This window comes from Ambystoma mexicanum, chromosome 11 (assembly GCF_040938575.1).
Source record: "Ambystoma mexicanum isolate Mex_15411 chromosome 11, UKY_AmexF1_1, whole genome shotgun sequence".
Taxonomy (NCBI): domain Eukaryota; kingdom Metazoa; phylum Chordata; class Amphibia; order Caudata; family Ambystomatidae; genus Ambystoma; species Ambystoma mexicanum.
In genome coordinates, this window is record NC_090934.1 from 319,162,455 (window position 1) to 319,306,633 (window position 144,179).

A 144,179-nucleotide genomic window follows, 5' to 3' on the forward strand; every position below is an offset into this window, starting at 1 on the left:
ATCCCACTAGGGATGACATAGCAAAAACAAAGAGGTTATGGCTGGAAGGTTTAGAATGAATCTTAACCTCTGGCATTGCTCTGGGCAACCCTCCAGACCATCGTTCTTGCCCTTCCATGCCATTACAGAAAGGCAAAGACCATATGCAAATCAGGCTTGGCCCCATCCCAAAAGGGGCAGTCCAGCCCGAACTGCTAGGTCACAACGCTTCTGCACGAGACCACAAGCATCCCCAAACATGTTTCAGCCTTGTTCGGTCTCATCAGTGAGGAGTAGCTTGGGTCTCTGGGCCCAGCAGGCACGGGACACACGTCTGGGTATGCCAGTCTCACTCGGAGTGACAAAGCAAAAACAAAGAGGTGATGGCTGGAAGGTTTACAATGCATCATAACCTCTGACATTGCTTTGGGCAACTCTCCAGACCATCGTTCTTCGCCTGCCAAACCATTACAAAAGGGAAAAGACCATATGCAAATCAGGCTTGGTCCCACCCCCAAAGGGGTAGTATAGCCCGAACTGCTAGGTCACATCCCTTCTGCATGAGACAACAAACATCCCCAGACATGTTTCAACCTTGTTGGGCATCATCAGTGAGGAGTAGCTTGGGTCTCTAGGCCCAACAGGCATGGGACACACATCAGGGCATAACCGTCCCACTAGGGATGACATAGAAAAAACAAAGAGGTTATGGCTGGAAGGTTTAGAATGAATCTTAACCTCTGGCATTGCTCTGGGCAACCCTCCAGACCACCGTTCTTGCCCTTCCATGCCATTACAGAAAGGCAAAGACCATAGGCAAATCAGGCTTGGCCCCATCCCAAAAGGGGCAGTCCAGCCCGAACTGCTAGGTCACAATGCTTCTGCACGAGACCACAAGCATCCCCAAACATGTTTCGGCCTTGTTCGGCCTCATCAGTGAGGAGTAGCTTGGGTCTCTAGGCCCAGCAGGTACGGGACACACGTCTGGGTTTACCAGTCTCACACGGAGTGACAAAGTAAAAACAAAGATGTGATGGCTGGAAGGTTTAGAATGAATCTTAACCTCTGGCATTGCTCTGGGTGACCCTCCAGACCATCGTTCTTCGCCTGCCATGCCATTACAGAAGGGGAAAGACCATATGCAAATCAGGCGTGGCCCCATCCAAAAAGGGACAGTCCAGCTCAAACTGCTAGGTTCACAACACTTCTGTACGAGACCACAAGCATCCCCAAACATGTTTCGGCCATGTTGAGCCTCATCAGTGAGGAGTAACTTTGGTCTCTAGGCCCAGCAGGCACGAGACCCACGTCCGGGTATACCCGTCCCACTCGGAGTGACATAGCAAAAATAAAGAGATGATGGCTGGAAGGATTAGAATGAATCTTAACCTCTGGCATTGCTCTGGGCAACCCTCCAGACCATCATTCTTCGCCTGCCATGCCATTACAGAAGGGGAAAGACCATATGCAAATCAGGATTGGCCCCATCCCATAAGGGGCAGTCCAGCCCAAACTGCTAGGTCATAAGCCTTCTGCACGAGACCACAATCATCCCCAAACATGTTTCGGCCTTGTTGGGCTTCATCAGTGAGGAGTAGCTTGGTTCTCTAGGCCCAGAAGGCATGGGACCCACATCTGGGCATACCCGTCCCTTAGAGGTGACATTGCAAAAACAAAGAGGTGATGGCTGGAAGGTTTAGAATTAATCTTAACGTCTGGCATTGCTCTGGGCAACGCCCCAGACCATCGTTCTTTGCCTGCCAAGCCATTAGAGAAGGGGAAAGACCATATGCAAATCAGGCTTGGCCCCGCCGAAGAAGGGGCATTCCAGTCCAAAGTGCTAGGTCACATCTCTTCTGCACGAGACCACCAGCATCCCCAAACATGTTTCAGCCTTGTTGGGTCTCATCAGTGAGGAGTAGCTTGGGTCTCTAGGCCCAGCAGGCACGAGACCCACGTCTGGGTGCACCCGTCTCACTCGGAGTGACATAGCAAAAACAAAGTTGCGATGGCTGGAAGGTTTAGAATGAATCTTAACCTCTGGCATTGCTCTGGGCAACCCTCCAGACCATTGTTCTTCTCCTGCCAAGCCATTACAGAAGTGCAAATACCATATGCATATCAGGCGTGGCCCCATCCCAAAAGTGGCAGTCCACCCCAAACTGCTAGGTCTCAACCCTTCATTATGAGACCACAAGCATCCCCAAACACGTTTCTGCCTTGTTGGGTCTAGTCAGTGAGGAGTAGCTTGGGTCACTAGACCCAATAGGCACGGGACCCACGTCTGGGCATAACCGTCCAATTCGGGGTGACATAGCAAAACCAAAGAGGTGATGGCTGGAAGGTTTAAAATGATTCTTAGCCTCTGTCATTGCTCTGGACAACTCTCCAGACCATCGTTCTTCGCCTGCCAATCCATTACAAAAGGGAAAAGACCATATGCAAATCAGGCTTGGTCCCACCCCCAAAGGGGTAGTCCAGCCCGAACTGCTAGGTCACATCCCTTCTGCACGAGACCACAAGCATGCCCAGACATGTTTCAGCCTTGTTGGGCATCGTCAGTGAGGAGTAGCTTGGGTCTCTAGGCCCAACAGGCACAGGACCCACGTCTGGGCATTCCCGTCCCACTCGGAGTGACAAAAGCAAAACAAAAGAGGTGATGGCTGGAAGGTTTAGAATAAATCTTCACCTCTGGCATTGCTCTGGGCAACCCTCCAGACCATCGTTCTTCGTCTGCCAAGCCATTAAAAAAAGGGAAAAGACCATATGCAAATCAGGCTTGGTCCCACCGCCAAAGGGGTAGTCCAGCCCGAACTGCTAGATCACATCCCTTCTGCACGATACCACAAGCATACCCAGACATGTTTCAGCCTTGTTGGGCATCATCAGTGAGGAGTAGCTTGGGTCTCTAGGCCCAGCAGGCACGGAACCCACGTCTGGGCATACCCCTCCCACTCAGGGTGACGAAAGCAAAACAAAAGAGGTGATGGCTGGAAGGTTTAGAATAAATCTTATCCTCTGGCATTGCTCTGGGCAAACCTCCAGACCATCGTTCTTCGCCTGCCAAGCCATTACAAAAGGGAAAAGACCATATGCAATTCAGGCTTTGTCCTACCCCCAAAGGGGTACTCCAGCCTGAACTGCTAGGTCACAACACTTCTGCAGAAGACCACAAGCATCCCCAAACATGTTTCGGCCATGTTGAGCCTCATCAGTGAGGAGTAGCTTTGGTCTCTAGGCCCAGCAGGCACGGGACCCACGTCCGGGTATACCTGTCCCACTCGGAGTGACATAGCAAAAACAAAGAGTGATGGCTGGAAGGTTTACAATGAATCGTAACCTCTGACATTGTTCTGGCCAACCCTCCAGACATCGTTCTCCGCCTGTCCAGCTATTACAGAAGGGGAAAGACCATATGCAAAAAAGTCTTGGGCCCACCCCAAAAGGTGCAGTTCAGCCCAAACTGCTAGGTCACATCCCTTCTGCACGAGACCACAAGCATCCCCAAACATGTTTTGGCCTTGTTGGGTATTGTCAGAGAGGAGTAGCTTGGGTCTCTAGGGCCAGCAGGCACAGGACCCACATCTGGGCATACCCGTCCCACTCGGTGTGACATAGCAAAAACAAAGAGATGATGGCTGGAAGGATTAGAATGAATCTTAACCTCTGGCATTGCTCTGGGCAACCCTCCAGACCATCATTCTTCGCCTGCCATGCCATTAAAGAAGGGGAAAGACCATATGCAAATCAGGATTGGCCCCATCCCATAAGCGGCAGTCCAGCCCAAACTACTAGGTCATAAGCCTTCTGCACAAGACCACAATCATCCCCAACCATGTTTCGGCCTTGTTGGGCTTCATCAGTGAGGAGTAGCTTGGGTCTCTAGGCCCAGAAGGCATGGGACCCACATCTGGGCATACCCGTCCCCTAGAGATGACATTGCAAAAACCAAGAGGTGACGGCTGGAAGGTTTAGAATGAATCTTAATCTCTGGCATTGATCTGGCCAACCCCCCAGACCATCGTTCTTTGCCTGCCAAGCCATTAGAGAAGGGGAAAGACCATATGAAAATCGGACTTGGTCCCACCCCCAAAGGGGTAGTCCAGCCCGAACTGCTAGGTCACATCCCTTCTGCATGAGACCACAAACATCCCCAGACATGTTTCAACCTTGTTGGGCATCATCAGTGAGGAGTAGCTTGGGTCTCTACGCCCAGCAGGCATGGGACCCACATCTGGGCATACTCATCCCACTAGGGATGACATAGCAAAAACAAAGAGGTTATGGCTGGAAGGTTTAGAATGAATCTTAACCTCTGGCATTGCTCTGGGCAACCCTCCAGACCATTGTTCTTCTCCTGCCATGCCATTACAGAAGTGGAAATACCATATGCATATCAGGCGTGGCCCCGTCCCAAAAGTGGCAGTCCACCCCAAACTGCTAGGTCACAACTCTTCATCATGAGACCACAAGCATCCCCAAACATGTTTCTGCCTTGTTGGGTTGACTCAGTGAGTAGTAGCTTGGGTCTCTAGGCCCAGCAGTCACGGCACCCACGTCTGGGCATACCCGTTCCACTTGGGGTGACATAGCAAAAACAAAGATGTGATGGCTGGAAGGTTTAGAATGAATCTTAACCTCTGGCATTGCTCTGGGCAACCCTCCAGACCATTGTTCTTCTCCTGCCATGCCATTACAGAAGTGGAAATACCATATGCATATCAGGCTTGGCCCCATCCCAAAGTGGCAGTCCACCCCAAACTGCTAGGTCACAAAACTTCATCATGAGACCACAAGCATCCCCAAACAAGTTTCTGCCTTGTTGTGTCTAGTCAGTGAGGAGTAGCTTGGGTCACTAGACCCAACAGGCACGGGACCCACGTCTGGGCATACCCGTCCAATTCGGGATGACATAGCAAAAACAAAGAGGTGATGGCTGGAAGGTTTAAAGTGATTCTTAACCTCTGTCATTGCTCTGGACAACCCTCCAGACCATCGTTCTTCGCCTGCCAAGCCATTACAGAAGGGAAAGGACCATATGCAAATCAGGCTTGGTCCCACCCCCAAAGGGGTAGTCCAGCCCGAACTGCTAGGTCACATCCCTTCTGCACGAGACCACAAGCATTCCCAGACATGTTTCAGCCTTGTTGGGCATCATCAGTGAGGAGTAGCTTGGGTCTCTAGGCCCAACAGGCACAGGACCCACGTCTGGGCATACCCGTGTCACTCGGGGTGACAAAAGCAAAACAAAAGAGGTGATGGCTGGAAGGTTTAGAATAAATCTTAACCTCTGGCATTGCTCTGGGCAACCCTCCAGACCATCGTTCTTCGCCTGCCAAGCCATTACAAAAGGGAAAAGACCATATGCAAATCAGGCTTTGTCCCACCCCCAAAGGGGTAGTCCAGCCCGAACTGCTAGGTCACATCCCTTCTGCACGAGACCACAAGCATCCCCACACATGTTTTAGCCTTGTTGGGCATCATCACTGAGGAGTAGCTTGGGTCTCTAGGCCCAGCAGGCACGGGACCCACGTCTGGGCATACCCGTCCCACTCGGGGTGACAAAAGCAAAACAAAAGAGGTGATGGCTGTAAGGTTTAGAATAAATCTTAACCTCTGGCATTGCTCTGGGCAACCCTCTAGACCATCGTTCTTCGCCTGCCAAACCATTACAAAAGGGAAAAGACCATATGCAAATCGGACTTGGTCCCACCCCCAAAGGGGTAGTCCAGCCCGAACTGCTAGGTCACATCCCTTCTGCATGAGACCACAAACAACCCCAGACATGTTTCAACCTTGTTGGGCATCATCAGTGAGGAGTAGCTTGGGTCTCTAGGCCCAGCAGGTACGGGACACACGTCTGGGTTTACCAGTCTCACACGGAGTGACAAAGTAAAAACAAAGATGTGATGTCTGGAAGGTTTAGAATGAATCTTAACCTCTGGCATTGCTCTGGGCAACCCTCCAAACCACCGGTCTTGCCCTTCCATGCCATTACAGAAAGGCAAAGACCATAGGCAAATCAGGCTTGGCCCCATCCCAAAAGGGGCAGTCCACCCCGAACTGCTAGGTCACAATGCTTCTGCACGAGACCACAAGCATCCCCAAACATGTTTCGGCCTTGTTCGGCCTCATCAGTGAGTAGTAGCTTGGGTCTCTAGGCCCAGCAGGTACGGGACACACGTCTGGGTTTACCAGTCTCACACGGAGTGACAAAGTAAAAACAAAGAGGTGATGGCTGGAAGGTTTAGAATGAATCTTAACCTCTGGCATTGCTCTGGGTGACCCTCCAGACCATCGTTCTTCGCCTGCCATGCCATTACAGAAGGGGAAAGACCATATGCAAATCAGGCGTGGCCCCATCCAAAAAGGGACAGTCCAGCTCAAACTGCTAGGTTCACAACACTTCTGTACGAGACCACAAGCATCCCCAAACATGTTTCGGCCATGTTGAGCCTCATCAGTGAGGAGTAACTTTGGTCTCTAGGCCCAGCAGGCACGGGACCCACGTCCGGGTATACCCGTCCCACTCGGAGTGACATAGCAAAAATAAAGAGATGATGGCTGGAAGGATTAGAATGAATCTTAACCTCTGGCATTGCTCTGGGCAACCCTCCAGACCATCATTCTTCGCCTGCCATGCCATTACAGAAGGGGAAAGACCATATGCAAATCAGGATTGGCCCCATCCCATAAGGGGCAGTCCAGCCCAAACTGCTAGGTCATAAGCCTTCTGCACGAGACCACAATCATCCCCAAACATGTTTCGGCCTTGTTGGGCTTCATCAGTGAGGAGTAGCTTGGTTCTCTAGGCCCAGAAGGCATGGGACCCACATCTGGGCATACCCGTCCCCTAGAGGTGACATTGCAAAAACAAAGAGGTGATGGCTGGAAGGTTTAGAATTAATCTTAACGTCTGGCATTGCTCTGGGCAACCCCCCAGACCATCGTTCTTTGCCTGCCAAGCCATTAGAGAAGGGGAAAGACCATATGCAAATCTGGCTTGGCCCCGCCGAAGAAGGGGCATTCCAGCCCAAAGTGCTAGGTCACATCTCTTCTGCACGAGACCACCAGCATCCCCAAACATGTTTCAGCCTTGTTGGGTCTCATCAGTGAGGAGTAGCTTGGGTCTCTAGGCCCAGCAGGCACGAGACCCACGTCTGGGTGCACCCGTCTCACTCGGAGTGACATAGCAAAAACAAAGTTGTGATGGCTGGAAGGTTTAGAATGAATCTTAACCTCTGGCATTGCTCTGGGCAACCCTCCAGCCCATTGTTCTTCTCCTGCCAAGCCATTTACAGAAGTGCAAATACCATATGCATATCAAGCGTGGCCCCATCCCAAAAGTGGCAGTCCACCCCAAACTGCTAGGTCTCAACCCTTCATTATGAGACCACAAGCATCCCCAAACACGTTTCTGCCTTGTTGGGTCTAGTCAGTGAGGAGTAGCTTGGGTCACTAGACCCAACAGGCACGGGACCCACGTCTGGGCATAACCGTCCAATTCGGGGTGACATAGCAAAACCAAAGAGGTGATGGCTGGAAGGTTTAAAATGATTCTTAGCCTCTGTCATTGCTCTGGACAACTCTCCAGACCATCGTTCTTCGCCTGCCAATCCATTACAAAAGGGAAAAGACCATATGCAAATCAGGCTTGGTCCCACCCCCAAAGGGGTAGTCCAGCCCGAACTGCTAGGTCACATCCCTTCTGCACGAGACCACAAGCATGCCCAGACATGTTTCAGCCTTGTTGGGCATCGTCAGTGAGGAGTAGCTTGGGTCTCTAGGCCCAACAGGCACAGGACCCACGTCTGGGCATTCCCGTCCCACTCGGAGTGACAAAAGCAAAACAAAAGAGGTGATGGCTGGAAGGTTTAGAATAAATCTTCACCTCTGGCATTGCTCTGGGCAACCCTCCAGACCATCGTTCTTCGTCTGCCAAGCCATTAAAAAAAGGGAAAAGACCATATGCAAATCAGGCTTGGTCCCACCGCCAAAGGGGTAGTCCAGCCCGAACTGCTAGATCACATCCCTTCTGCACAATACCACAAGCATACCCAGACATGTTTCAGCCTTGTTGGGCATCATCAGTGAGGAGTAGCTTGGGTCTCTAGGCCCAGCAGGCACGGAACCCACGTCTGGGCATACCCCTCCCACTCAGGGTGACGAAAGCAAAACAAAAGAGGTGATGGCTGGAAGGTTTAGAATAAATCTTATCCTCTGGCATTGCTCTGGGCAAACCTCCAGACCATCGTTCTTCGCCTGCCAAGCCATTACAAAAGGGAAAAGACCATATGCAATTCAGGCTTTGTCCTACCCCCAAAGGGGTACTCCAGCCTGAACTGCTAGGTCACAACACTTCTGCAGAAGACCACAAGCATCCCCAAACATGTTTCGGCCATGTTGAGCCTCATCAGTGAGGAGTAGCTTTGGTCTCTAGGCCCAGCAGGCACGGGACCCACGTCCGGGTATACCTGTCCCACTCGGAGTGACATAGCAAAAACAAAGAGTGATGGCTGGAAGGTTTACAATGAATCGTAACCTCTGACATTGTTCTGGGCAACCCTCCAGACATCGTTCTCCGCCTGTCCAGCTATTACAGAAGGGGAAAGACCATATGCAAAAAAGTCTTGGGCCCACCCCAAAAGGTGCAGTTCAGCCCAAACTGCTAGGTCACATCCCTTCTGCACGAGACCACAAGCATCCCCAAACATGTTTTGGCCTTGTTGGGTATTGTCAGAGAGGAGTAGCTTGGGTCTCTAGGGCCAGCAGGCACAGGACCCACATCTGGGCATACCCGTCCCACTCGGTGTGACATAGCAAAAACAAAGAGATGATGGCTGGAAGGATTAGAATGAATCTTAACCTCTGGCATTGCTCTGGGCAACCCTCCAGACCATCATTCTTCGCCTGCCATGCCATTACAGAAGGGGAAAGACCATATGCAAATCAGGATTGGCCCCATCCCATAAGCGGCAGTCCAGCCCAAACTACTAGGTCATAAGCCTTCTGCACGAGACCACAATCATCCCCAAACATGTTTCGGCCTTGTTGGGCTTCATCAGTGAGGAGTAGCTTGGGTCTCTAGGCCCAGAAGGCATGGGACCCACATCTGGGCATACCCGTCCCCTAGAGATGACATTGCAAAAACCAAGAGGTGACGGCTGGAAGGTTTAGAATGAATCTTAACCTCTGACATTGATCTGGCCAACCCCCCAGACCATCATTCTTTGCCTGCCAAGCCATTAGAGAAGGGGAAAGACCATATGAAAATCGGACTTGGTCCCACCCCCAAAGGGGTAGTCCAGCCCGAACTGCTAGGTCACATCCCTTCTGCATGAGACCACAAACATCCCCAGACATGTTTCAACCTTGTTGGGCATCATCAGTGAGGAGTAGCTTGGGTCTCTACGCCAGCAGGCATGGGACCCACATCTGGGCATACTCATCCCACTAGGGATGACATAGCAAAAACAAAGAGGTTATGGCTGGAAGGTTTAGAATGAATCTTAACCTCTGGCATTGCTCTGGGCAACCCTCCAGACCATTGTTCTTCTCCTGCCATGCCATTACAGAAGTGGAAATACCATATGCATATCAGGCGTGGCCCCGTCCCAAAAGTGGCAGTCCACCCCAAACTGCTAGGTCACAACTCTTCATCATGAGACCACAAGCATCCCCAAACATGTTTCTGCCTTGTTGGGTTGACTCAGTGAGTAGTAGCTTGGGTCTCTAGGCCCAGCAGTCACGGCACCCACGTCTGGGCATACCCGTCCCACTTGGGGTGACATAGCAAAAACAAAGATGTGATGGCTGGAAGGTTTAGAATGAATCTTAACCTCTGGCATTGCTCTGGGCAACCCTCCAGACCATTGTTCTTCTCCTGCCATGCCATTACAGAAGTGGAAATACCATATGCATATCAGGCTTGGCCCCATCCCAAAGTGGCAGTCCACCCCAAACTGCTAGGTCACAAAACTTCATCATGAGACCACAAGCATCCCCAAACAAGTTTCTGCCTTGTTGTGTCTAGTCAGTGAGGAGTAGCTTGGGTCACTAGACCCAACAGGCACGGGACCCACGTCTGGGCATACCCGTCCAATTCGGGATGACATAGCAAAAACAAAGATGTGATGGCTGGAAGGTTTAAAATGATTCTTAACCTCTGTCATTGCTCTGGACAACCCTCCAGACCATCGTTCTTCGCCTGCCAAGCCATTACAGAAGGGAAAAGACCATATGCAAATCAGGCTTGGTCCCACCCCCAAAGGGGTAGTCCAGCCCGAACTGCTAGGTCACATCCCTTCTGCACGAGACCACAAGCATTCCCAGACATGTTTCAGCCTTGTTGGGCATCATCAGTGAGGAGTAGCTTGGGTCTCTAGGCCCAACAGGCACAGGACCCACGTCTGGGCATACCCTTGTCACTCGGGGTGACAAAAGCAAAACAAAAGAGGTGATGGCTGGAAGGTTTAGAATAAATCTTAACCTCTGGCATTGCTCTGGGCAACCCTCCAGACCATCGTTCTTCGCCTGCCAAGCCATTACAAAAGGGAAAAGACCATATGCAAATCAGGCTTTGTCCCACCCCCAAAGGGGTAGTCCAGCCCGAACTGCTAGGTCACATCCCTTCTGCACGAGACCACAAGCATCCCCACACATGTTTTAGCCTTGTTGGGCATCATCACTGAGGAGTAGCTAGGGTCTCTAGGCCCAGCAGGCACAGGACCCACGTCTGGGCATTCCCGTCCCACTCGGGGTGACAAAAGCAAAACAAAAGAGGTGATGGCTGGAAGGTTTAGAATAAATCTTCACCTCTGGCATTGCTCTGGGCAACCCTCCAGACCATCGTTCTTCGCCTGCCAAGCCATTAAAAAAAGGGAAAAGACCACATGCAAATCAGGCTTGGTCCCACCGCCAAAGGGGTAGTCCAGCCCGAACTGCTAGATCACATTCCTTCTGCACGATACCACAAGCATACCCAGACATGTTTCAGCCTTGTTGGGCATCATCAGTGAGGAGTAGCTTGGGTCTCTAGGCCCAGCAGGCACGGAACCCACGTCTGGGCATACCCCTCCCACTCAGGGTGACCAAACTAAAACAAAAGAGGTGATGGCTGGAAGGTTTAGAATAAATCTTATCCTCTGGCATTGCTCTGGGCAAACCTCCAGACCATCGTTCTTCGCCTGCCAAGCCATTACAAAAGGGAAAAGACCATATGCAATTCAGGCTTTGTCCTACCCCCAAAGGGGTAGTCCAGCCTGAACTGCTAGGTCACAACACTTCTGCACGAGACCACAAGCATCCCCAAACATGTTTCGGCCATGTTGAGCCTCATCAGTGAGGAGTAGCTTTGGTCTCTAGGCCCAGCAGGCACGGGACCCACGTCCGGGTATACCTGTCCCACTCGGAGTGACATAGCAAAAACAAAGAGGTGATGGCTGGAAGGTTTAGAATGAATCGTAACCTCTGACATTGTTCTGGGCAACCCTCCAGACATCGTTCTTCGCCTGTCAAGCTATTACAGAAGGGGAAAGACCATATGCAAAAAAGTCTTGGGCCCACCCCAAAAGGTGCAGTTCAGCCCAAACTGCTAGGACACATCCCTTCTGCACGAGACCACAAGCATCCCCAAACATGTTTTGGCCTTGTTGGGTATCGTCAGAGAGGAGTAGCTTGGGTCTCTAGGGCCAGCAGGCACAGGACCCACATCTGGGCATACCCGTCCCACTCGGTGTGACATAGCAAAAAGAAAGAGATGATGGCTGGAAGGATTAGAATTAATCTTAACCTCTGGCATTGCTCTGGGCAACCCTCCAGACCATCATTCTTCGCCTGCCATGCCATTACAGAAGGGGAAAGACCATATGCAAATCAGGATTGGCCCCATCCCAAAAGGGGCAGTCCAGCCCAAACTGCTAGGTCATAAGCCTTCTGCACGAGACCACAATCATCCCCAAACATGTTTTGGCCTTGTTGGGCTTCTTCAGTTAGGAGTAGCTTGGGTCTCTAGGCCCAGAAGGCATGGGACCCACATCTGGGCATACCCGTCCCCTAGAGGTGACATTGCAAAAACCAAGAGGTGATGGCTGGAAGGTTTAGAATTAATCTTAACCTCTGGCATTGCTCTAGGCAACCCCCCAGACCATCGTTCTTTGCCTACAAAGCCATTAGAGAAGGAGAAAGACCATATGCAAATCAGGCTCGGCCCCACCGAAGAAGGGGCATTCCAGCCCAAAGTGCTAGGTCACATCCCTTCTGCACGAGACCACAAGCATCCCCAAACATGTTTCAGCCTTCTTGGGCCTCATCAGTGAGGAGTCGCTTGAGTCTCTAGGCCCAGCAGGCACGAGACCCACATCTGGGTACACCCATCTCACTCGGAGTGACATAGCAAAAACAAAGTTGTGATGGCTGGAAGGTTTAGAATGAATCTTAACCTCTGCCATTGCTCTGGGCAACCCTCCAGACCATTGTTCTTCTCCTGCCACGCCATTGCTGAAGTGGAAATACCATATGCATATCAGGCGTGGCCCCATCCCAAAAGAGGCAGTCCACCCCAAACTGCTAGGTCACAACCCTTCATCATAAGACCACAAGCATCCCCAAACACGTTTCTGCCTTGTTGGGTCGAGTCAGTGAGGAGTAGCTTGGGTCTCTAGGCCCAGCAGGCACGGGACCCACATCTGGGCATACCCGTCCAACTTGGGGTGACATAGCAAAAACAAAGATGTGATGGCTGGAAGGTTTAGAATGAATCTTAACCTCTCACATTGCTCTGGGCAACCCTCCAGACCATTGTTCATCTCCTGCCATGCCATTACAGAAGTGGAAATACCATATGCATATCAGGCGTGGCCCCATCCCAAAAGTGGCAGTCCACCCGAAACTGCTCGGTCACAACACTTCATCATGAGACCACAAGCATCCCCAAACACGTTTCTGCCTTGTTGGGTCGAGTCAGTGAGGAGTAGCTTGGGTCTCTAGGCCCAGCAGGCACGGGACCCACATCTGGGCATACCCGTCCAACTTGGGGTGACATAGCATAAATAAAGATGTGATGGCTGGAAGGTTTAGAATGAATCTTAACCTCTGACATTGCTCTGGGCAACCCTCCAGACCATTGTTCTTCTCCTGCCATGCTATTACAGAAGTGGAAATACCATATGCATATCAGGCGTGGCCCCATCCCAAAAGTGGCAGTCCACCCCAAACTGCTAGGTCACAACACTTCATCATGAGACCACAAGCATCCCCAAACACGTTTCTGCCTTGTTGGGTCTAGTCAGTGAGGAGTAGCTTGGGTCACTAGACTCAACAGGCACGGGACCCACGTCTGGGCATAACCGTCCAATTCGGGGTGACATAGCAAAAACAAAGAGGTGATGGCTGGAAGGTTTAAAATGATTCTTAACCTCTGTCATTGCTCTGGACAACCCTCCAGACCATCGTTCTTCGCCTGCCAAGCCATTACAGAAGGGAAAAGACCATATGCAAATCAGGCTTGGTCCCACCCCCAAAGGGGTAGTCCAGCCCAAACTGCTAGGTCACATCCCTTCTGCACGAGACCACAAGCATCCCCAGACATGTTTCAGCCTTGTTGGGCATCGTCAGTGAGGAGTAGCTTGGGTCTCTAAGCCCAACAGGCACAGGACTCACGTCTGGGCATACCCGTCCCACTCGGGGTGACAAAAGCAAAACAAAAGAGGTGATGGCTGGGAGGTTTAGAATAAATCTTAACTTCTGGCATTGCTTTGGGCAACCCTCCAGACCATCGTTCTTCGCCTGCCAAGCCGTTACAAAAGGGAAAAGACCATATGCAAATCAGGCTTGGTCCCACCCCCAAAGGGGTAGTCCAGCCCGAACTGCTAGGTCACATCCCTTCTGCACGAGACCACAAGCATACCCAGACATGTTTCAACCTTGTTGGGCATCATCAGTGAGGAGTAGCTTGGGTTCAAGGCCCAGCAGGCACGGAACCCACGTCTGGGCATACCCCTCCCGCTCAGGGTGACAAAAGCAAAACAAAAGAGGTGATGGCTGGAAGGTTTAGAATAAATCTTATCCTCTGGCATTGCTCTGGGCAACCCTCCAGACCATCGTTCTTCGCCTGCCAAGCCATTACAAAAGGGAAAAGACTATATGCAAATCAGACTTGGTCCCACCCGCAAAGGGGTAGTCCAGCCCGAACTGCTAGGTCACATCCCTTATGCACGAGACCACAAGCATCCCCAAACATGTTTCTGCCTTGTTGGGTTGACTCAGTGAGTAGTAGCTTGGGTCTCTAGGCCCAGCAGTCACGGCACCCACGTCTGGGCATACCCGTCCCACTTGGGGTGACATAGCAAAAACAAAGATGTGATGGCTGGAAGGTTTAGAATGAATCTTAACCTCTGGCATTGCTCTGGGCAACCCTCCAGACCATTGTTCTTCTCCTGCCATGCCATTACAGAAGTGGAAATACCATATGCATATCAGGCTTGGCCCCATCCCAAAGTGGCAGTCCACCCCAAACTGCTAGGTCACAAAACTTCATCATGAGACCACAAGCATCCCCAAACAAGTTTCTGCCTTGTTGTGTCTAGTCAGTGAGGAGTAGCTTGGGTCATTAGACCCAACAGGCACGGGACCCACGTCTGGGCATACCCGTCCAATTCGGGATGACATAGCAAAAACAAAGAGGTGATGGCTGGAAGGTTTAAAATGATTCTTAACCTCTGTCATTGCTCTGGACAACCCTCCAGACCATCGTTCTTCGCCTGCCAAGCCATTACAGAAGGGAAAAGACCATATGCAAATCAGGCTTGGTCCCACCCCCAAAGGGGTAGTCCAGCCCGAACTGCTAGGTCACATCCCTTCTGCACGAGACCACAAGCATTCCCAGACATGTTTCAGCCTTGTTGGGCATCATCAGTGAGGAGTAGCTTGGGTCTCTAGGCCCAACAGGCACAGGACCCACGTCTGGGCATACGCGTGTCACTCGGGGTGACAAAAGCAAAACAAAAGAGGTGATGGCTGGAAGGTTTAGAATAAATCTTAACCTCTGGCATTGCTCTGGGCAACCCTCCAGACCATCGTTCTTCGCCTGCCAAGCCATTACAAAAGGGAAAAGACCATATGCAAATCAGGCTTTGTCCCACCCCCAAAGGGGTAGTCCAGCCCGAACTGCTAGGTCACATCCCTTCTGCACGAGACCACAAGCATCCCCACACATGTTTTAGCCTTGTTGGGCATCATCACTGAGGAGTAGCTTGGGTCTCTAGGCCCAGCAGGCACGGGACCCACGTCTGGGCATACCCGTCCCACTCGGGGTGACAAAAGCAAAACAAAAGAGGTGATGGCTGTAAGGTTTAGAATACATCTTAACCTCTGGCATTGCTCTGGGCAACCCTCCAGACCATCGTTCTTCGCCTGCCAAACCATTACAAAAGGGAAAAGACCATATGCAAATCGGACTTGGTCCCACCCCCAAAGGGGTAGTCCAGCCCGAACTGCTAGGTCACAATGCTTCTGCACGAGACCACAAGCATCCCCAAACATGTTTCGGCCATGTTGAGCCTCATCAGTGAGGAGTAGCTTTGGTCTCTAGGCCCAGCAGGCACGGTACCCACGTCCGGGTATACCCGTCCCACTCGGAGTGACATAGCAAAAACAAAGAGGTGATGGCTGGAAGGTTTACAAGGCATCTTAACCTCTGACATTGCTCTGGGCAACTCTCCACACCATCGTTCTTCGCCTGCCAAACCATTAGAAAAGGGACAAGACCATATGCAAATCAGGCTTGGTCCCACTCCCAAAGGGGTAGTCTAGCCCGAACTGCTAGGTCACATCCCTTCTGCATGAGACCACAAACATCCCCAGACATGTTTCAACCTTGTTGGGCATCATCAGTGAGGAGTAGCTTGGGTCTCTACGCCCAGCAGGCATGGGACCCACATCTGGGCATACTCATCCCACTAGGGATGACATAGCAAAAACAAAGAGGTTATGGCTGGAAGGTTTAGAATGAATCTTAACCTCTGGCATTGCTCTGGGCAACCCTCCAGACCATCGTTCTTGCCCTTCCATGCCATTACAGAAAGGCAAAGACCATATGCAAATCAGGCTTGGCCCCATCCCAAAAGGGGCAGTCCAGCCCGAACTGCTAGGTCACAACGCTTCTGCACGAGACCACAAGCATCCCCAAACATGTTTCAGCCTTGTTCGGTCTCATCAGTGAGGAGTAGCTTGGGTCTCTGGGCCCAGCAGGCACGGGACACACGTCTGGGTATGCCAGTCTCACTCGGAGTGACAAAGCAAAAACAAAGAGGTGATGGCTGGAAGGTTTACAATGCATCATAACCTCTGACATTGCTTTGGGCAACTCTCCAGACCATCGTTCTTCGCCTGCCAAACCATTACAAAAGGGAAAAGACCATATGCAAATCAGGCTTGGTCCCACCCCCAAAGGGGTAGTATAGCCCGAACTGCTAGGTCACATCCCTTCTGCATGAGACAACAAACATCCCCAGACATGTTTCAACCTTGTTGGGCATCATCAGTGAGGAGTAGCTTGGGTCTCTAGGCCCAACAGGCATGGGACACACATCAGGGCATAACCGTCCCACTAGGGATGACATAGAAAAAACAAAGAGGTTATGGCTGGAAGGTTTAGAATGAATCTTAACCTCTGGCATTGCTCTGGGCAACCCTCCAGACCACCGTTCTTGCCCTTCCATGCCATTACAGAAAGGCAAAGACCATAGGCAAATCAGGCTTGGCCCCATCCCAAAAGGGGCAGTCCAGCCCGAACTGCTAGGTCACAATGCTTCTGCACGAGACCACAAGCATCCCCAAACATGTTTCGGCCTTGTTCGGCCTCATCAGTGAGGAGTAGCTTGGGTCTCTAGGCCCAGCAGGTACGGGACACACGTCTGGGTTTACCAGTCTCACACGGAGTGACAAAGTAAAAACAAAGATGTGATGGCTGGAAGGTTTAGAATGAATCTTAACCTCTGGCATTGCTCTGGGTGACCCTCCAGACCATCGTTCTTCGCCTGCCATGCCATTACAGAAGGGGAAAGACCATATGCAAATCAGGCGTGGCCCCATCCAAAAAGGGACAGTCCAGCTCAAACTGCTAGGTTCACAACACTTCTGTACGAGACCACAAGCATCCCCAAACATGTTTCGGCCATGTTGAGCCTCATCAGTGAGGAGTAACTTTGGTCTCTAGGCCCAGCAGGCACGAGACCCACGTCCGGGTATACCCGTCCCACTCGGAGTGACATAGCAAAAATAAAGAGATGATGGCTGGAAGGATTAGAATGAATCTTAACCTCTGGCATTGCTCTGGGCAACCCTCCAGACCATCATTCTTCGCCTGCCATGCCATTACAGAAGGGGAAAGACCATATGCAAATCAGGATTGGCCCCATCCCATAAGGGGCAGTCCAGCCCAAACTGCTAGGTCATAAGCCTTCTGCACGAGACCACAATCATCCCCAAACATGTTTCGGCCTTGTTGGGCTTCATCAGTGAGGAGTAGCTTGGTTCTCTAGGCCCAGAAGGCATGGGACCCACATCTGGGCATACCCGTCCCTTAGAGGTGACATTGCAAAAACAAAGAGGTGATGGCTGGAAGGTTTAGAATGAATCTTAACGTCTGGCATTGCTCTGGGCAACGCCCCAGACCATCGTTCTTTGCCTGCCAAGCCATTAGAGAAGGGGAAAGACCATATGCAAATCAGGCTTGGCCCCGCCGAAGAAGGGGCATTCCAGCCCAAAGTGCTAGGTCACATCTCTTCTGCACGAGACCACCAGCATCCCCAAACATGTTTCAGCCTTGTTGGGTCTCATCAGTGAGGAGTAGCTTGGGTCTCTAGGCCCAGCAGGCACGAGACCCACGTCTGGGTGCACCCGTCTCACTCGGAGTGACATAGCAAAAACAAAGTTGCGATGGCTGGAAGGTTTAGAATGAATCTTAACCTCTGGCATTGCTCTGGGCAACCCTCCAGACCATTGTTCTTCTCCTGCCAAGCCATTACAGAAGTGCAAATACCATATGCATATCAGGCGTGGCCCCATCCCAAAAGTGGCAGTCCACCCCAAACTGCTAGGTCTCAACCCTTCATTATGAGACCACAAGCATCCCCAAACACGTTTCTGCCTTGTTGGGTCTAGTCAGTGAGGAGTAGCTTGGGTCACTAGACCCAATAGGCACGGGACCCACGTCTGGGCATAACCGTCCAATTCGGGGTGACATAGCAAAACCAAAGAGGTGATGGCTGGAAGGTTTAAAATGATTCTTAGCCTCTGTCATTGCTCTGGACAACTCTCCAGACCATCGTTCTTCGCCTGCCAATCCATTACAAAAGGGAAAAGACCATATGCAAATCAGGCTTGGTCCCACCCCCAAAGGGGTAGTCCAGCCCGAACTGCTAGGTCACATCCCTTCTGCACGAGACCACAAGCATGCCCAGACATGTTTCAGCCTTGTTGGGCATCGTCAGTGAGGAGTAGCTTGGGTCTCTAGGCCCAACAGGCACAGGACCCACGTCTGGGCATTCCCGTCCCACTCGGAGTGACAAAAGCAAAACAAAAGAGGTGATGGCTGGAAGGTTTAGAATAAATCTTCACCTCTGGCATTGCTCTGGGCAACCCTCCAGACCATCGTTCTTCGTCTGCCAAGCCATTAAAAAAAGGGAAAAGACCATATGCAAATCAGGCTTGGTCCCACCGCCAAAGGGGTAGTCCAGCCCGAACTGCTAGATCACATCCCTTCTGCACGATACCACAAGCATACCCAGACATGTTTCAGCCTTGTTGGGCATCATCAGTGAGGAGTAGCTTGGGTCTCTAGGCCCAGCAGGCACGGAACCCACGTCTGGGCATACCCCTCCCACTCAGGGTGACGAAAGCAAAACAAAAGAGGTGATGGCTGGAAGGTTTAGAATAAATCTTATCCTCTGGCATTGCTCTGGGCAAACCTCCAGACCATCGTTCTTCGCCTGCCAAGCCATTACAAAAGGGAAAAGACCATATGCAATTCAGGCTTTGTCCTACCCCCAAAGGGGTACTCCAGCCTGAACTGCTAGGTCACAACACTTCTGCAGAAGACCACAAGCATCCCCAAACATGTTTCGGCCATGTTGAGCCTCATCAGTGAGGAGTAGCTTTGGTCTCTAGGCCCAGCAGGCACGGGACCCACGTCCGGGTATACCTGTCCCACTCGGAGTGACATAGCAAAAACAAAGAGTGATGGCTGGAAGGTTTACAATGAATCGTAACCTCTGACATTGTTCTGGCCAACCCTCCAGACATCGTTCTCCGCCTGTCCAGCTATTACAGAAGGGGAAAGACCATATGCAAAAAAGTCTTGGGCCCACCCCAAAAGGTGCAGTTCAGCCCAAACTGCTAGGTCACATCCCTTCTGCACGAGACCACAAGCATCCCCAAACATGTTTTGGCCTTGTTGGGTATTGTCAGAGAGGAGTAGCTTGGGTCTCTAGGGCCAGCAGGCACAGGACCCACATCTGGGCATACCCGTCCCACTCGGTGTGACATAGCAAAAACAAAGAGATGATGGCTGGAAGGATTAGAATGAATCTTAACCTCTGGCATTGCTCTGGGCAACCCTCCAGACCATCATTCTTCGCCTGCCATGCCATTAAAGAAGGGGAAAGACCATATGCAAATCAGGATTGGCCCCATCCCATAAGCGGCAGTCCAGCCCAAACTACTAGGTCATAAGCCTTCTGCACGAGACCACAATCATCCCCAAACATGTTTCGGCCTTGTTGGGCTTCATCAGTGAGGAGTAGCTTGGGTCTCTAGGCCCAGAAGGCATGGGACCCACATCTGGGCATACCCGTCCCCTAGAGATGACATTGCAAAAACCAAGAGGTGACGGCTGGAAGGTTTAGAATGAATCTTAACCTCTGGCATTGATCTGGCCAACCCCCCAGACCATCGTTCTTTGCCTGCCAAGCCATTAGAGAAGGGGAAAGACCATATGAAAATCGGACTTGGTCCCACCCCCAAAGGGGTAGTCCAGCCCGAACTGCTAGGTCACATCCCTTCTGCATGAGACCACAAACATCCCCAGACATGTTTCAACCTTGTTGGGCATCATCAGTGAGGAGTAGCTTGGGTCTCTACGCCCAGCAGGCATGGGACCCACATCTGGGCATACTCATCCCACTAGGGATGACATAGCAAAAACAAAGAGGTTATGGCTGGAAGGTTTAGAATGAATCTTAACCTCTGGCATTGCTCTGGGCAACCCTCCAGACCATTGTTCTTCTCCTGCCATGCCATTACAGAAGTGGAAATACCATATGCATATCAGGCGTGGCCCCGTCCCAAAAGTGGCAGTCCACCCCAAACTGCTAGGTCACAACTCTTCATCATGAGACCACAAGCATCCCCAAACATGTTTCTGCCTTGTTGGGTTGACTCAGTGAATAGTAGCTTGGGTCTCTAGGCCCAGCAGTCACGGCACCCACGTCTGGGCATACCCGTCCCACTTGGGGTGACATAGCAAAAACAAAGATGTGATGGCTGGAAGGTTTAGAATGAATCTTAACCTCTGGCATTGCTCTGGGCAACCCTCCAGACCATTGTTCTTCTCCTGCCATGCCATTACAGAAGTGGAAATACCATATGCATATCAGGCTTGGCCCCATCCCAAAGTGGCAGTCCACCCCAAACTGCTAGGTCACAAAACTTCATCATGAGACCACAAGCATCCCCAAACAAGTTTCTGCCTTGTTGTGTCTAGTCAGTGAGGAGTAGCTTGGGTCACTAGACCCAACAGGCACGGGACCCACGTCTGGGCATACCCGTCCAATTCGGGATGACATAGCAAAAACAAAGAGGTGATGGCTGGAAGGTTTAAAGTGATTCTTAACCTCTGTCATTGCTCTGGACAACCCTCCAGACCATCGTTCTTCGCCTGCCAAGCCATTACAGAAGGGAAAGGACCATATGCAAATCAGGCTTGGTCCCACCCCCAAAGGGGTAGTCCAGCCCGAACTGCTAGGTCACATCCCTTCTGCACGAGACCACAAGCATTCCCAGACATGTTTCAGCCTTGTTGGGCATCATCAGTGAGGAGTAGCTTGGGTCTCTAGGCCCAACAGGCACAGGACCCACGTCTGGGCATACCCGTGTCACTCGGGGTGACAAAAGCAAAACAAAAGAGGTGATGGCTGGAAGGTTTAGAATAAATCTTAACCTCTGGCATTGCTCTGGGCAACCCTCCAGACCATCGTTCTTCGCCTGCCAAGCCATTACAAAAGGGAAAAGACCATATGCAAATCAGGCTTTGTCCCACCCCCAAAGGGGTAGTCCAGCCCGAACTGCTAGGTCACATCCCTTCTGCACGAGACCACAAGCATCCCCACACATGTTTTAGCCTTGTTGGGCATCATCACTGAGGAGTAGCTTGGGTCTCTAGGCCCAGCAGGCACGGGACCCACGTCTGGGCATACCCGTCCCACTCGGGGTGACAAAAGCAAAACAAAAGAGGTGATGGCTGTAAGGTTTAGAATAAATCTTAACCTCTGGCATTGCTCTGGGCAACCCTCTAGACCATCGTTCTTCGCCTGCCAAACCATTACAAAAGGGAAAAGACCATATGCAAATCGGACTTGGTCCCACCCCCAAAGGGGTAGTCCAGCCCGAACTGCTAGGTCACATCCCTTCTGCATGAGACCACAAACAACCCCAGACATGTTTCAACCTTGTTGGGCATCATCAGTGAGGAGTAGCTTGGGTCTCTAGGCCCAGCAGGTACGGGACACACGTCTGGGTTTACCAGTCTCACACGGAGTGACAAAGTAAAAACAAAGATGTGATGTCTGGAAGGTTTAGAATGAATCTTAACCTCTGGCATTGCTCTGGGCAACCCTCCAGACCACCGGTCTTGCCCTTCCATGCCATTACAGAAAGGCAAAGACCATAGGCAAATCAGGCTTGGCCCCATCCCAAAAGGGGCAGTCCACCCCGAACAGCTAGGTCACAATGCTTCTGCACGAGACCACAAGCATCCCCAAACATGTTTCGGCCTTGTTCGGCCTCATCAGTGAGGAGTAGCTTGGGTCTCTAGGCCCAGCAGGTACGGGACACACGTCTGGGTTTACCAGTCTCACACGGAGTGACAAAGTAAAAACAAAGAGGTGATGGCTGGAAGGTTTAGAATGAATCTTAACCTCTGGCATTGCTCTGGGTGACCCTCCAGACCATCGTTCTTCGCCTGCCATGCCATTACAGAAGGGGAAAGACCATATGCAAATCAGGCGTGGCCCCATCCAAAAAGGGACAGTCCAGCTCAAACTGCTAGGTTCACAACACTTCTGTACGAGACCACAAGCATCCCCAAACATGTTTCGGCCATGTTGAGCCTCATCAGTGAGGAGTAACTTTGGTCTCTAGGCCCAGCAGGCACGGGACCCACGTCCGGGTATACCCGTCCCACTCGGAGTGACATAGCAAAAATAAAGAGATGATGGCTGGAAGGATTAGAATGAATCTTAACCTCTGGCATTGCTCTGGGCAACCCTCCAGACCATCATTCTTCGCCTGCCATGCCATTACAGAAGGGGAAAGACCATATGCAAATCAGGATTGGCCCCATCCCATAAGGGGCAGTCCAGCCCAAACTGCTAGGTCATAAGCCTTCTGCACGAGACCACAATCATCCCCAAACATGTTTCGGCCTTGTTGGGCTTCATCAGTGAGGAGTAGCTTGGTTCTCTAGGCCCAGAAGGCATGGGACCCACATCTGGGCATACCCGTCCCCTAGAGGTGACATTGCAAAAACAAAGAGGTGATGGCTGGAAGGTTTAGAATTAATCTTAACGTCTGGCATTGCTCTGGGCAACCCCCCAGACCATCGTTCTTTGCCTGCCAAGCCATTAGAGAAGGGGAAAGACCATATGCAAATCTGGCTTGGCCCCGCCGAAGAAGGGGCATTCCAGCCCAAAGTGCTAGGTCACATCTCTTCTGCACGAGACCACCAGCATCCCCAAACATGTTTCAGCCTTGTTGGGTCTCATCAGTGAGGAGTAGCTTGGGTCTCTAGGCCCAGCAGGCACGAGACCCACGTCTGGGTGCACCCGTCTCACTCGGAGTGACATAGCAAAAACAAAGTTGTGATGGCTGGAAGGTTTAGAATGAATCTTAACCTCTGGCATTGCTCTGGGCAACCCTCCAGCCCATTGTTCTTCTCCTGCCAAGCCATTTACAGAAGTGCAAATACCATATGCATATCAAGCGTGGCCCCATCCCAAAAGTGGCAGTCCACCCCAAACTGCTAGGTCTCAACCCTTCATTATGAGACCACAAGCATCCCCAAACACGTTTCTGCCTTGTTGGGTCTAGTCAGTGAGGAGTAGCTTGGGTCACTAGACCCAACAGGCACGGGACCCACGTCTGGGCATAACCGTCCAATTCGGGGTGACATAGCAAAACCAAAGAGGTGATGGCTGGAAGGTTTAAAATGATTCTTAGCCTCTGTCATTGCTCTGGACAACTCTCCAGACCATCGTTCTTCGCCTGCCAATCCATTACAAAAGGGAAAAGACCATATGCAAATCAGGCTTGGTCCCACCCCCAAAGGGGTAGTCCAGCCCGAACTGCTAGGTCACATCCCTTCTGCACGAGACCACAAGCATGCCCAGACATGTTTCAGCCTTGTTGGGCATCGTCAGTGAGGAGTAGCTTGGGTCTCTAGGCCCAACAGGCACAGGACCCACGTCTGGGCATTCCCGTCCCACTCGGAGTGACAAAAGCAAAACAAAAGAGGTGATGGCTGGAAGGTTTAGAATAAATCTTCACCTCTGGCATTGCTCTGGGCAACCCTCCAGACCATCGTTCTTCGTCTGCCAAGCCATTAAAAAAAGGGAAAAGACCATATGCAAATCAGGCTTGGTCCCACCGCCAAAGGGGTAGTCCAGCCCGAACTGCTAGATCACATCCCTTCTGCACAATACCACAAGCATACCCAGACATGTTTCAGCCTTGTTGGGCATCATCAGTGAGGAGTAGCTTGGGTCTCTAGGCCCAGCAGGCACGGAACCCACGTCTGGGCATACCCCTCCCACTCAGGGTGACGAAAGCAAAACAAAAGAGGTGATGGCTGGAAGGTTTAGAATAAATCTTATCCTCTGGCATTGCTCTGGGCAAACCTCCAGACCATCGTTCTTCGCCTGCCAAGCCATTACAAAAGGGAAAAGACCATATGCAATTCAGGCTTTGTCCTACCCCCAAAGGGGTACTCCAGCCTGAACTGCTAGGTCACAACACTTCTGCAGAAGACCACAAGCATCCCCAAACATGTTTCGGCCATGTTGAGCCTCATCAGTGAGGAGTAGCTTTGGTCTCTAGGCCCAGCAGGCACGGGACCCACGTCCGGGTATACCTGTCCCACTCGGAGTGACATAGCAAAAACAAAGAGTGATGGCTGGAAGGTTTACAATGAATCGTAACCTCTGACATTGTTCTGGGCAACCCTCCAGACATCGTTCTCCGCCTGTCCAGCTATTACAGAAGGGGAAAGACCATATGCAAAAAAGTCTTGGGCCCACCCCAAAAGGTGCAGTTCAGCCCAAACTGCTAGGTCACATCCCTTCTGCACGAGACCACAAGCATCCCCAAACATGTTTTGGCCTTGTTGGGTATTGTCAGAGAGGAGTAGCTTGGGTCTCTAGGGCCAGCAGGCACAGGACCCACATCTGGGCATACCCGTCCCACTCGGTGTGACATAGCAAAAACAAAGAGATGATGGCTGGAAGGATTAGAATGAATCTTAACCTCTGGCATTGCTCTGGGCAACCCTCCAGACCATCATTCTTCGCCTGCCATGCCATTACAGAAGGGGAAAGACCATATGCAAATCAGGATTGGCCCCATCCCATAAGCGGCAGTCCAGCCCAAACTACTAGGTCATAAGCCTTCTGCACGAGACCACAATCATCCCCAAACATGTTTCGGCCTTGTTGGGCTTCATCAGTGAGGAGTAGCTTGGGTCTCTAGGCCCAGAAGGCATGGGACCCACATCTGGGCATACCCGTCCCCTAGAGATGACATTGCAAAAACCAAGAGGTGACGGCTGGAAGGTTTAGAATGAATCTTAACCTCTGACATTGATCTGGCCAACCCCCCAGACCATCATTCTTTGCCTGCCAAGCCATTAGAGAAGGGGAAAGACCATATGAAAATCGGACTTGGTCCCACCCCCAAAGGGGTAGTCCAGCCCGAACTGCTAGGTCACATCCCTTCTGCATGAGACCACAAACATCCCCAGACATGTTTCAACCTTGTTGGGCATCATCAGTGAGGAGTAGCTTGGGTCTCTACGCCCAGCAGGCATGGGACCCACATCTGGGCATACTCATCCCACTAGGGATGACATAGCAAAAACAAAGAGGTTATGGCTGGAAGGTTTAGAATGAATCTTAACCTCTGGCATTGCTCTGGGCAACCCTCCAGACCATTGTTCTTCTCCTGCCATGCCATTACAGAAGTGGAAATACCATATGCATATCAGGCGTGGCCCCGTCCCAAAAGTGGCAGTCCACCCCAAACTGCTAGGTCACAACTCTTCATCATGAGACCACAAGCATCCCCAAACATGTTTCTGCCTTGTTGGGTTGACTCAGTGAGTAGTAGCTTGGGTCTCTAGGCCCAGCAGTCACGGCACCCACGTCTGGGCATACCCGTCCCACTTGGGGTGACATAGCAAAAACAAAGATGTGATGGCTGGAAGGTTTAGAATGAATCTTAACCTCTGGCATTGCTCTGGGCAACCCTCCAGACCATTGTTCTTCTCCTGCCATGCCATTACAGAAGTGGAAATACCATATGCATATCAGGCTTGGCCCCATCCCAAAGTGGCAGTCCACCCCAAACTGCTAGGTCACAAAACTTCATCATGAGACCACAAGCATCCCCAAACAAGTTTCTGCCTTGTTGTGTCTAGTCAGTGAGGAGTAGCTTGGGTCACTAGACCCAACAGGCACGGGACCCACGTCTGGGCATACCCGTCCAATTCGGGATGACATAGCAAAAACAAAGATGTGATGGCTGGAAGGTTTAAAATGATTCTTAACCTCTGTCATTGCTCTGGACAACCCTCCAGACCATCGTTCTTCGCCTGCCAAGCCATTACAGAAGGGAAAAGACCATATGCAAATCAGGCTTGGTCCCACCCCCAAAGGGGTAGTCCAGCCCGAACTGCTAGGTCACATCCCTTCTGCACGAGACCACAAGCATTCCCAGACATGTTTCAGCCTTGTTGGGCATCATCAGTGAGGAGTAGCTTGGGTCTCTAGGCCCAACAGGCACAGGACCCACGTCTGGGCATACCCTTGTCACTCGGGGTGACAAAAGCAAAACAAAAGAGGTGATGGCTGGAAGGTTTAGAATAAATCTTAACCTCTGGCATTGCTCTGGGCAACCCTCCAGACCATCGTTCTTCGCCTGCCAAGCCATTACAAAAGGGAAAAGACCATATGCAAATCAGGCTTTGTCCCACCCCCAAAGGGGTAGTCCAGCCCGAACTGCTAGGTCACATCCCTTCTGCACGAGACCACAAGCATCCCCACACATGTTTTAGCCTTGTTGGGCATCATCACTGAGGAGTAGCTAGGGTCTCTAGGCCCAGCAGGCACAGGACCCACGTCTGGGCATTCCCGTCCCACTCGGGGTGACAAAAGCAAAACAAAAGAGGTGATGGCTGGAAGGTTTAGAATAAATCTTCACCTCTGGCATTGCTCTGGGCAACCCTCCAGACCATCGTTCTTCGCCTGCCAAGCCATTAAAAAAAGGGAAAAGACCACATGCAAATCAGGCTTGGTCCCACCGCCAAAGGGGTAGTCCAGCCCGAACTGCTAGATCACATTCCTTCTGCACGATACCACAAGCATACCCAGACATGTTTCAGCCTTGTTGGGCATCATCAGTGAGGAGTAGCTTGGGTCTCTAGGCCCAGCAGGCACGGAACCCACGTCTGGGCATACCCCTCCCACTCAGGGTGACCAAACTAAAACAAAAGAGGTGATGGCTGGAAGGTTTAGAATAAATCTTATCCTCTGGCATTGCTCTGGGCAAACCTCCAGACCATCGTTCTTCGCCTGCCAAGCCATTACAAAAGGGAAAAGACCATATGCAATTCAGGCTTTGTCCTACCCCCAAAGGGGTAGTCCAGCCTGAACTGCTAGGTCACAACACTTCTGCACGAGACCACAAGCATCCCCAAACATGTTTCGGCCATGTTGAGCCTCATCAGTGAGGAGTAGCTTTGGTCTCTAGGCCCAGCAGGCACGGGACCCACGTCCGGGTATACCTGTCCCACTCGGAGTGACATAGCAAAAACAAAGAGGTGATGGCTGGAAGGTTTAGAATGAATCGTAACCTCTGACATTGTTCTGGGCAACCCTCCAGACATCGTTCTTCGCCTGTCAAGCTATTACAGAAGGGGAAAGACCATATGCAAAAAAGTCTTGGGCCCACCCCAAAAGGTGCAGTTCAGCCCAAACTGCTAGGACACATCCCTTCTGCACGAGACCACAAGCATCCCCAAACATGTTTTGGCCTTGTTGGGTATCGTCAGAGAGGAGTAGCTTGGGTCTCTAGGGCCAGCAGGCACAGGACCCACATCTGGGCATACCCGTCCCACTCGGTGTGACATAGCAAAAAGAAAGAGATGATGGCTGGAAGGATTAGAATTAATCTTAACCTCTGGCATTGCTCTGGGCAACCCTCCAGACCATCATTCTTCGCCTGCCATGCCATTACAGAAGGGGAAAGACCATATGCAAATCAGGATTGGCCCCATCCCAAAAGGGGCAGTCCAGCCCAAACTGCTAGGTCATAAGCCTTCTGCACGAGACCACAATCATCCCCAAACATGTTTTGGCCTTGTTGGGCTTCTTCAGTTAGGAGTAGCTTGGGTCTCTAGGCCCAGAAGGCATGGGACCCACATCTGGGCATACCCGTCCCCTAGAGGTGACATTGCAAAAACCAAGAGGTGATGGCTGGAAGGTTTAGAATTAATCTTAACCTCTGGCATTGCTCTAGGCAACCCCCCAGACCATCGTTCTTTGCCTACAAAGCCATTAGAGAAGGAGAAAGACCATATGCAAATCAGGCTCGGCCCCACCGAAGAAGGGGCATTCCAGCCCAAAGTGCTAGGTCACATCCCTTCTGCACGAGACCACAAGCATCCCCAAACATGTTTCAGCCTTCTTGGGCCTCATCAGTGAGGAGTCGCTTGAGTCTCTAGGCCCACCAGGCACGAGACCCACATCTGGGTACACCCATCTCACTCGGAGTGACATAGCAAAAACAAAGTTGTGATGGCTGGAAGGTTTAGAATGAATCTTAACCTCTGCCATTGCTCTGGGCAACCCTCCAGACCATTGTTCTTCTCCTGCCACGCCATTGCTGAAGTGGAAATACCATATGCATATCAGGCGTGGCCCCATCCCAAAAGAGGCAGTCCACCCCAAACTGCTAGGTCACAACCCTTCATCATAAGACCACAAGCATCCCCAAACACGTTTCTGCCTTGTTGGGTCGAGTCAGTGAGGAGTAGCTTGGGTCTCTAGGCCCAGCAGGCACGGGACCCACATCTGGGCATACCCGTCCAACTTGGGGTGACATAGCAAAAACAAAGATGTGATGGCTGGAAGGTTTAGAATGAATCTTAACCTCTCACATTGCTCTGGGCAACCCTCCAGACCATTGTTCATCTCCTGCCATGCCATTACAGAAGTGGAAATACCATATGCATATCAGGCGTGGCCCCATCCCAAAAGTGGCAGTCCACCCGAAACTGCTCGGTCACAACACTTCATCATGAGACCACAAGCATCCCCAAACACGTTTCTGCCTTGTTGGGTCGAGTCAGTGAGGAGTAGCTTGGGTCTCTAGGCCCAGCAGGCACGGGACCCACATCTGGGCATACCCGTCCAACTTGGGGTGACATAGCATAAATAAAGATGTGATGGCTGGAAGGTTTAGAATGAATCTTAACCTCTGACATTGCTCTGGGCAACCCTCCAGACCATTGTTCTTCTCCTGCCATGCTATTACAGAAGTGGAAATACCATATGCATATCAGGCGTGGCCCCATCCCAAAAGTGGCAGTCCACCCCAAACTGCTAGGTCACAACACTTCATCATGAGACCACAAGCATCCCCAAACACGTTTCTGCCTTGTTGGGTCTAGTCAGTGAGGAGTAGCTTGGGTCACTAGACTCAACAGGCACGGGACCCACGTCTGGGCATAACCGTCCAATTCGGGGTGACATAGCAAAAACAAAGAGGTGATGGCTGGAAGGTTTAAAATGATTCTTAACCTCTGTCATTGCTCTGGACAACCCTCCAGACCATCGTTCTTCGCCTGCCAAGCCATTACAGAAGGGAAAAGACCATATGCAAATCAGGCTTGGTCCCACCCCCAAAGGGGTAGTCCAGCCCAAACTGCTAGGTCACATCCCTTCTGCACGAGACCACAAGCATCCCCAGACATGTTTCAGCCTTGTTGGGCATCGTCAGTGAGGAGTAGCTTGGGTCTCTAAGCCCAACAGGCACAGGACTCACGTCTGGGCATACCCGTCCCACTCGGGGTGACAAAAGCAAAACAAAAGAGGTGATGGCTGGGAGGTTTAGAATAAATCTTAACTTCTGGCATTGCTTTGGGCAACCCTCCAGACCATCGTTCTTCGCCTGCCAAGCCGTTACAAAAGGGAAAAGACCATATGCAAATCAGGCTTGGTCCCACCCCCAAAGGGGTAGTCCAGCCCGAACTGCTAGGTCACATCCCTTCTGCACGAGACCACAAGCATACCCAGACATGTTTCAACCTTGTTGGGCATCATCAGTGAGGAGTAGCTTGGGTTCAAGGCCCAGCAGGCACGGAACCCACGTCTGGGCATACCCCTCCCGCTCAGGGTGACAAAAGCAAAACAAAAGAGGTGATGGCTGGAAGGTTTAGAATAAATCTTATCCTCTGGCATTGCTCTGGGCAACCCTCCAGACCATCGTTCTTCGCCTGCCAAGCCATTACAAAAGGGAAAAGACTATATGCAAATCAGACTTGGTCCCACCCGCAAAGGGGTAGTCCAGCCCGAACTGCTAGGTCACATCCCTTATGCACGAGACCACAAGCATCCCCAAACATGTTTCTGCCTTGTTGGGTTGACTCAGTGAGTAGTAGCTTGGGTCTCTAGGCCCAGCAGTCACGGCACCCACGTCTGGGCATACCCGTCCCACTTGGGGTGACATAGCAAAAACAAAGATGTGATGGCTGGAAGGTTTAGAATGAATCTTAACCTCTGGCATTGCTCTGGGCAACCCTCCAGACCATTGTTCTTCTCCTGCCATGCCATTACAGAAGTGGAAATACCATATGCATATCAGGCTTGGCCCCATCCCAAAGTGGCAGTCCACCCCAAACTGCTAGGTCACAAAACTTCATCATGAGACCACAAGCATCCCCAAACAAGTTTCTGCCTTGTTGTGTCTAGTCAGTGAGGAGTAGCTTGGGTCATTAGACCCAACAGGCACGGGACCCACGTCTGGGCATACCCGTCCAATTCGGGATGACATAGCAAAAACAAAGAGGTGATGGCTGGAAGGTTTAAAATGATTCTTAACCTCTGTCATTGCTCTGGACAACCCTCCAGACCATCGTTCTTCGCCTGCCAAGCCATTACAGAAGGGAAAAGACCATATGCAAATCAGGCTTGGTCCCACCCCCAAAGGGGTAGTCCAGCCCGAACTGCTAGGTCACATCCCTTCTGCACGAGACCACAAGCATCCCCACACATGTTTTAGCCTTGTTGGGCATCATCACTGAGGAGTAGCTTGGGTCTCTAGGCCCAGCAGGCACAGGACCCACGTCTGGGCATTCCCGTCCCACTCGGGGTGACAAAAGCAAAACAAAAGAGGTGATGGCTGGAAGGTTTAGAATAAATCTTCACCTCTGGCATTGCTCTGGGCAACCCTCCAGACCATCGTTCTTCGCCTGCCAAGCCATTAAAAAAAGGGAAAAGACCACATGCAAATCAGGCTTGGTCCCACCGCCAAAGGGGTAGTCCAGCCCGAACTGCTAGATCACATCCCTTCTGCACGATACCACAAGCATACCCAGACATGTTTCAGCCTTGTTGGGCATCATCAGTGAGGAGTAGCTTGGGTCTCTAGGCCCAGCAGGCACGGAACCCACGTCTGGGCATACCCCTCCCACTCAGGGTGACCAAACTAAAACAAAAGAGGTGATGGCTGGAAGGTTTAGAATAAATCTTATCCTCTGGCATTGCTCTGGGCAAACCTCCAGACCATCGTTCTTCGCCTGCCAAGCCATTACAAAAGGGAAAAGACCATATGCAATTCAGGCTTTGTCCTACCCCCAAAGGGGTAGTCCAGCCTGAACTGCTAGGTCACAACACTTCTGCACGAGACCACAAGCATCCCCAAACACGTTTCTGCCTTGTTGGGTCGAGTCAGTGAGGAGTAGCTTGGGTCTCTAGGCCCAGCAGGCACGGGACCCACATCTGGGCATACCCGTCCAACTTGGGGTGACATAGCAAAAACAAAGATGTGATGGCTGGAAGGTTTAGAATGAATCTTAACCTCTGACATTGCTCTGGGCAACCCTCCAGACCATTGTTCTTCTCCTGCCATGCCATTACAGAAGTGGAAATACCATATGCATATCAGGCGTGGCCCCATCCCAAAAGTGGCAGTCCAGCCGAAACTGCTCGGTCACAACACTTCATCATGAGACCACAAGCATCCCCAAACACGTTTCTGCCTTGTTGGGTCGAGTCAGTGAGGAGTAGCTTGGGTCTCTAGGCCCAGCAGGCACGGGACCCACATCTGGGCATACCCGTCCAACTTGGGGTGACATAGCATAAATAAAGATGTGATGGCTGGAAGGTTTAGAATGAATCTTAACCTCTGACATTGCTCTGGGCAACCCTCCAGACCATTGTTCTTCTCCTGCCATGCCATTACAGAAGTGGAAATACCATATGCATATCAGGCGTGGCCCCATCCCAAAAGTGGCAGTCCACCCCAAACTGCTAGGTCACAACACTTCATCATGAGACCACAAGCATCCCCAAACACGTTTCTGCCTTGTTGGGTCTAGTCAGTGAGGAGTAGCTTGGGTCACTAGACTCAACAGGCACGGGACCCCCGTCTGGGCATAACCGTCCAATTCGGGGTGACATAGCAAAAACAAAGAGGTGATGGCTGGAAGGTTTAAAATGATTCTTAACCTCTGTCATTGCTCTGGACAACCCTCCAGACCATCGTTCTTCGCCTGCCAAGCCATTACAGAAGGGAAAAGACCATATGCAAATCAGGCTTGGTCCCACCCCCAAAGGGGTAGTCCAGCCCAAACTGCTAGGTCACATCCCTTCTGCACGAGACCACAAGCATCCCCAGACATGTTTCAGCCTTGTTGGGCATCGTCAGTGAGGAGTAGCTTGGGTCTCTAAGCCCAACAGGCATAGGACTCACGTCTGGGCATACCCGTCCCACTCGGGGTGACAAAAGCAAAACAAAAGAGGTGATGGCTGGGAGGTTTAGAATAAATCTTAACCTCTGGCATTGCTTTGGGCAACCCTCCAGACCATCGTTCTTCGCCTGCCAAGCCATTACAAAAGGGAAAAGACCATATGCAAATCAGGATGGTCCCACCCCCAAAGGGGTAGTCCAGCCCGAACTGCTAGGTCACATCCCTTCTGCACGAGACCACAAGCAACCCCAGACATGTTTCAGCCTTGTTGGGCATCATCAGTGAGGAGTAGCTTGGGTCTCTAGGCCCAGCAGGCACGGGACCCACGTCTGGGCATACCCCTTCCACTCGGGGTGACAAAAGCAAAACAAAAAAGGTGATGGCTGGAAGGTTTAGAATAAATCTTAACCTCTGGCATTGCTCTGGGCAACCCTCCAGACCATCATTCTTCGCCTGCCAAACCATTGCAGAAGGGAAAAGACTGTATGCAAATCAGTCTTGGTCCCACCCCCAAAGAGGTAGTGCAGCCCGAACTGCTAGGTCACATCCCTTCTGCACGAGACCACAAGCATCCCCAAACATGTTTTGGCCTTGTTGGGTATCGTCAGTGAGGAGTAGCTTGGGTCTCTAGGCCCAGCAGGCACAGGACCCACATCTTGGCATACCCGTCCCACTTGGTGTGACATAGCAAAAACAAAGAGATGATGGGTGGAAGGATTAGAATGAATCTTAACCTCTGGCATTGCTCTGGGCAACCCTCCAGACCATCATTCTTTGCCTGCCATGCCATTACAGAAGGGGAAAGACCATATGCAAATCAGGATTGGCCCCATCCCATAAGCGGCAGTCCAGCCCAAACTACTAGGTCATAAGCCTTCTGCACGAGACCACAATCATCCCCAAACATGTTTCGGCCTTGTTGGGCTTCATCAGTGAGGAGTAGCTTGGGTCTCTAGGCCCAGAAGGCATGGGACCCACATCTGGGCATACCCGTCCCCTAGAGATGACATTGCAAAAACCAAGAGGTAATGGCTGGAAGGTTTAGAATGAATCTTAACCTCTGGCATTGCTCTGGCCAAACCCCGAGACCATCGTTCTTTGCCTGCCAAGCCATTAGAGAAGGGGAAAGACCATATGCAAATCAGGCTTGGCCCCACCGAAGAAGGGGCATTCCAGCCCAAAGTGCTAGGTCACATCCATTCTGCACGAGACCACAAGCAACCCCAGACATGTTTCAGCCTTGTTGGGCATCATCAGTGAGGAGTAGCTTGGGTCTCTAGGCCCAGCAGGCACGGGACCCACGTCTGGGCATACCCCTTCCACTCGGGGTGACAAAAGCAAAACAAAAGAGGTGATGGCTGGAAGGTTTAGAATAAATCTTAACCTCTGGCATTGCTCTGGGCAACCCTCCAGACCATCGTTCATCGCCTGCCAAACCATTGCAAAAGGGAAAAGACTGTATACAAATCAGTCTTGGTCCCACCCCCAAAGAGGTAGTGCAGCCCGAGCTGCTAGGTCACATCCCTTCTGCTCGAGACCACAAGCATCCCCAAACATGTTTTGGCCTTGTTGGGTATCGTCAGTGAGGAGTAGCTTGGGTCTCTAGGGCCAGCAGGCACAGGACCCACATCTGGGCATACCCGTCCCACTTGGTGTGACATAGCAAAAACAAAGAGATGATGGCTGGAAGGATTAGAATGAATCTTAACCTCTGGCATTGCTCTGGGCAACCCTCCAGACCATCATTCTTCGCCTGCCATGCCATTACAGAAGGGGAAAGACCATATGCAAATCAGGATTGGCCCCATCCCATAAGCGGCAGTCCAGCCCAAACTACTAGGTCATAAACCTTCTGCACGAGACCACAATCATCCCAAAACATGTTTCGGCCTTGTTGGGCTTCATCAGTGAGGAGTAGCTTGGGTCGCTAGGCCCAGAAGACATGGGACCCACATCTGGGCATACCCGTCCCCTAGAGATGACATTGCAAAAACCAAGAGGTGATGGCTGGAAGGTTTAGAATGAATCTTAACCTCTGGAATTGCTCTGGCCAACCCCCCAGACCATCGTTCTTTGGCTGCCAGGCCATTAGAGAAGGGGAAAAACCATATGCAAATCAGGCTTGGCCCGACCGAACAAGGGGCATTCCAGCCCAAAGTGCTAGGTCACATCCATTCTGCACGAGACCACAAGCATCCCCAAACATGTTTCAGCCTTGTTGGGCCTCATCAGTGAGGAGTAGCTTGGGTCTCTAGGCCCAGCAGGCACGAGACCCACATCTGGGTACACCCATCTCACTCGGAGTGACATAGCAAAAACAAAGTTGTGATGGCTGGAAGGTTTAGAATGAATCTTAACCTCTGGCATTGCTCTGGGCAACACTCCAGACCATTGTTCTTCTCCTGCCATGCCATTACTGCAGTGGAAATACCATATGCATATCAGGCGTGGCCCCATCCCAAAAGTGGCAGTCCAACCCAAACTGCTAGGTCACAACCCTTCATCATGAGACCACAAGCATCCCCAAATATGTTTCTGCCTTGTTGGGTCGAGTCAGTGAGGAGTAGCTTGTGTCTCTAGGCCCAGCAGGCACAGGACCCACATCTGGGCATACCAGTCCAACCTGGGGTGACATAGCAAAAACAAAAATGTGATGGCTGGAAGGTTTAGAATGAATCTTAACCTCTGGCATTGCTCTGGGCAACCCTCCGGACCATTGTTCTTCTCCTGCCATGCCATTACAGAAGTTTAAATACCATATGCATATCAGGCGTGGCCCCATCCGAAAAGTTGCAGTCCACCGCAAACTGCTAGGTCACAACACTTCATCATGAGACCACAAGCATCCCCAAACACGTTTCTGCCTTGTTGGGTCTAGTCAGTGAGGAGTAGCTTGGGTCACTAGACCCAACAGGCACGGGACCCAGGTCTGGGCATAACCGTCCAATTCGGGGTGACATAGCAAAACCAAACAGGTGATGTCTGGAAGGTTTAAAATGATTCTTAACCTCTGTCATTGCTCTGGACAACCCTCCAGACCATCATTCTTCGCCTGCCAATCCATTACAGAAGGGAAAAGACCATATGCAAATCAGGCTTGGTACCACCCCCAAAGGGGTAGTCCAGCCCAAACTGCTAGGTCACATCCCTCTGCACGAGACCACAAGCATCCCCAGACATGTTTCAGCCTTGTTGGGCATCGTCAGTGAGGAGTAGCTTGGGTCTCTAAGCCCAACAGGCACAGGACCCACGTCTGGGCATACCCGTCCCACTCGGGGTGACAAAAGCAAAACAAAAGAGGTGATGGCTGGTAGGTTTAGAATAAATCTTAACCTCTGGCATTGCTCTGGGCAACCCTCCAGACCATCGTTCTTCGCCTGCCAAGCCATTACAAAAGGGAAAAGACCATATGCAAATCAGGCTTGGTGTCACCGCCAAAGGGGTAGTCCAGCCCGAACTGCTAGGTCACATCCCTTCTGCACGAGACCACAAGCATACCCAGAGATGTTTCAACCTTGTTGGGCATCATCAGTGAAGAGTAGCTTGGGTCTCTAGGACCAGCAGGCACGGAACCCACGTCTGGGCATACCCCTCCGACTCAGGGTGACAAAAGCAAAACAAAAGAGGTGATGGCTGGAAGGTTTAAAATAAATCTTAACGTCTGGCATTGCTCTGGGCAACTCTCCAGACCATCGTTCTTCGCCTGCCAAGCCATTACAAAAGGGAAAAAACTATATGCAAATCAGACTTGGTCCCACACCCAAAGGGGTAGTCCAGCCCGAACTGCTAGGTCACATCCCTTCTGCACGAGACCACAAGCATCCTCAGACATGTTTCAGCCTTGTTGGGCATCATCAGTGAGGAGTAGCTTGGGTCTCTAGGCCCAGCAGGCACGGGACCCACGTCTGGGCATACTCGTTCCACTCGGGGTGACAAAAGCAAAACAAAAGAGGTGATGGCTGGAAGGTTTAGAATAAATCTTATCCTCTGAAATTGCTCTGGGCAACCTTCCAGACCATCGTTCTTCGCCTGCCAAACCATTGCAAAAGGGAAAAGACCGTATGCAAATCAGGCTTGGCCCCACCCCAAAAGGTGCAGTTCAGCTCAAACTGCTAGGTCACATCCCTTCTGCACGAGACCACAAGCATCCCCAAACATATTTTGGCCTTGTTGGGTATCGTCAGTGAGGAGTAGCTTGGGTCTCTAGGCCCAGCAGGCACATGACCCACATTTGGGCATACCCGTCCCACTCGGTGTGACATAGCAAAAACAAAGAGATGATGGCTGGAAGGATCAGAATGAATCATAACCTCTGGCATTGCTCTGGGCAACCCTCCAGACCATCATTCTTCGCCTGCCATGCCATTACAGAAGGGGAAAGACCATATGCAAATCAGGATTGGCCCCATCCCCTAAGGGGCAGTGCAGCCCAAACTGCTAGGTCATAAGCCTTCTGCATGAGACCACAATCATCCCCAAACATTGCTCGGCCTTGTTGGGCTTCATCAGTGAGGAGTAGCTTGGGTCTCTAGGCCCAGAAGGCATAGGACCCACATCTGGGCATACCCGTCCCCTAGAGGTGACATAGCAAAAACAAAGAGGTGATGGCTGGAAGGTTTAGAATTAATCTTAACCTCTGGCATTGCTCTGGGCAACCCCCAAGACCATCATTCTTCACCTGCCAAGCCATTAGAAAAGGGGAAAGACCATATGCAAATCAGCTTGGACCCACCGAAAAAGGAGCATTCCAGCCCAAAGTGCTAGGTCACATCCCTTCTGCACGAGACCACAAGCATCCCAAAACATGTTTCAGCCTTGCTGGGCCTCATCAGTGAGGAGTAGCTTGGGTCTCTAGGTCCAGCAGGCACGGGACCCACGTCTGGGTATACTCGTCTCACTCGGAGTGACATAGCAAAAACAAAGTTGTGTTGGCTGGAAGGTTTAGAATGAATCTTAACCTCTGGCATTGCTCTGGGCAACCCTCCAGACCATTGTTCTTCTCCTGCCATGCCATTACAGAAGTGGAAATACCATATGCATATAAGGCTTGGCCCCATCCCAAAGTGGCAGTCCACCCCAAACTGTTAGGTCACAAAACTACATCATGAGACCACAAGCATCCCCAAACATGTTTCTGCCTTATTGGATCTAGTCAGTGAGGAGTAGCTTGGGTCACTAGACCCAACAGGCACGGGACCCATGTCTGGGCATACCCGTCCAATTCGGGGTGACATAGCAAAAACAAAGAGGTGATGGCTGGAAGGTTTAAAATGATTCTTAACCTCTGTCATTGCTCTGGACAACCCTCCAGACCATTGTTCTTCGCCTGCCAAGCCATTACAGAAGGGAAAAGACCATATGCAAATCAGGCTTCGTCCCACCCCGAAAGGGGTAGTCCAACCCGAACTGCTAGGTCACATCTCTTCTGCACGAGACCACAAGCATCCCCAAACATGTTCTGCCTTATTGGGTCTAGTCAGTGAGGAGTAGCTTGGGTCACTAGACCCAACAGGCACGGGACCCATGTTTGGGCATACTCATCCCATTAGGGATGACATAGCAAAAACAAAGAGGTGATGGCTGGAAGGTTTACAATGCATCTTAACCTCTGACATTGCTCTGGGCAACCCTCCAGGCATCGTTCTTCGCCTGTCAAGCCATTACAGAAGGGGAAAGGCCATATGCAAAATATTCTTGGGCCCACCCCAATAGGTGCAGTTCAGCCCAAACTGCTAAGTCACATCCCTTCTGCACGAGACCACAAGCATCCCCAAACATGTTTTGGCTTTGTTGGGTATCGTCAGTGAGGAGTAGCTTGGGTCTCTAGGCCCAGCAGGCACAGGACCCACATCTGGGCATACCCGTCCCACTCGGTGTGACATAGCAAAAACAAAGAGATGATTTCTGGAAGGATTAGAATGAATCATAACCTCTGGCATTGCTCTGGGCAACCCTCCAGACCATCATTCTTCACCTGCCATGCCATTACAGAAGGGGAAAGACCATATGCAAATCAGGATTGGCCCCATCCCATAAGGGGCAGTACAGCCCAAACTGCTAGGTCATAAGCCTTCTGCACGAGACCACAATCATCCCCAAACATGTTTCGGCCTTGTTGGGCTTCTTCAGTGAGGAGTAGCTTGGGTCTCTAGGCCCAGAACGCATGGGACCCACATCTGGGCATACCCGTCCCCTAGAGGTGACATTGCAAAAACAAAGAGGTGATGGCTGGAAGGTTTACAATGCATCTTAACCTCTGACATTGCTCTGGGCAACCCTCCAGGCATCGCTCTTCGCCTGTCAAGCCATTACAGAAGGGGAAAGGCCATATGCAAAATATTCTTGGGCCCACCCCAATAGGTGCAGTTCAGCCCAAACTGCTAAGTCACATCCCTTCTGCACGAGACAACAAGCATCCCCAAACATGTTTTGGCTTTGTTGGGTATCGTCAGTGAGGAGTAGCTTGGGTCTCTAGGCCCAGCAGGCACAGGACCCACATCTGGGCATACCCGTCCCACTCGGTGTGACATAGCAAAAACAAAGAGATGATTTCTGGAAGGATTAGAATGAATCATAACCTCTGGCATTGCTCTGGGCAACCCTCCAGACCATCATTCTTCACCTGCCAAGCCATTAGAGAAGGGGAAAGACCATATGCAAATCAGGCTTGGCCCCACCGAAGAGGGTCATTCCAGCCCAAAGTGCTTGGTCACATTCCTTCTGCACGAGACCACCAGCATCCCCAAATATGTTTCAGCCTTGTTGGGCCTCATCAGTGAGGAGTAGCTTGGGCCTGTAGGCCCAGCAGGCGCGAGACCCACGTCTGGGTACACCTGTCTCACTCGGAGTGACATAGCAAAAACAAAGATGTGATGGCTGGAAGGTTTAGAATGAATCTTAACCTCTGGCATTGCTCTGGGCAACCCTCCAGACCATTGTTCTTCTCCTGCCATGCCATTACAGAAGTGGAAATACCATATGCATATCAGGCGTGGCCCCATCCCAAAAGTGGCAGTCCAAACCAAACTGCTAGGTCACAACACTTCATCATGAGACCACAAGCATCCCCAAACACGTTTCTGCCTTGTTGGGTCTAGTCAGTGAGGAGTAGCTTGGGTCACCAGACCCAACAGCCACGGGACCCACGTCTGGGCATAACCGTCCAATTCGGGGTGACATAGCAAAACCAAAGAGGTGATGGCTGGAAAGTTTAGAATAAATCTTAACCTCTGGCATTGCTCTGGGCAACCCTCCAGACCATCGTTCTTCGCCTGCCAAACCATTGCAAAAGGGAAAAGACCATATGCAAATCAGGCTTGGCCCCACCCCAAAAGGTGCAGTTCAGCCCAAACTGCTAGTTCACATCCCTTCTGCACGAGACCACAAGCATCCCCAAACATGTTTTGGCCTTGTTGGGTATCGTCAGTGAGGAGTAGCTTGGGTCTCTAGGCCCAGCAGGCACAGGACCCACATTTGGGCATACCCGTCCCACTCGGTGTGACATAGCAAAAACAAAGAGATGATGGCTGGAAGGATTAGAATGAATCATAACCTCTGGCATTGCTCTGGGCAACCCTCCAGACCATCATTCTTCGCCTGTCATGCCATTACAGAAGGGGAAAGACCATATGCAAATCAGGATTGGCCCCATCCCCTAAGGGGCAGTCCAGCCCAAACTGCTAGGTCATAAGCCTTCTGCACGAGACCACAATCATCCCCAAACATGGCTCGGCCTTGTTGGGCTTCATCAGTGAGGAGTAGCTTGGGTCTCTAGGCCCAGAAGGCATAGGACCCACATCTGGGCATACCCGTCCCCTAGAGGTGACATAGCAAAAACAAAGAGGTGATGGCTGGAAGGTTTAGAATTAATCTTAACCTCTCGCATTGCTCTGGGCAACCCCCAAGACCATCATTGTTTGCCTGCCAAGCCATTACAGAAGGGGAAAGACCATATGCAAATCAGCTTGGCCCCACCAAAATAGGAGCATTCCAGCCCAAAGTGCTAGGTCACATCCCTTCTGCACGAGACCACAAGCATCCCAAAACATGTTTCAGCCTTGCTGGGCCTCATCAGTGAGGAGTAACTTGGGTGTCTAGTTCCAGCAGGCACGAGGCCCACGTCTGGGTATACCCGTCTCACTCGGAGTGACATAGCAAAAACAAAGTTGTGATGGCTGGAAGGTTTAGAATGAATCTTAACCTCTGGCATTGCTCTGGGCAACCCTCCAGACCATTGTTCTTCTCCTGCCATGCCATTACAGAAGTGGAAATACTATATGCATATCAGGCGTGGCCCCATCCCAAAAGTGGCAGTCCACCCCAAACTGCTAGGTCACAACCCTTCATCATGAGACCACAAGCATCCCCAAACAAGTTTCTGCCATGTTGGGTCGAGTCAGTGAGGAGTAGCTTGGGTCTCTAGGCCCAGCAGGCATGGCACCCACGTCTGGGCATACCCGTCCCACTTGGGGTGACAAAGCAAAAACAAAGATGTGATGGCTGGAAGGTTTAGAATGAATCTTAACCTCTGGCATTGCTCTGGGCAACCCTCCAGACCATTGTTCTTCTCCTGCCATGCCATTACAGAAGTGGAAATACCATATGCATATCAGGCGTGGCCCCATCCCAAAAGTGGCAGTCCAAACCAAACTGCTAGGTCACAACATTTCATCATGAGACCACTAGCATCCCCAAACACGTTTCTGCCTTGTTGGGTCTAGTCAGTGAGGAGTAGCTTGGGTCATTAGACCCAACAGGCACGGGACCCACGTCTGGGCATAACCGTCCAATTCAGGGTGACATAGCAAAAACAAAGATGTGATGGCTGGAAGGTTTAGAATGAATCTTAACCTCTGGCATTGCTCTGGGCAACCCTCCAGCCCATTGTTCTTCTCCTGCCATGCCATTACAGAAGTGGAAATACCATATGCATATCAGGCTTGGCCCCATCCCAAAGTGGCAGTCCACCCCAAACTGTTAGGTCACAAAACTTCATCATGAGACTACAAGCATTCCCAAACACGGTTCTGCCTTATTGGGTCTAGTCAGTGAGGAGTAGCTTGGGTCACTAGACCCAACAGGCACGGGACCCATGTCTGGGCATCCCCTTCCAATTCGGGGTGACATAGCAAAAACAAAGAGGTGATGGCTGGAAGGTTTAAAATGATTCTTAACCTCTGTCATTGCTCTGGACAACCCTCCAGACCATCGTTCTTCGCCTGCCAAGCCATTAAAGAAGGGAAAAGACCATATGCAAATCAGGCTTGGTCCCACCCCCAAAGGGTTAGTCCAACCCGAACTGCTAGGTCACATCTTTTCTTCACGAGACCACAAGCATCCCCAGACATGTTTCAGCCTTGTTGGGCATCGTCAGTGAGGAGTAGCTTGGGTCTCTAGGCCCAACAGGCACAGGACCCACGTCTGGGCATACCCGTCCATCTCAGGGTGACAAAAGCAAAACAAAAGAGGTGATGGCTGGAAGTTTTAGAATAAATCTTAACCTCTGGCATTGCTCTGGGCAACCCTGCAGACCATCGTTCTTCGCCTGCCAAGCCATTACAAAAGTGAAAAGACCATATGCAAATCAGGCTTGGTCCCGCCCCCAAAGGGGCAGTTCCGCCCGAACTGCTAGGTCACATCCCTTCTGCATGAGACCACAAGCATACCCAGACATGTTTCAGCCTTGTTGGGCATCATCAGTGAGGAGTAGTTTGGGTCTCTAGGCTTAGCAGGCACGGAACCCACGCCTGGGCATACCCTTCCCACTCGGGGTGACAAAAGCAAAACAAAAGAGGTGATGGCTGGAAGGTTTAGAATAAATCTTAACCTCTTGCATTGCTCTGGGCAACCCTCCAGACCATCGTTCTTCGCCTGCCAAGCCATTACAAATGGGAAAAGGCCATATGCAAATCAGGCTTTGTCCCACCCCCAAAGGGGTCGTCCAGGCCGAACTGCTAGGTCACATCCCTACTGCACGAGACCACAAGCATCCCCACACATGTTTCAGCCTTGTTGGGCATCATCAGTGAGGAGTAGCTTGGGTCTCTAGGCCCAGCAGGCACGGGACCCACGTCTGGGCATCCCCATCCCACTCGGGGTGACAAAAGCAAAACAAAAGAGGTGATGGCTGGAAGGTTTAGAATAAATCTTAACCTCTGGCATTGCTCTGGACAACCCTTCAGACCATCGTTCTTCGCCTGCCAAACCATTACAAAAGGGAAAAGACCATATGCAAATCGGGCTTGGTCCCACCCCCAAAGGGGTAGTCCAGCCCAAACTGCTAGGTCCATCCCTTCTGCATGAGACCACAAACATCCCCAGACATGTTTCAACTTGTTGGGCATCATCAGTGAGGAGTAGCTTGGGTCTCTAGGCCCAGCAGGCATGGGACCCACATCTGAGCATACTCATCCCATTAGGGATGACATAGCAAAAACAAAGAGGTTATGGCTGGAAGGTTTAGAATGAATCTTAACCTCTGGCATTGCTCTGGGCAACCCTCCAGAACATCGTTCTTGCCCTTACATGCCATTACAGAAAGGCAAAGACCATATGCAAATCAGGCTTGGCCCCATCCCAAAAGGGGCAGTCCAGCCCAAACTGCTAGGTCACAACGCTTCTGCACGAGACCACAAGCATCCCCAAACATGTTTCGGCCTTGTTCGGCCTCATCAGTGAGGAGTAGCTTGGGTCTCTAGGCCCAGCAGCCACGGGACACACGTCTGGGTATACCAGTCTAACTCGGAGTGACAAAGTAAAAACAAAGATGTGATGGCTGGAAGGTTTAGAATGAATCTTAACCTCTGGCATTGCTCTGGGCGACCCTCCAGACCATTGTTCTTCGGCTGCCATGCCATTACATAAGGGGAAAGACCATATGCAAATCAGGCGTAACCCCATCCCAAAAGGGACAGTCCAGCTCAAACTGCTAGGTCACAACACTTCTGCACAAGACCACACGCATTCCCAAACATGTTTCGGCCATGTTGAGCCTCATCAGTGAGGAGTAGATTTGGTCTCTAGGCCCAGCAGGCACGGGACCCACATCCGGGTATACCCGTCCCACTCTGAGTGACATAGCAAAAACAAAGAGGTGATGGCTGGAAGGTTTACAATGCATCTTAATCTCTGACATTACTCTGGGCAACTCTCCAGACCATCGATCTTCGCCTGCCAAACCGTTACAAAAGGGAAAAGACCATATGCAAATCAGGCTTGGTCCGACCCCCAAAGGGGTAGTATAGCCCGAACTGCTAGGTCACATCCCTTCTGCATGAGACCACAAACATCTCCAGACATGTTTCAACCTTGTTGGGCATCATCAGTGAGGAGTAGCTTGGGTCTCTAGGCCCAGCAGGCATGGGACCCACATCTGGGCACACCCGTCCCACTAGGGATGACATAGCAAAAACAAAGAGGTTATGACTGGAAGGTTTAGAATGAATCTTAACCTCTGGCATTGCTCTGGGCAACCCTCCAGACCACCGTTCTTGCCCTTCCATGCCATTACAGAAAGGCAAAGACCATATGCAAATCAGGCTTGGCCCCATCCCAAAAGGGGCAGTCCAGCCCGAACTGCTAGGTCACAACGCTTCTGCAAAAGACCACAAGCATCTCCAAACATGTTTCGGCCTTGTTCGGCCTCATCAGTGAGGAGTAGCTTGGGTCTCTAGGCCCAGCAGGCACGGGATACACGACTGGGTTTACCAGTGTCACTCGGAGTGACAAAGTAAAAACAAAGATGTGATGGCTGGAAGGTTTAGAATGAATCTTAACCTCTGGCATTGCTCTGGGCGACCCTCCAGACCATCGTTCTTCGCCTGCCATGCCATTACAGAAGGCATATGCAAATCAGGCGTGGAACCATCCCAAAAGGGACAGTCCAGCTCAAACTGCTAGGTCACAACACTTCTGCACGAGACCACAAGCATCCCCAAACATGTTTCGGCCATGTTGAGCCTCATCAGTGAGGAGTAGCTTTGGTCTCTAGGCCCAGCAGGCACGGGACCCACATCCGGGTATACCCGTCCCACTCGGAGTGACATAGCAAAAACAAAGAGGTGATGGCTGGAAGGTTTAGAATGAATCTTAACCTCTGGCATTGTTCTGGGCAATCCTCCAGGCATCGTTCTTCGCCTGTCAAGCCATTACAGAAGGGGAAAGACCATATGCAAAAAATTATTGGGCCCACCCCAATAGGTGCAGTTCAGCCCAAACTGCTAGGTCACATCCCTTCTGCACGAGACCACAAGCATCCCCAAACATGTTTTTGCCTTGTTGGGTATCTTCAGTGAGGAGTAGCTTGGGTCTCTAGGCCCAGCAGGCACAGGACCCACATCTGGGCATACCCGTCCCACTCGGTGTGACATAGCAAAAACAAAGAGATGATGGATGGAAGGATTAGAATGAATCTTAACCTGTGGCATTGCTCTGGGCAACCCTCCAGACCATCATTCTTCACCTGCCATGCCATTACAGAAGGGGAAAGACCATATGCAAATCAGGATTGGCCCCATCCCATAAGGGGCAGTCCAGCCCAAACTGCTAGGTCATAAGCCTTCTGCACGAGACCACAATCATCCCCAAACATGTTTCAGCCTTGTTGGGCTTCTTCAGTGAGGAGTAGCTTGGGTCTCTAGGCCCAGAACGCATGGGACCCACATCTGGGCATACCGGTCCCCTAGAGGTGACATTGCAAAAACAAAGAGGTGATGGCTGGAAGGTTTAGAATGAATCTTAACCTCTGCCATTGCTCTGGGCAACCCCCCAGACCATCGTTATTTGCCTGCCAAGCCATTAGAGAAGGGGAAAGACCATATGCAAATCAGGCTTGGCCCCACCGAAGAAGGGGCATTCTAGCCCAAAGTGCTAGGTCACATCCCTTCTGCACGAGACCACCAGCATCCCCAAACATGTTTCAGCCTTGTTGGGCCTCATCAGTGAGGAGTAGCTTGGGTCTCTAGCCCAGCAGGCGCAAGACCCACGTCTGGGTACACCTGTCTCACTCGGAGTGACATAGCAAAAACAAAGATGTGATGGCTCGAAGGTTTAGAATGAATCTTAACCTCTGGCATTGCTCTGGGCAACCCTCCAGACCATTGTTCTTCTCCTGCCATGCCATTACAGAAGTGGAAATACCATATGCATATCAGACGTGGCCCCATCCCAAAAGTGGCAGTCCAAACCAAACTGCTAGGTCACAACACTTCATCATGAGACCACAAGCATCCCCAAACACGTTTCTGCCTTGTTGGGTCTAGTCAGTGAGGAGTAGCTTGGGTCACTAGACCCAACAGGCACGGGACCCACGTCTGGGCATAACCGTCCAATTCGGGGTGACATAGCAAAAACAAAGAGGTGATGGCTGGAAGGTTTAAAATGATTCTTAACCTCTGTCATTGCTCTGGACAACCCTCCAGACCATCGTTCTTTCCTGCCAAGAACAAAAGAGGTGATGGCTGGAACGTTTAGAATAAATCTTAACCTCTGGCATTGGTCTGGGCAACCCTCCAGACCATCGTTCTTCGCCTGCCAAGCCATTACAAAAGGGAAAAGACCATATGCAAATCAGGCTTGGTCCCACCCCCAAAGGGGTAGTCCAGCCCGAACTGCTAGGTCACATCCCTTCTGCACGAAACCACAAGCATACCCAGACATGTTTCAGCCTTGTTGGGCATCATCAGTGAGGAGTAGCTTGGGTCTCTAGGCCCAGCAGGCACGGAACCCACGTCTGCGCATACCCCTCCCACTCAGGGTGACAAAAGCAAAACAAAAGAGGTGATGGCTGGAAGGTTTAGAATAAATCTTAACCTCAGGCATTGTTCTGGGTAACCCTCCAGAACATCGTTCTTCGCCTGCCAAGCCATTACAAAAGGGAAAAGACCATATGCAAATCAGGCTAGGTCCCACCCGCAAAGCGGTAGTCCAGCCCGAACTGCTAGGTCACATCCCTTCTACATGAGACCACAAACATCCCCAGCAATGTTTCAGCCTTGTTAGGCATCATCAGAGAGGAGTAGCTTGGGTCTCTAGGCCCAGCAGGCATGGGACCCACGTCTGGGCATACCCGTCCCACTCGGGGTGACAAAAGCAAAACAAAAGAGGTGATGGCTGGAAGGTTTAGAATAAATCTTAATCTCTGGCATTGCTCTGGGCAACCCTCCAGACGATCGTTCTTCGCCTGCCAAGCCATTACAAAAGGGAAAAGACTATATGCAAATCAGACTTGGTCCCACCCCCAAAGGGGTAGTCCAGCCCGAACTGCAAGGTCACATCCCTTCTGAACGAGACCAAAAGCATCCCCAGACATGTTTCAGCCTTGTTGGGCATCATCAGTGAGGAGTAGCTTGGGTCTCTAGGCCCAGCATGCACGGAACCCACCTCTGGGCATACCCCTCCCACTCAGGGTGACAAAATCAAAACAAAAGAGGTGATGGCTGGAAAGTTTAGAATAAATCTTAACCTCTGGCATTGCTCTGGGCAACCCTCCAGACCATCGTTCTTCGCCTGCCAAACCATTACAAAAGGGAAAAGACTATATGCAAATCAGACTTGGTCCAACCCCCAAAGGGATAGTCCAGCCCGAACTGCTAGGTCACATCCCTTCTGCACGAGACCACAAGCAACCCCAGACAGGATTCAGCCTTGTTTGGCATCATCAGTGAGGAGTAGCTTGGGTCTCTAGGCCCAGCAGGCACGGGACCCACGTCTGGGCATACCCGTCCCACTCGGGGTGACAAAAGCAAAACAAAAGAGGTGATGGCTGGAAGGTTTAGAATAAATCTTAATCTCTGGCATTGCTCTGGGCAACCCTCCAGACGATCGTTCTTCGCCTGCCAAGCCATTACAAAAGGGAAAAGACTATATGCAAATCAGACTTGGTCCCACCCCCAAAGGGGTAGTCCAGCCCGAACTGCAAGGTCACATCCCTTCTGAACGAGACCAAAAGCATCCCCAGACATGTTTCAGCCTTGTTGGGCATCATCAGTGAGGAGTAGCTTGGGTCTCTAGGCCCAGCATGCACGGAACCCACCTCTGGGCATACCCCTCCCACTCAGGGTGACAAAAGCAAAACAAAAGAGATGATGGCTGGAAGGTTTAGAATAAATCTTAACCTCTGGCATTGCTCTGGGCAACCCTCCAGGCATCGTTCTTTGCCTGTCAAGCCATTACAGAAGGGGAAAGACCATATGCAAAAAAGTCTTGGGCGCACCCCAAAAGGTGCAGTTCAGCCCAAACTGCTAGGACACATCCCTTCTGCACGAGACCACAAGCATCCCTAAACATGTTTTGGCCCTGTTGGCTATCATCAGTGAGGTGTAGCTTGGGTCTCTAGGCCCAGCAGGCACAGGACCCACATCTGGGCATACCCGTCCCACTCGGTGTGACATAGCAAAAACAAAGAGATGATGGCTGGAAGGATTAGAATGAATCTTAACCTCTGGCATTGCTCTGGGCAACCCTCCAGACCATCATTCTTCGCCTGCCATGCCATTACAGAAGGGGAAAGACCATATGCAAATCAGGATTGGCCCCATCCCATAAGGGGCAGTCCAGCCCAAACTACTACGTCATAAGTCTTCTGCACGAGACCACAATCATCCCCCAATATGTTTCGGCCTTGTTGGGCTTCATCAGTGAGGAGTAGCTTGGGTCTCTAGGCCCAGAAGGCATGGGACCCACATCTGGGTATACCGGTCCCCTAGAGGTGACATGGCAAAAACCAAGAGGTGATGGCTGGAAGGTTTAGAATTAATCTTAACCTCTGGCATTGCTCTGAGCAACCCCCAGACCATCGTTCTTTGCCTGCCAAGCCATTAGAGAAGGGGAAAGACCATATGCAAATCAGCTTGGCCCCACCGAAAAAGGAGCATTCCAGCCCAAAGTGCTAGGTCACATCCCTTCTGCACGAGACCACAAGCATCCCCAAACATGTTTCAGCCTTGCTGGGCCTCATCAGTGAGGAGTAGCTTGGGTCTCTAGGCCCAGCAGGCACGGGACCCACGTCTGGGTACACCCGTCTCACTCGGAGTGACATAGCAAAAACAAAGTTGTGATGGCTGAAATGTTTAGAATGAATCTTAACCTCTGGCATTTCTCTGGGCAACCCTCCAGACCATTGTTCTTCTCCTGCCATTACATTACAGAAGTGGAAATACCATATGCATATCAGGCTTGGCCCCATCCCAAAGTGGCAGTCCACCCCAAACTGCTAGGTCACAAAACTTCATCATGAGACCACAAGCATCCCCAAACACGTTTCTGCCTTATTGGGTCTGGTCAGTGAGGAGTAGCTTGGGTCACTAGACCCAACAGGCACAGGACCCATGTCTGGGCGTACCCGTCCAATTCGGGGTGACATAGCTAAAACAAAGAGGTGATGGCTGGAAGGTTTAAAAAGATTCTTAACCCCTGTCATTGCTCTGGACAACCCTCCAGACCATCGTTCTTCGCCTGCCAAGCCATTACAGAAGGGAAAAGACCATATGCAAATCAGGCTTGGTCGCACCCCCAAAGGGGTAGTCCAGCCCGAACTGCTAGGTCACATCCCTTCTGCACGAGACCACAAGCATCCCCAGACATGTTTCAGCCTTGTTGGGCATCATCAGTGAGGAGTAGCTTGGGTCTCTAGACCCAACAGGCACAGGACCCACGTCTGGGCATACCCGTCCCACTCGGGGTGACAAAAGCAAAACAAAAAAGGTGATGGGTGGAAGGTTTAGAATAAATCTTAACCTCTGGCATTGCTTTGGGCAACCCTGCAGACCATTGTTCTTCGCCTGCCAAGCCATTACAAAAGGGAAGAGACCATATGCATATCAGGCTTGGTCCCGTCCCCAAAGAGGCAGTTCAGCCCGAACTGCTAGGTCACATCCCTTCTGCATGAGACCACAAGCATACCCAGACATGTTTCAGCCTTGTTGGGCATCATCAGTGAGGATTAGTTTGGGTCTCTAGGCTTAGCAGGGACGGAACCCACGTCTGGGCATACCCTTCCCACTCGGGTGACAAAAGCAAAACAAAAGAGGTTATGGCTGGAACGTTTAGAATAAATCTTAACCTCTGGCATTGCTCTGGGCAACCCTCCAGACCATCGTTCTTTGCCTGCCAAGCCATTACAAAAGGGAAAAGACCATATGCAAATCAGGCTTCGTCCCACCCCCAAAGGGGTAGTCCAGCCCGAACTGCTAGGTCACATCCCTTCTGCACGAAACCACAAGCATACCCAGACATGTTTCAGCCTTGTTGGGCATCATCAGTGAGGAGTAGCTTGGGTCTCTAGGCCCAGCAGGCACGGAACCCACGTCTGCGCATACCCCTCCCACTCAGGGTGACAAAAGCAAAACAAAAGAGGTGATGGCTGGAAGGTTTAGAATAAATCTTAACCTCAGGCATTGTTCTGGGTAACCCTCCAGAACATCGTTCTTCGCCTGCCAAGCCATTACAAAAGGGAAAAGACCATATGCAAATCAGGCTAGGTCCCACCCGCAAAGCGGTAGTCCAGCCCGAACTGCTAGGTCACATCCCTTCTACATGAGACCACAAACATCCCCAGCAATGTTTCAGCCTTGTTAGGCATCATCAGAGAGGAGTAGCTTGGGTCTCTAGGCCCAGCAGGCATGGGACCCACGTCTGGGCATACCCGTCCCACTCGGGGTGACAAAAGCAAAACAAAAGAGGTGATGGCTGGAAGGTTTAGAATAAATCTTAATCTCTGGCATTGCTCTGGGCAACCCTCCAGACGATCGTTCTTCGCCTGCCAAGCCATTACAAAAGGGAAAAGACTATATGCAAATCAGACTTGGTCCCACCCCCAAAGGGGTAGTCCAGCCCGAACTGCAAGGTCACATCCCTTCTGAACGAGACCAAAAGCATCCCCAGACATGTTTCAGCCTTGTTGGGCATCATCAGTGAGGAGTAGCTTGGGTCTCTAGGCCCAGCATGCACGGAACCCACCTCTGGGCATACCCCTCCCACTCAGGGTGACAAAATCAAAACAAAAGAGGTGATGGCTGGAAAGTTTAGAATAAATCTTAACCTCTGGCATTGCTCTGGGCAACCCTCCAGACCATCGTTCTTCGCCTGCCAAACCATTACAAAAGGGAAAAGACTATATGCAAATCAGACTTGGTCCAACCCCCAAAGGGATAGTCCAGCCCGAACTGCTAGGTCACATCCCTTCTGCACGAGACCACAAGCAACCCCAGACATGATTCAGCCTTGTTTGGCATCATCAGTGAGGAGTAGCTTGGGTCTCTAGGCCCAGCAGGCACGGGACCCACGTCTGGGCATACCCGGTCCACTCTGGGTGACAAAAGCAAAACAAAAGAGATGATGGCTGGAAGGTTTAGAATAAATCTTAACCTCTGGCATTGCTCTGGGCAACCCTCCAGGCATCGTTCTTTGCCTGTCAAGCCATTACAGAAGGGGAAAGACCATATGCAAAAAAGTCTTGGGCGCACCCCAAAAGGTGCAGTTCAGCCCAAACTGCTAGGACACATCCCTTCTGCACGAGACCACAAGCATCCCTAAACATGTTTTTGCCCTGTTGGCTATCATCAGTGAGGTGTAGCTTGGGTCTCTAGGCCCAGCAGGCACAGGACCCACATCTGGGCATACCCGTCCCACTCGGTGTGACATAGCAAAAACAAAGAGATGATGGCTGGAAGGATTAGAATGAATCTTAACCTCTGGCATTGCTCTGGGCAACCCTCCAGACCATCATTCTTCGCCTGCCATGCCATTACAGAAGGGGAAAGACCATATGCAAATCAGGATTGGCCCCATCCCATAAGGGGCAGTCCAGCCCAAACTACTACGTCATAAGTCTTCTGCACGAGACCACAATCATCCCCCAACATGTTTCGGCCTTGTTGGGCTTCATCAGTGAGGAGTAGCTTGGGTCTCTAGGCCCAGAAGGCATGGGACCCCTAGAGGTGACATGGCAAAAACCAAGAGGTGATGGCTGGAAGGTTTAGAATTAATCTTAACCTCTGGCATTGCTCTGAGCAACCCCCAGACCATCGTTCTTTGCCTGCCAAGCCATTAGAGAAGGGGAAAGACCATATGCAAATCAGCTTGGCCCCACCGAAAAAGGAGCATTCCAGCCCAAAGTGCTAGGTCACATCCCTTCTGCACGAGACCACAAGCATCCCCAAACATGTTTCAGCCTTGCTGGGCCTCATCAGTGAGGAGTAGCTTGGGTCTCTAGGCCCAGCAGGCACGGGACCCACGTCTGGGTACACCCGTCTCACTCGGAGTGACATAGCAAAAACAAAGTTGTGATGGCTGAAATGTTTAGAATGAATCTTAACCTCTGGCATTGCTCTGGGCAACCCTCCAGACCATTGTTCTTCTCCTGCCATTACATTACAGAAGTGGAAATACCATATGCATATCAGGCTTGGCCCCATCCCAAAGTGGCAGTCCACCCCAAACTGCTAGGTCACAAAACTTCATCATGAGACCACAAGCATCCCCAAACACGTTTCTGCCTTATTGGGTCTGGTCAGTGAGGAGTAGCTTGGGTCACTAGACCCAACAGGCACAGGACCCATGTCTGGGCGTACCCGTCCAATTCGGGGTGACATAGCTAAAACAAAGAGGTGATGGCTGGAAGGTTTAAAAAGATTCTTAACCCCTGTCATTGCTCTGGACAACCCTCCAGACCATCGTTCTTCGCCTGCCAAGCCATTACAGAAGGGAAAAGACCATATGCAAATCAGGCTTGGTCGCACCCCCAAAGGGGTAGTCCAGCCCGAACTGCTAGGTCACATCCCTTCTGCACGAGACCACAAGCATCCCCAGACATGTTTCAGCCTTGTTGGGCATCATCAGTGAGGAGTAGCTTGGGTCTCTAGACCCAACAGGCACAGGACCCACGTCTGGGCATACCCGTCCCACTCGGGGTGACAAAAGCAAAACAAAAAAGGTGATGGGTGGAAGGTTTAGAATGAATCTTAACCTCTGGCATTGTTTTGGGCAACCCTGCAGACCATTGTTCTTCGCCTGCCAAGCCATTACAAAAGGGAAGAGACCATATGCATATCAGGCTTGGTCCCGCCCCCAAAGAGGCAGTTCAGCCCGAACTGCTAGGTCACATCCCTTCTGCATGAGACCACAAGCATACCCAGACATGTTTCAGCCTTGTTGGGCATCATCAGTGAGGATTAGTTTGGGTCTCTAGGCTTAGCAGGGACGGAACCCACGTCTGGGCATACCCTTCCCACTCGGGTGACAAAAGCAAAACAAAAGAGGTTATGGCTGGAACGTTTAGAATAAATCTTAACCTCTGGCATTGCTCTGGGCAACCCTCCAGACCATCGTTCTTTGCCTGCCAAGCCATTACAAAAGCGAAAACACCATATGCAAATCAGGCTTTGTCCCACCCCCAAAGGGGTAGTCCAGCCCGAACTGCTAGGTCACATCCCTTCTGCACGAGACCACAAGCATCCCCACACATGTTTTAGCCTTGTTGGGCATCATCATTGAGGAGTAGCTTGGGTCTCTAGGCCCAGCAGGGACAGGACCCACGTCTGGGCATACCCGTCCCACTCGGGGTGACAAAAGCAAAACAAAAGAGGTGATGGCTGGAAGGTTTAGAATAAATCTTAACCTCTGGCATTGCTCTGGGCAACTCTCCAGACCATCGTTCTTCGCCTACCAAACCATTACAAAAGGGAAAAGACCATATGCAAATCAGGCTTGGTCCCACTCCCAAAGGGGTAGTCCAGCCCGAACTGCTAGGTCACATCCCTTCTGCATGAGACCACAAACATCCCCAGACATGTTTCAACCTTGTTGGGCATCATCAGTGAGGAGTAGCTTGGGGCTCTACGCCCAGCAGGCATGGGACCCACATCTGGGCATACTCATCCCACTAGGGATGACATAGCAAAAACAAAGAGGTTATGGCTGGAAGGTTTAGAATGAATCTTAACCTCTGGCATTGCTCTGGGCATCCCTCCAGACCATCGTTCTTGCCCTTCGATGCCATTACAGAAAGGCAAAGACCATATGCAAATCAGGCTTGGCCCCATCCCAAAAGGGGCAGTCCAGCCCGAACTGCTAGGTCACAACGCTTCTGCACGAGACCACAAGCATCCCCAAACATGTTTCGGCCTTGTTCGGCCTCATCAGTGAGGAGTAGCTTGGGTCTCTAGGCCCAGCAGGCACGGGACACACGTCTGGGTATACCAGTCTCACTCTGAGTGACAAAGTAAAAACATATATGTGATGGCTGGAAGGTTTACAATGAATCTTAACCTCTGGCATTGCTCTGGGCGACCCTCCAGACCATCGTTCTTCGCCTGCCATGCCATTACAGAAGGGGAAAGACCATATGCAAATCAGGCGTAGCCCCATCCCAAAAGGGACAGTCCAGCTCAAACTGCTAGGTCACAACACTTCTGCACGAGACCACAAGCGTTCCCAAACATGTTTCGGCCATGTTGAGCCTCATCAGTGAGGAGTAGCTTTGGTCTCTAGGCCCAGCAGGCACGGGACCCACGTCCGGGTATACCCGTCCCACTCGGAGTGACATAGCAAAAACAAAGAGGTGATGGCTGGAAGGTTTACAGTGCATCTTAACCTCTGACATTGCTCTGGGCAACTCTCCAGACCATCGTTCTTCGCCTGCCAAACCATTACAAAAGGGAAAAGGCCATATGCAAATCAGGCTTGGTCCCACCCCCAAAGGGGTAGTATAGCCCGAACTGCTAGGTCACATCCCTTCTGCATGAGACCACAAACATCCCCAGACATGTTTCAACCTTGTTGGGCATCATCAGTGAGGAGTAGCTTGGGTCTCTAGGCCCAGCCGGCATGGGACACACATCTGGGCATACCCGTCCCCCTAGGGATGACATAGCAAAAACAAAGAGGTTATGGCTGGAAGGTTTAGAATGAATTTTAACCTCTGGCATTGCTCTGGGCAACCCTCCAGACCACCGTTCTTGCCCTTCCATGCCATTACAGAAAGGCAAAGACCATATGCAAATCAGGCTTGGCCCCATCCCAAAAGGGGCAGTCCAGCCCGAACTGCTAGGTCACAACGCTTCTGCACGAGACCACAAGCATCTCCAAACATGTTTCGGCCTTGTTCGGCCTCATCAGTGAGGAGTAGCGTGGGTCTCTAGGCCCAGCAGGCACGGGACACACGTCTGGGTTTACCAGTCTCACTCGGAGTGACAAAGTAAAAACAAAGATGTGATGGCTGGAAGGTTTAGAATGAATCTTAACCTCTGGCATTGCTCTGGGCGACCCTCCAGACCATCGTTCTTCGCCTGCCATGCCATTACAGAAGGGGAAAGACCATATGCAAATCAGGCGTGGCCCCATCCCAAAAGGGACAGTCCAGCTCAAACTGCTAGGTCACAACACTTCTGCACGAGTCCACAAGCATCCCCAAACATGTTTTGGCCTTGTTGGGTATCGTCAGTGAGGAGTAGCTTGCGTCCCTAGGCCCAGCAGGCACAGGACCCACATCTGGGCATACCCGTCCCACTCGGTGTGACATAGCAAAAACAAAGAGATGATTTCTGGAAGGATTAGAATGAATCCTAACCTCTGGCATTGCTCTGGGCAACCCTCCAGACCATCATTCTTCGCCTGCAATGCCATTACAGAAGGGGAAAGACCATATGCAAATCAGGATTGGCCCCATCCCATAAGGGGCAGTCCAGCCCGAACTGCTAGGTCATAAGCCTTCTGCACGAGACCACAATCATCCCCAAACATGTTTCGGCCTTGTTGAGCTTCATCAGTGAGGAGTAGCTTGGGTCTCTAGGCCCAGAAGGCATGGGACCCACATCTGGGCATACCCGTCTCCTAGAGGTGACATTGCAAAAAGAAAGAGGTGATGGCTGGAAGGTTTAGAATTAATCTTAACCTCTGGCATTGCTCTGGGCAACCACCCAGACCATCGTTCTTTGCCTGCCAAGCCATTAGAGAAGGGGAAAGACCATATGCAAATCAGGCTTGGCCCACCCGAAAAAGGGGCATTCCAGCCCAAAGTGCTAGGTCACATCCCTTCTGCACAAGACCACCAGCATCCCCAAACATGTTTCAGCCTTGTTGAGCCTCATCAGTGAGGAGTAGCTTGGGTCTCTAGGCTCAGCAGGCACGAGACCCACGTCTGGGTACACCCGTCTCACTCGGAGTAACATAGCAAAAACAAAGTCGTGATGGCTGGAAGGTTTAGAATGAATCTTAACCTCTGGCATTGCTCTGGGCAACCCTCCAGACCATTGTTCTTCTCCTGCCATGCCATTACAGAAGTGGAAATACCATATGCATATCAGGCATGGCCCCATCCCAAAAGTGGCAGTGCACCCCAAACTGCTAGGTCACAACCCTTCATCTGAGACCACAAGCATCCCCAAACACGTTTCTGCCTTGTTGGGTCGAGTCAGTGAGGAGTAGCTTGGGTCTCTAGCCCCAGCAGGCACGGGACCCACATCTGGGCATACATGTCCCACTTGGGGTGACAGAGCAAAAACAAAGATGTGATGGCTGGAAGGTTTAGTATGAATCTTCACCTCTGGCATTGCTCTGGGCAACCCTCCAGACCATCGTTCCTCGCCTGCCAAGCCATTACAGAAGAGAAAAGACCATATGCAAATCAGGCTTGGTCCCACCCCCAAAGGGGTAGTCCAGCCCGAACTGCTAGCTCACATCCCTTCTGTACGAGACCACAAGCATCCCCAGACATGTTTCAGCCTTGTTGGTCATCGTCAGTGAGGAGTAGCTTGGGTCTCTAGGCCCAACAGGCACAGGACCCACGTCTGGGCATACCCGTCCCACTCGGAGTGACAAAAGCAAAACAAAAGAGGTGATGGCTGGAAGGTTTAGAATAAATCTTAACCTCTGGCATTGCTCTGAGCAACCCTCCAGACCATCGTTCTTCGCCTGCCAAGCCATTACAAAAGGGAAAAGACCAGATGCAAATCAGGCTTGGTCCCACCCCCAAAGGGGTAGTCCAGCCCGAACTGCTAGGTCACATCCCTTCTGCACGAGACCACAAGCATACCCAGACATGTTTCAGCCTTGTTGGGCATAATCAGTGAGGAGTAGCTTGGGTCTCTAGGCCCAGCAGGCACGGAACCCACTTCTGGGCATACCCCTCCCACTCAGGGTGACAAAAGACCGTATGCAAATCAGGCTTGGTCCCACCCCCAAAGGGGTAGTCCAGCCCGAACTGCTAGGTCACATCCCTTCTGCACGAGACCACAAGCAACCCCAGACATGTTTCAGCCTTGTTGGGCATCATCAGTGAGGAGTAGCTTGGGTCTCTAGGCCCAGCAGGCACAGGACCCACATCTGGGCATACCCGTCCCACTCGGTGTGACATAGCAAAAAAAACGAGATGATGGCTGGAAGGATTAGAATTAATCTTAACCTCTGGCATTGCTCTGGGCAACCCTCCAGACCATCATTCTTCGCCTGCCATGCCATTACAGAAGGGGAAAGACCATATGCAAATCAGGATTGGCCCCATCCCATAAGCGGCAGTCCAGCCCAAACTGCTAGGTCATAAGTCTTCTGCACGAGACCACAATCATCCCCAAACATGTTTCAGCCTTGTTGGGCTTCATCAGTGAGGAGTAGCTTGGGTCTCTAGGCCCAGAAGGCATGGGACCCACATCTGGGCATGCCCGTCCCCTAGAGGTGACATGGCAAAAACCAAGAGGTGATGGCTGTAAGGTTTAGAATTAATCTTAACCTCTGGCATTGCACTGAGCAACCCCCCAGACCATCGTTCTTTGCCTGCCAAGCCATTAGAGAAGTGGAAAGACCATATGCAAATCAGCTTGGCCCCACCGTAAAAGGAGCATTCCAGCCCAAAGTGCTAGGTCACATCCCTTCTGCACGAGACCACAAGCAGCCCCAAACATGTTTCAGCCTTGCTCGGCCTCATCAGTGAGGAGTAGCTCGGGTCTCTAGGCCCAGCAGGCACGGGACCCACGTCTGGGTACACCCGTCTCACTCAGAGTGACATAGCAAAAACAAAGTTGTGATGGCTGGAAGGTTTAGAATGAATCTTAACCTCTGGCATTGCTCTGGGCAACCCTCCAGACCATTGTTCTTCTCCTGCCATTACATTACAGAAGTGGAAATACCACATGCATATCAGGCGTGGCCCCATCCCAAAATTGGCAGTCCACCCCAAACTGCTAGGTCACAACCCTTCATCATGAGACCACAAGCATCCCCAAACACGTTTCTGCCTTGTTGGGTCGAGTCAGTGAGGAGTAGCTTGGGTCTCTAGGCCCAGCAGGCACGACACCCACGTCTGGGCATACCCGTCCCACTTGGGGTGACATAGCAAAAACAAAGATGTGATGGCTGGAAGGTTTAGAATGAATCTTAACCTCTGGCATTGCTCTGGGCAACCCTCCAGACCATTGTTCTTCTCCTGCCATGCCATTACAGAAGTGGAAATACCATATGCATATCAGGCTTGGCCCCATCCCAAAGTGGCAGTCCACCCCAAACTGCTAGGTCACAAAACCTCATCATGAGACCACAAGCATCCCCAAACACGTTTCTGCCTTATTGGGTCTAGTCAGTGAGGAGTAGCTTGGGTCACTAGACCCAACAGGCACGGGACCCATGTCTGGGCATACCCGTCCAATTCGGGGTGACATAGCAAAAACAAAGAGGTGATGGCTGGAAGGTTTAAAATGATTCTTAACCCTTGTCATTGCTCTGGACAACCCTCCAGACCATCGTTCTTCGCCTGCCAAGCCATTACAGAAGGGAAAAGATCATATGCAAATCAGGCTTGGTCCCATCCCCAAAGGGGTAGTCCAGCCCGAAGTGCTAGGTCACATCCCTTCTGTACGAGACCACAAGCATCCCCAGACATGTTTCAACCTTGTTGGGCATCATCAGTGCGGAGTAGCTTGGGTCTCTAGGCCCAGCTGGCATGGGACCCACATCTGGGCATACCCTTCCCACTAGGGATGACATAGCAAAAACAAAGAGGTTATGGCTGGAAGGTTTAGAATGAATTTTAACCTCTGGCATTGCTCTGGGCAACCCTCCAGACCACAGTTCTTGCCCTTCCATGCCATTACAGAAAGGCAAAGACCATATGCAAATCAGGCTTGGCCCCATCCCAAAGGGGCAGTCCAGCCCGAACTGCTAGGTCACAACGCTTCTGCACGAGACCACAAGCATCTCCAAACATGTTTTGGCCTTGTTCGGCCTCATCAGCGAGGAGTAGCTTGGGTCTCTAGGCCCAGCAGGCACGAGACACACGTCTGGGTTTACCAGTCTCACTCGGAGTGACAAAGTAAAAACAAAGATGTGATGGATGGAAGGTTTAGAATGAATCTTAACCTCTGGCATTGCTCTGGGCGACCCTCCAGACCATCGTTCTTCGCCTGCCATGCCATTACAGAAGGGGAAAGACCATATGCAAATCAGGCGTGGCCCCATCCCAAATGGGACAGTCCAGCTCAAACTGCTAGGTCACAACACTTCTGCACGAGACCACAAGCATCCCCAAACATGTTTTGGCCTTGTTGGGTATCGTCAGTGAGTAGCTTGGGTCTCTAGGCCCAGCAGGCACAGGACCCACATCTGGGCATACCCGTCCCACTCGGTGTGACATAGCAAAAACAAAGAGGTTATGGCTGGAAGGTTTAGAATGAATTTTAACCTCTGGCATTGCTCTGGGCAACCCTCCAGACCACCGTTCTTGCCCTTCCATGCCATTACAGAAAGGCAAAGACCATATGCAAATCAGGCTTGGCCCCATCCCAAAAGGGGCAGTCCAGCCCGAACTGCTAGGTCACAACGCTTCTGCACGAGACCACAAGCATCTCCAAACATGTTTTGGCCTTGTTCGGCCTCATCAGCGAGGAGTAGCTTGGGTCTCTAGGCCCAGCAGGCACGAGACACACGTCTGGGTTTACCAGTCTCACTCGGAGTGACAAAGTAAAAACAAATATGTGATGGATGGAAGGTTTAGAATGAATCTTAACCTCTGGCATTGCTCTGGGCGACCCTCCAGACCATCGTTCTTCGCCTGCCATGCCATTACAGAAGGGGAAAGACCATATGCAAATCAGGCGTGGCCCCATCCCAAATGGGACAGTCCAGCTCAAACTGCTAGGTCACAACACTTCTGCACAAGACCACAAGCATCCCCAAACATGTTTTGGCCTTGTTGGGTATCGTCAGTGAGTAGCTTGGGTCTCTAGGCCCAGCAGGCACAGGACCCACATCTGGGCATACCCGTCCCACTCGGTGTGACATAGCAAAAACAAAGAGATGATTTCTGGAAGGATTAGAATGAATCTTAACCTCTGGCATTGCTCTGGGCAACCCTCCAGACCATCATTCTTCGCCTGCACTGCCATTACAGAAGGGGAAAGACCATATGCAAATCAGGATTGGCCCCATCCGATAAGGGGCAGTCCAGCCCAAACTGCTAGGTCATAAGCCTTCTGCACGAGACCACAATCATCCCCAAACATGTTTCGGCCTTGTTGAGCTTCATCAGTGAGGAGTAGCTTGGGTCTCTAGGCCCAGAAGGCATGGGACCCACATCTGTGCATACCCGTCCCCTAGAGGTGACATTGCAAAAAGAAAGAGGTGATGGCTGGAAGGTTTAGAATTAATCTTAACCTCTGGCATTGCTCTGGGCAACCCTCCAGACCATTGTTCTTCGCCTTACAAACCATTGCAAAAGGGAAAAGACCGTATGCAAATCAGGCTTGGTCCCACCCCCAAAGGGGTAGTCCGGCCCGAACTGCTCGGTCACATCCCTTCTGCACTAGACCACAAGCAACCCCAGACATGTTTCAGCCTTGTTGGGCATCATCAGTGAGGAGTAGCTTAGGTCTCTAGGCCCAGCAGGCACCGGACCCACTTCCGGGTATACCCGTCCCACTCGGAGTGACATAGCAAAAACAAAGAGGTGATGGCTGGAAGGTTTAGAATGAATCTTAACCTCTGGCATTGTTCTGGGCAACCCTCCAGGCATCGTTCTTCGTCTGTCAAGCCATTACAGAAGGGGAAAAAACATATGCAAAAAAGTCTTGGGCCCACCCCAAAAGGTGCAGTTCAGCCCAAACTGCTAGGACACATCCCTTCTGCACGAGACCACAAGCATCCCCAAACATGTTTTGGCCTTGTTGGGTATCATCAGTGAGGAGTAGCTTGGGTCTCTAGGCCCAGCAGGCACAGGACCCACATCTGGGCATACCCGTCCCACTCGGTGTGACATAGCAAAAACAAAGAGATGATGGCTGGAAGGATTAGAATTAATCTTAACCTCTGGCATTGCTCTGGGCAACCCTCCAGACCATCATTCTTCGCCTGCCATGCCATTACAGAAGGGGAAAGACGATATGCAAATCAGGATTGGCCCCATCCCATAAGGGGCAGTCCAGCCCAAACTGCTATGTCATAAGTCTTCTGCACGAGACCACAATCATCCCCAAACATGTTTCGGCCTTGTTGGGCTTCATCAGTGAGGAGTAGCTTGGCTCTCTAGGCCCAGAAGGCATGGGACCCACATCTCGGCATACCCGTCCCCTAGAGGTGACATGGCAAAAACCAAGAGGTGATGGCTGGAAGGTTTAGAATTAATCTTAACCTCTGGCGTTGCTCTGAGCAACCCCCCAGACCATCATTCTTTGCCTGCCAAGCCATTAGAGAAGGGGAAAGACCATATGCAAATCTGCTTGGCCCCACCGAAAAAGGAGCATTCCAGCCCAAAGTGCTAGGTCTCATCCCTTCTGCACGAGACCACAAGCATCCCCAAACATGTTTCAGCCTTGCTCGGTCTCATCAGTGAGGAGTAGCTTGGGTCTCTAGGCCCAGCAGGCACGGGACCCACGTCTGGGTACACCCGTCTCACTCGGAGTGACATAGCAAAAACAAAGTTGTGATGGCTGGAAAGTTTAGAATGAATCTTAACCTCTGGCATTGCTCTGGGCAACCCTCCAGACCATTGTTCTTCTCCTGCCATTACGTTACAGAAGTGGAAATACCATATGCATATCAGGCGTGGCCCCATCCCAAAATTGGCAGTCCACCCCAAACTGCTACGTCACAACCCTTCATCATGAGACCACAAGCATCCCCAACATGTTTCTGCCTTGTTGGGTCGAGTCAGTGAGGAGTAGCTTGGGTCTCTAGGCCCAGCAGGCACGGCACCCACGTCTGGGCATACCCGTCCCACTTGGGGTGACATAGCAAAAACAAAGATGTGATGGCAGGAAGGTTTAGAATGAATCTTAACCTCTGGCATTGCTCTGGGCAACCCTCCAGACCATTGTTCTTCTCCTGCCATGCCATTACAGAAGTGGAAATACCATATGCATATCAGGCTTGGCCCCATCCCAAAGTGGCAGTCCACCCCAAACTGCTAGGTCACTGCTAGGTCACAAAACCTCATCATGAGACCACAAGCATCCCCAAATACGTTTCTGCCTTATTGGGTCTAGTCAGTGAGGAGTAGCTTGGGTCACTAGACCCAACAGGCACGGGACCCATGTCTGGGCGTACCCGTCCAATTCGGGGTGACATAGCAAAAACAAAGAAGTGATGGCTGGAAGGTTTAAAATGATTCTTTACCCCTGTCATTGCTCTGGAGAACCCTCCAGACCATCGTTCTTCGCCTGCCAAGCCATTACAGAAGGGAAAAGGCCATATGCAAATCAGGCTTGGTCCCACCCCCAAAGGGGTAGTCCAGCCCGAACTGCTAGGTCACATCCCTTCTGCACGAGACCACAAGAATCCCCAGACATGTTTCAGCCTTGTTGGGCATCATCACTGAGGAGTAGTTTGGGTCTCTAGGCTTAGCAGGCACGGAACCCACGTCTGGGCATACCCTTCCCACTCGGGGTGACAAAAGCAAAACAAAAGAGGTGATGGCTGGAACGTTTAGAATAAATCGTAACCTCTGGCATTGCTCTGGGCAACCCTCCAGACCATCGTTCTTTGCCTGCCAAGCCATTACAAAATCAAAAAGACCATATGCAAATCAGGCTTTGTCCCACCCCCAAAGGGGTAGTCCAGCCCGAACTGCTAGGCCACATCCCTTCTGCACGAGACCACAAGCATCCCCACACATGTTTCGTTTCAGCCTTGTTGGGCATCATCATTGAGGAGAAGCTTGGGTCTCTAGGCCAAGCAGGCACGGGACCCACGTCTGGGCATACCCGTCCCACTTGGGGTGACAAAAGCAAAACAAAAGAGGTGATGGCTGGAAGGTTTAGAATAAATCTTAACCTCTGGCATTGCTCTGGGCAATCCTCCAGACCATCGTTCTTGCCCTTCCATGCCATTACAGAAAGGCAAAGACCATATGAAAATCAGGCTTGGCCCCATCCCAAAAGGGGCAGTCCAGCCCGAACTGCTAGGTCACAACGCTTCTGCACGAGACCACAAGCAACCCCAAACATGTTACGGCCTTGTTCGGCCTCATCAGTGAGGAGTAGCTTGGGTCTCTAGGCCCAGCAGGCATGGGACACACGTCTGGGTATACCAGTCTCACTCGGAGTGACAAAGTAAAAACAAAGATGTGATGGCTGGAAGGTTTAGAATGAATCTTAACCTCTGGCATTGCTCTGGCGACCCTCCAGACCATCGTTCTTCGCCTGCCATGCCATTACAGAAGGGGAAAGACCATATGCAAATCAGGCGTGGCCCCATCCCAAAAGGGACAGTCCAGCTCAAACTGCTAGGTTACAACACTTCTGCACGAGACCACCAGCATCCCCAAACATGTTTCGGCCATGTTGAGCCTCATCAGTGAGGAGTAGCTTTGGTCTCTAGGCCCAGCAGGCACGGGACCCACGTCCGGGTATACCCGTCCCACTCGGAGTGACATAGCAAAAACAAAGAGGTGATGGCTGGAAGGTTTACAAGGCATCTTAACCTCTGACATTGCTCTTGGCAACTCTCCAGACCATCGTTCTTCGCCTGCCAAACCATTACAAAAGGGAAAAGACCATATGCAAATCAGGCTTGGTCCCACTCCCAAAGGGGTAGTCCAGCCCGAACTGCTAGGTCACATCCCTTCTGCATGAGACCACAAACATCCCCAGACATGTTTCAACCTTGTTGGGCATCATCAGTGAGGAGTAGCTTGGGGCTCTACGCCCAGCAGGCATGGGACCCACATCTGGGCATACTCATCTCACTAGGGATGACATAGCAAAAACAAAGAGGTTATGGCTGGAAGGTTTAGAATGACTCTTAACCTCTGGCATTGCTCTGGGCATCCCTCCAGACCATCGTTCTTGCCCTTCAATGCCATTACAGAAAGGAAAAGACCATATGCAAATGAGGCTTGGCCCCATCCCAAAAGGGGCAGTCCAGCCCGAACTGCTAGGTCACAACGCTTCTGCACAAGACCACAAGCATCCCCAAACATGTTTCGGCCTTGTTCGGCCTCATCAGTGAGGAGTAGCTTGGGTCTCAAGGCCCAGCAGGCACGGGACACACGTCTAGGTATACCAGTCTCACTCTGAGTGACAAAGTAAAAACAAAGATGTGATGGCTGGAAGGTTTACAATGAATCTTAACCTCTGGCATTGCTCTGGGTGACCCTCCAGACCATCGTTCTTCGCCTGCCATGCCATTACAGAAGGAGAAAGGCCATATGCAAATCAGGCGTAGCCCCATCCCAAAAGGGACAGTCCAGCTCAAACTGCTAGGTCACAACACTTCTGCACGAGACCACAAGCATTCCCAAACATGTTTCGGCCATGTTGAGCCTCATCAGTGAGGAGTAGCTTTGGTCTCTAGGCCCAGCAGGCACGGGACCCACGTCCGGGTATACCCGTCCCACTCGGAGTGACATAGCAAAAACAAAGAGGTGATGGCTGGAAGGTTTACAATGCATCTTAACCTCTGACATTGCTCTGGGCAACTCTCCAGACCATCGTTCTTCACCTGCCAAACCATTACAAAAGGGAAAAGACCATATGCAAATCAGGCTTGGTTCCACCCCCAAAGGGGTAGTATAGCCCGAACTTCTAGGTCACATCCCTCCTGCATGAGACCACAAACATCCCCAAACATGTTTCAACCTTGTTGGGCATCATCAGTGAGGAGTAGCTTGGGTCTCTAGGCCCAGCAGGCATGGGACCCAGATCTGGGCATACCCGTCCCACTAGGGATGACATAGCAAAAACAAAGAGGTTATGGCTGGAAGGTTTAGAATGAATCTTAACCTCTGGCATTGCTCTGGGCAACCCTCCAGACCACCGTTCTTGCCCTTCCATGCCATTACAGAAAGGCAAAGACCATATGCAAATCAGGCTTGGCCCCATCCCAAAAGGGGCAGTCCAGCCCGAACTGCTAGGTCACAACGCTTCTGCACGAGACCACAAGCATCTCCAAACATTTTTCGGCCTTGTTCGGCCTCATCAGTGAGGAGTAGCTTGGGTCTCTAGGCCCAGCAGGCACGGGACACACGTCTGGGTTTACCAGTCTCACTCGGAGTGACAAAGTAAAAACAAAGATGTGATGGCTGGAAGGTTTAGAATGAATCTTAACCTCTGGCATTGCTCTGGGCGACCCTCCAGACCATCGTTCTTAGCCTGCCATGCCATTACAGAAGGGGAAAGACCATATGCAAATCAGGCGTGGCCCCATCCCAAAAGGGACAGTCCAGCTCAAACTGCTAGGTCACAACACTTCTGCACTAGACCACAAGCATCCCCAAACATGTTTTGGCCTTGTTGGGTATCGTCAGTGAGGAGTAGCATGAGTCTCTAGGCCCAGCAGGCACAGGACCCACATCTGGGCATACCCGTCCCACTCGGTGTGACATAGCAAAAACAAAGAGATGATTTCTGGAAGGATTAGAATGAATCTTAACCTCTGGCATTGCTCTGGGCAACCCTCCAGACCATCATTCTTCGCCTGCAATGGCATTACAGAAGGGGAAAGACCATATGCAAATCAGGATTGGCCCCATCCCATAAGGGGCAGTCCAGCCCAAACTGCTAGGTCATAAGCCTTCTGCACAAGACCACAATCATCCCCAAACATGTTTCGGCCTTGTTGGGCTTCATCAGTGAGGAGTAGCTTGGGTTTCTAGGCCCAGATGGCATGGGACCCACATCTGGGCATACCCGTCCCCTAGAGGTGACATTGCAAAAACCAAGAGGCGATGGCTGGAAGGTTTAGAATTAATCTTAATCTCTGGCATTGCTCTGAGCAACTCCCCAGACCTTCGTTCTTTGCCTGCCAAGCCATTAGAGAAGGGGAAAGACCATATGCAAATCAGGCGTGCTCCCACCGAAGAAGGGGCATTCCAGCCCAAAGTGCTAGGTCACATCCCTTCTGCACGAGACCACAAGCATCCCCAAACATGTTTCAGCCTTGTTGGGCCTCATCAGTGAGGAGTAGCTTGGGTCTCTAGGCCCAGCAGGCACAAGACCCACGTCTGGGTATACCTGTCTCACTCGGAGTGACATAGCAAAAACAAAGTTGTGATGACTGGAAGGTTTAGAATGAATCTTAACCTCTGGCATTGCTCTGGGCAACCCTCCAGACCATTGTTCTTCTCCTGCCATGCCATTACAGAAGTGGAAATACCATATGCATATCAGGCGTGGCCCCATCCCAAAAGTGGTAGTCCACCCCAAACTGCTAGGTCACAACCCTTCATCATGAGACCACAAGCATCCCCAAAGACGTTTCTGCCTTGTTGGGTCGAGTCAGTGAGGAGTAGCTTGGGTCTCTAGGCCCAGCAGGCACGGGACCCACATCTGGGCATACCCGTCCCACTTGGGGTGACATAGCAAAAACAAAGATGTGATGGCTGGAAGGTTTAGAATGAATCTTAACCTCTGGCATTGCTCTGGGCAACCCTCCAGACCATCGTTCTTCACCTGCCAAGCCATTACAGAAGGGAAAAGACCATATGCAAATCAGGCTTGGTCCCACCCCCAAAGGGGTAGTGTAGCCCGAAATGCTAGGTCACATCCCTTCTGCATGAGACCACAAGCATCCCCAGACATGTTTCAGCCTTGTTGGGCATCGTCAGTGAGGAGTAGCTTGGGTCTCTAAGCCCAACAGGCACAGGACCCACGTCTGGGCATACCCGTCCCACTCGGGGTGACAAAAGCAAAACAAAAGAGGTGAGGGCTGGAAGGTTTAGAATAAATCTTAACCTCTGGCATTGCTCTGTGCAACCCTCCAGACCATCGTTCTTCGCCTGCCAAGCCATTGCAAAAGGGAAAAGACCATATGCAAATCAGGCTTTGTCCTACCCCCAAAGGGGTAGTCCAGCCCGAATTGCTAGGTCACATCCCTTCTGCACGAGACCACAAGCATCGCCAGACATGTTTCAGCCTTGTTGGGCATCATCAGTGAGGAGTAGTTTGGGTCTCTAGGCCCAGCAGGCACGGGACCAACGTCTGGGCATACCCATCCCACTCGTGGTGACAAAAGCAAAACAAAAGAGGTGATGGCTGGAAGGTTTAGAATAAATCTTAACCTCTGGCATTGCTCTGGGCAACCCTCCAAACCATTGTTCTTCGCCTGCCAAGCCATAACAAAAGGGAAAAGACCATATGCAAATCAGGCTTGGTCCCACACCCAAAGGGGTAGTCCAGCCCGAACTGCTAGGTCACATCCCTTCTGCACAAGACCACAAGCATCCCCCGACATGTTTCAGCCTTGATGGGCATCATCAGTGAGGAGTAGCTTGGGTCTCTAGGCCCAGCAGGCACGGGACCCACTTCTGGGCATACCCGTCCCACTCGGAGTGACAAAAACAAAACAAAAGAGGTGATGGCTGGAAGGTTTAGAATGAATCTTATCCTCTGGCATTGCTCTGGGCAACCCTCCAGACCATTGTTCTCTCCTGCCATGCCATTACAGAAGTGGAAATACTATATGCATATCAGGTGTGGCCCCATCCCAAAAGTGGCAGTCCAAACCAAACTGCTAGGTCACAACACTTCATCATGAGACCACAAGCATCCCCAAACACGTTTCTGCCTTGTTGGGTCTAGTCAGTGAGGAGTAGCTTGGGTCCTAGACTCAACAGGCATGGGACCCACGTCTGGGCATAACCGTCCAATTCGGGGTGACATAGCAAAAACAAAGAGGTGATGGCTGGAAAGATTAGAATAAATCTTAACCTCTGGCACTGCTCTGGGCAACCCTCCAGACCATCGTTCTTCGCCTGTTAAGCCATTACAAAAGGGAAAAGACCATATGCAAATCAGGCTTGGTCCCACCCCCAAAGGGGTAGTCCAGCCCGAACTGCTAGGTCACATCCCTTCTGCACGAGATCACAAGCAACCCCAGACATGTTTCAGCCTTGTTGGGCATCATCAGTGAGGAGTAGCTTGGGTCTCCAGGCCCAGCAGGCACGGGACGCACGTCTGGGCATACCCGTTCCACTCGGGGTGACAAAAGCAAAACAAAAGAGGTGATGGATGGAAGGTTTAGAATAAATCTTAACCTCTGGCATTACTCTGGGCAACCCTCCAGACCATCGTTCTTCGCCTGCCAAACCATTGCAAAAGGGAAAAGACCGTTTACAAATCTGGCTTGGTCCCACCCCCAAAGGGGTAGTCCAGCCCGAACTGCTAGGTCACATCCCTTCTGCACAAGACCACAAGCAACCCCAGACATGTTTCAGCCTTGTTGGGCATCATCAGTGAGGAGTAGCTTGGGTCTCTAGGCCCAGCAGGCACGGGACCCACGCCCGGGTATACCCGTCCCACTCGGAGTGACATAGCAAAAACAAAGAGGTGATGGCTGGAAGGTTTAGAATGAATCTTAACCTCTGGCATTGTTCTGCGCAACCCTCCAGGCATCGTTCTTCGCCTGTCAAGCCATTACAGAAGGGTAAAGACCATATGCAAAAAAGTCTTGGGCCCACCCCAAAAGGTGCAGTTCAGCCCAAACTGCTAGGACACATCCCTTCTGCACGAGACCACAAGCATCCCCAAACATGTTTTGGCCTTGTTGGGTATCATCAGTGAGGAGTAGCTTGGGTCTCTAGGCCCAGCAGGCACAGGACCCACATCTGGGCATACCCGTCCCCTAGAGGGGACATTGCAAAAACCAAGAGGTGATGGCTGGAAGGTTTAGAATTAATCTTAACCTCTGGCATTGCGCTGAGCAACCCCCCAGACCATCGTTCTTTGCCTGCCAAGCTATTAGAGAAGGGGAAAGACCATATGCAAATCAGGCTTGGCCCCACCGAAGAAGGGACATTCCAGCCCAAAGTGCTAGGTCACATCCCTTCTGCACAAGACCACAAGCATCCCCAAACATGTTTCAGCCTTGTTGGGCCTCATCAGTGAGGAGTAGCTTGGGTCTCTAGGCCCAGCAGGCACGGAACCCACGTCTGGGCATACCCCTCCCACTCAGGGTGACAAAACCAAAACAAAAGAGGTGATGGCTGGAAGGTTTAGAATAAATCTTAACATCAGGCATTGTTCTGGGTAACCTTCCAGACCATCGTTCTCGCCTGCCAAGCCATTACAAAAGGGAAAAGACCATATGCAAATCAGGCTTGGTCCCACCCCCAAAGCGGTAGTCCAGCCCGAACTGCTAGGTCACATCCCTTCTACATGAGACCACAACCATCCCCAGAAATGTTTCAGCCTTGTTGGGCATCATCAGAGAGGAGTAGCTTGGGTCTCTAGGCCCAGCAGGCACGGGACCCACGTCTGGGCATACCCGTTCCACTCGGAGTGACATAGCAAAAACAAAGAGGTGATGGCTGGATGGTTTAGAATGAATCGTAACCTCTGGCATTGTTCTGGGCAACCCTCCAGGCATCGTTCTTCGCCTGCCAAGCCATTAGAGAAGGGGAATGACCATATGCAAATCAGGCTTGGCCCCACCGAAGAAGGGGCATTCCAGCCCAAAGTGCTAGGTCACATCCCTTTTGCACGAGACCACCAGCATCCCCAAACATGTTTCAGCCTTTTTGGGCCTCATCAGTGAGGAGTAGCTTGGGTCTCTAGGCCCAGCAGGCACGAGACCCACGTCTGGGTACACCCGTCTCACTCGGAGTGACATAGCAAAAACAAAGTCGTGATGGCTGGAAGGTTTAGAATGAATCTTAACCTCTGGCATTGCTCTGGGCAACCCTCCAGACCATTGTTCTTCTCCTGCCATGCCATTACAGAAGTGGAAATACCATATGCATATCAGGCGTGGCCCCATCCCAAAAGTTGCAGTGCACCCCAAACTGCTAGGTCACAACCCTTCATCATGAGACCACAAGCATCCCCAAACACGTTTCTGCCTTGTTGGGTCGAGTCAGTGAGGAGTAGCTTGGGTCTCTAGGCCCAGCAGGCACGGGACCCACATCTGGGCATACACGTCCCACTTGGGGTGACATAGCAAAAACAAAGATGTGATGGCTGGAAGGTTTAAAATGAATCTTCACCTCTGGCATTGCTCTGGGCAACCCTCCAGACCATTGCTCTTCTCCTGCCATGCCATTACAGAAGTGGAAATACCATATGCATATCAGGCGTGGCCCCATCCCAAAAGTGGCAGTCCAAACCAAACTGCTAGGTCACAACATTTCATCATGAGACCACTAGCATCCCCAAACACGTTTCTGCCTTGTTGGGTCTAGTCAGTGAGGAGTAGCTTGGGTCATTAGACCCAACAGGCACGGGACCCACGTCTGGGCATAACCGTCCAATTCAGGGTGACATAGCAAAAACAAAGAGGTGATGGCTGGAAGGTTTAAAATTATTCTTAACCTCTGTCATTGCTCTGGACAACCCTCCAGACCATCGTTCTTCGCCTGCCAAGCCATTACAGAAGGGAAAAGACCATATACAAATCAGGCTTGGTCCCACCCCCAAAGAGGTAGTCCAGCCCGAACTGCTAGCTCACATCCCTTCTGCACGAGACCACAAGCATCCCCAGACATGTTTCAGCCTTGGTGGGCATCGTCAGTGAGGAGTAGCTTGGGTCTCTAGGCCCAACAGGCACAGGACCCACGTCTGGGCATACCCGTCCCACTCGGGGTGACAAAAGCAAAACAAAAGAGGTGATGGCTGGAAGGTTTAGAATAAATCTTAACCTCTGGCATTGCTCTGGGCAACCCTCCAGACCATTGTTCTTCGCCTGCCAAGCCATTACAAAAGGGAAAAGACCATATGCAAATCAGGCTTGGTCCTACCCCCAAAGGGGTAGTCCAGCCCAAACTGCTAGGTCACATCCCTTCTGCACGAGACCACAAGCATACCCAGACATGTTTCAGCCTTGTTGGGCATCGTCAGTGAGGAGTAGCTTGGGTCTCTAGGACCAACAGGCACAGGACCCACGTCTGGGCATACCCGTCCCCTAGAGGTGACATTGCAAAAACCAAGAGGTGATGGCTCGAAGGTTTAGAATTAATCTTAATCTCTGGCATTGCTCTGAGCAACCCCCCAGACCATCGTTCTTTGCCTGCCAAGCCATTAGAGAAGGGGAAAGACCATATGCAAATCAGGCTAGCTCCCACCGAAGAAGGGGCATTCCAGCCCAAAGTGCTAGGTCACATCCATTCTGCACGAGACCACAAGCATCCCCAAACATGTTTCAGCCTTGTTGGGGCTCATCAGTGAGGAGTAGCTTGGGTTTCTAGGCCCAGCAGGCACGAGACCCACGTCTGGGTATACCCGTCTCACTCGGAGTGACATAGCAAAAACAAAGTTGTGATGGCTGGAAGGTTTAGAATGAATCTTTTTTTTTTTTAAACCTCTTTTTATTAGTATTCTGGAAAAAACACAAAACACAGTTCGAACATCATCATACAGATCGCAATCCACATGGTACAGCAGTGCAAAGGAACATAGTACATGTAGTATACATTTTCACACAGCGGCGAGTTTAGGTATCGCTGTCGCCGTCAGAGACCATATCACAGAGATACATTCTAAGGGGACCCCAAATATCCTTAGGTCTGCAGGCCGACGGGCGCGTAAGAACAAACTGCTCCTCAGCCTCATTCACGTAGACCAGCTCTCGGAGAAACTGTTGCACAGTGGGTGGCGACGGATTTTTCCAATGTAGCAGAATACATTTTTTGGCCACAGCACATGAGACATTAAACAGTCTTCTGGTCTTTTCGGAACATTTTCTGATGTCTCCGAATAAATATTTCTGTGGAGACAGCGTAGGGGGGATTTGTGTGATCTCGTCTAGTATGTTTGCCACCTCCCTCCAGAACCCAGCGACCAACGGGCAGCTCCAGTACATGTGGAACGAGCCAGCGTAATCTGCTTTGCACTTTGGGCATTGATTCGGGGCGTTTGGGGCAAACTTGGCTATCTTGGCCGGGGTGTAGTGTAACCTGTTAAGAATTTTAAATTGGATCACCCGAAGCCCAGCATTCAGGGAAACCTTTTTGGTAAGTGAGCAGTATCTATCCCAAGTCTTATCATCGATAGGGATCTGGAGATCTTGTTCCCATTTATCTCTGCTAGGACCGGACGAGGGTGAGTGTGCCTGTACCATGTTATATAAGCTGGACACACCCAATCGGTCTCCAGCAGTGATCATCTGAACGCACAGGTGTGTAGGGGGTTCATCGGGGAAAGACTCCCAGTATTTCTGGAAGGCCGATCTCATACGGCAGTATTGCAGGACCCTGAGTGGGCCCCTGCCCACAGCCCCAGTAACCTGCTGAAGGGTCGCAAATTTTGCATCAATAAACATATCACCCAGGCACATCTCGTCCCCCGGATCCCAGGACGAGCGCAGGCAGTCATCGTGTGTTGGGGGGATACCAGGGTATCTCCAGAGGGAGACCTCCGGGTTATATAAGGACAAAAGTCCCAGTTTCTTGAATATTGCTCACCAGGCAGCGACCGTGCTGCTGACAGGGTTAAACTCACATGTATCTCTGTAGCGATCATCAAAAATGACAGACTGTATGTTCGTGGGTGACGTGGTAAGTTCTTCTACATCCACATGTGGGGGGCCCCCATCCCTGGAATACCAATATTTGGAGAACTGGGCCTGGGATACATGATAATAAAGTTCAAAGTCAGGGGCCGCCAGCCCTATAGCAGAATATGGTTTAGTTATCCTTTCCCACCCTATTCTTGGAGTCTGCCCATGCCAAAGGAAAGCCGTGGCCATAGACCTGAGTTTAGTGAAAAAGAGTCTTCCCGGCCATATCGGTATGTTAACAAATAGGTACAGTAACTTGGGGAGGACTGACATTTTAAGAACTGCCACCCTGCCATGCAATGATAACGGAAGGCGGTCCCACAACAACAGTTTAGTCTTCAAGGCCTGTAGCGTCGCATCGTAATTGTCAGTGTATAATCTGTTTTTTCCATGTGATACAAGTATACCCAAATATCTGATGGACTCGCTGGACCATCTCAGCCCATCCAGGGAAACAGGGCAGACAGCTGCCGGTGTAAGGGGGAAAACCTCTGATTTATCCTTATTTATGGCATAGCCAGAGTATGTAGTGAATTCTTGGATCTCTGCCATTATGGGAGGTAGGTTACTTTCGGGTTCACGGATATATAAGAGCGTATCATCAGCGTATAGTGATATTAGTTGTGTGGCTCCCTTCAGGTTAATGCCTCTATTGAAGTGTCTCAGTCTTATCGCGATTGCCATTGGTTCTATTGTCAGGGCGAATAGTATAGGCGAAAGTGGGCAGCCCTGCCTAGTGCCCCGTCCCAGCAGAAACATATCCGAGATTGTTTGGTTTGTTAGCACCCGGCCCCCGGGTTTCGTGTATAGTAATTGCACATATTTAATAAAGTTCGGGCCTACCCCAAATGCCTCCAATACCGCCAGCAAGTAGGCCCAGGATATAGAGTCGAAGGCCTTCTCAGCGTCTAATGATACGGCCACCGCGTTCCTACCTGGGTCGATCTGGGCCAGTATTCCAAAGAGCCTACGCAAGTTAAGAGCCGTAGATCTAGCGGGGATAAACCCATTCTGGTCAGGGTGAACCAGTGTGGGGACCGCCGGCAAAAGCCTATTGGCTAGTACTTTGGCGAATATCTTGGCATCTGTATTAATGAGAGACAGTGGCCTGTAGGACGACATATCTTGGGGAGGGCAGCGCGGTTTAGGGAGAACAGTTATTAACGCCTCTCTCATGGATGAGGGTAGTATGTTACATTGAAGGGATTCCTCCCAGACCCGCAACAACAACGGAGCAAGCTCCGCACCGAATTCTTTGTAGAATTCAGCCCCTAGACCATCTAAACCTGGAGCTTTATTGGAAGACAAATCTCTAATTGCCTCAGCGATCTCCTCTGCAGTAAGGGGCTGGTCCAGTGCAAGGCGGCCCTCCTCCTGGAGTTTCAGCATCGAAAGAGCCGCAAGGTATGTCCCTATCTCGGTGGCTGATTTAGTATCTCTATTGCTATATAATCGCTCATAGAACACCGCAAACTCAGTATTTATTTCGTCTTCGCTCACTACAACCGTACCCCCAGGCGTCTGTAAGCTGGTAATGCGATTTGGGCGCCTGTCTTGTTTGAGTAAGTTGGAAAGCGACCTGCCTGCTTTATTGCCTTCGCCATATCTGCGGGCTCTGATCGGGGATGCCATGTACTGCACTTCTCTGGAGGCCAGTTTATTGAACTCCTGAAGTTGTGTTTGAATGTCAGCCAATACGCTCCCGTCGTGGGTGCGAGAATAAGTGTCTTCCAGGAGTTTCAGCTTGCCCTCAGTCAGGGTCAGCTCAGCCCTGACTCCCCTAAGAAGACCAACAGATTTAGAGAGTAGCAAACCCCTGACCCAGACCTTAAAGGATTCCCACACAGTGGAGTAATTATCAACCGAGCCTATGTTAACTTCGAGGAATTCAGTGATCTCAGTGTGAAGCCCCTCCACCGTCCCGGGGTCTCGCAGCAAACCTTCAGGCATCCTCCATTTCCTAGGGGGTCTAGGGCAATTATGAAAGGTGACCTCAAGTGCGACAGGGGCATGGTCAGATAGTGTGCGGGCTAGTATTTCACATGACTTTGTACCAGCAACAAGGGAGGGGGAAACAAACCAATAATCAATTCTGGATTCGGAATCATGTACCAATGAGTAGTACGTGTAACTCCTCACAGTCAGGTGGAGAGCACGCCAGACGTCCTCAAGTGAAAGCTGAGATAGAACATTTTGTAGGGTAAGGGAGGCCCTGCTGGATGCTCTTACAATTGTGCTGGATCTATCGAGCACCGGGTCCAGAGTGATATTGAAGTCTCCTCCCCAAACTATGGTAGGGATATTAACAACAGCGATCAGTTGATACACATCCGCATACAAAGTGGGATCATCAATATTAGGCCCATATGTGTTGGCCAGCAATATCCGCTGGCCCAATAACGAGCCCCAGACAAGAACATATCTACCCAGAGGGTCCAGTTTATGGCCATCTAGCCTGAGCCCGAGATTCGGGTGTATAAGAATGGCCACCCCCCTGGACTGTGATGAATAGTTGGTGCAGAACCTGGACTTTCCCCAACCGGGCATAATGACCTCATTATCAGTCCCCATAGTGTGGGTTTCCTGTAGCATAACGATTTGGGCACCATGTCTGATAATGTAATTTCCCACTTTTTTGGCTTTTGAGCGATTGTTCAGCCCCCTCACATTCCATGAGATAAGTTTAACCGTCAGAGCGTGAATCGAGCTTTACAGGAAATACAATGTACGGGCACCAACCAGTCTCAGATATAGTTCCATGCATCATAGTTCGTGTCAGTGCGCTCCAGACCACTAGTTTCAACATTAACCAACAGAAACCTCCCAACAAGACCCTCTTAGAGCAGAGTCCCGTGTAGAGGGGGAGCTTGTTCACTATGTAACATTGAGTTCGAAACAAACATCCCCAACTTTTCCCCTCCCCAACCAACCCCCCACCCACACTGTCTCCCCCAACACGACAGTGCGCGACCCCAAACTTGTGGAGTATTCCCGGGGTAGCTATGTTGCCTCACATGTCCGCCGTCCCAGGCCTCCAACGCCACCATTTGCAGAAGATGGCTGACTGTAATCTCCGAACATAAGGGCCCCAGCCACGGGGTCCACAATCTCTCATTGTCAAACATGAAAGCGTAAACTTCCTAATCTGCCGGTCGAGGTCCATTGTTCGGGGCCGGTCGTTCCCCCCTTGGAGGCAGGGGTATAGAGGATTCAATATATGACCGGGCTTCGGATGGGTTCTCAAAGAAGTGTGACCTACCAGCGTGTTGAATTCTCATTTTGGCCGGGAACATTAAGGCGTATGTGATCTGTCGTTCTCTGAGGAGCTTCTTGACCGGTTCGTACGAGCGTCTGCTGGCCTGGACAGAGGCGGAGAAATCAGGGTAGATATGTATACGATTGCCCTCGTAGTGCAGTGTACCGGTCTCTCTGGCCAACCGAAGGATGGTATCCCTGTCCCTGTAATTCAGCAGACGAGCAATTATGGTTCGCGGAGGCGCCCCCGGTTTGGGAGCCGGTGCTAGGGTACGGTGTGCTCTCTCGACAAGGAAATGTTCGGACAATGTGTCAGGTCCAAATAAGGACCTAAAGAGTTCCTCCATATGTTTCTCCATTTGGCCCTTGCCGAAGGATTCGGCCACACCCACCACACGGACGTTGTTTCTCCTGGACCTGGATTCAAGATCTTCCCACTTAGTCTGCAGTCTGTGCATAGTGTCTTTGATATGAGCTATATCACGGCTGTGTTGACCAACTGTATCCTCGGTAGCACTTATCCTGCCCTCTGCCTCAGTGACACGTGCACTTTGCTTGTCGATTCTGGCCTTCAAGGAGCCTATGGTAGCAACTATCTCATCCAGTTTGGTGTTTACAGCCAGAAATCCGTTTTGAACTAGCACGGTCAATTTATCCTCTCTGTCCAGTGCCTCACGCTCACCCTCGCACTGCTGGGTGTCAATTGGCTCAGAGTGGCTGGTCGAATTGGTAAATGTGTCCATAGGGCCCTTCTTCTTGCCACCAGGGGTCTTAGGGGCTCTGTTGGATCTGCCGGGTTCCCCCATGATCGCAGCACGCCAACCCGTATGTCGGATCCGAAACAGGCTCGAGGCCACTACCACAGGCGGCGGAATCGGTGAAATAAGCCTCCGGCCCCCCCCGCCTCGGACGCCTCCTCACCTAGCGAGCGGAACACTCCAGATGTTCCAGGTGTACGTTCCGGTTGGAAACGGCTAACCGCAGGGGCCCCAGCACTCAGCAGCGAGTCGGCCTTCAGAAGCAGGGATGCGGGCTTCACGGACAACCCAGTCGGAGGGGGGCAGACGGGGGCAGTCACTCGGGGCCAGGCCTCAGGAGGGATCGGCGCCAGAGGCACCACCGGCAGTCCGCCCGGGGGTTATGCAGCAGCGGGATCGTGAACCAGCAGAAGCCGCCAAAATCAGGGCGAGGAGAGGCGGCAGCAACGGGTCAGGGGTGGGCCGGGACAGTCTGATCATCCGGTGCGGGACCGGGCAGCCGAATCTTCTCCGTTCAATATCAGGATCTGGCGCCAAGGGGGGAAGCCACGCCCAGCACAGGCCTACAGCGGACAGCAGCTGCGGACCACAGGTAGTTCCCTCTGGAACCGGGAGACGGCCAGGGAGCGCCACTCGTGTCGGAGGAACTTCGCGGGGGCATATCTTGGAGATGCGGCGCCACTCCGGGCTCAAACTCCCACCGACCGTGTAGGACCCCGACCGCAACAGGTCCACCAAATTTCAGTAAGCCAGTCAGCCGAAATACGGATTTATAAGCTCAGGATGTAGAGGCAGCGCGGGAGCCCCAGGTTTAAGCAGCCATTCTCGTCGTGCGCAACAGCGCCCCCCCAGGTTTAGAATGAATCTTAACCTCTGGCATTGCTCTGGGCAACCCTCCAGACCATTGTTCTTCTCCTGCCATGCCATTACAGAAGTGGAAATACCATATGCATATCAGGCGTGGCCCCATCCCAAAAGTGGCAGTCCACCCCAAACTGCTAGGTCACAACCCTTCATCATGAGACCACAAGCATCCCCAAAGACGTTTCTGCCTTGTTGGGTCGAGTCAGTGAGGAGTAGCTTGGGTCTCTAGGCCCAGCAGGCACGGGACCCACATCTGGGCATACCCGTCCCACTTGGGGTGACATAGCAAAAACAAAGATGTGATGGCTGGAAGGTTTAGAATGAATCTTAACCTCTGGCATTGCTCTGGGCAACCCTCCAGCCCATTGTTCTTCTCCTGCCATGCCATTACAGAAGTGGAAATACCATATGCATATCAGGCGTGGTCCCATCCCAAAAGTGGCAGTCCACCCCAAACTGCTAGGTCACAACACTTCATCATGAGACCACAAGCATCCCCAAACACGTTTCTGCCTTGTTTGGTCTAGTCAGTGAGGAGTAGCTTGGGTCACTAGACCCAACAGGCACGGGACCCACGTCTGGGCATAACCGTCCAATTCAGGGTGACATAGCAAAAACAAAGAGGTGATGGCTGGAAGGTTTAAAATTATTCTTAACCTCTAGCATTGCTCTGGGCAACCCTCCAGACCATCGTTCTTCGCCTGCCAAGCCATTACAAAAGGGAAAAGACCATATGCAAATCAGGCTTGGTCCCACCCCCAAAGGGGTAGTCCAACCCGAACTGCTAGGTCACATCCCTTCTGCACGAGACCACAAGCATACCCAGACATGTTTCAGCCTTGTTGGGCATCATCAGTGAGGAGTAGCTTGGGTCTCTAGGACCAACAGGCACAGGACCCACGTCTGGGCATACCCGTCCATCTCGGGGTGACAAAAGCAAAACAAAAGAGGTGATGGCTGGAAGGTTTAGAATAAATCTTAACCTCTGGCATTGCTCTGGGCAACCCTCCAGACCATCGTTCTTCGCCTGCCAAACCATTGCAAAAGGGAAAAGACTGTATGCAAATCAGTCTTGGTCCCACCCCCAAAGAGGTAGTGCAGCCCGAACTGCCAGGTCACATCCCTTCTGCACGAGACCACAAGCATACCCAGACATGCTTCAGCCTTGTTGGGCATCATCAGTGAGGAGTAGCTTGGGTCTCTAGGCCCAGCAGGCACGGAACCCACGTCTGGGCATACCCCTCCCACTCAGGGTGACAAAAGCAAAACAAAAGAGGTGATGGCTGGAAGGTTTAGAATAAATCTTAACCTCATGGCATTGTTGTGGGTAACCCTCCAGACCATCGTTCTTCGCCTGCCAAGCCATTACAAAAGGGAAAAGACCATATGCAAATCAGGCTTGGTCCCACCCCCAAAGCGGTAGTCCAGCCCGAACTGCTAGGTCACATCCCTTCTACATGAGACCACAAACATCCCCAGAGATGTTTCAGCCTTGTTGGGCATCATCAGAGAAGAGTAGCCTGGGTCTCTAGGCCCAGCAGGCACGGGACCCACGTCTGGGCATACCCGTCCCACTCGGGGTGACAAAAGCAAAACAAAAGAGTTGATGGCTGGAAGATTTAGAATAAATCTTAATCTCTGGCACTGCTCTGGGCAACCCTCCAGACCATTGTTCTTCGCCTGTCAAGCCATTACAAAAGGGAAAAGACTATATGCAAATCAGACTTGGTCCCACCCCCAAAGGGGTAGTCCAGCCCGAACGGCTAGGTCACATCCCTGCTGAACGAGACCAAAAGCATCCCCAGAAATGTTTCAGCCTTGTTGGACATCATCAGAGAGGAGTAGCTTGGGTCTCGAGGCCCAGCAGGTACAGGACCCACGTCTGGGCATACCCGTCCCACTCGGGTTGACAAAAGCAAAACAAAAGAGGTCATGGCTGGAAGGTTTAGAATAAATCTTAACCTCTGGCATTGCTCTGGGCAACCCTCCAGACCATCGTTCTTCGCCTGCCAAACCATTGCAAAAGGGAAAAGACCATATGCAAATCAGGCTTGGTCCCACCCCCAAATGGGTAGACCAGCCCGAACTGCTAGGTCACATCCCTTCTGCACGAGACTACAAGCAACCCCAGACATGTTTCAGCCTTGTTGGGCATCATCAGTGAGGAGTAGCTTGGGTCTCTAGGCCCAGCAGGCACGGGACCCACGTCTGGGTATACCCGTCCCACTCGGAGTGACATAGCAAAAACAAAGAGGTGATGGCTGGAAGGTTTAGAATGAATCTTAACCTCTGGCATTGTTCTGGGCAACCCTCCAAGCATCGTTCTCCGCCTGTCAAGCCATTACAGAAGGGGAAAGACCATATGCAAAAAGTCTTGGGCCCATCCCAAAAGGTGCAGTTCAGCCCAAACTGCTAGGACACATCCCTTCTGCACGCGACCACAAGCATCCCCAAACATGTTTTGGCCTTGTTGGGTATCATCAGTGAGGAGTAGCTTGGGTCTCTAGGCCCAGCAGGCACAGGACCCACATCTGGGCATACCCGTCCCACTCAGTGTGACATAGCAAAAACAAAGAGATGATGGCTGGAAGGATTAGAATGAATCTTAAACTCTGGCATTGCTCTGGGCAACCCTCCAGACCATCATTCTTCGCCTGCCATGCCATTACAGAAGGGGAAAGACCATATGCAAATCAGGATTGGCCCCATCCCATAAGGGGCAGTCCAGCCCAAACTGCTAGGTCATAAGCCTTCTGTACGAGACCACAATCATCCCCAAACATGTTTCGGCCTTGTTGGGCTTCATCAGTGAGGAGTAGCTTGGATCTCTAGGCCCAGAAGGCATGGGACCCACATCTGGGCATACCTGTCCCCTAGAGGTGACATTGCAAAAACCAAGAGGTGATGGCTGGAAGGTTTAGAATTAATCTTAATCTCTGGCATTGCTGTGAGCAACCCCCCAGACCATCGTTCTTTCCTGCCAAGCCATTAGAGAAGGGGAAAGACCATATGCAAATCAGGCTTGCTCCCACCGAAGAAGGGGCATTCCAGCCCAAAGTGCTAGGTCACATCCCTTTTGCACGAGACCACAAGCATCCCCAAACATGTTTCAGCCTTGTTGGGCCTCATCAGTGAGGAGTAGCTTGGGTCTCTAGGCCCAGCAGGCACGAGACCCACGTCTGGGTATACCCGTCTCACTCGGAGTGACATAGCAAAAACAAAGTTGTGATGGCTGGAAGGTTTAAAATGAATCTTAACCTCTGGCATTGCTCTGGGCAACCCTCCAGACCATTGTTCTTCTCCTGCCATGCCATTACAGAAGTGGAAATACCATATGCATATCAGGCGTGGCCCCATCCCAAAAGTGGCAGTCCACCCCAAACTGCTAGGTCACAACCCTTCATCATGAGACCACAAGCATCCCCAAACACGTTTCTGCCTTGTTGGGTCTAGTCAGTGAGGAGTAGCTTGGGTCACTAGACCCAACAGGCACGGGACCCACGTCTGGGCATAACCGTCCAATTCGGGGTGACATAGCAAAAACAAAGAGGTGATGGCTGGAAGGTTTAAAGTGATTCTTAACCTCTGTCATTGCTCTGGACAACCCTCCAGACCATCGTTCTTCACCTGCCAAGCCATTACAGAAGGGAAAAGACCATATGCAAATCAGGCTTGGTCCCACCCCCAAAGGGGTAGTGTAGCCCGAACTGCTAGGTCACATCCCTTCTGCATGAGACCACAAGCATCCCCAGACATGTTTCAGCCTTGTTGGGCATCGTCAGTGAGGAGTAGCTTGGGTCTCTACGCCCAACAGGCACAGGACCCACGTCTGGGCATACCCGTCCCACTCGGGGAGACAAAAGCAAAACAAAAGAGGTGATGGCTGGAAGGTTTAGAATAAATCTTAACCTCTGGCATTGCTCTGTGCAACCCTCCAGACCATCGTTCTTCGCCTGCCAAGCCATTGCAAAAGGGAAAAGACCATATGCAAATCAGGCTTTGTCCTACCCCCAAAGGGGTAGTCCAGCCCGAATTGCTAGGTCACATCCCTTCTGCACGAGACCACAACATCCCCAGACATGTTTCAGCCTTGTTGGGCATCATCAGAGAGGAGTAGCTTGGGTCTCTAGGCCCAGCAGGCACGGGACCAACGTCTGGACATACCCATCCCACTCGTGGTGACAAAAGCAAAACAAAAGAGGTGATGGCTGGAAGGTTTAGAATAAATCCTAACCTCTGGCATTGCTCTGGGCAACCCTCCAAACCATCGTTCTTCGCCTGCCAAGCCATAACAAAAGGGAAAAGACCATATGCAAATCAGGCTTGGTCCCACACCCAAAGGGGTAGTCCAGCCCGAACTGCTAGGTCACATCCCTTCTGCACGAGACCACAAGCATCCCCCGACATGTTTCAGCCTTTTTGGGCATCATCAGTGAGGAGTAGCTTGGGTCTCTAGGCCCAGCAGGCACGGGACCCACTTCTGGGCATACCCGTCCCACTCGGAGTGACAAAAGCAAAACAAAAGAGGTGATGGCTGGAAGGTTTAGAATGAATCTTAACCTATGGCATTGCTCTGGGCAACCCTCCAGACCATTGTTCTCTCCTGCCATGCCATTACAGAAGTGGAAATACCATATGCGTATCAGGTGTGGCCCTATCCCAAAAGTGGCAGTCCAAACCAAACTGCTAGGTCACAACACTTCATCATGAGACCACAAGCATCCCCAAACACGTTTCTGCCTTGTTGGGTCTAGTCAGTGAGGAGTAGCTTGGGTCCTAGACGCAACAGGCACGGGACCCACGTCTGGGCATAACCGTCCAATTCGGGGTGACATAGCAAAAACAAAGAGGTGATGGCTGGAAGGTTTAGAATAAATCTTAACCTCTGGCACTGCTCTGGGCAACCCTCCAGACCATCGTTCTTCGCCTGTTAAGCCATTACAAAAGGGAAAAGACCATATGCAAATCAGGCTTGGTCCCACCCCCAAAGGGGTAGTCCAGCCAGAACTGCTAGGTCACATTCCTTCTGCATGAGATCACAAGCAACCCCAGACATGTTTCAGCCTTGTTGGGCATCATCAGTGAGGAGTAGCTTGGGTCTGCAGGCCCAGCAGGCACGGGACGCACGTCTGGGCATACCCGTTCCACTCGGGGTGACAAAAGCAAAACAAAAGAGGTGATGGATGGAAGGTTTAGAATAAATCTTAACCTCTGGCATTACTCTGGGCAACCCTCCAGACCATCGTTCTTCGCCTGCCAAACCATTGCAAAAGGGAAAAGACCGTATACAAATCTGGCTTGGTCCCACCCCCAAAGGGGTAGTCCAGCCCGAACTGCTAGGTCACATCCCTTCTGCACAAGACCACAAGCAACCCCAGACATGTTTCAGCCTTGTTGGGCATCATCAGTGAGGAGTAGCTTGGGTCTCTAGGCCCAGCAGGCACGGGACCCACGTCCGGGTATACCCGTCCCACTCGGAGTGACATAGCAAAAACAAAGAGGTGATGGCTGGAAGGTTTAGAATGAATCTTAACCTCTGGCATTGTTCTGCGCAACCCTCCAGGCATCGTTCTTCGCCTGTCAAGCCATTACAGAAGGGGAAAGACCATATGCAAAAAAGTCTTGGGCCCACCCCAAAAGGTGCAGTTCAGCCCAAACTGCTAGGACACATCCCTTCTGCACGAGACCACAAGCATCCCCAAACATGTTTTGGCCTTGTTGGGTATCATCAGTGAGGAGTAGCTTGGGTCTCTAGGCCCAGCAGGCACAGGACCCACATCTGGGCATACCCGTCCCCTAGAGGGGACATTGCAAAAACCAAGAGGTTATGGCTGGAAGGTTTAGAATAAATCTTAACCTCTGGCACTGCTCTGGGCAACCCTCCAGACCATCGTTCTTCGCCTGTTAAGCCATTACAAAAGGGAAAAGACCATATGCAAATCAGTCTTGGTCCCACCCCCAAAGAGGTAGTGCAGCCCGAACTGCCAGGTCACATCCCTTCTGCACGAGACCACAAGCATACCCAGACATGCTTCAGCCTTGTTGGGCATCATCAGTGAGGAGTAGCTTGGGTCTCTAGGCCCAGCAGGCACGGAACCCACGTCTGGGCATACCCCTCCCACTCAGGGTGACAAAAGCAAAACAAAAGAGGTGATGGCTGGAAGGTTTAGAATAAATCTTAACCTCATGGCATTGTTGTGAGTAACCCTCCAGACCATGGTTCTTCGCCTGCCAAGCCATTACAAAAGGGAAAAGACCATATGCAAATCAGGCTTGGTCCCACCCCCAAAGCGGTAGTCCAGCCCGAACTGCTAGGTCACATCCCTTCTACATGAGACCACAAACATCCCCAGAGATGTTTCAGCCTTGTTGGGCATCATCAGAGAAGAGTAGCCTGGGTCTCTAGGCCCAGCAGGCACGGGACCCACGTCTGGGCATACCCGTCCCACTCGGGGTGACAAAAGCAAAACAAAAGAGTTGATGGCTGGAAGATTTAGAATAAATCTTAATCTCTGGCACTGCTCTGGGCAACCCTCCAGACCATTGTTCTTCGCCTGTCAAGCCATTACAAAAGGGAAAAGACTATATGCAAATCAGACTTGTTCCCACCCCCAAAGGGGTAGTCCAGCCCGAACGGCTAGGTCACATCCCTGCTGAACGAGACCAAAAGCATCCCCAGAAATGTTTCAGCCTTGTTGGACATCATCAGAGAGGAGTAGCTTGGGTCTCGAGGCCCAGCAGGTACAGGACCCACGTCTGGGCATACCCGTCCCACTCGGGTTGACAAAAGCAAAACAAAAGAGGTCATGGCTGGAAGGTTTAGAATAAATCTTAACCTCTGGCATTGCTCTGGGCAACCCTCCAGACCATCGTTCTTCGCCTGCCAAACCATTGCAAAAGGGAAAAGACCATATGCAAATCAGGCTTGGTCCCACCCCCAAATGGGTAGACCAGCCCGAACTGCTAGGTCACATCCCTTCTGCACGAGACCACAAGCAACCCCAGACATGTTTCAGCCTTGTTGGGCATCATCAGTGAGGAGTAGCTTGGGTCTCTAGGCCCAGCAGGCACGGGACCCACGTCTGGGTATACCCGTCCCACTCGGAGTGACATAGCAAAAACAAAGAGGTGATGGCTGGAAGGTTTAGAATGAATCTTAACCTCTGGCATTGTTCTGGGCAACCCTCCAAGCATCGTTCTCCACCTGTCAAGCCATTACAGAAGGGGAAAGACCATATGCAAAAAGTCTTGGGCCCACCCCAAAAGGTGCAGTTCAGCCCAAACTGCTAGGACACATCCCTTCTGCACGCGACCACAAGCATCCCCAAACATGTTTTGGCCTTGTTGGGTATCATCAGTGAGGAGTAGCTTGGGTCTCTAGGCCCAGCAGGCACAGGACCCACATCTGGGCATACCCGTCCCACTCAGTGTGACATAGCAAAAACAAAGAGATGATGGCTGGAAGGATTAGAATGAATCTTAAACTCTGGCATTGCTCTGGGCAACCCTCCAGACCATCATTCTTCGCCTGCCATGCCATTACAGAAGGGGAAAGACCATATGCAAATCAGGATTGGCCCCATCCCATAAGGGGCAGTCCAGCCCAAACTGCTAGGTCATAAGCCTTCTGTACGAGACCACAATCATCCCCAAACATGTTTCGGCCTTGTTGGGCTTCATCAGTGAGGAGTAGCTTGGGTCTCTAGGCCCAGAAGGCATGGGACCCACATCTGGGCATACCTGTCCCCTAGAGGTGACATTGCAAAAACCAAGAGGTGATGGCTGGAAGGTTTAGAATTAATCTTAATCTCTGGCATTGCTGTGAGCAACCCCCCAGACCATCGTTCTTTCCTGCCAAGCCATTAGAGAAGGGGAAAGACCATATGCAAATCAGGCTTGCTCCCACCGAAGAAGGGGCATTCCAGCCCAAAGTGCTAGGTCACATCCCTTTTGCACGAGACCACAAGCATCCCCAAACATGTTTCAGCCTTGTTGGGCCTCATCAGTGAGGAGTAGCTTGGGTCTCTAGGCCCAGCAGGCACGAGACCCACGTCTGGGTATACCCGTCTCACTCGGAGTGACATAGCAAAAACAAAGTTGTGATGGCTGGAAGGTTTAAAATGAATCTTAACCTCTGGCATTGCTCTGGGCAACCCTCCAGACCATTGTTCTTCTCCTGCCATGCCATTACAGAAGTGGAAATACCATATGCATATCAGGCGTGGCCCCATCCCAAAAGTGGCAGTCCACCCCAAACTGCTAGGTCACAACCCTTCATCATGAGACCACAAGCATCCCCAAAGACGTTTCTGCCTTGTTGGGTCGAGTCAGTGAGGAGTAGCTTGGGTCTCTAGGCCCAGCAGGCACGGGACCCACATCTGGGCATACCCGTCCCACTTGGGGTGACATAGCAAAAACAAAGATGTGATGGCTGGAAGGTTTAGAATGAATCTTAACCTCTGGCATTGCTCTGGGCAACCCTCCAGCCCATTGTTCTTCTCCTGCCATTCCATTACAGAAGTGGAAATACCATATGCATATCAGGCGTGGCCCCATCCCAAAAGTGGCAGTCCACCACAAACTGCTAGGTCACAACACTTCATCATGAGACCACAAGCATCCCCAAACACGTTTCTGCCTTGTTGGGTCTAGTCAGTGAGGAGTAGCTTGGGTCACTAGACCCAACAGGCACGGGACCCACGTCTGGGCATAACCGTCCAATTCGGGGTGACATAGCAAAAACAAAGAGGTGATGGATGGAAGGTTTAAAGTGATTCTTAACCTCTGTCATTGCTCTGGACAACCCTCCAGACCATCGTTCTTCACCTGCCAAGCCATTACAGAAGGGAAAAGACCATATGCAAATCAGGCTTGGTCCCACCCCCAAAGGGGTAGTGTAGCCCGAACTGCTAGGTCACATCCCTTCTGCATGAGACCACAAGCATCCCCAGACATGTTTCAGCCTTGTTGGGCATCGTCAGTGAGGAGTAGCTTGGGTCTCTACGCCCAACAGGCACAGGACCCACGTCTGGGCATACCCGTCCCACTCGGGGAGACAAAAGCAAAACAAAAGAGGTGATGGCTGGAAGGTTTAGAATAAATCTTAACCTCTGGCATTGCTCTGTGCAACCCTCCAGACCATCGTTCTTCGCCTGCCAAGCCATTGCAAAAGGGAAAAGACCATATGCAAATCAGGCTTTGTCCTACCCCCAAAGGGGTAGTCCAGCCCGAATTGCTAGGTCACATCCCTTCTGCACGAGACCACAACATCCCCAGACATGTTTCAGCCTTGTTGGGCATCATCAGAGAGGAGTAGCTTGGGTCTCTAGGCCCAGCAGGCACGGGACCAACGTCTGGGCATACCCATCCCACTCGTGGTGACAAAAGCAAAACAAAAGAGGTGATGGCTGGAAGGTTTAGAATAAATCCTAACCTCTGGCATTGCTCTGGGCAACCCTCCAAACCATCGTTCTTCGCCTGCCAAGCCATAACAAAAGGGAAAAGACCATATGCAAATCAGGCTTGGTCCCACACCCAAAGGGGTAGTCCAGCCCGAACTGCTAGGTCACATCCCTTCTGCACGAGACCACAAGCATCCCCCGACATGTTTCAGCCTTTTTGGGCATCATCAGTGAGGAGTAGCTTGGGTCTCTAGGCCCAGCAGGCACGGGACCCACTTCTGGGCATACCCGTCCCACTCGGAGTGACAAAAGCAAAACAAAAGAGGTGATGGCTGGAAGGTTTAGAATGAATCTTAACCTATGGCATTGCTCTGGGCAACCCTCCAGACCATTGTTCTCTCCTGCCATGCCATTACAGAAGTGGAAATACCATATGCGTATCAGGTGTGGCCCTATCCCAAAAGTGGCAGTCCAAACCAAACTGCTAGGTCACAACACTTCATCATGAGACCACAAGCATCCCCAAACACGTTTCTGCCTTGTTGGGTCTAGTCAGTGAGGAGTAGCTTGGGTCCTAGACGCAACAGGCACGGGACCCACGTCTGGGCATAACCGTCCAATTCGGGGTGACATAGCAAAAACAAAGAGGTGATGGCTGGAAGGTTTAGAATAAATCTTAACCTCTGGCACTGCTCTGGGCAACCCTCCAGACCATCGTTCTTCGCCTGTTAAGCCATTACAAAAGGGAAAAGACCATATGCAAATCAGGCTTGGTCCCACCCCCAAAGGGGTAGTCCAGCCAGAACTGCTAGGTCACATCCCTTCTGCACGAGATCACAAGCAACCCCAGACATGTTTCAGCCTTGTTGGGCATCATCAGTGAGGAGTAGCTTGGGTCTGCAGGCCCAGCAGGCACGGGACGCACGTCTGGGCATACCCGTTCCACTCGGGGTGACAAAAGCAAAACAAAAGAGGTGATGGATGGAAGGTTTAGAATAAATCTTAACCTCTGGCATTACTCTGGGCAACCCTCCAGACCATCGTTCTTCGCCTGCCAAACCATTGCAAAAGGGAAAAGACCGTATACAAATCTGGCTTGGTCCCACCCCCAAAGGGGTAGTCCAGCCCGAACTGCTAGGTCACATCCCTTCTGCACAAGACCACAAGCAACCCCAGACATGTTTCAGCCTTGTTGGGCATCATCAGTGAGGAGTAGCTTGGGTCTCTAGGCCCAGCAGGCACGGGACCCACGTCCGGGTATACCCGTCCCACTCGGAGTGACATAGCAAAAACAAAGAGGTGATGGCTGGAAGGTTTAGAATGAATCTTAACCTCTGGCATTGTTCTGCGCAACCCTCCAGGCATCGTTCTTCGCCTGTCAAGCCATTACAGAAGGGGAAAGACCATATGCAAAAAAGTCTTGGGCCCACCCCAAAAGGTGCAGTTCAGCCCAAACTGCTAGGACACATCCCTTCTGCACGAGACCACAAGCATCCCCAAACATGTTTTGGCCTTGTTGGGTATCATCAGTGAGGAGTAGCTTGGGTCTCTAGGCCCAGCAGGCACAGGACCCACATCTGGGCATACCCGTCCCCTAGAGGGGACATTGCAAAAACCAAGAGGTGATGGCTGGAAGGTTTAGAATAAATCTTAACCTCTGGCACTGCTCTGGGCAACCCTCCAGACCATCGTTCTTCGCCTGTTAAGCCATTACAAAAGGGAAAAGACCATATGCAAATCAGGCTTGGTCCCACCCCCAAAGGGGTAGTCCAGCCAGAACTGCTAGGTCACATCCCTTCTGCACGAGATCACAAGCAACCCCAGACATGTTTCAGCCTTGTTGGGCATCATCAGTGAGGAGTAGCTTGGGTCTGCAGGCCCAGCAGGCACGGGACGCACGTCTGGGCATACCCGTTCCACTCGGGGTGACAAAAGCAAAACAAAAGAGGTGATGGATGGAAGGTTTAGAATAAATCTTAACCTCTGGCATTACTCTGGGCAACCCTCCAGACCATCGTTCTTCGCCTGCCAAACCATTGCAAAAGGGAAAAGACCGTATACAAATCTGGCTTGGTCCCACCCCCAAAGGGGTAGTCCAGCCCGAACTGCTAGGTCACATCCCTTCTGCACAAGACCACAAGCAACCCCAGACATGTTTCAGCCTTGTTGGGCATCATCAGTGAGGAGTAGCTTGGGTCTCTAGGCCCAGCAGGCACGGGACCCACGTCCGGGTATACCCGTCCCACTCGGAGTGACATAGCAAAAACAAAGAGGTGATGGCTGGAAGGTTTAGAATGAATCTTAACCTCTGGCATTGCGCTGAGCAACCCCCCAGACCATCGTTCTTTGCCTGCCAAGCCATTAGAGAAGGGGAAAGACCATATGCAAATCAGGCTTGGCCCCACCGAAGAAGGGACATTCCAGCCCAAAGCGCTAGGTCACATCCCTTCTGCACGAGACCACAAGCATCCCCAAACATGTTTCAGCCTTGTTGGGCTTCATCAGTGAGGAGTAGCTTGGGTCTCTAGGCCCAGCAGGCACGGAACCCACGTCTGGGCATACCCCTCCCAATCAGGGTGACAAAAACCAAAACAAAAGAGGTGATGGCTGGAAGGTTTAGAATAAATCTTAACCTCAGGCATTGTTCTGGGTAACCCTCCAGACCATCGTTCTTCGCCTGCCAAGCCATTACAAAAGGGAAAAGACCATATGCAAATCAGGCTTGGTCCCACCCCCAAAGCGGTAGTCCAGCCTGAACTGCTAGGTCACATCCCTTCTACATGAGACCACAACCATCCCCAGAAATGTTTCAGCCTTGTTGGGCATCATCAGAGAGGAGTAGCTTGGGTCTCTAGGCCCAGCAGGCACGGGACCCACGTCAGGGCATACCCGTACCACTCGGGGTGACAAAAGCAAAACAAAAGAGGTGACGGCTGGAAGGTTTAGAATAAATCTTAACCTCTGGCATTGCTCTGGGCAACCCTCCAGACCATCGTTGTTCGCCTGCCAAGCCATTACAAAAGGGAAAAGACCATATGCAAATCAGGCTTGGTCCCACCCCCAAAGAGGTAGTCCAGTCTGAACTGCTAGGTCACATCCCTTCTGCACGAGACCACAAGCATACCCAGACATGTTTCAGCCTTGTTGGGCATCATCAGTGAGGAGTAGCTTGGGTCTCTAGGCCCAGCAGGCACGGAACCCACGTCTGGGCATACCCCTTCCACTCAGGGTGACAAAAGCAAAACAAAAGAGGTGATGGCTGGAAGGTTTAGAATAAATCTTAACCTCTGGCATTGCTCTGTGCAACCCTCCAGACCATTGTTCTTCGCCTGCCAAGCCATTGCAAACGGAAAAAGACCATATGTAAATCAGGCGTTGTCCTACCCACAAAGGGGTAGTCCAGTCCGAACTGCTAGGTTACATCCCTTCTGCACGAGACCACAAGCATCCCCAGACATGTTTCAGCCTTGTTGGGCATCATCAGTGAGGAGTAGCTTGGGTCTCTAGGCCCAGCAGGCACGGGACCAACGTCTGGACATACCCATCCCACTCGTGGTGACAAAAGCAAAACAAAAGAGGTGATGGCTGGAAGGTTTCGAATAAATATTAACCTCTGGCATTGCTCTGGGCAACCCTCCAAACCATCGTTCTTCGCCTGCCAAGCCATTACAAAAGGGAAAAGACCATATGCAAATCAGGCTTGGTCCCACTCCCAAAGGGGTAGTCCAGCCCGAACTGCTAGGTCACATCCCTTCTGCATGAGACCATAAACATCCCCAGACATGTTTCAACCTTGTTGGGCATCATCAGTGAGGAGTACCTTTCGTCTCTACGCCCAGCAGGCATGGGACCCACATCTGGGCATACTCATCCCACTAGGGATGACATAGAAAAAACAAAGAGGTTATGGCTGGAAGGTTTAGAATGAATCTTAACATCTGGCATTGCTCTGGGCAACCCTCCAGACCATCGTTCTTGCCCTTCCATGCCATTACAGAAAGGCAAAGACCATATGCAAATCAGGCTTGGCCCCATCCCAAAAGGGGCAGTCCAGCGCGAACTGCTAGGTCACAACGCTTCTGCATGAGACCACAAGCATCCGCAAACGTGTTTCGGCCTTGTTTGGCCTCATCAGTGAGGAGTAGCTTGGGTCTCTAGGCCCAGCAGGCACGGGACACACGTCTGGGTATACCAGTCTCACTCGGCGTGACAAAGTAAAAACAAAGATGTGATGGTTGGGAGGTTTAGAATGAATCTTAACCTCTTGCATTGCTCTGGGCGACCCTCCAGACCATCGTTCTTCGCCTGCCATGCCATTACAGAAGGGGAAAGACCATATGCAAATCAGGCGTAGCCCCATCCCAAAAGGGACAGTCCAGCTCAAACTGCTAGGTCACAACACTTCTGCACGAGACCACAAGCATTCCCAAACATGTTTCGGCCATGTTGGGCTTCATCAGTGAGGAGTAGCTTGGGTCTCTAGGCCCAGCAGGCACGGAACCCACGTCTGAGCATACCCCTCCCACTCAGGGTGAGAAAAGCAAAACGAAAGAGGTGATGGCTGGAAGGTTTAGAATAAATCTTAACCTCAGGCATTGTTCTGGGTAACCCTCCAGACCATAGTTCTTCGCCTGCCAAGCCATTACAAAAGGGAAAAGACCATATGCAAATCAGGCTTGATCCCACCACCAAAGCGGTAGTCCAGCCCGAACTGCTAGGTCACATCCCTTCTGCACGAGATCACAAGCATCCCCCCGACATGTTTCAGCCTTGTTGGGCATCATCAGTGAGGAGTAGCTTGGGTCTCTAGGCCCAGCAGGCACGGGACCAACGTCTGGACATACCCATCCCACTCGTGGTGACAAAAGCAAAACAAAAGAGGTGATGGCTGGAAGGTTTCGAATAAATATTAACCTCTGGCATTGCTCTGGGCAACCCTCCAAACCATCGTTCTTCGCCTGCCAAGCCATTACAAAAGGGAAAAGACCATATGCAAATCAGGCTTGGTCCCACTCCCAAAGGGGTAGTCCAGCCCGAACTGCTAGGTCACATCCCTTCTGCATGAGACCATAAACATCCCCAGACATGTTTCAACCTTGTTGGGCATCATCAGTGAGGAGTACCTTTCGTCTCTACGCCCAGCAGGCATGGGACCCACATCTGGGCATACTCATCCCACTAGGGATGACATAGAAAAAACAAAGAGGTTATGGCTGGAAGGTTTAGAATGAATCTTAACATCTGGCATTGCTCTGGGCAACCCTCCAGACCATCGTTCTTGCCCTTCCATGCCATTACAGAAAGGCAAAGACCATATGCAAATCAGGCTTGGCCCCATCCCAAAAGGGGCAGTCCAGCGCGAACTGCTAGGTCACAACGCTTCTGCATGAGACCACAAGCATCCGCAAACGTGTTTCGGCCTTGTTTGGCCTCATCAGTGAGGAGTAGCTTGGGTCTCTAGGCCCAGCAGGCACGGGACACACGTCTGGGTATACCAGTCTCACTCGGCGTGACAAAGTAAAAACAAAGATGTGATGGTTGGGAGGTTTAGAATGAATCTTAACCTCTTGCATTGCTCTGGGCGACCCTCCAGACCATCGTTCTTCGCCTGCCATGCCATTACAGAAGGGGAAAGACCATATGCAAATCAGGCGTAGCCCCATCCCAAAAGGGACAGTCCAGCTCAAACTGCTAGGTCACAACACTTCTGCACGAGACCACAAGCATTCCCAAACATGTTTCGGCCATGTTGGGCTTCATCAGTGAGGAGTAGCTTGGGTCTCTAGGCCCAGCAGGCACGGAACCCACGTCTGAGCATACCCCTCCCACTCAGGGTGAGAAAAGCAAAACGAAAGAGGTGATGGCTGGAAGGTTTAGAATAAATCTTAACCTCAGGCATTGTTCTGGGTAACCCTCCAGACCATAGTTCTTCGCCTGCCAAGCCATTACAAAAGGGAAAAGACCATATGCAAATCAGGCTTGATCCCACCACCAAAGCGGTAGTCCAGCCCGAACTGCTAGGTCACATCCCTTCTGCACGAGATCACAAGCATCCCCCCGACATGTTTCAGCCTTGTTGGGCATCATCAGTGAGGAGTAGCTTGGGTCTCTAGGCCCAGCAGGCACGGGACCAACGTCTGGACATACCCATCCCACTCGTGGTGACAAAAGCAAAACAAAAGAGGTGATGGCTGGAAGGTTTCGAATAAATATTAACCTCTGGCATTGCTCTGGGCAACCCTCCAAACCATCGTTCTTCGCCTGCCAAGCCATTACAAAAGGGAAAAGACCATATGCAAATCAGGCTTGGTCCCACTCCCAAAGGGGTAGTCCAGCCCGAACTGCTAGGTCACATCCCTTTTGCATGAGACCATAAACATCCCCAGACATGTTTCAACCTTGTTGGGCATCATCAGTGAGGAGTACCTTTCGTCTCTACGCCCAGCAGGCATGGGACCCACATCTGGGCATAATCATCCCACTAGGGATGACATAGCAAAAACAAAGAGGTTATGGCTGGAAGGTTTAGAATGAATCTTAACATCTGGCATTGCTCTGGGCAACCCTCCAGACCATCGTTCTTGCCCTTCCATGCCATTACAGAAAGGCAAAGACCATATGCAAATCAGGCTTGGCCCCATCCCAAAAGGGGCAGTCCAGCGCGAACTGCTAGGTCACAACGCTTCTGCATGAGACCACAAGCATCCGCAAACGTGTTTCGGCCTTGTTTGGCCTCATCAGTGAGGAGTAGCTTGGGTCTCTAGGCCCAGCAGGCACGGGACACACGTCTGGGTATACCAGTCTCACTCAGCGTGACAAAGTAAAAACAAAGATGTGATGGTTGGGAGGTTTAGAATGAATCTTAACCTCTTGCATTGCTCTGGGCGACCCTCCAGAACATCGTTCTTCGCCTGCCATGCCATTACAGAAGGGGAAAGACCATATGCAAATCAGGCGTAGCCCCATCCCAAAAGGGACAGTCCAGCTCAAACTGCTAGGTCACAACACTTCTGCACGAGACCACAAGCATTCCCAAACATGTTTCGGCCATGTTGGGCTTCATCAGTGAGGAGTAGCTTGGGTCTCTAGGCCCAGCAGGCACGGAACCCACGTCTGAGCATACCCCTCCCACTCAGGGTGAGAAAAGCAAAACAAAAGAGGTGATGGCTGGAAGGTTTAGAATAAATCTTAACCTCAGGCATTGTTCTGGGTAACCCTCCAGACCATAGTTCTTCGCCTGCCAAGCCATTACAAAAGGGAAAAGACCATATGCAAATCAGGCTTGATCCCACCACCAAAGCGGTAGTCCAGCCCGAACTGCTAGGTCACATCCCTTCTGCACGAGATCACAAGCATCCCCCGACATGTTTCAGCCTTGTTGGGCATCATCAGTGAGGAGTAGCTTGGGTCTCTAGGCCCAGCAGGCACGGGACCCACTTCTGCGCATACCAGTCCCACTCTGGGTGACAAAAGCAAAACAAAAGAGGTGATGGCTGGAAGGTTTAGAATTAATCTTAACCTCAGGCATTGTTCTGCGTAACCCTCCAGACCATCGTTCTGCGCCTGCCAAGCCATTACAAAAGGGAAAAGACCATATGCAAATCAGGCTTGGTCCCACCCCCAAAGCGGTAGTCCAACCCGAACTGCTAGGTCACATCCTTTCTGCATGAGACCACAAACATCCCCAGAAATGTTTCAGCCTTGTTGGGCATCACCAGAGAGGAGTAGCTTGGGTCTCTAAGCCCAGCAGGCACGGGACCCACGTCTGGGCATACCCGTCCCACTCGGGGTGACAAAAGCAAAACAAAAGAGGTGATGGCTGCAAGGTTAAGAATAAATCTTAATCTCTGGCATTGCTCTGGGCAAACCTCCAGACCATCGTTCTTCGCCTGCCAAGCCATTACAAAAGGGAAAAGACCATATGCAAATCAGGCTTGGTCCCACCCCCAAAGGGGTAGTCCAGCCCGAACGGCTAGGTCACATCCCTTCTGCACGAGACCACAAGCAACCCCAGACATGTTTCAGCCTTGTTGGGCATCATCAGTGTGGAGAAGCTTGGGTCTCTAGGCCCAGCAGGCAGGGGACCCACATCTGGGCATACCCGTTCCACTCGGGTTGACAAAAGCAAAACAAAAGAGGTGATGGCTGGAAGGTTTAGAATAAATCTTAACCTCTGGCATTGCTCTGGTCAACCCTCCAGACCAACGTTCTTCGCCTGCCAAACCATTGCAAAAGGGAAAAGACTGTATGCAAATCAGGCATGGTCCCACCCCCAAAGGGGTGGACCAGCCTGAACTGCTAGGTCACATCCCTTCTGCATGAGACCACAAGCATACCCAAACCTTTTTTTGCCTCCTTGTTGGGTATCGTCAGTGAGGAGTAGCTTGGGTCTCTAGGCCCAGCAGGCACAGGACCCACATTTGGGTATATCCGTCCAACTCGGTGTGACATAGCAAAAACAAAGAGATGATGGCTGGAAGGATTAGAATGAATCATAACCTCTGGCATTGCTCTGGGCAACCCTCCAGACTATCATTCTTCGCCTGCCATGCCATTACAGAAGGGGAAAGACCATATGCAAATAAGGATTGGCCCCATCCCATAAGGGGCAGTCCAGCCCAAACTGCTAGGTCATAAGCCTTCTGCACGAGACCACAATCATCCTCAAACATGTTTCGGCCTTGTTGGGCTTCATCAGTGAGGAGTAGCTTGGGTCTCTAGGCCTAGAAGGCATGGGACCCACATCTGGGCATACCCATCCCCTAGAGGTGACATAGCAAAAACAAAGAGGTGATGGCTGGAAGGTTTAGAATTAATCATAACCTCTGGCATTGCTCTGGGCAACCCCCAAGACCATCATTATTCGCCTGCAAAGCCATTAGAGAAGGGGAAAGACCATATGGAAATCAGCTTGGCCCCACCGAAAAAGGAGCATTGCAGCCCAAAGTGCTAGGTCACATCCCTTCTGCACGAGACCACAAGCATCCCCAAACATGTTTCAGCCTTGCTGGGCCTCATCAGTGAGGAGTAGCTTGGGTATCTAGGCCCAGCAGGCATGGGACCCACGTCTGGGTACACCCGTCTCACTCGGAGTGACATAGCAAAAACAAAGTTGTGATGGCTGGAAGGTTTAGAATGAATCTTAACCTCTGGCATTGCTCTGGGCAACCCTCCAGACCATTGTTCTTCTCCTGCCATGCCATTACAGAAGTGGAAATATCATATGCATATCAGGCGTGGCCCCATCCCAAAAGTGGCAGTCCACCCAAACTGCTAGGTCACAACCCTTCATCATGAGACCACAAGCAACCCAAACACGTTTCTGCCTTGTTGGGTCGAGTCAGTGAGGAGTAGCTTGGGTCTCTAAGACCAGCAGGCACGGCACCCACGTCTGGGCATACGTGTCCCACTTGGGGTGACATAGCAAAAACAAAGAGGTGATGGCTTGAAGGTTTAAAATGATTCTTAACCTCTGTCATTTCTCTGGACAACCCTCCAGACCATCGTTCTTCGCCTGCCAAGCCATTACAGGAGGGAAAAGACCATATGCAAATCAGGCTTGGTCCCACCCCCAAAGGGATAGTCCAGCCCGAACTGCTAGGTCACATCCCTTCTGCACGAGACCACAAGCATCCCCAGACATGTTTCAGCCTTGTTGGGCATCGTCAGTGAGGAGTAGTTTGGGTCTCTAGGCCAAACAGGCACAGGACCCACGTCTGGGCATACCCGTCCCACTTGGGGTGACAAAAGCAAAACAAAAGATGTGATGACTGGAAGGTTTAGAATAAATCTTAACCTCTGGCATTGCTCTGGGCAACCCTCCAGACCATCGTTCTTCGCCTGCCAAGCCATTACAAAAGGGAAAAGACCATATGCAAATCAGGCTTGGTCCCGCCCCCAAAGGGGCAGTTCAGCCCGAACTTCTAGGTCACATCCCTTCTGCATGAGACCACAAGCATACTCAGACATATTTGAGCCTTGTTGGGCATCATCAGTGAGGAGTAGCTTGGGTCTCTAGGCTTAGCAGGCATGGAACCCATGTCTGGGCATACCCTTCCCACTCAGGGTGTCAAAAGCAAAACAAAAGAGGTGATGGGTGGAAGGTTTAGAATACATCTTAACCTCTGGCATTGCTCTGGGCAACCCTCCAGACCATCGTTCTTCGCCTGCCAAGCCATTACAAAAGGGAAAAGACCATATGCAAATCAGGCTTTGTCCCACCCCCAAAGGGGTAGTCCAGCCCGAATTGCTAGGTCACATCCCTTCTGCACGAGACCACAAGCATCCCCACACATGTTTCAGCATTGTTGGGCACCATCAGTGAGGAGTAGCTTGGGTCTCTAGACCCAGCATGCAAGGGACCCACGGTTGGGCATACCCGTCCCACTCGGGGTGACAAAAGCAAAACAAAAGAGGTGATGGCTGGAAGGTTTAGAATAAATCTTAACCTCTGGCATTGCTCTGGGCAACCCTCCAGACCATCGTTCTTCGCCTGCCAAATCATTACAAAAGGGAAAAGACCATATGCAAATTGGGCTTTGTCCCACCCCCAAAGGGGTAGTCCAGCCCGAACTGCTAGGTCACATCCCTTCTGCATGAGACCACAAACATCCCCAGACATGTTTCAACCTTGTTGGGCATCATCAGTGAGGAGTAGCTTGGGTCTCTAGGCCCAGCAGGCATGGGACCCACATCTCGGCATACCCGTCCCACTAGGGATGACATATCAAAAACAAAGAGGTTATGGCTGGAAGATTTAGAATGAATCTTAACCTCTGGCATTGCTCTGGGCAACCCTCCAGACCATCATTCTTGCCCTTCCATGCCATTACAGAAAGGCAAAGACCATATGCAAATCAGGGGTGGCCCCATCCCAAAAGGGACAGTCCAGCTCAAACTGCTAGGTCACAACACTTCTGCACGAGACCACAAGCATCCCCAAACATGTTTCGGCCATGTTGAGCCTCATCAGTGAGGAGTAGCTTTGGTCTCTAGGCACAGCAGGCACAGGACCCACGTCCGGGTATACCCGTCCCACTCGGAGTGACATAGCAAAAACAAAGAGGTGATGGCTGGAAGGTTTACAAGGCATCTTAACCTCTGACATTGCTCTGGGCAACTCTCCAGGCCATCGTTCTTCGTCTGCCAAACCATTACAAAAGGGAAAAGACCATATACAAATCAGGCTTGGTCCCACTCCCAAAGGGGTAGTCCAGCCCGAACTGCTAGGTCACATCCCTTCTGCATGAGACCATAAACATCCCCAGACATGTTTCAACCTTGTTGGGCATCATCAGTGAGGAGTAGCTTTCGTCTCTACGCCCAGCAGGCATGGGACCCACATCTGGGCATACTCATCCCACTAGGGATGACATAGCAAAAACAAAGAGGTTATGGCTGGAAGGTTTAGAATGAATCTTAACATCTGGCATTGCTCTGGGTAACCCTCCAGACCATCGTTCTTGCCCTTCCATGCCATTACAGAAAGGCAAAGACCATATGCAAATCAGGCTTGGCCCCATCCCAAAAGGGGCAGTCCAGCGCGAACTGCTAGGTCACAACGCTTCTGCATGAGACCACAAGCATCCGCAAACATGTTTCGTCCTTGTTTGGCCTCATCAGTGAGGAGTAGCTTGGGTCTCTAGGACCAGCAGGCACGGGACACACGTCTGGGTATACCAGTCTCACTCGGCGTGACAAAGTAAAAACAAAGATGTGATGGTTGGAAGGTTTAGAATGAATCTTAACCTCTTGCATTGCTCTGGGCGACCCTCCAGACCATCGTTCTTCGCCTGCCATGCCATTACAGAAGGGGAAAGACCATATGCAAATCAGGCGTAGCCCCATCCCAAAAGGGACAGTCCAGCTCAAACTGCTAGGTCACAACACTTCTGCACGAGACCACAAGCATTCCCAAACATGTTTCAGCCATGTTGAGCCTCATCAGTGAGGAGTAGCTTTGGTCTCTAGGCCCAGCAGCACGGGACCCACGTCCGGGTATACCCGTCCCACTCGGAGTGACATAGCAAAAACAAACAGGTGATGGCTGGAAGGTTTACAATGCATCTTAACCTCTGACATTGCTCTGGGCAACTCTCCAGACCATAGTTCTTCGCCTGCCAAACCATTTTAAAAGGGAAAAGACCATATGCAAATCAGGCTTGGTCCCACCTCCAAAGGGGTAGTATAGCCCGAACTGCTAGGTCACATCCCTTCTGCATGAGACCACAAACATCCCCAGACATGTTTCAACCTTGTTGGGCATCATCAGTGAGGAGTAGCTTGGGTCTCTAGGCCTAGCAGGCATGGGACCCACATCTGGGCATACCCGTCCCACTAGGGATGACATAGCAAAAACAAAGAGGTTATGGCTGGAAGGTTTAGAATGAATCTTAACCTCTGGCATTGTTCAGGGCAACCCTCCAGACCACCGTTCTTGCCCTTCCATGCCATTACAGAAAGGCAAAGACCATATGCAAATCAGGCTTGGCCCCATCCCAAAAGGGGCAGTCCAGCCCAAACTGCTAGGTCACAACCCTTCTGCACGAGACCACAAGCATCCCCAAACATGTTTCGGCCTTGTTCGGCCTCATCAGTGAGGAGTAGCTTGGGTCTCTAGGCCCAGCAGGCACGGGACACAGTCTGGGTTTACCAGTCTCACTCAGAGTGACAAAGTAAAAACAAAGATGTGATGGCTGGAAGGTTTAGAATGAATCTTAACCTCTGGCATTGCTCTGGGCGACCCTCGAAACCATCGTTCTTCGCCTGCCATGCCATTACAGAAGGGGAAAGACCATATGCAAATCAGGCGTGGCCCCATCCCAAAAGGGACAGTCCAGCTCAAACTGCTAGGTCACAACACTTCTGCACGAGACCACAAGCATCCCCAAACATGTTTCGGCCATGTTGAGCCTCATCAGTGAGGAATAGCTTTGGTCTCTAGGCCCAGCAGGCACGGGACACACGTTTGGGTTTACCAGTCTCACTCGGAGTGACAAAGTAAAAACAAAGATGTGATGGCTGGAAGGTTTAGAATGAATCTAAACCTCTGGCATTGTTCTGGGCAACCCTCCAGGCATCGTTCTTCGCCTGTCAAGCCATTACAGAAGGGGAAAGACCATATGCAAAAAAGTCTTGGGCCCACCCCAAAAAGGTGCAGTTCAGCCCAAACTGCTAGGTCACGTCCCTTCTGCACGAGACCACAAGCATCCCCAAACATGTTTTGGCCTTTTTGGGTATCGTCAGTGAGGAGTAGCTTGGGTCTCTAGGCCCAGCAGGCACAGGACCCACATCTGGGAATACCCGACCCACTCGGTGTGACATAGCAAAAACAAAGAGATGATGGCTGGAAGGATTAGAATGAATCTTAACCTCTGGCATTGCTATGGGCAACCCTCCAGACCATCATTCTTCGCCTGCCATGCCATTACAGAAGGGGAAAGACCATATGCAAATCAGGAATGGCCCCATCCCATAAGGGGCAGTCCAGCCTAAACTGCTAGGTCATAAGCTTTCTGCACGAGACCACAATCATCCCCAAACGTGTTTCGGCCTTGTTGGGCTTCATCAGTGAGGAGTAGCTTTGGTTTCTAGGCCAAGAAGGCATGGGACCCACATCTGGGCATACCCGTCCCCTAGTGGTGACATTGCAAAAACAAAGAGGTGATGGCTGGAAGGTTTAGAATTAATCTTAACCTCTGGCATTGATCTGGGCAACTCCCAAGACCATCGTTCTATGCCTGCCAAGCCATTAGAGAAGGGGAAAGACCATAAGCAAATCAGACTTGGCTCCACCGAAGAAGGGGCATTCCAGCCCAAAGTGCTAGGTCACATCCCTTCTGCACGAGACCACCAGCATCCCCAAACATGTTTCAGCCTTGTTGGGCCTCATCAGTGAGGAGTAGCTTGGGTCTCTAGGCCCAGCAGGCACGAGACCCACGTCTGGGTACACCCGTCTCACTCGGAGTGACATAGCAAAAACAAAGTTGTGATGGCTGGAAGGTTTAGAATGAATCTTAACCTCTGGCATTGCTCTGGGCAACCCTCCAGACCATCGTTCTTGCCCTTCCATGCCATTACAGAAAGACAAAGACCACATGCAAATCAGTCATAGCCACATCCCAAAAGGGGCAGTCCAGCCCGAACTGCTAGGTCACAACCCTTCATCATGAGACCACAAGCATCCCCAAACACGTTTCTGCCTTGTTGGGTCGAGTCAGTGAGGAGTAGCTTGGGTCTCTAGGCCCAGCAGGCACGGGAACCACATCTGGGCATACGCGTCCCACTTGGGGTTACATAGCAAAAACAATGATGTGATGGCTGGAAGGTTTAGAATGAATCTTAACCTCTGGCATTGCTCTGGGCAACCCTCCAGACCATTGTTCTTCTCCTGCCATGCCATTACAGAAGTGGAAATACCATATGCATATCAGGCGTGGCCCCATCCCAAAAGTGGCAGTGCACCCCAAACTGCTAGGTCACAACCCTTCATCATGAGACCACAAGCATCCCCAAACACGTTTCTGCCTTGTTGGGTCGAGTCAGTGAGAAGTAGCTTGGGTCTCTAGGCCCAGCAGGCACGGGACGCACGTCTGGGCATACCCGTCCCACTCAGGGTGACAAAAGCAAAACAAAAGAGGCGATGGCTGGAAGGTTTAGAATAAATCTTAACCTCTGGCATTGCTCTGGGCAACCCTGCAGACCATCGCTCTTCGCCTGTTAAGCCATTACAAAAGGGAAAAGACCATATGCAAATCAGGCTTGGTCCCAACCCCAAAGGGGTAGTCCAGCCCGAACTGCTAGGTCACATCCCTTCTGCACGAGACCACAAGCAACCCCAGACATGTTTCAGCCTTGTTGGGCATCATCAGTGTGGAGTAGCTTGGGTCTCTAGGCCCAGCAGGCACGGGACCCACGTCTGGGCATACCCGTTCCACTCGGGGTGACAAAAGCAAAACAAAAGAGGTGATGGCTGGAAGGTTTAGAATAAATCTTAACCTCTGGCATTGCTCTGGGCAACCCTCCAGACCAACGTTCTTAGCCTGCCAAACCATTGCAAAAGGGAAAAAACTGTATGCAAATCAGGCTTGGTCCCACCCCCAAAGGGGTAGTCCAGCCCGAACTGCTAGGTCACATCCCTTCTGCACGAGACCACAAGCAACCCCAGACATGTTTCAGCCTTGTTGGGCATCATCAGTGAGGAGTAGCTTGGGTCTCTAGGCCCAGCAGGCATGGGACCCACATCTGGACATACCTGTCCCACTAGGGTTGACATAGCAAAAACAAAGAGGTTATGGCTGGAAGGTTTAGAATTAATCTTAACCTCTGGCATTGTTCTAGGCAACCCTCCAGGCATCGTTCTTCGCCTGTCAAGCCTTACAGAAGGGGAAAGACCATATGCAAAAAAGTCTTGGGCCCATCCCAAAAAGGTGCAGTTCAGCCCAAACTGCTATGTCACGTCCCTTCTGCACGAGACCACAAGCATCCCCAAACATGTTTTGGCCTTTTTGGGTATTGTCAGTGAGGAGTAGCTTGGGTCTCTAGGCCCAGCAGGCACAGGGCCCACATCTGGGAATACCCGTCTCACTCGGAGTGACATAGCAAAAACAAAGTTGTGATGGCTGGAAGGTTTAGAATGAATCTTAACCTCTGGCATTGCTCTGGGCAACCCTCCAGACCATCGTTCTTGCCCTTCCATGCCATTACAGAAAGACAAAGACCATATGCATATCAGGCGTGGCCCCATCCCAAAAGTGGCAGTGCACCCCAAACTGCTAGGTCGCCCAGCAGGCACGGGACGCACGTCTGGGCATACCCGTCCCACTCAGGGTGACAAAAGCAAAACAAAAGAGGTGATGGCTGGAAGGTTTAGAATAAATCTTAACCTCTGGCATTGCTCTGGGCAACCCTGCAGGCCATCGCTCCTCGCCTGTTAAGCCATTACAAAAGGGAAAAGACCATATGCAAATCAGGCTTGGTCCCACCCCCAAAGGGGTAGTCCAGCCGGAACTGCTAGGTCACATCCCTTCTGCACGAGACCACAAGCAACCCCAGACATGTTTCAGCCTTGTTGGGCATCATCCGTGTGGAGTAGCTTGGGTCTCTAGGCCCAGCAGGCACGGGACCCACGTCTGGGCATACCCGTTGCACTCGGGGTGACAAAAGCAAAACAAAAGAGGTGATGGCTGGAAGGTTTAGAATAAATCTTAACCTCTGGCATTGCTCTGGGCAACCCTCCAGACCAGCGTTCTTAGCCTGCCAAACCATTGCAAAAGGGAAAAAACTGTATGCAAATCAGGCTTGGTCCCACCCCCAAAGGGGTAGTCCAGCCCGAACTGCTAGGTCACATCCCTTCTGCATGAGACCACACACATCTCCAAACATGTTTCAACCTTGTTGGGCATCATCAGTGAGGAGTAGCTTGGGTCTCTAGGCCCAGCAGGCATGGGACCCACATCTGGACATACCTGTCCCACTAGGGTTGACATAGCAAAAACAAAGAGGTTATGGCTGGAAGGTTTAGAATGAATCTTAACCTCTGGCATTGCTCGGGGCAACCCTCCAAACCATTGTTCTTCACCTGCCAAGACATTACAGAAGGGGAAAGACCATATGCAAATTAGGCTTGGACCCACCCCAAAAGGGGCAGTCCAGCCCAAACTGTTAGGTCACATCCCTCCCGCACGAGACTGCCAGCATCCACAAACATTTTTCGGCCTTGTTGGGCCTCATCAGTGAGGAAGAGCTTGGGTCTCTAGGACCAGCAGGCACGGGACCCAGGTCTGGGCATACCTGTCCCACTCGGAGTGACAAAGCAAAAACAAAGAGGTGATACCTGGAATGTTTAGAATTAATCTTATCCTCTGGCATTGATCTGTGCAACCCTCCAAACCCTTGTTTGTCACCTGCTAAGCCATTACAGAAGGGGAAAGATCATATGCAAATCAGGCTTGGACCCACCACAAAAGGGGCAGTCCAGCCCAAACTGTTAGGTCACATCCCTCCTGCACAAGACTACAAGCATCCACAAACATTTTTCGGCCTTGTTTGGCCTCATCAGTTAACTGTAGCTTGGGTCTCTAGGCCCAACAAGCACGGGACCCACGTCTGGGCATACCCGTCCAATTCGGGGTGACATAGTAAAAACAACCAGGTGATGGCTGGAAGGTTTAACATTATTCTTAACCTCTGTCATTGCTCTGGACAACCCTGCAGATCATCGTTCTTCGTCTGTTAAGCCATTACAGAAGAGGAAAGACCATATGCAAATCAGGATTGGTCCCACCCCAAAAGGGCAGTCCAGCCCAAACTTCTAGGTCACAACCCACCTGCATGAGAGCACAAACATCCCCAAACATGCTTCGGTCTTGTTGGGCCTCATCATTGAGGAGTAGCTTTGGTCTCTAGGCACAGCAGGCACAGGACCCACGTCCGGGTATACCCGTCCCACTCGGAATGACATAGCAAAAACAAAGAGGTGATGGCTGGAAGGTTTACAAGGCATCTTAACCTCTGACATTGCTCTGGGCAACTCTCCAGGCCATCGTTCTTCGTCTGCCAAACCATTACAAAAGGGAAAAGACCATATACAAATCAGGCTTGGTCCCACTCCCAAAGGGGTAGTCCAGCCCGAACTGCTAGGTCACATCCCTCTCTAGGTCCAGAGTGCACAGGAAGGATTAGAATGAATCTTAACCTCTGGCATTGCTCTGGGCAACCCTCCAGACCATCGTTCTTTGCCTGTCAAGCCATTACAGAACGGTAAAGACCATATGCAAATAAGTCTTAGCCCCACCCCAAAAGGTGCAGTCTTGTCCAAAATATTAGGTCACATCCCTTCGGCACGAGACCGCAAGCATCCCCTAACATGTTTCGGCCTTGATGGGCTCCACATGCAAATCAGGCTTGGACCCACCACAAAAGAGGCAGTCCAGCCCAAACTGTTTGGTCACATCCCTCCTGCACGAGACTACAAGCATCCACAAACATTTTTCAGCCTTGTTTCGCCTTATCAGTGAGGAGTAACTTGGGTCTCTAGGTTCAACAGGCACGGGACCCACATCTGGGAATACCCGTCCAATTCGGAGTGACATAGCAAAAACAACGAGGTGATGGCTGGAAGGTTTACCATTATTCTTAACCTCTGTCATTGCTCTGGACAACTCTCCAGACCATCGTTCTTCATCTGTTAAGCCATTAAAGAAGAGGAAAGACCATGTGCAAATCAGGATTGGTCCCACCCCAAAAGGGCAGTCCAGCAAAAACTTCTAGGTCACAACCCACCTGAATGAGACCACAAGCATCCCCAAACATGTTTCGGTCTTGTTGGGCCTCATCATTGAGGAGTGGCTTGGATCTCTAGGCCCAGCGGGCACAGGAAGGAATAGAATGAATCTTAACCTCTGGCATTGCTCTGGGCAACCCTCCAGACCATCGTTCTTCGACTGTCAAGCCATTACAGAAGGGTAAAGACCATATGCAAATAAGTCTTAGCCCCACCCCAAAAGGTGCAGTCCAGCCCAAACTGCTAGGTCACATCCCTTCTGCACAAGACCACAAGCATCCCCAAACATGTTTCGCCTTTTTGGGCTTCATCAGTGAGGAGTAGCTTGGGTCCCCAGGCCCAGAAGGCATGTGACCCACATATGGGCATACGCGTCCAATTCGGGGAGACATAGCAAAAACAAAGAGGTGATGGCTGGAAAGTTTAAAATTATGCTTAACCTCTGTCATTGCTCTGGACAACCTCCAGACCATCGTTCTTCGCCTGCCAGCCATTAGAGAAGGGGAAAGACCATATGCAAATCAGGCTCGGCCCCACCCCAAAAGGGGCATTCCAACCCAAAGTGCCAGGTCACATCCCTTCAGCACGAGACCACAAGCATTCCCAAATATGTTTCGGGGCCTGGTTAGGTCTTGTCAGTGAGGAGTAGCTTGGGTCTGAAGGCCCAGCAGGCACAGGACCCACATCTGGGCATACCCGTCCGACTCGGGGTGACATAGCAAAAACAAAGTGGTGATGGCTGGAAGGTTTATAATTAATCTTAACCTCAGGCATTGCTCTGAGCAACCCTCCTGACCATCGTTCTTCATCCACCCACCAAGCCATTACAGAAGGGGAAAGACCATATGCAAATAAGTCTTGGCCCCACCCCAAAAGGTGCAGTCCAGCCCAAACTGCTAGGTCACATCCCATCTGCACAAGACCACAAGCATCCCCTAACATGTTTCGGCCTTGATGGGCTCCACATGCAAATCAGGCTTGAACCCACCACAGAAGAGGCAGTCCAGCCCAAACTGTTTGGTCACATCCCTCCTGCACGAGACTACAAGCATCCACAAACATTTTTCGGCCTTGTTTCGCCTCATCAGTGAGGAGTAGCTTGGGTCTCTAGGTTCAACAGGCACGGGACCCACATCTGGGAATACCCGTCCAATTCGGAGTGACATAGCAAAAACAACGAGGTGATGGCTGGAAGGTTTAACATCATTCTTAACCTCTGTCATTGCTCTGGACAACCCTCCAGACCATCGTTCTTCATCTGTTAAGCCATTACAGAAGAGGAAAGACCATGTGCAAATCAGGATTGGTCCCACCCCAAAAGGGCAGTCCAGCAAAAACTTCTAGGTCACAACCCACCTGAATGAGACCACAAGCATCCCCAAACATGTTTCGGACTTGTTGGGCCTCATCATTGAGGAGTGGCTTGGATCTCTAGGCCCAGCGGGCACAGGAAGGAATAGAATGAATCTTAACCTCTGGCATTGCTCTGGGCAACCCTCCAGACCATCGTTCTTCGACTGTCAAGCCATTACAGAAGGGTAAAGACCATATGCAAATAAGTCTTGGCCCCACCCCAAAAGGTGCAGTCCAGCCCAAACTGCTAGGTCACATCCCATCTGCACAAGACCACAAGCATCCCCAAACATGTTTCGGCCTTGTTGGGCTTCATCAGAGAGGAGTAGCTTGGGTCTCTAGGCTCAGAAGGCATGGGATCCACATCTGGGCAAACCAGTCCCCTAGGGGTGAAAAACAAAGTGGTGATGGCTGGAAGGTTTAGAATTAATCTTAACCTCTGGCATTGGACTGGGCAACCCTCCAGACCATCGTTCTTCACCCACCCACCAAGCCATTACAGAAGGGGAAAGACCATATGCAAATAAGTCTTGGCCCCACCCCAAAAGGTGCAGTCCAGCCCAAACTGCTAGGTCACATCCCATCTGCACAAGACCACAAGCATCCTCAAATATGTTTCGGCCTTGTTGGGCTTCATCAGTGAGGAGTAGCTTGGGTCTCTAGGCTCAGAAGGCATGGGATCCACATCTGGGCATACCAGTCCCCTAGGGGTGACATAGCAAAAACAAAGTGGTGATTGCTGGAAGGTTTATAGTTAATCTTAACCTCTGGCATTGCTCTGAGCAACCCTCCAACCATTGTTCTTCACCTGTCAAGCCATTACAGAAGGATAAAGACCATATGCAAATAAGTCTTGGCCCCACCCCAAAAGGTGCAGTCTTGCCCAAACTGTTAGGTCAAATCCTTTCTGCACGAGACCGCAAGCATCCCCTAACATGTTTCGGCCTTGATGGGCTCCACATGCAAATCAGGCTTGGACCCACCACAAAAGAGGCAGTCCAGCCCAAACTGTTTGGTCACATCCCTCCTGCACGAGACTACAAGCATCCACAAACATTTTTCGGCCTTGTTTCGCCTCATCAGTGAGGAGTAGCTTGGGTCTCTAGGTTCAACAGGCACGGGACCCACATCTGGGAATACCCGTCCAATTCCGAGTGACATAGCAAAAACAACGAGGTGATGGCTGGAAGGTTTAACATTATTCTTAACCTCTGTCATTGCTCTGGACAACCCTCCAGACCATCGTTCTTCATCTGTTAAGCCATTACAGAAGAGGAAAGACCATGTGCAAATCAGGATTGGTCCCACCCCAAAAGGGTAGTCCAGCAAAAACTTCTAGGTCACAACCCACCTGAATGAGACCACAAGCATCCCCAAACATGTTTCGGTCTTGTTGGGCCTCATCATTGAGGAGTGACCTGGATCTCTAGGCCCAGCGGGCACAGGAAGGAATAGAATGAATCTTTACCTCTGGCATTGCTCTGGGCAACCCTACAGACCATCGTTCTTCGACTGTCAAGCCATTACAGAAGGGTAAAGACCATATGCAAATAAGTCTTGGCCCCACCCCAAAAGGTGCAGTCTTGCCCAAAATGTTAGGTCACATCCCTTCTGCACGAGACCGCAAGCATCCCCTAACATGTTTCGGCCTTGATGGGCTCCACATGCAAATCAGGCTTGAACCCACCACAGAAGAGGCAGTCCAGCCCAAACTGTTTGGTCACATCCCTCCTGCACGAGACTACAAGCATCCACAAACATTTTTCGGCCTTGTTTCGCCTCATCAGTGAGGAGTAGCTTGGGTCTCTAGGTTCAACAGGCACGGGACCCACATCTGGGAATACCCGTCCAATTCGGAGTGACATAGCAAAAACAACGAGGTGATGGCTGGAAGGTTTAACATCATTCTTAACCTCTGTCATTGCTCTGGACAACCCTCCAGACCATCGTTCTTCATCTGTTAAGCCATTACAGAAGAGGAAAGACCATGTGCAAATCAGGATTGGTCCCACCCCAAAAGGGCAGTCCAGCAAAAACTTCTAGGTCACAACCCACCTGAATGAGACCACAAGCATCCCCAAACATGTTTCGGACTTGTTGGGCCTCATCATTGAGGAGTGGCTTGGATCTCTAGGCCCAGCGGGCACAGGAAGGAATAGAATGAATCTTAACCTCTGGCATTGCTCTGGGCAACCCTCCAGACCATCGTTCTTCGACTGTCAAGCCATTACAGAAGGGTAAAGACCATATGCAAATAAGTCTTGGCCCCACCCCAAAAGGTGCAGTCCAGCCCAAACTGCTAGGTCACATCCCATCTGCACAAGACCACAAGCATCCCCAAACATGTTTCGGCCTTGTTGGGCTTCATCAGAGAGGAGTAGCTTGGGTCTCTAGGCTCAGAAGGCATGGGATCCACATCTGGGCAAACCAGTCCCCTAGGGGTGAAAAACAAAGTGGTGATGGCTGGAAGGTTTAGAATTAATCTTAACCTCTGGCATTGGACTGGGCAACCCTCCAGACCATCGTTCTTCACCCACCCACCAAGCCATTACAGAAGGGGAAAGACCATATGCAAATAAGTCTTGGCCCCACCCCAAAAGGTGCAGTCCAGCCCAAACTGCTAGGTCACATCCCATCTACACAAGACCACAAGCATCCTCAAATATGTTTCGGCCTTGTTGGGCTTCATCAGTGAGGAGTAGCTTGGGTCTCTAGGCTCAGAAGGCATGGGATCCACATCTGGGCATACCAGTCCCCTAGGGGTGACATAGCAAAAACAAAGTGGTGATTGCTGGAAGGTTTATAGTTAATCTTAACCTCTGGCATTGCTCTGAGCAACCCTCCAACCATTGTTCTTCACCTGTCAAGCCATTACAGAAGGATAAAGACCATATGCAAATAAGTCTTGGCCCCACCCCAAAAGGTGCAGTCTTGCCCAAACTGTTAGGTCAAATCCTTTCTGCACGAGACCGCAAGCATCCCCTAACATGTTTCGGCCTTGATGGGCTCCACATGCAAATCAGGCTTGGACCCACCACAAAAGAGGCAGTCCAGCCCAAACTGTTTGGTCACATCCCTCCTGCACGAGACTACAAGCATCCACAAACATTTTTCGGCCTTGTTTCGCCTCATCAGTGAGGAGTAGCTTGGGTCTCTAGGTTCAACAGGCACGGGACCCACATCTGGGAATACCCGTCCAATTCCGAGTGACATAGCAAAAACAACGAGGTGATGGCTGGAAGGTTTAACATTATTCTTAACCTCTGTCATTGCTCTGGACAACCCTCCAGACCATCGTTCTTCATCTGTTAAGCCATTACAGAAGAGGAAAGACCATGTGCAAATCAGGATTGGTCCCACCCCAAAAGGGTAGTCCAGCAAAAACTTCTAGGTCACAACCCACCTGAATGAGACCACAAGCATCCCCAAACATGTTTCGGTCTTGTTGGGCCTCATCATTGAGGAGTGACCTGGATCTCTAGGCCCAGCGGGCACAGGAAGGAATAGAATGAATCTTTACCTCTGGCATTGCTCTGGGCAACCCTACAGACCATCGTTCTTCGACTGTCAAGCCATTACAGAAGGGTAAAGACCATATGCAAATAAGTCTTGGCCCCACCCCAAAAGGTGCAGTCTTGCCCAAAATGTTAGGTCACATCCCTTCTGCACGAGACCGCAAGCATCCCCTAACATGTTTCGGCCTTGATGGGCTCCACATGCAAATCAGGCTTGGACCCACCACAAAAGAGGCAGTGCAGCCCAAACTGTTTGGCCACATCCCTCCTGCACGAGACTACAAGCATCCACAAACATTTTTCGGCCTTGTTTCGCCTCATCAGTGAGGAGTAGCTTGGGTCTCTAGGTTCAACAGGCACGGGACCCACATCTGGGAATACCCGTCCAATTCGGAGTGACATAGCAAAAACAACGAGGTGATGGCTGGAAGGTTTAACATTATTCTTAACCTCTGTCATTGCTCTGGACAACCCTCCAGACCATCGTTCTTCATCTGTTAAGCCATTACAGAAGAGGAAAGACCATGTGCAAATCAGGATTGGTCCCACCCCAAAAGGGTAGTCCAGCAAAAACTTCTAGGTCACAACCCACCTGAATGAGACCACAAGCATCCCCAAACTTGTTTCGGTCTTGTTGGGCCTCATCATTGAGGAGTGACTTGGATCTCTAGGCCCAGCGGGCACAGGAAGGAATAGAATGAATCTTTACCTCTGGCATTGCTCTGGGCAACCCTACAGACCATCGTTCTTCGACTGTCAAGCCATTACAGAAGGGTAAAGACCATATGCAAATAAGTCTTGGCCCCACCCCAAAAGGTGCAGTCTTGCCCAAAATGTTAGGTCACATCCCTTCTGCACGAGACCGCATGCATCCCCTAACATGTTTCGGCCTTGATGGGCTCCACATGCAAATCAGGCTTGGACCCACCACAAAAGAGGCAGTTCAGCCCAAACTGTTTGGCCACATCCCTCCTGCACGAGACTACAAGCATCCACAAACATTTTTCGGCCTTGTTTCGCCTCATCAGTGAGGAGTAGCTTGGGTCTCTAGGTTCAACAGGCACGGGACCCACATCTGGGAATACCCGTCCAATTCGGAGTGACATAGCAAAAACAACGAGGTGATGGCTGGAAGGTTTAACATTATTCTTAACCTCTGTCATTGTTCTGGACAACCCTCCAGACCATCGTTCTTCATCTGTTAAGCCATTACAGAAGAGGAAAGACCATGTGCAAATCAGGATTGGTCCCACCCCAAAAGGGCAGTCCAGCAAAAACTTCTAGGTCACAACCCACCTGAATGAGACCACAAGCATCCCCAAACATGTTTCGGTCTTGTTGGGCCTCATCATTGAGGAGTGGCTTGGATCTCTAGGCCCAGCGGGCACAGGAAGGAATAGAATGAATCTTAACCTCTGGCATTGCTCTGGGCAACCCTCCAGACCATTGTTCTTCGACTGTCAAGCCTTTACAAAAGGGTAAAGACCATATGCAAATAAGTCTTAGCCCCACCCCAAAAGGTGCAGTCCAGCCCAAACTGCTAGGTCACATCCCTTCTGCACAAGATCACAAGCATCCCCAAACATGTTTCGGCCTTTTTGGGCTTCATCAGTGAGGAGTAGCTTGGGTCTCTAGGCCCAGAAGGCATGTGACCCATATCTGGGCATACGCGTCCAATTCGGGGAGACATAGCAAAAACAAAGAGGTGATGGCTGGAAGGTTTAAAATTATGCTTAACCTCTGTCATTGCTCTGGACAACCTCCAGACCATCGTTCTTCGCCTGCCAGCCATTAGAGAAGGGGAAAGACCATATGCAAATCAGGCTCGGCCCCACCCCAAAAGGGGCATTCCAGCCCAAAGTGCTAGGTCACATCCCTTCTGCACGAGACCACAAGCATCCCCAAATATGTTTCGGTGCCTAGTTAGGTCTTGTCAGTGAGGAGTAGCTTGGGTCTGAAGGCCCAGCAGGCACAGGACCCACATCTGGGCATACCAGTCCCCTAGGGGTGACATAGCAAAAACAAAGTGGTGATGGCTGGAAGGTTTAGAATTAATCTTAACCTCTGGCATTGGACTGGGCAACCCCCCCCCATACCATCGTTCTTCGCCTGCCAAGTCATTAGAGAAGGGGAAAGACCATATGCAAATCAGGCTTGGCCACACCCCAAAAGGGGCATTCCAGCCCAAAGTGCTAGGTAACAAACCTTCTGCACGAGACCACAAGCATCCCCAAACATGTTTCGGCCTAGTTAGGTCTCATCAGTGAGCAGTAGCTTGGGTCTGAAGGCCCAGCAGGCACAGGCCCACATCTGGGCATACCCGTCCGACTCGTGGTGACATAGCAAAAACAAAGAGGTGATTGCTGGAAGGTTTATAATTAATCTTAACCTCTGGCATTGGTCTGAGCAACCCTGCAAACCATTGTTCTTCACCTGTCAAGCCATTACAGAAGGATAAAGACCATATGCAAATAAGTCTGGGCCCCAACCCAAAAGGTGCAGTCTTGCCCAAACTGTTAGGTCACATCCCTTCTGCACGAGACCGCAAGCATCCCCTAACATGTTTCGGCCTTGATGGGCTCCACATGCAAATCAGGCTTGGACCCACCACAAAAGAGGCAGTCCAGCCCAAACTGTTTGGTTACATCCCTCCTGCACGAGACTACAAGCATCCACAAACATTTTTCGGCCTTGTTTCGCCTCATCAGTGAGGAGTGTCTTGGGTCTCTAGGTTCAACAGGCACATCTGGGAATACCCGTCCAATTCGGAGTGACATAGCAAAAACAACGAGGTGATGGCTGGAAGGTTTAACATTATTCTTAACCTCTGTCATTGCTCTGGACAACCCTCCAGACCATCGTTCTTCATCTGTTAAGCCATTACAGAAGAGGAAAGACCATGTGCAAATCAGGATTGTTCCCACCCCAAAAGGGGCAGTCCAGCCAGAACTAGTAGGTCAAATCACTTCTGCACGAGACCACAAGCATCCCCAAACATGTTTCGCCCTTGTTGGGCCTCATCATTGTGGGGTAGCTAGGGTCTCTAGGCCCACCAGGCACGGGTCCCACGTCTGGGCATACCCATCCCACTCGGGGTGACATAGCAAAAACAAAGAGGTGATGTCTGGAAGGTATAGAATGAATCTTAACCTCTGGCATTGCTCTGGGCAACCCTCCAGACCATCATGCTTTGCCTGCCATGCCATTACAGAAGCGGAAAGTCCATATGCAAATCAGGCATGGCCCCATCCCAAAAGGGGCAGTCCAGCCCAAACTGCTGTGTCACAAACCTTCTGCATGAGACCACAAGCATCCCCAAACATGTTTCTGCCTTGTTGGGGCTAGTCAGTGAGGAGTAGCTTGGGTCTCTAGGCCCAGCAGGCACGGACCCACATCTGAGCATACCCGTCCCACTTGGGGTGACATAGCAAAAACAAAGATCTGATGGCTGGAAGGTTTAGGGTGAATCTTAACCTCTGGCATTGCTCCGAGCAACCCTCCAGGCCATCATTCTTCACCTGCCAAGCCATTACAGAAGGGGAAAGACCAATTGCATATCAGGCTTGGCCCCATCCCAAAAGGGGCAGTCCAGCCCAAACTACTAGGTCACAACCCTTCTGCATGAGACCACAAGCATCCCAAAACTTGTTTCAGCCTTGTTGGGCCTCATCTGTGGGGGTAGCTTGGGTTTCTAGAACCAGCAGGCACAGGACCCACGTCAGGGCATACCCGTCCCACTCGGGGTGACATAGCAAAAACAAAGATCTGATGGCTGGAAGGTTTAGGATGAATCTTAACCTCTGGCATTGCTCCGAACAACCCTCCAGGCCATCGTTCTTCACCTGCCAAGCCATTACAGAAGGGGAAATACCAATTGCATATCAGGCTTGGCCACATCCCAGAAGGGGCAGTCCAGCCCAAACTACTAGGTCACAACCCTTCTGCATGAGACCACAAGCATCCCCAAACATGTTTCAGCCTTGTTAAGCCCATCAGTGAGGAGTAGCTTGGGTCTCTAGGTCCAGCGGGCACAGGACCCACTTCTTGGCATACCCGTCCCACTCGGGGTGACATAGCAAAAACAAAGAGGTGATGGCTGGAGGGTTTAGAATGAATCTTAACCTCTGGCATTGCTCTGTGCAACCCTCCAAACCCTTGTTCTTCACCTGCCAAGCCATTACAGATGGGGAAAGACCATATGCAAATCAGGCTTGGACCCACCACAAAAGGGGCAGTCCAGCTCAAACTGTTGGGTCACATCCCTCCTGCACAAGACTACAAGCATCCACAAACATTTTTCGGCCTGATTTCGCCTCATCAGTGAGGAGTAGCTTGGGTCTCTAGGCCCAACAGGCACGGGACCCACGTCTGGGCATACCCGTCCAATTCAGGGTGACATAGCAAAAACAACGAGGTGATGGCTGGAAGGTTTAACATTATTCTTAACCTCTGTCATTGCTCTGGACAACCCTCCAGACCATCGTTCTTCGTCTGTTAAGACATTACAGAAGAGCAAAGACCATATGAAAATCAGGATTTCTCCCATCCTAAAAGGGCAGTCCAGCAAAAACTTCTAGGTCACAACCCACCTGAATGAGACCACAAGCATCCCCAAACATGTTTCGGTCTTGTTGGGCCTCATCATTGAGGAGTAGCTTGGGTCTCTAGGTCCAGCGGGCACAGGAAGGATTAGAATGAATCTTAACCTCTGGCATTGCTCTGGGCAACCCTCCAGACCATCGTTCTTCGCCTGTCAAGCCATTACAGAAGGGTAAAGACCATATGCAAATAAGTCTGAGCCCCACCCCAAAAGGAGCAGTCCAGCCCAAACTGCTAGGTCACATCCCTTCTGCACAAGACCACAAGCATCCCCAAACATGTTTCGGCCTTGTTGGGCTTCATAGCTTGGGTCTCTAGGCCCAGAAGTCATGGGACCCACATCTGGGCATACCCGTCCCCTAGGGGTGACATAGCAAAAACAAAGAGGTGATGGCTGGAAGGTTTAGAATTAATCTTAACCTCTGGCATTGCTCTGGGCAATCCCCCAGACCTTCGTTCTTCGCCTGCCAAGCCATTAGAGAAGTGAAAGACCATATGCAAATCAGGCTTGGCCCCACCCCAAAAGGGGCATTCCAGCCGAAAGTGCTAGGTCACATCCCTTCTGCACCAGACCACAAGCATCCCTAAATATGTTTTGGCGTAGTTAGGTCTCGTCAGTGAGGAGTAGCATGGGTCTGAAGGACCAGCAGGCACAGGACCCACAACTGGGCATACCCATCCGACTCGGGGTGACATAGCAAAAATAAAGAGGTGATGGTTGGAAGGTATATAATTAATCTTAACCTCTGGCATTGCTCTGAGCAACCCTCCAGACCATCGTTCTTCACCCACCCACCAAGCCATTACAGAAGGGGATAGACCATATGCAAATCAGGCGTGGCCCCATCCCAAAAGGAGCAGTCCAGCCTAAACTGCTATGTCACAACCCTTCTGCATGAGACCACAAGCATCCCCAAACATGTTTCTGCCTTGTTGGGTCTAGTCAGTGAGGAGTTGTTTGGCTCTCTAGGCCCAGCAGGCACGTGAACCACATCTGGGCATACCCGTCCCACTTGGGGTGACATAGCAAAAACAAAGATCTGATGGCTGGAAGGTTTAGAATAAATCTTAAACTCTGGCATTGCTCCGAGCAGCCCTCCAGGCCATCGTTCTTCACCTGCCAAGCCATTACAGAAGGGGAAAGACCATATGCAAATCAGGCTTGGCCCCACCCCAAAAGGGGCAGTCCAGCCCGAACTACTAGGTCATATCCCTTCTGCACGAGACCACAAGCATCCCAAAACATGTTTTGGCCTTGTTGGGCCTCATCAGTGTGGGGTAGATTGGGTCTCTAGAACCAGCAGGCACAGGGCCCACGTCAGGGCATACCCGTCCCACTCGGGGTGACATAGCAAAAACAAAGATCTGATGGCTGGAAGGTTTAGGATGAATCTTAACCTCTGGTATTGCTCCGAGCAATCCTCCAGGCCATCGTTCTTCACCTGCCAAGCCATTACAGAAGGGGAAAGACATCTGCAAATCAAGCTTGGCCCCATCCAAAAAGGGGCCGTCCAGCCCAAACTACTAGGTCACAACCCTTCTGCATGAGACCACAAGCATCCCCAAACATGTTTCGGCCTTGTTGGGCCTCATCAGTGAGGAGTAGCATGGTCTCTACGTCCAGCGGGCACAGGATCCACGCCTTGGCATACCCGTCCAACTCGGGTGACATAGCAAAAACAAAGAGGTAATGGCTGGAAGGTTTAGAATGAATCTTAACCTCTGGCATTGCTTGGGGCAACCCTCCAAACCATTGTTCTTCACCTGCCAAGCCATTACAGAAGGGGAAAGACATCTGCAAATCAAGCTTGGACCCACCCCAAAAGGGGCAGTCCAGCCTAAACTGTTAGGTCACATCCCTCCTGCACGAGACTACAAGCATCCACAAAAATTTTTTGGCCTTGCTGGGCCTCATCAATGAGGAGTAGCTTGTGTCTATAGGTCTAACAGGCACGGGACCCACATCTGGGCATACGCGTCCAATTCAGGGAGACATAGCAAAAACAAAAGAGGTGATGGCTGGAAGGTTTAAAATTATGCTTAAAATCTGTCATTGCTCTCGACAACCTCCAGACCATCGTTCTTCGCCTGCAAAGCCATTACAGAAGTGGAAAGACCATATGCAAATCAGGCTTGGCCCCACCCCAAAATGTGCAGTCCAGCCAAAACTACTAGGTCATATCCCTTCTGCACGAGACCACAAGCATCCCCAAACATGTTTCGGCCTTGTTGGGCCTCATCAGTGAGGAGTAGCATGGTCTCTACGTCCAGCGGGCACAGGATCCACGCCTTGGCATACCCGTCCAACTCGGGTGACATAGCAAAAACAAAGAGGTAATGGCTGGAAGGTTTAGAATGAATCTTAACCTCTGGCATTGCTTGGGGCAACCCTCCAAACCATTGTTCTTCACCTGCCAAGCCATTACAGAAGGGGAAAGACATCTGCAAATCAAGCTTGGACCCACCCCAAAAGGGGCAGTCCAGCCTAAACTGTTAGGTCACATCCCTCCTGCACGAGACTACAAGCATCCACAAAAATTTTTTGGCCTTGCTGGGCCTCATCAATGAGGAGTAGCTTGTGTCTATAGGTCTAACAGGCACGGGACCCACATCTGGGCATACGCGTCCAATTCAGGGAGACATAGCAAAAACAAAAGAGGTGATGGCTGGAAGGTTTAAAATTATGCTTAAAATCTGTCATTGCTCTCGACAACCTCCAGACCATCGTTCTTCGCCTGCAAAGCCATTACAGAAGTGGAAAGACCATATGCAAATCAGGCTTGGCCCCACCCCAAAATGTGCAGTCCAGCCAAAACTACTAGGTCATATCCCTTCTGCACGAGACCACAAGCATCCCCAAACATGTTTCGGCCTTGTTGGGCCTCATCAGTGAGGAACAGCTTGGGTCTCTAGGCCCAGCAGGCACGGTACCCACGTCTGGTGATACCCGTCCCACTAAGGGTGACATAGCAAAAACAATGAGGTGATGGCTGCAAGGTTTAGAATGAATCTTAACCTCTGGCATTGCTCTGGGCAACTCTCCAGACCATCGTTCTTTACCTGCCATGCCATTACAGAAGTGGAAAAACTGTATGCAAATCAGGCTTGGTCCCACCCCAAAAGGGGCAGTCCAGCCTAAACTGCTATGTAACATCCCTTCTGCAGGAGACCACAAGCATCCCCAAACATGTTTTGGCCTTGCTGAGTCTCGTCAGTGAGGAGTAGGTTGGGTCTCTAGGCCCAGCACGCATGGGACCCACGTCTGGGCATAGCCGTCCCACTCGGGGTGACATAGCAAAAACAAAGAGGTGATGGCTGGAAGTTTCACAATGCACCTTAACCTCTGACATTGCTCTGGGCAACACTCCAGACCATCGTTCCTCACCTGCCAAGCCATTACAGAAGGGGAAAAACTGTATGCAAATCAGGCTTGGTCCCACCCCAAAAGGGGCAGTCCAGCCTAAACTGCTATGTCACATCCCTTCTGCACGAGACCACAAGCATCCCCAAACATGTTTTGGCCTTGTTGGGTCTAGTCAGTGAGGAGTAGGTTGGGTCTCTAGGCAAGCAGGCGCAAGACCCACGTCTGGGCATTCTCGTCCCACTCGGGGTGACATAGCAAAAACAAAGAGTTGATGTCTGGAAGGTTTAGAATCAATCTTAACCTCTGACTTTCCTCTGGGCAACACTCCAGACCATCGTTCTTTGCTTGCCAAGCTATTACAGAAGCGGAAAAACCATATGCAAATCACGTTTGGCCCCACCCCAAAAGGGGAAGTCCAGCACAAACTGCTAGGTCACATCTCTTCTGCTCGAGACCACAAGCATCCCCAAACTTGTTTTGGCCTTGTTGGGCCTCATCAGTGAGGAGTAGCTTGGGCCTCTAGGCCCAGCAGACTCGGTAGCCACGTCTGGCATACCTATCCCACTCGGAATGACATAGCAAAAACAAAGAGGTGATACCTGGAATGTTTAGAATGAATCGTAACCTCTGGCATTGCTCTGGGCAACCCTCCAGACCATCATTTTTTGCCCTCCATGCCATTAGGGAAGGGGAAAGACCATTTGCAAATCAGGCTTGGCCCCATTCCAAAAGGGGCAGTCCAGCCCAAACTGCTAGGCCACAACCATTCTGCACGAGACCACAAGCTTCCCCAAACATGTTTCGGCCATCTTGGGCCTCGTCATTGAGGAGTAGCTTCGGTCTCTAAGCCCAGCAGGCACTGGACCCATGACTGGGCATACCCATCCCACTCGGAGTGATATAGCAAAAACAAAGAAGGGATGGCTGGAAGGTTTAGAATGAATCTTAACCTCTGGAATTGCTCTGGGCAACCCTCCAGACCATCGTTCTTCGCCTGCCATACATTACAGAAGGGGAAAGACCATATGCAAATCAGGCTTGGCCCCACCCCAAAAGGGGCTGTTCAGCCTGAACTGCTAGGTCACATCACTTCAGCACGAGACCACAAGTATCCCCAAACATGTTTCGGTCTTTTTGGACCTCATCAGTGAGGAGTAGCTTGGGACTGCTGAAATGGTGGTGAGCTTGCACAACCTTGACATTCAAATTCTTATCTAATTCTATTGTATGTCACTGTTCATTAGTCTTGGAGTGCATGCCCACTATTTAGGTGCCTCCGTGATGTAGCACTATATGACCTAAGAAAAGAGACCTTGGCCGCGAGACCAGCGGTGTGGGCTGCACACCCTGATTATCACTGTGAGGTGGCATAACTTTGGTTTACGTACTGGTATAGTGATATCTTGTTTAGTTCTAAGAAAGTCACTTCAAAAAAACTTTCAATACAATTCTTCCAATTCAATTTATTGTAAATATTTTTTAGATTGCCAGATATATCACATTGTAGGCCTATGCATTTCGGACAAAGAAGTCCTTCCTCAGGGCCTTTGATGATATATATTCTTTTGCCAAACTTTGGTCACGAATCATAATAAATGATTGTATCCATACGTCCATCCATATCACAACAAAGAGATAAATGCAATCGTTATGTCCCATCATAATTGTACAAATCAATGGCACTTGTGTCATTATATGGTAAAACAATACATATAGTCAATGTCACAATAATGCATAATTTTCATAAGTAAGCAGATTGGGATTCGCCATCAGCATCCACAACAAAATGAGTAAATATGCATGTATGTACATACAGGTGCAAATCGTTCAATCACGTATTAAATATACGTTACCATCATACATGTCAAGTTTGAGAAATATAACCAGATGACAAATTACAGAAAGAAAAACAGAAAAAAAGGAGAACATATAGGAGAAAAAAAAGGAAACAAAACAGTCTGTGTCAAAATCCTAGGAAGAATCCAATGGATGCATTTTCACCAATGATTTTATGTATTACAACTTGTATTTGACACTAACCTGTTATCAAAAATCACCACAATAGATTCTGTGAAAAAGAGGAGTATGGGGAATCATGAGTGGGTTTGTCTCTATATCTATTTCTGAAATGATTACCTTAAAGTCAAAAAGATCTTACCTAGAACTCTCGCGGATGAAGATTCTGCGTATTCAAATTATTAAGTCCCATCTTCTATTTACCAACGTGGTTGTCTAAAGAAATAAGTTGCGTATGAGAGACCCTACGTGTACATGTATGTTAATGTGAATGAAAATAAACAAAGTGGATCGTATCCCATCGTTACCTGATCTGCAGAGTCAGACTCGGCTGCTCTAAATGCCATCAAGCACGTGCACAGCCGGTTCGTTGGTTTTGTGTATATAGTTACCATTTTGGAATGGTGAATGTAGATTGCTGGGAAATCATCTTTCATAGTGAACTCATTGCTACGATTTCCTCTAAGATAAAGAGAATCTCTAATGTGTTTTCGACATTCAATGCGTATCAATTGCTAGTTACAGTTCTCTACGTTAATGTATTACTTCTATGGGTGCATGGAACAGATAGAAGGTATAGAATGGTGTAGTGTTGTTCTACTGGTAATGTGCCTATTGACTAGACATTCTGTTTACTTGTTGTCATAATAGGGGATCAATAAGTGGAGACAAAATTAAGGATGGAACCAATATAAAAAATATAAAAATACTATACATAGAATAGGAAAGCTGGATTGAAAAGACAAAAGCAAGACATGTACCATTACAACAAATAGAAATAAGAAATTAAAAAAATAAAAATAAATATAAATAACAGACAATTGACCATAATAGATCAAAAATGAAAAATAGAAAAGAAAAATATGAAAGTATCAGAGAAAATACAAAGTTCCACAATTGGTTGTATCTGTCCAGCTTTTTCACAGGAAGCAACTTAAATCAAACTCTTAGTTCATTCCTTCTGGTGCTAGGGGACTTAGTCTTTCGATCCAGTGTGCTTGTTTCTGTGCTCTTAATCTCTTCATGTCAATGCTCTGTCCCCTTGTTGGTATAACCACCAATACTGCAAACCTTAGTTACGCAACTATATGTCCATTCTCTTGGAAATGCCTAGCCACTGCCGATGTTTGGTTATTCAGTCGGATGCATGATTTGTGTTCATTCATACAGACTCGAACTTTGCGTGCAGTTTCTCCCACGTATTACTTCGCACACGGACATTTGATCATGTAAATCACAACTTCTGATAAACAGGTGGCATGTTGCTTGAGTTTTATGTTCTCTCCAATCCTTGGGTGTGATATTAGGGATCCTTTCATCACTTTGTTGCAATTTCCACAACTCATGCATGGGTACGTGCCAGGATGTTTATCTGGTAATTTCTTTTTCCTTTGACTGTGTGTGTTTACCAGTAGATTCCACAAATTGTTAGTTTTTTGATAGGCAAACACAGGTGGATTGACAAAGAGATATTTAGCTCTGTTATCATTCTTGAAGATATTGCATCTTTTTGAGGAATCTATCCTTTATGTGACGACTTTGTATTGAATGTTTAGTTACGAAAACTAAATCAGGACTATTTTGTTCGGGTCTTTTTTGCAGTAGTTGTACGCAATCTTGTGCATTGGTCTTGGCTTGTGCTGCAGATAGATCTTCTTCTGGATAGCCTGTGTCCTGTAATTTTTTGTGTAATTTGTTCAGTTCTATTTCACACTCTTTTGGATCACTCACAATTTTCTTTATCCTTAACATCTGACCATAAGGCAGATTCTGCAGAATGCTTGGGGGATGGAAACTCATCTTGTGTAAAAATGTATTTCTGTCAGTTTGTTTTGTGTACAGAGTTGTTGAGATCCTACGTCCTTCAATGATTGTTTGCACATCTAAGTAGTGTATATTAGGATTTCCTATCTACATAGTAAATTGTATGCGTCTGTCAATATTATTAAGGTATACCAAAAACTCCTTCAATTCTTCTTTGTTACCTGACCAGACACCAAAGACGTCATCTATGCATCATACCCATTTCTTCAAGTTACCTTTCCATCATGAGTTGTTAATTATATGGGTGGTTTCAAAGCGATACGTGAAGGAATTTGCATATGATGGCACCATGGTAGCACTCATCACCGTTCCAGTTAGTTGATTGTAATACACACCATTGTATTCAAAACATGAGTTTGCTGAAATTAACCTTAGTAATATCATCAAAAACTCTTTATTGGCTCCTATTGGCCCTGCTTGCAATAAAAGCTTTTCTACAGCTTTTTGGCCAAGGCTGTGAGGGATGCTTGTGTAAAACCTAGCTACATCTATGGTAGTAGACTGTCGCTTGTTGCTAGTTCAATTTGTTGCAGAATTTGGAGAAAGTGGGTAGTGTCCTTAACATAAGTGGATGTCTGTTGAATGATCGGATGAAAGAAGTAATCGATATAAGTACCTAGGGGCTGCAAAATACTTTCCGTAGTTGCTACGATAGGCCTTACCGGCGGATTAATTAATTGTTTATGTATTTTGGGTACAGTATATAAGTGTGGAATTTTGCGATATGCGGTCAGTAAATACGCTTTAATTTTGGGACTGCCCCTTTTGGTGTGGGGCCAAGCCTGATTTACATATGGTCTTTCCCCTTCTAGAGGGTTGCCCAGAGCAATGCTAGAGGTTTAGATTCATTCTAAACCTTCCAGCCATCACGTCTTTGTTTTTGTTTTGTTACCCCGAGTGGGACGGGTATGCCCAGACGTGCGTCCCCTGCCTGCTGGGCCTAGAGACCCAAGCTACTCCTCACTGATGAGTCCCAACAAGGCTGAAACATGTTTGGGGATGCTTGTGGTCTTGTGCAGAATGGATGTGACCTCGCAGTTTGGGCTGGACTGCCCCTTTTGGGGTGCAGCCAAGCCTGATTTGCATATTGTCTTTCCCCTTCTGTAATGGCTTGGCAGGCGAAGAACGATGGTCAGGAGTGTTGCCCAGAGCAATTTCAGTGGTTAAGATTAATTCTAAACCTTAAAGCCATAACCTCTTTGTTTTTGCTTTGTCACCCTGAGTGGGACCAGTATGCCAGGATGTGGGTCCCGTGCCTGCTGGGCATAGAGACCCAAGCTACCCCTCATTGATGACGCCCAACAAGGCTGAAACATTTTTGGGGATGCTTGTGGTTTTGTGCAGAAGGGATGTGACCTAGCAGTTTGGGCTTGACTGCCCCTTTTGGGGGGGGCCCAAGCCTTATTTGCATATGGTCTTTCCCCTTCTGTAATGGCTTGGCAGGCGAAGAACGATGGTCAGGAGTGTTGCCCAGAGCAATTTCAGTGGTTAAGATTAATTCTAAACCTTGAAGCCATAACCTCTCCATCATGAGTTGTTAATTATATGGGTGGTTTCAAAGTCATACATGAAGGAATTTGCATATGATGGCACCATGGTAGCACTCATCACCGTTCCAGTTAGTTGATTGTAATACACACCATTGTATTCAAAACATGAGTTTGCTGAAATGAACCTTAGTAATATCATCAAAAACTCTTTATTGGCTCCTATTGGCCCTGCTTGCAATAAAAGCTTTTCTACAGCTTTTTGGCCAAGGCTGTGAGGGATGCTTGTGTAAAACCTAACTACATCTATGGTAAATAGACTGTCAATTGTTGCTAGTTCAATTTGTTGTAGAATTTGGAGAAAGTGGGTAGTGTCCTCAACATAAGTGGATGTCTGTTGAATGATCGGATGAGAGAAGTAATCGATATAAGTACCTAGGGGCTGCAAAATACTTTCCGTAGTTGCTACGATAGGCCTTACTGGTGGATTAATTAATTGTTTATGTATTTTGGGTAAAGTATATAAGTGTGGCATTTTGCGATATGCGGTCAATAAATACGCTTTAATTTTGGGACTGCCCCTTTTGGTGTGGGGCCAAGCCTGATTTACATATGGTCTTTCCCCTTCTAGAGGGTTGCCCAGAGCAATGCTAGAGGTTAAGATTCATTCTAAACCTTCCAGCCATCACGTCTTTGTTTTTGTTTTGTTACCCCAAGTGGGACGGGTATGCCCAGACGTGCGTCCCGTGCCCGCTGGGCCTAGAGACCCAAGCTACTCCTCACTGATGAGTCCCAACAAGGCTGAAACATGTTTGGGCATGCTTGTGGTCTTGTGCAGAATGGATGTGACCTCGCAGTTTGGGCTGGACTGCCCCTTTTGGGGTGCAGCCAAGCCTGATTTGCATATGGTCTTTCCCCTTCTGTAATGGCTTGGGAGGTGAAGAACGATGGTCAGGAGTGTTGCCCAGAGCAATTTCAGTGGTTAAGATTCATTCTAAACCTTAAAGCCATGGCCTCTTTGTTTTTGTTTTGTCACCCCGAGTGGGACCCGTATGCCAGGATGTGGGTCCCGTGCCTGCTGGGCATAGAGACCCAAGCTACTCCTCATTGATAACGCCCAACACGGCTGAAACATTTTTGGGGATGCTTGTGGTTTTGTGCAGAAGGGATGTGACCTAGTAGTTTGGGCTTGACTGCCCGTTTTGGGGTGGGGCCAAGCCTTATTTGCATATGGTCTTCCCTCTTCTGTAATGGCTTGACAGGTGAAGAACGATGGTCAGGAGTGTTGCCCAGAGCAATTTCAGTGGTTAAGATTCATTCTAAACCTTGAAGCCATAACCTCTTTGTTTTTGCTTTGTCACCCCGAGTGGGACCGCTATGCCAGGATGTGGGTCCAGTGCCTGCTGGGCATAGAGACCCAAGCTACTACCCATTGATGATGCCCAACAAGGCTGAAACATTTTTGGGGATGCTTGTGGTTTTGTGCAGCAGGGATGTGACCTAGCAGTTTGGGCTAGACTGCCCCTTTTGGGGTGGGGCCAAGCCTGATTTGCATATGATCTTCCCCTTCTGTAATGGCTTGGCAGGCGAAGAATGATGGTCAGGAGTGGTGCCCAGAGCAATGCCAGTGGTTAAGATTCATTCTAAACCTTCCAGCCATCACCTCTTTGTTTTTCCTTTATCACCCCGAGTGGGACCGGTATGCCCGGGGGTTGGTCTTGTGCCTGTTGGGCCTAAAGACCCAAGCTACTCCTCACTGATCAGGCCCAACAAGGCTGAGACATGTGTGGGGATGTTTGTGGTATTGTGCTGAAGGCTGGCAGTTCAGGCTGGACTGTCCCTTTTGGGGGGGGGCAAGCCTGATTTGCATATGGTCTTTCACTTTCTGTAATGGCTTGGCAGGCGAAGAACGATGGTCTGAATGGTTGCCCAGAGCAATACCAGTGGTTAAGATTCATTCTAAACCTTCCAGCCATCACCTCTTTGTTTTTGCTTTGTCACCCTGAGTGGGACGGTACGCCCAGACGTGGGTACCATGTCTGCTGGGCCTAGAGACCCAAGTTACTTCTCAATGATGAGGCCCAACAAGGCTGAAACCTGTTTGGGGATTCTTGTGGGTTGTGCAGAAGGGATGTGACCTCGCAGTACAGGCTGCACTCCCCCTTTTGTGGTGGGGCCAACCCTGATTTGTATATGGTCTTTCCCCTTCTGTAATGGCTTGAAGGCAAAGAACGATGGTCTGGATGGTTGCCCAGTGCAATGCCAGTGGTTAAGATTAATTCTAACCTTACAAGCCATCACCTCTTTGTTTTTGCTTTGTTACTCCAAGTGGAACGGGTATGCCCAGACGTGGGTCCCATGCCTGCTGGGCCTAGAGACCCAAGCTACTCCTCACTGATGAGGCACAACAAGGCTGAAAAATGTTTGGGGATGCTTGGGGACTCATACAGATGGGATGTGACCTAGCATTTCAGGCTGGGGTGCCCTTTTTGGGGTGGGGCCAAGCTTGATTTGCATATGGTCTTTCCCCTTCTGTAATGGCTTGGCAGTGGGAGAATGATGGTCTGAAGGGTTGCCCAGAGCAATGCCAGTGGTTAAGATTGATTCTAAACCTTCCAACCTTCACCTCTTTGTTTTTGCTTGAATAAAACAATGTTGTTTTCACTTTTCCCTCCAAAAGGACAGTATGCTAAGTGAAATGCCTAATAGACTTTCAAGCTTGGGCATGGTGTTCTCATAACACATAAGGACAAGTAATAATAAATAATATGCATGTATATTTGAAATTGTGTACCTTATAAGATGTCATTTAAAATGCATTTATGTACAAGTTTACTGGCTGTTTGCTGCACGGTACATGGACGATAATTTCTCCAAATTTGAAACTAATCCCCAGGACCTCTCTCTGTGGCCCTTGAGATTTAGGCCTGGTTATCTTCATCCATCATTGCCCTTCCTTAAAAATACAAGCAGGAATACTTTTTAGATCAGAAATGCGGTGGAGACCAGATAAAGTCAGGTCTGTTATGCAGGACTTGTGACCTCCAGATCACAAGTCCCATAAAAAAATCCATTAGTGGCTCTTGGGCTTTGAAGGGGAGGCGGACCTAAACACAGGCCCAGCTCAGACGATCACAGGCCTACCAAGAGAAATGAAACTTTAAAAAAAGTTGGGGACAAGAGGTTGAAATTGCAGTTTACTTAAATGGGAGTCATATATTTTATTGCATAACATGGTCAGTGTTCATTCCAGGCTTTTATTAAAGATGACAGTCACCCCCTACTAACCATGCTAAAATGATTTTGGTGGGCTAAAAACAACTAAAGTTATTAATGAAAATGTGATGTGGGCCTTTCCATGATTCCAAGAGATGCAACATTTGGTTAAAGCATGCCGGTAATAATTAATATGACGACTGTGAAATGGCATATTTTTCACTGATATGGTTCCTGAGTAAATGAAGAAAAATTGTATCTCTGCATTGAAAGGGCGTGCAGGGTTCAGACTAGTCTTATCTGATTCGCCTTAAAATATAGTTGTCAAAAATGTATTCATACATGTAAACATTTGACAATTCAGGGTACTTTCCATAATAAGATATTTTTTTAGCTCAATGCATACCAAGCCCATCTGTCAAACTGGGATGATGACGCTTTCTCCTCCCACAGCTATTTCAAATCACTCCCTCATCCCCTTGTCCTCTCAGCACACAAGTGGGAGGTGGGGGTGTGAGGTGGGTAGTGAACCTCAACCAATCCCTGTTGCGGTAATCATTACATGTTTGTGATGTCATTTGCCCTATAAATAAGCCAGTTGCAGCAGAGCTGAAGTTCTTCCAAAAATTCTGTGAGGCAACCTGCTGCTGAAACCTGGCAAACAACATCCCAGCAGAGAGGCCTAGTTTTGGATTGGAGACAGGAACCAGGAGACAGAGGAGCTGATTTGGACCCCGTGGCGGACTCAGAGGTGATCCTTGACTGACGCCTTGCTGTCCCAGCGGTGCTCTGGTGTTATCTGATGCCAAGTCCAGACCTCTACCGTAAGTAGAACTACCCCAAAGCAAGAGATTGTGTAGGCCCTATATTCTTCCAGCATTGTTTTAGTTATTTCCCCATTGAAAATATCCTGTTTGTTTGAGTAGATCCCTAGCATATTTATCAAAGTGAATCAATTCATTCCCCTATTGAATTCATGGGATCTGTATTGTTGGCATTTGAAACCAACAATAATTTCCCAGTGTGTTTTGAACCGGTATAGACATAAAGAACTGTCAAAAGAATACATCGCAAGCCCTGTTCCACGTCTGTGTGCAGGGTGTAAAAACGAATGTCCCCATTAATCCACTTAATTTTAAGTGGGAAGCCTAGTAGTGCCTGTGCATATGCAAGGTGCAAAACAAAATTACCCCTGCGTACTCATTGTGTTCTGCAAAATTCATTTCCCATTGCTTTTGCATTATTACTCACATTGCCTCTGTGATTCCAATCCATAACCGAATTTCCCATTCTGTTCTGACTAAAACCCCAAATCCCTGACTGTTGTTTTTTGGTGTGGCAAAACAAATTCCCATTGCTTTTCTTTCGTTCAGATTGTTCCTGTGAGTAAAACCCCAAATCCGATTTTCCCATTGTGTTTCCACTCTCTGCCACTGCCTTCCATTCAGAGGAATCAAGTCAAATTGATGTTTGGAGAGTGAGGGTTGCTGGGGGAAAAGCATAATCCTGTTTGAAGTCACTGTGTTTGTTGAGTTGTTCTTTTTTTGTATTGGTGGGTGATTTAAAAGGAATTAATTGTGACAGCCTATCTCTATGTTGGTGCCTTTACTGAAGTCATTTTGTTCTTCTGTTGCCACAACGTTGCCACAACGTTGGCAGCTGATGTGATCTATTTATTATATTTGGCTAAATAAATAAATTAATAACTATATTCGTAATACACACCGGCCTGGTCCCTAGTCCATTGTGCCACCGGGTAGTTGTTGGGGTTGTGTGCGAGACGGGTTGGAGACCTCACCAAAAACAACCTGAAATAAATCAAAGCGCTATATTGTGTGCCACATTCATTGTGGGGGAAGGAGCTCCCTGACTTAGGTTTGACCATGTAATAAAACGCGATATAACTACCAGCAGGCCTGTCTTGTTCAAGTCCATACCAGCACACAATTCACTGAAGCACCGTCACGTTATTAACAGTGCCGGTGATATGATATGATATGATATTATATGACATTTATAACGCACCTACACACAAGTGTTTCAAGGCGCAACGAGGCAAGGCAGGGGAAACAGAGGGAAGACAGAGACAATGATCCTACTAGGCCAGGTGACATTGAGATTGTGCAAGTGCAGGGGATGGGGAAGGGGAAAAAGTGCAGTGGCGAAAGGCAGGGGGCAGTGCAGTACACTGGATAACAGTAAAAAAAAAATACAATAAATAAAAGTGTGGCCCGCTGGTGGCAAGTGCAAGAGTAAGTGCAGACATCAGGAACAAGTTCTGGTAGAGCTTGTAGGGATACAGAAACAGTCCCAGAGAGCAAGGTTTGCCGGGGGGGCGGTGCAGGTGTGCAACTGGCGGGGAGGGGACCTGGGCCTAAGATCAGAGTGCAGTCAACTAACCAGTGCAATTTCAGATTCAGGCAGGAGATCAATAGGGAGAGGAGAAGAGAAAGCAGAAGCAAAGAGGAAGGTCTTGAGGTGCTTCCGGAACAAGAGATGGTTCTCCTCAAGTTTTAGAGAGGCAGGAGGGAGGCTATTCCAGTGTGAGACCCCAGCAGAAGAACGAGATCGACCACCAACTCGCTACTTGGAGAAGGGACTGACTCTGAGGGAGTTGGAGGCGTATGGGCAAAGAACTCGAGACAGAAGATATTTAGGAGAGAGTTGAAGGAATTGAGGTCCTAGGCCAGAGAAGGCTTTTGGGACAATGCAGAGGGTTTTAAACTTAATCCTCGCCACCACTGGGAGCCAGTCCAGTGATTTCAGTCCTGGAGAGATACGATCCCTGGGTTTAAGGCCAAGGAAAAGTTTTGCAGTCGTGTTTTGGATGAGTTGCAGAGGGCGGAGAATAGAGGACGGCAGATTTAAAAAGAGGTTGTTGCAATAATCCAGCCTATAGAGAACCACAGCTCTGGAGACAGTGTGCTTCTGGGGGAAGGAGAGGGAAGGAAGAATACCTTTGAAGAGGTGCAGCTGGTAGTGTGACTTCTTAGAGACGTCAGAGATGTGAGGAGAGAAGCAAAGCATGGAGTCGAAGATGACCCCGAGGTTTTTAGCCTCACATGTGGGAGCAGGAAGAGTGCCAAGAGAGGCCGGCCAGAGGGTGACAGGAAAGGAGGGAGCGGGTGTGCCAATGAGGAGAATCTCAGTCTTACGGGCATTAAGGCAGATATCATTGTTGGCTCACCACTCCTGGATGGCGGACAAACAGTCAGAGATGAGAGTAGGAAAATAGGTGGAGGAAGGGAGCCTGAAAATGAGTTGTGTCATCCGCATAGCACTGAAAGTTGGGGCAGAGAGCAAAGATGCAGCGTGCAAGAAGTGCCAGGTATTGGTTGAACAGCCACAGAGAGAGGTTAGAACCCTGGGGAACAATTCAATGTTCCCATTCCATTGGAGTCCCATAGTCCCAATAGGAACTTACCATTGCTCCGCCACCCATAATATCCCGGGATATCGGGCGATAGAGACGATAATGCAAGTCTGCCAGTAACCCGCCGGTAGCACTGGCGAGTTACCGAAAGACTCATAATGAGGGCCACAGTTTCTCTTGCTCATCACAACCTTATCAATGCGTCATCTGTCTTTTACCTCTGCATAGGTCCCTCTTTGTTTATCTCTCTGTCTATCCTTCTCTCTCGCTTCCTCTCACTGTCTCTTTGTTTCCCCCCCTCCCACTGGGATGTGTGGTGCTGTTCAGGATGACACAGGAAAAAGCAAAGTAAGAATTAAAGGTTGATGGACATATTGTAAAATGGCTGACTGTTGACTTTTTCTTTAAGCAATGTTTTAACATTATTGATGATGGAATGCTGGATGATACATATTCCAAATCCTTTTAAGGACCTCCATTGCAAGCTGTGACAGCTTCAGACTTCGTGCCACAAACTCTAATGTAAAATGTTAGACATATTCATCAGCTAGGACCTTCTAACAGATCCCTTTCAATGATTGCATAATGTGTCACTCTTTAGCTTGCATGATGTTTTACATGGGCTTGTTATTTATGGGTCAGACACAAATGAATGCCTAGAAATGTAAAATGAAATCAATAACTGGAAAAGCCAACACTATTGACTTTGCCAATAGTTATTTTAGAGCATGAATTTACAACCCACAGAAGAAAACTGAAAGTGAAAAAGAACATATTTTAAAATTCTTTTGTAGAAACACAGCACCTAATCCAGAACATCATTTTATTTTTTTATGGTTAAAACAAATAAGCACTTTTATGACTTTGAAGAAATATGCCAACCCCGAATGAATCACCGCCATTTCGTGAACATGTGTGCATTTATGAGTGGGAAATCGGGATGGGGCATGACAGGCAACGCTTTTCCATCCATTTTTGATTTTATTATATGCCTTCTGGGAGTTGCAGTTTTGGTTTTCTTATGATGAATAACTTTGCCAGAATGCAAAGAGGAAACAGAACTAGATGAGTTAGTCATGCCTGACATCCGCAATCTTTGAGCTAGAAGGGTTGCCTCCTAACACGTGCAACATATACCTGATCTATGGAGTTTAAACGCGTCTGTCCACCGCAGTTTCAACAGCTGTTTCAACTGCTGTGCCACACTACAGTTGGGAATAATATGGCACCCTAACCTTGGACAAGGCTTTGACGTAGAATGTAGACTAGACTAGAGAGCGACGTGCTCATGGACATAAGTGTACAAATGCAGCGATCAGGGTAGAAGTGTGCGGGGGAGGAGAGGCAATGGATGTGGATGGGCATTGCAGCGAGTGCGAGACCCACACAAAAGGACAACACGGCCCTTACAAGTCAGGCGTTAAGGGTTTAACCGCGCCGTCGGCGCCGTTAACCCTTAACGCCTGATTAAGAGGTCCCGGGTTTCAACGCCTGCTTTTTGCAGGCGTTAAAACCCATGCCGCAAAGTGACCTTGGTGCTAAGTACGGTGCCGCAATTTGCGGCACCGTACTTAGCGCCTTTCCCCATTCCCATTATGCCCTATGGGGCAAAAATGGGAATGGGGAAGGGCAAATGGTGAATGGGGAATTACCGCCCCACTCACCTTGGAATGGGGCGGTAATTCCGCCATCCACCATGCCGGAGTCCGGCATGGACCATGGTGCTAATAGCACCATGGTCCAGCGCCGGACTTGTAATGAGGGCCCTTGTCCTTTGATGCTTGGAGGCTTTCTTCTGGGTTCTTCTGCTGCCCTTTCATTGCTGCGACCTCCATGCTTGCAGCCCTTGTGCTTTTCTGGAATATTTGCTATCCTTTCTGGATCTCAGACAGGGAAACCCCTGCTGCCTTTTTGGAGACCTGACTGCCTTGCCGGTGGTCTGCCTAATCGTGCAACCCCTTTGTGTCACCACATACATTTGCACCTCATTGAGAGACCGTTTTCTGCTGCCTGACTGAGCCACCTGTGACCCTTTCTGGGCCACTCTGACTGCTTACATCACACAATAATAGACCTGTGGCTGATATCAAATAAACTGCATCCATTACTATTGAGCTTTTTGCTTCTGGAGCGGTGGTCTGGAGTTTTCTGTGAGGGTCAGCGTGTTGTGCCTATCGGCTGTACGTACGTTATTACCCAAATTGATCATTTACAAACGATTGAATGGTAAATATGGCCGAATTTGAGTAGTATCATTTGATTGTTTGTAAACAATCAATGTGGGTAATCACTAACAAACATGGGGAGTGGGGATTTAAGGGGTGTCCCCCACTCCCCATGCTTGGTAGTGATGGCTTTTGGGGGTGGCAGGAGTGTCCCCTGCTTCCGTAGGTTTGGACGCGGGGGGACAAAAAAAACAAAATAGAAAACAGACCCTGCGTTGTCAGATCTGACCCGTGTAGGAGGGACGGATCCAAGGGTTAACAGATGAGCGGACGGTGAAAAGGTAAGTAGGGGATGTTGGGTGGTTTTTAATTTGGGGCAGATTTGGCACAGGCAAAATCGGCTTCACGGCCGAATTGGCCACAGTCAATTCGGCCACAAACAATTTTACCACGGCCAAACCATATACATCCATATGTACACTATAATGAACTTTACCCAACAGCACTCCGGCTGTACCAATAGGAAGATCTGTTAGAGCCAGTCCTTTTATAGCCAGTCCAAGCTTAGGAACTTACCTTTAACCTGACATTTTCCCTTGCCCACCTTGGGCCCTTGAGTTTGCTGGGAACTCAGTGTATTTTCCACATTTACTGCTAATTTTAATGGCATTTTAGAGTGAGTAATCACTGCATGTCACTCACAATTTCCTCGGGTAAAAATATTAGGACTCATTGTAAGTATAGTGGTGCAGCAAGACTTGGATTTACTGCTACTGCACTGCATCACCATATTTAGAGCAGGGACGTCAAGTAGAGCACTATGTTGGCTGCAGGTTTTTCCGACACTTTGAGTATAGCATCAAAATAATTGGGGGTGCACTACAACTAAAAATGGGTAGAGTTAAAATTCTCTTGAAAATCTTCTACAGTTATGGCAGTAGAACAATGTTTCTAGTAAGGGGTGCGATGCCTGCTTTCAAGGCCTCATCCATTTCCCCAGCAATCTACCTCAAACTAAACCCATCCAAGACTAAATTCATCCTCATTGTTCCGCCGGCTAAAAAGCAACTTGTCCAACAATGGCTTGCGCGTAGAAGGATTTGATCCACAACTCTCAGACTCAGCAAAATCCTTAGGCTTCACCATTGACAGCAGCCTGTCCTTCCAGAAACAGATAGCCTTCAAGGCCCAAATAGCCTGGCTCAGAATCTCTACCCTTTGAAAAAAAATCAAACCATTCATCCTGCCACACGACTTCTGGGCCATAGTGCAGGCCCTTGTGGTCTTGCACATTGATGGGGATTATGATCTCATGACAGGGCTCCTAGCTGCTCACTTGGCTCCCCTAAAAGCAGTCCACCACGCTGCAGCATGTCTTATTATGGGAACACAGAAATTTGACTGAATTACCCCATCCTATGCAAGCTACTTTGGCTTCCAGTCCAAGCCAGGATGCTGTTCAAGACTGTATGTATCATCTACAAAGCAGTGACAAGTAGCACACCAGCAAACCTGGCAGCTAAGCTCCACGTATCCAGTGGCACGTGCTCCTTGCGCAGAAAATCAACCAACCGGCTTGAATCACAACTTGTCTGAAAAAAAATGACCCCACAAACAATCCTTCTCTTGTCATGCACCCACCATCTCAGATCGGAATGTCCCCACAATTATTCAATTTTGCAAATCTCTCAAAACATGGCTCTTTCAACAACACCTGACCAAGGACAAGTTCCAATGGACACACATACTAACGCACAGACGTCACAGTACTGCACTACTATTAAAAGATGTCAGCCCAAATCCCAGCTACCCACGATCTGTGCAGCGCTCCACTGCTCTCGAGCTAGGGCCACACTTTAAACGATAAAATAAATAAAATAAAAATGAGGCTTTAGAAAATGTCATCTGGCAAATGCCTTTCGTAAGTCAAGGCAAAAAGGGCACCTCCGACAAAAAGGAGTGGCTGTGCCATACTGTCACATGCAAACAAATGTGTCTGTAGTAGGTTGAAAAAATATAACTTTCCATGGGGGAGACTTACCTGAATAACAGAGAGCCTGGAGTGCCTGGTCCTCCAGACCTCTAAAACATAATCTTTCCTCTTCTGTCCATTACCCCTCAGCTCTTGGGTATGAGCCAAGACCATTGGAATGTATTTCCAAGCGGCCAAGTTATGCAAGATGAAGCACACCTGTAGAAAATATCTTGACTTTCCGGGATTGACTTGGCAACAACATACAGCATTGTTCACACACAAAAAGTGCTGCTTGAGCAGTCTCATAACTCTTTTGATAACGATTCTCTCTCAGCAGTGTGTTCAGTTGAAGCCTTGGTCTGCCCGGGTGGGAGAATTTGAATACAAGGTCACAGCTTTAAATGTACACCTATTGTCGCTTGTGGACATATAGTAAACATTAGCAGCTGTGTTGGGCAATGCTGGTATTACCAAGAATGTTATTGACAACAGTGACGTCGGAATGTTGGATTTTTTAAATATGCTATTGTAGGTGTAGAAGAGGGACCCAGTGGCAGGGTTGTTGCTACATCTGGAAAAGATCTGGGGCTTCACTAAAGCCGGGACTGTCGGGACTCGGGGCTAGCTATCCTTTTGGTTGTAGACTAGTCCCTGTGCTTCTATCTGGGGCTACAATCAAAAGACCCAGAGCTATAGCCCCCTTAGACACGCCTCTGCCCAGTGGAATTTTTAGACACAGACAGAAATACAATCGTTTTCCTTCTCTTTCTCTCTCTCTCTCTCTCTCTCTCTCAAATTTGCATTAATGGGTTTGCAGAGACTGAGGTAAAAAGTGACTAAAATACAAACATCATATTTTGCTGGTCGTATACCCTTTTTGTGACACAGTTCGAGTGCATTATCCTGAGATACAAAGCCAAGATACTGTTGCTAGCCATATTTAAATATTAGCTGTATAAGGGATATCATATGTCGATCTACATCTCTCTTCCTCATCCTAGTCCCACTTCCTTCTCCTAGTGCCATCCCTTCTCTCTTTTTCCACTCTTTTTCTCTCTATTTCCATCTTACTTTATGTTGCGTGTGTCTGTCTCTGTGGCACATTTGCATTATCGGGTCTACATTTGATAGAGTCCTTCCAACTGTTGCTGACAGCAGTGCATCCAGAACAAGACACATATATCTTAGGGGATTCTTTTTACAACGGAAGCAGCAGTGACGGAGGCCTCCCCCAAGTTTTGCACCAACCTGGTATTTTGATACTTGCATTCTCGTCATGTGCGTCATGCAGGAATGTCACCAATACACTGGTCGAATAATGTCAGTAACGGGGGAGGGGATCGAGACGTAAAAAGGCTCTGTGAGGTTTACTGGATTTGTGAAAACCTTATAAAGGACCAGAGGATCAGGCTTTATGGTATACAGTTCAGTTTGTTATTTTGGATGTTTTGTCAATTATTCGTTTTTCTGCCTACTGCAAAAAATCCTCAGATACAGTAGCAAAACAAATCAATCAGGCGCCAACTTGACAAATGAAATATTGCTATGGGGCTCACAGAAGAAACAGATCATTGGTTTTAATCTGACTGTGACCCTTCCCTACAAGGGAGGGCATTTTGAGAGGCATAAATGTGTGCATACTAGTCAAAAGAAACAACTAATAAAACAAGGACATTATGTAATTTATTTAAACTGCATTGCAAACTCTCTCTTTAGATGTTGATATTGTTAATGTCTATGATCACTTTCAGTGTACATTGCCATCATAATATGACTTTACTCTTGTAATTCTATGTAAAGCACATTATCAAAAAATACAATACCACATAAAGTACCTTCTGATAGAAAGTTATCCTTCCTACAGTGGACACCCTAATACTCTCCTGTTGTACTCTGTCTCAAGATCCATATGAGAGAGGGGAAGGGTGTACATAATAATGTATTTGTATTGCTCTTTAATCCAAAGTGCCTTAAATAGAACATTTGTATGTACATCTTTATTACAAAATCAAAATTGGAACTCATTTGATCGACCTCAGTAGGATGAAAGGCTGGCTTGACCGTACTGGGATTTGAACCTGCGACCTGCAGGACACAGCAGTGAGTATTTAACCCACTTAGCTCTCTTACCGGTAAATAGTATTATCTAAGGTTCCTGGATGTGTACATTAAATCTATGGACATGTTGGCAAGATTGGAACAATCACATCTCCTTATAATTGAAACATATATCTGTGAAAAAGGGCTGCATCCTAAATCACTAAGTATGTAATGCACTCTGGACTCTGTGCTAATGTATTATAATGTTTTACAGCACTCACTCTAATGTTAAAACTATGTAACCATGAACCTCATATACTCATTCAGACAAATTCAGAATGTGGATGTAAGAAGGAAATGGCGGACAAATCTGACACTTCATTGGGCACTGCTTCTTCTTGGGTGTCTGTAGGTAATGGGAGTTTTGCAGAAATCAGGAGGAGCAGGAACTCACTCTCAGTATAAGCAGTGTCGGCCCGCCTACCTGGTACTTTCTTTCTGCGGCATGGCATTGTTGTACCTGGCATCAAGGGTGAAAGAAAGCAGGAGTGTGATTATGTGGTAGACTGACCTATGTTGTTATATGCAGCCAGTCTGGTCCTTTCTTTTGTGCACTTTTGTGGCATGAAGTTGTATGGTAATGCTGGCATATATTAGTGCGGTCTGCATGGACAGATATGGGCACAGCCAGCATAAACATGTTTTATATACTGGCATAGTGTGTGTGTAACGTGTAAGGCAGACCACCAGACAACCAGATGAAAAAAGAACAGACCTCTAAGGAAAATTGCTAGTTGTACCTCCTGTAATGATAACAAAGTTTTTATTTCTTATGCAGAAAGAAAATATGTATGTTTCAGTAACGGCATTTATTCCTGACTGCCACGGACCGCACTGATTAGTTCAAAGCAGGACAATACATTTTAAAGAGGGTTGTCGTCACAGATGATGCTGTCGGAATTGAAACAATATTATGCCTCCTATCGCAACAATTGTATGTGTATTGGCCTACGCCAAGTTGTCTAAACATCATATGCGAACAAACTCCATGGCAAGGTCTTGACCTTAGATAAAGTAATGTAGGTCGCCATCTTGGATTAAGCCGCCATTTTAGGTTCTCTTGTTATATGGAAGTCACCCTGAGCATCAAAATGGAGGCCGAATGACATTCTGAGCAAAATTCTGGCCGTTGTGACCTCCGTACACACAAATTATTAATATGCCTGCAGGCCACTTGTCGGGGTCGCGAACTGAGACCTTGTCCTACTGTTGACCTATGTGTAAATGTACAACTATATCAGCGAAACTAATCAAAATGCATATATTATAGGATTAACCTGGCAAGGAACCCATAGGCCGACTCCTAGGATGGATAACCCGCGAGAGGGTTGGCCAAGGGCTGGACAAAGCGTATAAAAGACCTAAATATTCCAAAGTACGGTCTCTCTAACTAATGCATCGAACCTTCGTTGAAGTTCGTTAAGTTACTCTGAGAGCCGAATAGCTATCCGTTTGTTAATTGACTTTGGTAACTGTTGTAGCTTTTGAATAAAGCACTTGTATGTTCTTTGTAACCTGAGTTGGTGTGTTTCTTTTGGGCTTCCCGGCCTCATATTATTTTTCTGTTTCCACAATGCAAGCAGTATTGCACGAATTCCCCTAGCTCATTTTTTGTCCCTTATGTACATATAACCTGCTCGTATGGGATGCTGGACGATTAGTTATAGTTTCTTAGTGCCCATCCCCTTCCACATGGTTTTGGGACTTGCTACTTCTGGTTCTAAATACATGATTGACAGTCTGCTTGATAATTTTCCTCTCCTAAAAACAAGTCACATGATGTGCACCTGGCAAGTAGACATGAGCTCAAAGGATCCTCTTGAGGTGAAATTAGCCCTCGGATACGACCTAAATTTGTTAATCTCCCCCAGTCCACCTCGTAGTACAAATCACAGGACATCCTGCTCCGTGCTCCCCCTTGATGGCTGCGTCTCCTCAGATCTTCACCGGGCCTCCTAAAGGACAACACTAATCAGTCAAATAGTGAGGGATTTAGGAGTTTAATGGATGGGCATCTGGCAGTTCAAATGGAGTGATCATTATCTTTTGGGGGTGGGCGCTAGTTCCCTAAATCTGGGTTGACCTGTTTTGGTAACTCAAGACATCTGCCCTGACTCCCATGGGATCGTCCATCAGGGACAGGCTCAGGCCTACCTGCACTCAGCTATTCACATTCCTTTCTAGTTGCCTCAGCTTGTAACGTGAGACAATGGATGGCTTTATTTGTTCAGCATGAAGGTCTTCTTGTTTAATGCCTGGGCTGGGAAAGGGAATGGCAAAGTATATTGATGCTGACTGCCACACTCTGCTATTGCTGGTAACAAGGCCTGATCTTTCCAAACCTCAATTTCAATATGGCAATGTTTCAGTGTCTTCTGCTGCAAGAAGGGACTGATTATGCCTGGTTCATTTGTGTTGCTTACTACCATATTCCCTCACCTCATAGGTGCACCGCTCTTCCCTGTGCCTCCAAAGGATACACAACCCACTGCTCCCTTGCCCCTGTACCTTATCCATATGTTGCCTATGGCTCCCACCACCATAGTTGTGTTTATTGGTTTCTTTATGCTCTTAATATATCTTCCTCAACCAGAATCATTTTGGGAGGCAGGGGGCTTGGACATGTATCTCAACAAAAAGCATCCTGAAAATGCACTGCAAAATTGTCCTGTGCATTGTTGGTGACTTACATCTATTGGGTCTTTCCATGTGCTACCATACACAACAGATTGAAAACTGTGTGGCGTTTTACCCCTACCAAATTCTTCACAGAAAGTGCTGTGAAGGGCACCATTTTAACCCATTATTTTAAAAGGTTTCTTGTGGGATAACCTCAGCCCCTGAAACCCCACTTGTTTGCATGGTTGCCCGCACATGTTCTATGCCACTGCAGTTAAAATATTCACCATCTGTCGCTGAGTGTAGGCTCAGTCCAAAAAGCTCATATATACTTAAAGAATTATACATCCTGGAGTATCCAATAGCACCAAAACCATGTGTGCAGTATATGTATGTTCATGACTTCAATATCGATTTCAATTCTACTCAATTTTCAAAAAGGGATGCACTCTGTCTTCAGAGGTACCAGTGTTACCCCATAGTCCTGTTTTCAAGTATTCCTGCCCTAGAACACTGGAAGAATCAATAGATTACATTAAGAAAGGCTACTGTGGTTGCCTCTGATGCCCCTAATTCATGGAAGAAGTAGATTGCATTTGTAAACCTCATTATGTGTCCTCAGTTGTACAACATTTTGTTTATGTTATATCATGTTATTGGGGATTTGTACAGTGCCTTTCACCACTGGTATGATCTCAAAGCGCTGTGGGCTGAACTCCCTTGGGGACCTTAATCATTGTCGGTGGAGAAAGTAGGGTGGTAAGTAGTACGTGTGTACAATCAGTTTGTGTGCAGCTAGACTGAATTGTGTAGTGGGTAGCTGTGTTCTAATGCTAGGAGAAGTTTGGAGGTTGTGTGAGATGAGTAGCATGTGTGCATCTAGGCTGAAAAGTCTTGTGTAGCTGCATTCTAGCAGAGGTGGAACTTGTATATGAGATTATGTGTGAAGCTAGGCCATTTTTTTCATGTGGATAGCAGCGTTCTAAAGATTGGTGACGGTCGCATGGTGGTTTATAATTATGTGTCCAGCTATCTCGAAATTAATCATGGGTAATAGCCACATTCTATTGTTGTTTGGTGCAGGCGAGAGAGTCAGAATATTGGTAGGTTTGTCCGAGTATCCGGACAGTTGGAAGAGGTCCCATCTTAGTGCAACCCATTTCCTGGCCCCAAAACCCATCTAAGTCAATTTCACTCTCATTTGGCTGTAAGGAATGATATGTTGCTGTCCAGATGGGTCTGACTGGATGTCTCTTCAATGTGTTGGATTTTACTGATGCGGGGAACGGGAAATGGAGCTCTCTCTCTCTCTCTGAGTAATGTAATGCCATCCTAAAGGTAAAAGCTGTGAAGGGCACATCAGGGCACGCTGGCACATACATGATGGGAGCGAGGTGATGTTTAGCACCCAGTAGTCCGGATTGATGACTTTTAATCCACGTCTGAAGGCCATTTTAAAAAAACAACACAAAACAAAACGGGTGTACGATTGTTGGCCTTGAACTAAATGTGTGATCCACATCAAGGTGTGTGGTGCATTTCAGTGTCCCTGCACTGATGATGGACCACTTTTGCCAGCTGTGGTTCCTACAGAGTGTCTCTTTCAGGTGGATCGCTGCCTTTATGATAACATGGCCATCCTGCTTACAGACAGATGCCTTTCCATGCGTGTGTGTCAACAGCCTGTAGAGGACCATTAAGTGTCCTCTCTCGCCATAGTCTGTAAACAGTCACTGGATGTAAAATTACTAAAATATCACTCATGCCTTAAGTTGCAAGGACAGATAATTGCTGTGTGATGGTGATGCACAAAGATGCTGATATCTCCACTGCAGTAAGGTTCAAAAGCAGCAGTAGAAAGAAGACTTATCCGACACTTGAGGCAGAGTCATAGGGCCTGTTTCAAGAGAAATCGTAGTGTTTACAACACCAATACCGTTAAAAGATGTTCCTTGACAGATGGGTGAAATACCTTACAATTATGATTAAGAATCGCTGTAAGAAAAAATATGTACCTTTTTTTTTTTTTAATCAAGTTGTCCACAACTACTATCATGGTCTTCCTGCTTCCATTGTTCAAAACACATGGACTTCATTGCAAGTTTGGAGGTGCCGGAAAAAGTTGCAGTAATTCCATTACCACCACTTTCCCCGCACTGCCAAATTATAATTTTTGGCGGATTTACCACAGACAGAATTACTGTGCGGTAAATCCACCCATTTTCGGATGCTAATGTGCTGGGCTCGCCTCCAGCTTGCTGCTGGAGGTAAATCAACTTTATCTCCAAAAATTGGTGGATTTACCGCTTGTTAATTCTGCCAGCGGTAAATCCACCAAAAAGCCTCCTAGAGTCCTAAGGAGAATTACCACCACTTGTAATACCGTGGGAGCTCCACGGGACCAAGTGGTGGTAACAGTAATTGAGTTTAGCGGCCTTTCTGCAGATTTACAACTGGAATACCGCCAAACTCGTAATGAGGCCCTATAGACTCAACCCATTCTGATGTGATGATCTATCACTTGAATTCATGTGTTCTGAGCAGTAGAACCCAAGAGGGCTGTAGACCGAATTTTGGATACATGGATAAACATCTTTTACTGTATTTGTCCTGACGTTTGAAGTATCATCCAACACGCAATACCCATTTTTGGAGTCGTTTACTTTGTTCTGTTCAAAGTACCACCATGCTTCCGCCTTGAGGGTGGCATTTCTTCCTCCTCTGGGATAGGCATTGCAGAGCCATGATGCAAAGTCACTTTAATTACCCACACCTGTTGAGACATTAGGCCTGGGTCCTGAGCACTCATGCAGAGGTGAACAGGCGGGGGAAGGGATGGCAACGAGCAGAGGCAGCACAGCTCAGAAGAAGTTGGTGATGTAGGAAGGGGTTTATTGTGAGGTGTCTGCTACAAAACGGCTACAAGACACATGATATGATAGGGTATTTATAACGGCTTAATACCCAGAAGTTTCTAAGCGCGGACCCGGGGATCGAACCTGTGGTGCTCAGTGTCGTCTTGCTTCCAAGGCGAGCACGTTGTTCCTGAGCTAACCTCCCGAGACATGATAATGACTGCTTGACCCCCTGACTGTCGTGTTGCTGGCCCACTGGTAGCATGCATTTCGAACAAACATGAACTGTACAGTAAACCTAGCATAGGTTTGCTTGGTCCCATATGTGTTGTTTGTGAATTGTCTCTACAGTAAATATTTTGCGGCCTGATTCATGGAACTTGTAGCACGGTGCAAAGTGACTTGGCACTAGTGCTGCCAAAAAGCAACTAGATTCACAGAGCGGTGCAAAGTGTATTTATGCGGAGCAAAGTCACCTTGCACTGCAAAAGTACTCTTTGCACTGTGCTAAATGGGCCTAACTTATGGTGCAAAGAGTAATTTTGCTGTGCAGTGGCACCGCTCTGTGAATCAGGGTGTTTGTTGGCAGTGCAAAGTCAGTTTGCACCAGTGCAAAATCACTTTGCATCACGCTACACATTCCATGTAATTCATACTACTGCCCTTCTCATCACTATTTGAAATATTGGCTGACAAGTGGTACACTGTTTGCTGTGACACAAGAAACGTTGTATCGGCTATTGTCTGTAATTATGGATGTGTTATACCAGCCTCATATTGGTATATTGTGCAAGCTAACGTACTGCATGAATAGGGGCAACTTTGTATTTCGCCTGCACTGCTTTTGTGTCTTAGCCCTCGGGCCTGGTTGCTGTGTGTTCCAAAAGACTGTGCTTAGCCGATGTGAAGAGGCGGGAACGGGAGGGGAGCAAGGGCAGTGCAGCCTCAGCTGAACTGTTTCTGTAGTACACAGTATGGGATGCTTCCACAAATGCCTCTGCAATCTCAGGAGGTATGTGTGTTGTGTAGTACATACTAATATGCCCCCTGCACTCTGGGACAAACAGTTCACTAATGGTAATAAAATAAAATGCAGCTACTAGACACTGTACCTCATGAAAACACACAATATTAAACAGACTGATAACATACTCATAACAACATGTACTGTGAACCAGCAGGGGAAAAATAAACACAGCAGACAGTAAAAGAAAGTATCAAGTATCAAAAAATGCAGTCAAAATGCTGTATACATGCACCCACCAGAAGCATTTAGCACTGTTTGTAAAAACACATAAAACACTGTGGCCCTCATTACGACCCTGGCGGAAATCGAAAAACGATGGCGGAAATGCAATACCGCCATCGAATAGCGCTCGGTGCGACTATGACCCGTCACCGCAAAGTACGAAGCCATTAGCGACACCGTAGTGAACGCCAACGCTAACTGCACCAAGCACGCGCGCGCGCGCCATGCCAAACCGCAAACACCACCATGGCGCAAGGGTACGCCAATTCCGACCCTAGCGGACATGTACCTAACGCCATCAGGCATGGCGTAATGTACCATTCCGCCATGGCGAGAAGTACGGCATCGCGAATCAACCGTAAACGGCCCCACTGAGTGCCTGTACACCGCTCCCTGCCCACAAAGTACAACTCCCCGTAGCCACAATGCAACCATTGAAATGTACAAGTCACCCATGCATGCCAACGAACAAAAGAAACACAACAGGGGCCAATGGGAGCTGCAGGGCACAGATGGCACGAATACAGAAGCCATCCCAATGGACATGACCACAGTCCCCCACCAAGAAACGCACGCAAACACAGGCACCTGTGACCAGCAATATTCCGAAAATCACATCATTCCACCAGTCCACCTGGCTGACCGGCATCTGTCACACAAAACCCAATCCCCCGCCCCTGAGCATGACAACATTCAAACTGTCATATTGCCAGCCCCCATCCCTGACCTCACTGGGCTTCGTAGGCAAACGCGGCCAGTACAGTACCACGCAACTAAACCCCGAAGCCGGAACCCGATGCAGATCTCCTCACAATACATCGCCCCCCAAATTGGCATATGCCACATCACTTGCAAAGAAAACGCTACACGGGCCAAATCCGAATAGAAATTTAATGCACATCAAAATCACCAAGCCCATACAGCCATCAGGCCATGAACTCCAAAACACCAATCACCATTGTGGGCTGCTTCCGCAAGAAATGACCAGCCACTACCTGTGTGTCGCCCTGTTCCCCCATGGTACACAGAGCCACAATCACGTACGAAAAGGCAACATGGAAGCGCACAGAACCGCATGCCCGTCCCAATGGGGAGGCACTAGTCCAGCTGAAAGGCCGAAATGTTGCTCCGAGCCACCAGTACTGCGTAAGGGCATGTGGGCCATTGGCGATCGTCCCATAAGATCATAATGCTGCTCCACTGATTAACACGAAGCAGCAGGTGTCGGGAGTAAAATCCATCTGCAGGAGTGGCATACAGATGGCAGTGGCAAAAGGGGAGGAGATACCTGTCAACCAAAAGAAAAGAAAAAGAACAGAATGGCCATCAGAACTACATTCCAACTACTCACTTCAATGATCACACGAAATCCACAGCCATATGCATGCTAGCCCAACCAAAAGGATCATCACCACCCCAAAACCACTTGCGACTCATAGCCATCTATATCGAGGTGCAAACACCATCACAAACGAGTGTACCTGTGCATGCGTCTGTCAAAACAGATTCCA